At 38.9% G+C, this 140,441-nt stretch overlaps 4 protein-coding genes across 4 annotated transcripts; 1 reads left to right on the top strand and 3 right to left on the bottom strand.

The window, feature by feature from the left end:
* Positions 1-19,664: 19,664 nt before the first annotated feature.
* Positions 19,665-22,807, bottom strand: LOC139722330 (uncharacterized). The gene is made up of 3 exons (XM_071633639.1): positions 22,800-22,807; positions 21,176-21,478; positions 19,665-20,355 (listed from the first exon to the last, which is right to left on the bottom strand). Exons 1-3 carry the CDS (start codon positions 22,805-22,807, stop codon positions 19,665-19,667), a joined length of 1,002 nt encoding a protein of 333 aa, XP_071489740.1.
* A 5,855-nt stretch (positions 22,808-28,662) lies between these two features.
* LOC139722329 (carbohydrate sulfotransferase 9-like) lies at positions 28,663-31,143 on the top strand. The gene is made up of 3 exons (XM_071633638.1): positions 28,663-28,833; positions 29,448-29,545; positions 30,271-31,143. The coding sequence occupies exons 1-3, from the start codon at positions 28,749-28,751 to the stop codon at positions 31,141-31,143; spliced, it is 1,056 nt and encodes a 351-aa protein (XP_071489739.1). The 5' UTR covers positions 28,663-28,748.
* A 14,615-nt stretch (positions 31,144-45,758) lies between these two features.
* Positions 45,759-103,009, bottom strand: LOC139722290 (serine/threonine-protein kinase ATR-like). The gene is given in 52 exon segments (XM_071633599.1): positions 45,759-46,240; positions 47,254-47,356; positions 47,798-47,949; positions 48,680-48,833; positions 49,397-49,492; positions 50,785-50,853; positions 51,633-51,721; positions 52,250-52,357; positions 53,118-53,207; positions 53,699-53,828; positions 54,773-54,891; positions 55,446-55,532; positions 56,088-56,156; positions 57,292-57,402; positions 58,127-58,307; positions 58,907-59,085; positions 59,677-59,799; positions 60,367-60,466; positions 61,116-61,169; positions 61,974-62,189; positions 62,849-62,964; positions 63,629-63,785; positions 64,328-64,478; positions 64,992-65,058; positions 65,060-65,098; positions 65,784-65,879; positions 65,881-65,966; positions 67,107-67,290; positions 68,429-68,566; positions 69,414-69,606; positions 71,852-72,006; positions 72,307-72,444; positions 73,180-73,248; positions 74,444-74,663; positions 75,677-75,796; positions 76,416-76,573; positions 77,488-77,661; positions 78,591-78,686; positions 79,154-79,255; positions 79,710-79,802; positions 80,434-80,676; positions 81,364-81,460; positions 81,981-82,139; positions 83,060-83,192; positions 92,107-92,276; positions 92,998-93,096; positions 93,735-93,838; positions 99,654-99,748; positions 100,325-100,415; positions 100,766-100,833; positions 101,433-101,820; positions 102,911-103,009. Coding segments are annotated over 52 exon segments (6,684 nt in total). The 5' UTR covers positions 102,992-103,009; the 3' UTR covers positions 45,759-46,066.
* Positions 103,010-103,956: 947 nt separating this feature from the next.
* Positions 103,957-134,169, bottom strand: LOC139722327 (serine/threonine-protein kinase atr-like). Its single transcript, XM_071633637.1, has 12 exons — positions 134,038-134,169; positions 133,059-133,150; positions 130,033-130,233; positions 128,785-128,955; positions 126,423-126,535; positions 125,068-125,159; positions 123,957-124,071; positions 123,361-123,497; positions 122,682-122,845; positions 121,637-121,788; positions 104,546-104,793; positions 103,957-104,080 (listed from the first exon to the last, which is right to left on the bottom strand). The coding sequence occupies exons 1-12, from the start codon at positions 134,142-134,144 to the stop codon at positions 103,957-103,959; spliced, it is 1,716 nt and encodes a 571-aa protein (XP_071489738.1). The 5' UTR covers positions 134,145-134,169.
* Between the last annotated feature and the right edge of the window lie 6,272 nt (positions 134,170-140,441).

Here is a 140,441-nt window from a genome sequence, read left to right as displayed (position 1 = left end):
ATAATGGTCAGTTGCCATCTTCTTTCTTCTCACTATTTCAATCAAACAAGGACATACAATGTCATTCTTATCCCACAAGACAATCTGATAAATTTCATTTTTATAATCCTAAAACAGTGATGGCTCTGAAATCTATCAGACACACTGGATCCGATGTTTGGAATTCTCTTCCTTCTGAAATTCGAAGATGAAAGTCCATGTACTCTTTTAGGAAAGCTGTAAAAACAATGTTGCTCTCTGGATATCAGTTACTTCGTTGTCATTTTGCTAGTGTATGATATACGAAATTCTTTCGTAGAAATTTCGCCGCATTTCATCTATTACGTAATCATATAACCAACCATGAACTGTAATATTGTTCACCTGTACCTCGGTGAGAAATATTTTGTCATGCCTTACTGATGAGTGATCCAGGTGAACTAATTTGCGTAAGCCTTTAGTGAAAGCAGACAGACCTCTCCTTCCCATTTCTTTATGCTACTATCCTATCTCTACGCAAGTCATCCCTCCCTCCTATTTTTTCTAGGTGTATTATGTATGAAGGCTGCACGCAAGTAGCCATATCATTCATTGTACGGTTGTATTGCTGATACGTTTCTGCTGTACTAACATTGTGTAAAGACAATGAAGAAAAATATCTTGTTAACAACTGATGTTTATGTATAGACAATGTGTGGCCCCAACAGTATATGTATATGTATGCTCAAGTACAATGATGATACAGGAACCAATAAAAACATGTAAGATATCATGTACTTGTACACTGGTTACTTATGGACTATTTCACTTGGGAAAATAACAATTGTGAAAATGGATTGTTGTATGTCATGTTACAACGGATATCGTACGAAAACACAATTTATAGTAACGTATGTTTTGACCAGCTCGATTCTCGAACATATATTATATACAAACTTTGCATCATTAGAGATTTTTTTTTATTAGTAACCAAATGACACATCGCACAGAAGAACAATCAATATCACATGTAGCCCCTTTGAAGACGAACGATTGCTCCAGATTTAATGGCAAACATTAAACAACCCTTCATCAATAACATGGAAAATCCATATCTTTTATTGGATGGAGAGCTCTCTGAATAAAGCGTTTTCATTTTTCCTCGTTGCCGTACAAGACAATATCTGATTCTTCAGTGATATCATAGACTTGATACAATGATTGTGTAAAACTTTTCAATGCCATGCGCTTTAACCACGATAAGGTGATATAAGGAGTGGTTTGGCACACTTACATTCTATAAAAATTACGTTTGATTTGATTTGACTTGTTTTATTCTGTATGAAAATGGATACATAGTATGTCAGAAAAAAAGATACAAACAGATAAACGAGATGTAAATGCCAATGCTATAACAAAAAAAGTAATGTTCTAGTCATCACATAACACATACGAAAGTAGCGACTTTGCATATTATGACCATACACAATCAAGAGAGAAAAACACTACAGGAGATCGAGATCTTATACAGTCACTAAAAGTCTAAGATTAAGCCCATCCTTCTCAAGCTGGGGTCATACTCCCTGGGAGTATACCGTTTATTGCATATTCATTAGAATTATTACCCCGGTTAATTATATATTAAGCAAGGGAAAGGCAACAATAGAGGTTTTAATTTCTTGTCTACGTGTGTGTGCAGATAGGTTTTCAGCATGCGGTTTAGTCCAGACATTGGGTATATGCAACGTATGATTGATTTCTGGACTAGAGAAAAAATAATCGATATCATTTATTTGAGAGGTAACCGAAAATTTAACTTTGTTTGACGTAAGGTATTAAGATAATGAAGACTAATGATATCCCTACTGCACTACGGGAGATCACTCGGGTAAATTTGACTAGTGTTCCGGCGCGTCTACGTTCCTCATAGTTTAGGTTTTTCCGGGGTTTTTTTTTTGCGACTCTGACAGTTGTTGGCAATCAATTGTTGTTCTTCCGCAAATTAAATGCGATTGGTGCCCGTTGCCCTCTAACACCTCTTTCAGTCTTCGCAAATTTTACCCAAGATCTCGCGGGAATTGTCGGGTGACGCAGTAGTATGATAGGCATCGCTGGTAAAATCCCGGGAAGCATTCCAAGGTCAGCACCTATAACATTATGCGGGCCGTTTTGCGCATGCGCTATAACGCGTGCTTGCACTGCAATGATAATGATAATAAATAAATAGATAGATAGATAGATAGATAAATAAATAAATAAATAAATAGATAAATGAATAAATAAATGAATAAATAGATAAATAAATGAATTAATTCACTAAAATAAATAGATAAAAAACCGATAAGAAATCAAAGCGAGTATATTTTTTCCCACATCCTATAGGCTACGGACAATACAGATACATATTTCGACCTATTGAAAAGAAACAAACAAACAAATATTGTACAGATGGACAGTTTTCCACTATGCATGTTGTTACGGTAGATCTAGCCCCATTGAGCGCACACAATTTGATTTTCGACGAGGAAGTCAAGTGAAAGAGGTAAGGTCACCTTTTACGCGCGCAGTGGTAAACTGTCCATCTGTACAATGTTTGTTTGTTTGTTTCTTTTCAATAGGTCGAGATTTGTATCTGACGCTTAGGATCGGTTGTACGACCTTAAGACCGGAAGTGTGACGTAACCAGCGTTGCCCGTTTCAGTCGTACGACTGGGTCTTAGCGCCAGTCGTAGAGATTTGACATGTTGAATTTCCACGACCGGTCATGGGCTTTCAGCCAGTCACGATACAGTATTATGCAATGAATATAAAAGCGCACGCAATGGGCACTGCGTACTCTTCCATATTCATTGGTTTTAAAAAAAATGAAGCCAGAAAGGTCGTAAGCCTCGTTGTGTGGTCTGATCGTATAGAGCGTTGCTAGGTCGTACGACCGGGTCTCATGGTCTTAAGGTTGTATAGTCGTGAGTCGTATAGTGTGCGGCGGGTTTTATATGCAATGTCGCAACATGAAATATAATAATAAGCTATCGCAATACTACGAGTAAAGGTATATTATGTATCTTGGCACTGTACAAAGGCTGTGTAAAGGGCTGCGAACTGAGTATGTGGGTAACGTATCGTAAAGTACATTCTAACATATTATTGTAAGAGCGTGAATTGTGAGTCCCTTGTCGGGTGATGTAGCGTGGTACAATCACAACTCTTACTGTACATTCAGACGCGAAGAAATGCGAAGTACACAGTTCGATATTCAGTTCATAACGTGTGTATATTTATTGATAGTAGATATACACAATCTGTATATCCAGCGTAAAATGACAGCGAATATATAAGAGCACTCCCTATAAGGTTACAACATAGCCATATATCTGATGGCCAGGGAGAATCAGAGTTGAGGACTTCTGCCCAAGACAGGGGCGTCCAGAATGATCCCTCTCAACATGTGAGGGTCAGATATATCAGGTTCAGTAAGCAAGGGGTCTTTGATGTAAGAATTACTTTGGTTACCTGTAATAAAACTATGAGACAAAGGACTGACTGTGGGAATTGTAAATACAGGAGTCTGGATTGACTTGGGCTTGACCGGGAGAACAAAGGAAAGGATTAAGCATCAGTTTAATGGGGGTTTACTAGAGGAAATGGTATATTGCGATGGTGGACTATTACATGACAAGTTTGTTGGGAAATTCACTGACATTGCTAATGAAAGAATATAGTAACTTTTAAACTGTGGGAATTGTAAACAGGAGTTTACTGAGAAGTTCCATGACATTGCTAATGAAAGGATATATGAACTTTGCAACTGTGGGAATTGTAAACAGGATTTGGGATGGACTGGATTTCTAAATGAACCTATGTTTAGGGTACCATCTTTCCGTCTTACATTCGTTCCATCTTTCAAAAAGAAACGTCCTCGTTTCATGATTACAAACTGATGGATATTGAAGAAAAAAAATCGCTTAATAAGGGCATTGCCCAAAAGAAATCTAACTAGGAACGGAAATAAATAAAAAAACATATTAACAGGAGATGTGGAAAATACAAAACACGACTAAAATCATAAAGATTATGAGAAATTAGGATTCAATTGAATCCGATGTAGTATATATAATTATGAGACATTCCATCAACCTATTAAGGGAATGCAATGAATGTAGATATACAGAACGCAAGCAGACGAACCCAAGATATCCACGAATGTCGAAAATGAAATTAAACACTGAAGGTAATCACTTTGGTGGACTAAGGAAAACCAAAAGTGGAATAGATTGGGGCAATAACTGTCTGTAGCAAGACGGAAAAACAGTGTGAGGAAAATGCTCATATAGAATTTTAAAAAAAATGGTAAACACTAAAGGATACATTAAAACGCAATATCAAAATTCATGAGAATTCTCAGGAGAGAAATACCAACAACCAAAATACTCAAGTAAAAAAAAAAGAATAACATCAACTGTGATTAAAATGAAAAACTACAGAACAGACATTGTCATCATTAAACTATTAACAATTAGTCAATAGAAACAAGAAATCATATGGTACTCATGTTATCAAAAAAATAAAAAGTACTGGATTTGCCTTAAAATTCATTAAAAAAAATCAGTGTAAACTAACAGACATATTGTGATCAATTGGCAAAGGTAAAACATGAGGAGGTAGCAATGAAAGGTTAGTTGTACTGGGCAAGGTCAGCTTCTTAAAGTATCATGGAAACGAGACAGATGGTGAGGCTCAAATATAATATGATTATTAAATAAAACTTCTAAATAGAGTTTAATGTAAATATATGTAGCATGTAATTATGAAGTTGTGTGGTGGCAAATGATAGACACTACATTTGGTGAGATACATTTCAAACATAAATTATGTTGATATCACATGTTCAACAATCAACTTTCAAACTATGTTGTCCGTGTGTATCACACCGAATGAAAGACACAGGCAAATCCAACAAAGGAAAGCATGCCTGTAATAACTTCAAAAAAAAAATGCAATGCATTGGTGAAAAAAAAAATATTGTTATCATATGATAAAATGCACAGTGCTCTAAGCCTACATCACAACAATATTATCGTACAAATATGAGAGAAAGTGAAGTCATGTAATATATACATTATACATAACAAAAGTACTAATCACTAGTCCATTGACAAAAAAACAAACAGGAGGAAATGAGCGCTTCAGCGAATAATATGGGTATGATCAATTAAAATTCATATGACCAAAATACACAATTACTGCACCAACTCAAAAGAGATGCAAAACATTGGAAGTAAAGCTCTTCACAAACAATTACAAAAATCATAAAGCATCAAAAAATGATCGACGTGAATTGCAAGGTGTGATGAGAAACAGGAATGTAAGGATAAATAGAAAAAAAGGGGAAAGAAAGGTAATAAGAGGGTGACACATTATAGAAAAGAGGTTAGTAAGTGAGACTCCAAGGAAAAAGTTACCTGGGGATACAAGGAAATAGACGAAAAATAACATTATAAATCGGAGGGAACTGGATTGCCAAAATAATCAGGCGGTCGTACAACTCGGCCTGATCAGGTTTGATATCTGGGGTCATGGTTTCGAGAGTGAGCATCCTGGGAGGGGGAAGGTGGGGTAGGGGTTGTAGGCAACTCCTGAGATGGTAAAGTGGTGTCTGTGAAAACCGGGACAAGGACAGATGTCGATTGATCATTGGTAGTTGGTGGTACTTGGTTTTCAGGTTGAGGTGGGGATGGTGGAGGCTCAAGATAAGGCTTGAGACGATTGTAGTGAATGCCCTTTGGACGGGAGTTTGGGTAAGACATGCACAAAAGGTGGTATATGATGCCTTGCTCATCTCTACGCACAATGCAATATGGGCCTTTCCATTTTTCACCTAGCTTGTCTCGTGATGCAGTTGGATTTGTCATTAGTACCCTATCACCTATGTTGTATGGCACAAATCGCACTGACTTGTCATAGTGGGACTTTTGTGAGTTCCGCGCTTTTGCTGTTTTGGCGTCAGCATGCTCAAATGCAGAGTGCAGGCGGGTGAGGAGAGTTTTGGCATAATCATCTGGTGTATGAGAAGGGACAACGGGGTCTGATGATGTGAAGAGGGAAAGAGGCAGCCTTGCCTCACGACCGTGGACTAGAAAGAAGGGGGTGAAACCAGTAGTGGAGTGATGTGTCGTATTGTATGTGAGTTGATGTTGACTGAGGACAAGGTCCCAGTCAGTGAGGGCGGAGGAGAGGCGCTTACCAATTTCCAGTTTCAAGGTCCGGTTGTGTCGCTCCACCATGCCATCAGACTGAGGATGGTATGGGGTGGTGCGAGTCTTAGAGATGTCAAGCTTTTGACACAATGTACTCATAACCCGGGACTCAAATTGACGACCCTGATCGGAGTGGATGGATTCAGGGATGCCATGATGGCAAATGTATTTGTCGAAGAGGCAGCTTGCCACAGCATCAGCTGTCTGATGGGGTAGGGGATATAGGTTGATATATTTGGTAAAGTAGTCTTCGACTACAAGTATATATTTTGTATTTGTATTGATTTATTTACCACTTGTGGGATGGATAGCCTTTTCAGCAAATTGCTGTTTTTCGAAGGGGTCCAACCAAAGTAAAAGCAACATAATAATACACAAAACATTCAATAGGGAGAGTAGTAAAAAACAACAACAACAAATGAAAAAATGACTGTACAAGAAATACACAAATTTAGCTGAAACAGTAAACAAATATAAGTATACGCGAGGTACATATAAGGAAAAAAAGAACTCAAACAATAAGGAGCAAAAAAAAATCAGAGATAGGGAGGAAAAAAAAAGAAGAGAGAGAGAAAAAAAAAGAGCTAAACAAAAACAATATCTCGTACATTGTACCAATTCAAAATGCCATAAACTCAATAATATAAAGCATTCAATGCAATTGGAATGGTCTTCAAATAACGTTTAAAACTCTCAACTGAAACAAATTTACCATCATATCTAGGTCATTCCATAATTTTGCGCCACGATAGATCAAAGATCGTATACCATAATTACCCACGCCGATGAAAATCGGCAGGGGGTTATGTAAAGGGTTCCGTATGTTTGTTTGTTTGTTTGTTTGTTTGTTTGTTTGCTTGTTTGTTTGTTTGTTTGTTTGTTTGTTTGTTTGTTTGTTTGTGTACAAGATAACAAGAGAACGGGTAAACGAATTTGCACGAAATGTTCAGGGGATGTTTGGATAATGGCAGGAAAGAATCGATTAGATTTTGGTGATAATCGGTTGACCCTTGCAAATTCTGTGTGACCTTGAAGTTTTGACCCCATGATATAGTGACCACTCCGAAAATTTCCCATTTCTCACTTTGCGATTTTCCGCTACCATACGAACACATAAACTCCCAAACGATCCGACTTCGCTGCTCAAATGTTCGTAAGAATTCCGAAATTTACGTTTAGGCCTATTTGAGGGACTATGTCCTTCTAGATTTATGAAAGTTCGTTCTCCGTCGTCACAAACTGGCCCGTATTTTGATGGTTTTTCAAATTAACATTGATTGTTTTTTTTTCGTTGGAGCAATATTTGCTCGGTCAGTTACACTGCACGATATGCGCGCTCAATGTCAATGCGTGTGCAAGGCCGCTGAAAATGCATCGCGCTGTGCACTGTTGGTGCAAAATTGCATCGGGGACGTTGCGGCGCTCGTTGGTGACCGAATACTGGTGCAGTAGACATTTGCATTCAACCCTTGCATTGAATAATTTCCGTAGACACTAATCATAGGGGTAATTGCCTAGGGAGTACGTAAAATTTTGTTTTTCTTTTGCGCTTTTGTGGATACCATCAAAGATCGTACACTCATACGACCTTTGATATCATCACACTCTCGGCTTGCTATGAGCAAAGTATCCCGCAAGAAAACGGCGTATTTCTCGATTTTTAGCGCTTTTTCGGCGACCCGTCGCGTAGACAATACTCTTAAAACTGGACTTAATTCGCGCGCGCTTGGAAAAGTTCTGATTCTGCACTTTTGACGGTGGTATTTGGGATTTTCGATGGATTTTTGGAGGAGACTAAAGGACTTTCCTGCTGTGAATGAGTGTTACCGTATGTGAAATGATGTGTTTTGCGTGTGATGTGACTGTAGACCCAAAGATCGTACACTTCAGTGTACGATCTTTGGTAGAACTCACTGGCTGGTGATAAAGCACACTGGCAATTAAGTGACCGAATTCTGGTAGATGACCGAATGCACATTATGTTTACCCCGACTTTGTACAAGGCGTGGGTCTGCCGCCTTTGACGGCCCCTCTCTAGTTAGTTTTGGGTTGGGGGAGTTTGAGTTTATGTTTGCCAGATCTCGTTACATATGGGGTTTCACGCACATGAAACATACTGCTTAAATATGATGGGTTATTTGGTACATAACGCATGCTGAGTGTTTTCTCCAACGCACACTAAGTCTTTCTAGTGTAAGTACATCATACAAATTTTGCGAAGGAAATAGATAATCTACATTCAGTACAATCCGAAGTGCCCGATTTTGTAATAGTTGTAATTCATTAAGATAGGACTTGTATGTGTTTGCCCAGACTACATCGCAGTAGTCAAAATTAGGCTAAATAATTGATTTGTAAAACAATAATGCCGTGCGTCTATCAATATACAATCTTATGCTACGAAATAGATATAACAACTTTTTTCTTCACATAATCAGCATGTTGTTTCCAACACAAATTCTGATCAATAATAACACCTAAGTATTTACAACATTCATTTCTCTTTATTTCATTATCATCTATATAAATATGACAACTGTTAAGTACTGTTTGGTACTTTTTCAATCGCTGATGTGTACCGAGAAACATTACTTCACATTTCTTTGCATTCACGGTGAGTTTATTTTGTTTAGACCAGCTGGATAACCTAAGCAAATCAATATTCAATTTCCTGGTAATATCAGTTGGCTCTTTCGATGCAGTAAACAAACAGGTATCGTCTGCGTACAAAGATAGCTCGCAATGATTTACATTGTATGGCATATCATTAACAAAAATAGACAATAATAAAGGGCCTAGAAGTGAGCCCTGGGGTACACCACATTTCAAATCAGATTCAGTAGATATATAACCATTCACAGACTTATATTGTTTTCTATCTTCAAGATAATTTCTGAACCACCTCAGTGCATGTTGACCAAATCCATACATTTCTAACTTCTGCAATAATATACAATGGTCGACAGTATCGAACGCTTTCTTGAGGTCGATTGTCACAAGATCAACAATATTACCTTTATCAATCGCATCCAACCATTTTTCTGTTACGTTTAATAATGCAGTTTGCGTTGAGTGCATTGGTCTAAACCTGATTGACATTCTGTTAATATCTTATTTTCATTCAAAAAATTATTAACTTGATTACATACAACTTTTTCCATTACTTTGCCCAAAATCGAAATAACAGATATAGGGCGATAATTTTAAATGTCTGATTTGTTGCCGCCTTTGTGAATTGGAGTGATGCGTGCGCACTTCCACTGACTAGGTATAATACCAAGTTGCAGTGACTGGTTAAGAATGTGTGTCAGTGGGGGTGCAATAATGGAGGCTATTGGTTTCAGGAGCTTTGCGGGGAAATTGTCTGGTCCAGTAGATTTATTATAAATGGGAGGTTCCGTAGTATTTCCTCAGTGTCTTTGGGCATTACCTTGTCAAAAAGGAACGTATTGGTAAACAGTTGGGGTGTTTGGGGATACCTTATTTTCTTCTCCGCAGAGTCAGATGCACTGTTTCCTCGAGGCGAGAGGGGCATTTCTGTAATATCTACACCAATTCGTTGAAAAGGTCGCGAGGAGGTGATCGGTTGCAGGGGAGCGCGAAGCGCTGGGACAGGGGCACGACGCGTTTGGCATGGGAGGCAGGGTTTGCAAAAACCTGTAAGATGTACTGAGAAGTTCCATGACATTGCTAATGAAAGGATACAGGAACTTTGCAACTGTGGGAATTGTAAACAGGATTTGGGATGGACTGGATTTCTAAATGAACCAATGTTTAGGGTACCATCTTTCCGTCTTACATTATGTTAGACGTAAATTTATTGCTAATAGAGTCACCGGGACTTTTGGTATGAGTGTAGAATAATCATTTATGAATCAGAATATTTAGGGCACAAGGTACGATTTTCTTTTGTTCCCTTTAAAGATGTAAGAACTTTGATGTGCAATGTTATACATTGAAAAGAGATCCAGACATATTGCCCATGATGCTTTAATGATTTTGGGGTTGTGGCGATTCTGGGGTTTTGAGGATAGTCATCTGACGACTACTGTACTGTACAGTGTTGGGTGTGAGTGAACTGCGGGGTTTAAAGTGAAGGAAAAAACATCATAAATTGTAGCAAGACAATTAAATGTGTATCTATGCTTAAAAACAATCTGAAAGTATGAATAATTATATGTCTTAAAAGTGTCAGTGACACAAGGATTCGCGAGATCTTATAAGTCCAGGATTTATTCAACTGAACCATCGTACCGACATACGGCAGAGTCTCGATCTCTGGGGTTCATTTCATTTCATTTATTTGTTTCCATATTCAAATAATACAAAATAACTGCAAAGTAGCATAATCGATTCCTTCAAACAGGTGAAAAAGTGAAATGTCTTGAAACACTGATACAAAATAATGCAAACAATAATGTTACAAAAGTATAGTACATGTACAGCTGCTCCTACAAACATGTATAAAGATACATGTGATTTACATAATATGTTGGCCATCATGAAGTCACTATGAATTGAATACTCTCTGAAACTGGTCTGTAGCCTTGAAGCTTGTTGCCTTGCTAAAGGGTTACGGGCTGTCGAGCGAGAGTACATGCAGGGCGCATGCTTGACTTGTACTTCAGCGATGGGTATTGACACTAATCGGCTCAGTGGATACTATAGGTTTCACAGCTACAGACTTCCAAAATCATTTTACCAAACCATTCTTCCCGGGCTATCTAAAAATATCGTGGATATATGTGAAGCTAGGTCACATTTTTCAACTCTACATACCACAGCAACGTATTATATGGGTACTTTCTCTCATTCTTAAGGATTTTAGCTCGCTTGGAAGGATCAAGACTTCAAGAATATTCCTTGTTTGTATCAAGTGAGGTATCACTAGAATGATTTTGTTTTGCTCTATGATGATGGACTTACTTGCAAGATGTGTATGTTTGTTAGTTTATTCAAATGTGACTAATTTGTCTACCAGTGACATTCTGTCCTGACAACTTCAAAGCCGTACCGTTTACCCTCTGATACGCGAGAAATGGACAATGTAGTGATAAAGAAATACATACTCTGTACAAGAGGTAAATCATGAGAACCGTCGTGACAGCATTCCAAATGCCATACTCACTGACATTGCGTATTCTGCTCCTGCGAATCCGTATGAATGCCTAAGACACTATAAGACTTGTCACACGATGCCATATTTCTCGAAACAAATAAAGCTATAGTTTGTTTGCGTGCATGGACTTGTAAAATTTTCTCCTTTTTGCGTTGTGAAGGAGAGCACAGGTTAAGAGATGATTGCAAATGATTACAATCGACCAGCATATGACATATAAGTAAATCAACAACAACAAACAAAAGATGTCAATAAAAACCATCCGCGCAACCTTTCCAACATAGTGTACTGACTTCTTTTGTACATATTTGAATATTTTGAGAGTGAAGGAGCGATTAGATTGGGAATGATCTTTGCTATTCGATGCATGAAGTGTACACATTGCACCCTGCTACCGATGATACAGCGCAAACTGTGAAATGTATACAATGTTTGCTGTAATTTGTATCGATCATCTCTTATATCAGGCATCTGTGCACACGCCTTTGCTTAAGTTGACGCAAGGTGCAAATGCATTATTTTTTTCTCTCTCTCACTCACCCCCTCTCTCCATTTACATATATGAATATATGAACAAATATGAACAAATATGAACAAATATGACAGTGAAATCAATTCACATATTTGCTCCAATAGATTGCGGTATGCTATATCATAGATTATTCAAGGGTATGCCCGCTCACTGCAAAACTAAACCTTTATTACCCCCAAATGTGATAAAAACGCTAATTGTAATACATTCAACTCTAAATGTATGTATATAAACCAGAGACAGTCATGAATGTAACACACCTTAACCAGAAGGATGAAAACCCAAATACATATATGGATTCAGTGACTGCAGCAATATCAGTAGAAAGCATCGATGAAAGTTTGAGGAAAATCAGGCAATCCGTTTAAAATTTATGTCTTTTTGAAGTTTTGGTGCTGCCACTGCTGGGTGAGAAAACTGCTACAGATCATGACGTCACAAATGGAAACAATCCTATAAAGAAAACATACAGAAAATTCGACGTATTATACACCTTCACTTTTCTACATCATGAAGTATAGCAGTAGACTTATCTCTTTCAGAAAGCAAGGGGAATGACATCAAAAGTCAAGGGAATGTGTACTTTTTACTATAAAATGATATTTTGTGGAGTTTTCTTTACATATCCTCTATCTTTTCTGTATATTATTCCCCTAATTTTAGCTAATGTATAAGATGGGACCCATCCTAGTCAAGTTCTACTTATGATGGCGGTCTCATGCAGTGTTTTTCTCCAGTGATTACGGGATGGTTATAGTATGCAAAGTCCTTATTTTCTTAAGTGTTGTTACGGAATTGAAAACTCATCTGTTTGTGTCATTTATTTTGTGTTCTTGCATACTTTGTTTTCATTGTTATGCAGGAATAAAACAAAGCCAAATCAAATCAATTTTTTTCTAACTTTTAAAGAATGTTACTGTGGCAAGCCGCCGTTAACGTCACCTTGATATGGTGAAGAGCATAGTATGCCATAATTCTATACCATTATCATGTCATGTCCAATATTGATGAAGAGTGATTTTCTTCTGTTTGTTTGGTTGACATCGGAAGGCAACGAGGAAAACGGAATAGAAAAAGCGTCATTACAAGAGCTTCCATCTATATGGATTTGCCATGATATCATTGTGTAAGGTTTAGGGGTTGTTCTATAAATTATTTTCATCGATAAGTCTGAACTCATCATATGCCTTCTAATGGCTACATGTGATATTGATGGCTCGTCTGCCTGAGGGATGTGACGTTCGGTTACTAATTCAAACAGTTAAATAATGCAAAGTTTGTATGCTCTGGGATCACATTGGCCACAACATAAGGAACTATATTGTAATTGTATTTCAGTATGATCCTCTGTGTGACATACCACAAGACAATGCTTATTCCCATCAAGGTCGAATAGTTCGTAATTGACAAGTGTACCCGTTAGCATATCTTGCATATCTGACTCATGAAACATGATTCATCTCAAAGATAAAGAGCAGGCTAAGTCTATTTAGTCCAGTCAATCTAGCGATTTTTAGGGGGTAACCCACCACTAATTGCAACAGTAGGAATTTCACTGCAGAGCAAGTCGTTGAGCGGGGCAAAATAGTAAAATTTGCATAATATGCAAATTAGCACCTGAAATGAGAGGAAACTGACAGATCTCAGCTTCCCGTTATCCAATTTTAAAGATTTAAATGTATAAACTTATATTTTGTAGGTTAATGAACACGATAGATGCCTTTTCGAATTGGTCGTACAAAAATAATTTACATAAAATGCAAATTAGCGGTAACTGTAAGAGTACATTCATAACAACAGTACTCACGTTGGCATAATGTACGTTTTGCATATGGGGACGCGGGGTTGAGGGGGTAACTTTGGGCGCCTCCCAAGGGGCCGCTTTAAATGTGCACCACTTTTTACTATATAAGTATTGTAAAGCAATGTCTCCTGTATTGATTACATTGCATTTCTTGAAAACAAAAATACCCTTGCTATAAGGCATGATCGAATTTTGACAGTATGTACTTTTGGAACATATATATTCGCGTTATATGATATTATATGTTTTCTATATTGCCAAGAGGATAAAGGGCATTTCGGGGGCACACGCCACAGGGTCGCCCTTCAATAAGCACCCTCTTTATTGTGTAGATCTTGTAAAGCAAATCTTCTTCTATCATATTCATGACTTTTCATATATATAAGAGTGTATTTGCTGTATTGCTGGACCTACATTTAAAACCATTCACGCTAGAACAACTGCATTTGCGTTGCTAATATCCGTATCTTGTCATAAGGGGCGTGAGCGTAGGTGTAAATTTAGACACCTCCCCAGGGATTACCTTTGCATGTCCACCTTTTTGACAATGTAGTTATTGTAGAGCAATGTTTCCTCTACTAATTAGTTGCATTTTTGGGGGGGAAGCAAAAGTGCCTTTGCTATACGGCACGATGGAATTTCGAAAACATGTACGTTTGGAACATATATATATTCGCGTTATATGATACTATATGTTTTCTATCTTGCCGTGAGGGTGGAGTATTTTTGGCACATCCCACAGGGTTGCCGTTTGATGCGCACCCTCTTAAGTGTATAGATCTTGTAAAGTTAAGTTTCTTCTATCATTTTCATAATTTGTCATCGATGAAAATTGTATTTGATGTATTGCCGGAACTACTTTTACAACCATTCACGCTAGAACAACGGTATTTGCGTTGCTAATATCTGTGCTTTGTAATAAGGGGGCGTGAGCGTAGATGTGAATTTGGACACTTCCCAAGGGATTACTTTTGAATGTTCACCCTTTTGACAATATAGTTATTGTAGAGCAATGTCTCCTCTATTAATCAGTTGCATTTCTTGGAAACAAAAGTGCCTTTACTATTCAGCACGATGGAATTTTGAAAACATGTACGTTTGGAACATATATATATTCGCGTTGTATGATATTATATGTTTTCTAAGTTGCCGTGAGGGTTGAATATTTTTGGCACATCCCACAGGGTTGCCATTTAATGTGCATCCTCTTCACTGTATAGATCTTGTAAAGTTAAGCTTCTTCTATCATTTCCATGACTTTTCATTGATAAATAGTGTATTTGCTGTATTGCCGGGACTACTTTTAAAACCATCCATGCTAGAACAACGGTGTTTGCGTTGCTAATATCTGTGTTTTGTCTTAAGGGTGCGTGAGCGTAGGTGTAATTTTGGACCATTCCCAAGGGATTGTCCTTTAATGTTCACCCTTTTGACAATATGGATATCGTTAAGGAATGTCTCCTCTATTAACTACAATGTATTTTTGAAAACAAAAGTGCCCATGCTGCATGGCATGATCGAAGTTTGAAACATGTACGTTTGGAACATATAGTATATTCGCGTTAATAATATTCAATGTTTTCTATATTGCCGTGAGGGTGGGGTACTTTGGGGCACATCCCACAGGATTGGAATTTAATGTGCATCCTCTCACTGAATAGATATTGTGAAGCAATGCTTCTTCTATCATTTCCACGACATTCATCGATATAAAAGCATGTAGCTGTATTGCCGGAACTACTTCTAAGATCATGCACCAAAGAACGTCAGTATTTGCGTTCATAGTATCCGTGTGTTGTAATTACGGGGCTTGAGCGGAGGTGTAATTTTGGACACTTCCCAAGGGATTGCTTTGAAATGTTCACCCTTTTGACAATAAAGTTAAGGTAGAGCAATGTTTTCTTCTTTTGATTATATTGCATTTCTTTAAAACAATAGGGCACTTGCTGTACAACCGTTGGAAAATTGGAACATATTCGTGCTAAATGATAGTGCATGTTTCCTATATTGCCCTGGGGGTTGGATGATTTGAACACATCCCACTCGGTGGCCTTTGATTGTGCACCCCTTTGACTATATGAATATTGTAAAGCAGTGTCTCTACCATTTAAAAATCATGAAAAGTACATTGTAAAGTGTTTTTATTTACAACCCGGCAAAACGACTTTCTACGTGCATGTACAACTGAATTTGCTTTGGCATATAATGCTGTTTTGGGACCACGAAGGTCAAGGTATGGGTGATTTGGGCACTTCCCAAGGGCTTGCGTTTAAATGTCCAACTTTTTGACGATATAGATATTGTAAAGCAACGTCTCCTGTATTACCTGAATTGCATTTTACCAAAATAAAAGAGTATTGTTAGTTTGAATGGCCATGTGTCCAGTTCACAGCCTATAACTTGTGGGGTACCGCAAGGATCCCTTTTAGGTCCTTTATTGTTTATTCTTTATATGAATGACTTTCGCAGTTCGTCCTCTCTGCTCTATTTTCTACTTTTTGCCGATGACACCAGTATTTTTTATTCAAATCGAAACCCTCATGTTTTACTGAATACCGTAAATACTGAATTAAAATCAGTATCTAAGTGGATTCAGGCTAATAAATTGTCATTGAATTTGACCAAGACAAAATTTATGGTTTTTAGCAATATAATCAATATTTTACCGGGTAAGTTGGTTGTAAACGACGTAGAATTGAACCAGGTGGAACATATAAAATTCCTTGGTCTCTATATTGATTGTAAGTTGACATGGAAAGTTCATGTTGATTCTTTGCGTAAATTATTATCAAAAAATGTAGGTGTTATGTATAAGTTAAAACAGTTTTTTCCTAAACATGTTCTGCATTCATTGTATTCTACTCTATTTTTGCCTTATATAGGTTATGGAATCCTGGCATGGGGAAACTGCTGTACAACTAGACTTAATTCTTTATTATTGATACAGAAAAGAGCTATACGGATAATTAACTTCGCCACATTTTTCGAACACACTAATGTCTTATTCTTTTCCAGTAGAACACTTAAGATCCAGGATTTATATCATTTTAATATCGGGTCATTTATGTATCAATTAAACTCAGGTGGTCTCCCTGATGTGTTTTCTTCGATGTTTGTCAAAAATACTGAAGTTCATTCTTACCCTACTAGACAAAAAGATTCTTTTCATCTTTCTCCTGTACGAACCGTATCTGCTTTAAAAACAATAACCACTACAGGACCTAAATTTTGGAATGAGTTGGATAGAGAAATAATCCAATCTCAGTCTCTTTATTCATTTAAACATAAACTTAAACTAGTTTTTCTGAATTCATATCTATAGCTATTCTTCAATCCTCCTCGATATTCTCTGTTCATACTTCACATTACTGACATTATCGATTATGTAACATGTGCCTCGCTCGTGATTTCTGTATTATCTCCTGAACTTCCTTTGTACACATTTGGTATCTCTGCTATTGTACACTGCATCTGACTTATACCTCGCTCGGGTGATCACGCAACACTCAAGAAGTCTGTGCCGCGGACATTGTTGTCATTGTTTTCTTTTTTCTTTTTCTTTTTACTTTTTGGCGTTTATATTTCTCCAATTCAGAAATTGTCATTCCTTTAATTACATACCCAAGTAAGAAATAATCTCACATCCGCATCTGGGAATCTACACCCTACAAGCAATGCTTCTATGTAGATTCCTCATATTTCACATGTTTTATTGTCTTTTAAGCTGTACGTGACAATTCATCCAGGCTTTTGTATCGTGATGTCTATGTTTTATGTATTTGTTGAAATGTGGAATATGGAACAATAAAAAACAAAAACAAACAAAAGTATGTGCCAGACAGGCGGAAGAACTTTTCAGAGGCATGTACCCACGGAACATTTTTTTCGCTGTTGTATATACTGCATGTTTTTCATTGCCTTTAGGATTTCACCTTTTCATCTTATAGATATTGTAGAACAATAATTCTTCTATAACTTCCACTGAAATTTAATGGAAATGAAACGAAAAGGACGTTATAGAGGGTTGGTTTTTTTTTTCGCTTAAAACAGCTGTATTTACGTGTATATACTGTGTTTTGTACCAGGCTGTGAGGGTATAGGGATAAATTCGGGTACCTCCCTCCGAGTCGCTTTGACTCATGCGCACCACTTTTTAAAGATATACTTTCATGGAAATAGTCTTTGCTAGACGGCCAAACGACTTAAAAAAAAAAATCTTGTACGCTTAGAACAACGGAAATCGCGTTGGTTGATGCATGTTTTGCAAATGGCCGTGGGGATATGATCGATAGGGGTAACTTTTGTCACTACCCACAGAGTTTCCTTTGACTGTGCTATCTTCAATATCTCAAAACCCTCAAGGGTGCAAGAGCTGAATCATCCAGATTCGAATAAGCAACTCTCCAAATAGAGTTCATTAATTACAAAATTGGACAAGTTATAGATGTTGACAGTTGTTTATATTCGTACTTTGATTCTACGTAATTAATGGATAAGCTATCATTATCTGTCTGATAACAAACTATTATTCGCTTAAAATTATTCATGCTAGGTTTCTAATGCTGAAAAGTTTTTTTTTTTTTTTTTGGTGAAGAGAAACTGAAATATCACATTTGAGCACTCTTGATATGCTCATATCGGGCACTTTGGTGCATTTGAATAATCCGTTGGCTCGGTACCTTTTGCATATTATGCAAATGAGGCCCAGATTATGTACATGGAATTGTTTGCATCGCACTAAGTGACATTGGAAACATAGGTTTCATTACTTTCGGTGTTCCAATCTGAAACCTAGAAGCATAGTTTTCATGGAAACACTGTATTTTTATCATTATTGGAGCTAATTTGCATATTATGCAAATGAGGCCCAGAATATGTACATGGAAATGTTTGCATCGCACTAACTTACATTGCAAACATATGTTTCAACACTTTGGGTGTTCCAATCTGAAACCTAGAAGCATAGTTTTCATGGAAACACTGTATTTTCATCATTATTAGAGCTAATTTGCATATTATGCATATGAGGCCCAGAATATGTACATGGACATGTTTGCATCGCACTAACTGACATTGAAAACATACGTTTCAACACTTTGGGTGTTCCAATGTGAAACCTAGAAGCATAGTTTTCATGGAAACACTGTATTTTCATCATTATTAGAGCTAATTTGCATATTATGCATATGAGGCCCAGAATATGTACATGGACATGTTTGCATCGCACTAACTGACATTGAAAACATACGTTTCAACACTTTCGGTGTTTCAATCTGAAACCTAGAAGTATAGTTTTCATGGAAACACTGTATTTTTATCATTATGGGGAGCTAATTTGCATATTATGCAAATGAGGCCCAGATCATGTCCATGGAAATGTTTGCATCGCACTAGCTGACATTGTAAACATAGATTAAAATACTTTCGGTTTTCCAATCTGAAACCTAGAAGCACAGTTTTCATGGAAACACTGTATTTTTATTAGTATGGGAGCTAATTTGCATATTATGCAAATTTAGCCACTTTACCCCATTGGATTTCTTGGGACTTTTAGTATGGTGTTTAGGAGCCCATAACAAGTTGCACTGCAGTGGAATTCGTACTGTTGCAATTAGTGGTGGGTGAAACCCTATTTTGACTGGACTAATTCAAGCAAAGGTTACAACAGCAACATCTCTCTGGTACACAACCAGTTGAGTGACATGACGTACACTATATACTGTGATCATAGATTTGAAAATGAAATTTCAAGTCAGAAAGCATTTTAGTCATGGTCACATGCACTGAAACGTGTCCGAAACTTGCGTCCAGCAAACAACGGATAAGGTTGCCGCTATTCCATTCCAGTAAATCACATTTTAAACTCAGATTAATCGGCATTTCACGTAAATGTGTCGCAAATGAGTGAACTTGCAAAAACGAGGAATACCTTATTTTCTATGCAAACCCAAGTCGATTAGTTGGTTCTCTAGCTCAGGTATGACGATTGTCCCGAATTTACGAAGGGGTTATTCTAAACTTGTACATTTCCTCGTAGTAGGGCATTTCCTTCTCGGCAACCTCCTTGATATCCTTTGTCGCCCCGTCAAGAGAAGCGGAAGTGGAGGAAGGTTTGAAACAAGTACTCTTAAAAGCGCTGGCAAACCACATGGCATAGCGCGGAGCTTCAAGCACGTTCGAACAGACACTTTGCCACTTACGGACCACATCCGATGAGGCGTCCCAAGTTACGTAATCCTCGGAGTACGGGATACCCAGTGCTCGGAAGAGCAGTGGAAGTAAGGTTGCCGGATACTCCATGAGTTCATCGATGTCGACAATGACCGGGTTGTTATCAACATTTTCTCGAAGGTGGCACCATAATTCGTGCATTCCCTTGAAAAAGAAGAGGGTTCCCTCCTCCGGTGGCGGTGCATAATCCATAACATTGAAGGTTTGTGGGTCCGCTTTCGGGAAACCCCATGGTAGGTCCTCGGGATCCAATCCTTCTACAGCTTTCAGCACTGTCTTCCGGAAGGATTTGTACGTCTTCACAGGATGTCGTATGAGGAAGCAATGCCGAAAACCACTGGATGGATCAGGCAGGTACTGGTATCGGCTTGGTGGCATACCAAAGGCCATGTCTTTGATGAAGACAAATTTCTTGGTGGGATGAATTGAGTCGAATTTTTGCTTCAGTTTAACAGGTCTGTGGATAGGGACAGAAATACATTAATTAATTAAACTTGTAGTTATATCTTCTCTTCTAAACCTATAGATAAAAGTAATATTCTTTAGATTTGGTCAGTGAAATGTTGACAAAACTTGAAAAATTAATAAACTCTTAACTCACCGACTCTAAAATAATCTAACAAAAAAGTACTACATGTATACATGTATGCTCGTGTAAAACCATAAGCATTTACTTACAAGATAATTGTAAGTTAGACAAAGAGCTCACAGTCACTTGGCATACCCCTTTAAGTTTGGCAGGAGTTTGCCTTCTGTTTCAGTCTTGGAGGAACTTAAAGGGATCGATGGTATAGTATTGGTTGAGACTAAGATTCAGCTTTTAACTTCTTGCACAATACTTAGAAAACATTCCATGATGTTTTATGGCATGCAATTCTAAGAGGAATTCAAAGTATATTTAATGAAAATGGGTTTTGAAATGACTGAGATATCCATGGATAAAGTAAAATTAAAGTAAAAATGATCATGATAAAACGCAGGTCCGACTATTCATTCGGATTGCTTTGTTTTAGATATCTCAAATTGTAGCAAATAAACGTTGAATCTCTCTTAAAATTACAAGCTCTTTCATATTTCATATGAGGTTTCTCATTATCTCGGAAAAATATTTGAGAAACCTGAAGCCCCATCTAAACTTAAACTATACCATTGATTTAATGTTTGTCTACTAGGAAGTATTTTAATCTCGTATATCAAAATTCCAATCCAAACTTAATGACATATTGATACAAACATTATCACACACTTAATACACATTTGAAGAGCACAACACTTACGACAACAGATCGAGTTTGAAGTTCTTTATGTCACTGCCCAAATTCAAATCTTTAACTGTCTCCAGGTAAATCTCCTCGTTACCGTCAATATCAGTGGGAAGTGGGTCGGAGTCGGGATGATATATTTTATGAACGTCTTTTGCGATCTTAGAAATGACGTACGGCTCGAGCCAGATTTCGGCCTCGTCAACGAAGCTCATGCATTTTGTCATCGCTGTCGATACCGATCGGGGAGAGCACCACATGATGACTCGTGCTGGTTCGTCGCCGGCAGTTTTTGCGTCGGTGGCCATTTTATTCCTCCTACAAAAGGTTGTAAGAAGGTTACAAAAAAATGAACATCAAATCTCATCAGTGATATTGCTATGAGTAATAGTTTTTTTTAATCGATAATTTATTGACAACGGCTGATCTTTCTTGACGGTTGTAACTCTAGAAATAAATCTTTTTTCCTCATTACTCGACGGCGGACAGTACTGTGTGATCGATCACTTTGTGTAATTTGTTCTTTTTGATGACTTAACCAACTGAATCTGATCTTATACATAAAAAAACCTTACCTTTATAACACGTCGTGTGTTGTTGAAGACTTTGCCTCTTTCCCTTTGAGATGCTTTCGTGTATACCTTCCGACGAATGGTTCGATACTATTATTGTGTTTAACGTTTTGAGCGCAAGTGTCCGAGATCTTGTATCTTTTTTTTAAACAATTGACCCCTGCTGGCCTCTTTCTTATTGACACAAAATGATGATCTTATAAACTTTGTGAAGTGGTTCAGTCTCACGTGGCGTGATGTATAGATAAGTCAACACGATTGGTTGATTGAGAAAGCTATAACGATACAGTTAAAATTCTGTAACTGACCTTTGTCCGAAATTATGATTTGCATTCATAAGCTTGAAGTTTTTGCCAATATTGATCTCTACAGAATGTGTCAGTCGTCTTCGCAGTCGTTTCGGCAATGTCGGAGTATGAATATTTTATTAAGATCCGTTCATTTGATAATGCCCAAACAGATTATTTGAACAGAAATAAGATATCCATCAGATTTTCTTAGTGAAACTTATGTTGTGTTCAGAATATACATGTACCAATCCTTTGCAATTTATCATAGAGCACAAAAATTTGCGTTTATAGGGAATGTATATTTTTTGGTTGAGACTGAACCACAGGTTCCTAACATTTTGGGGTGAGATAACGAGAAACCTTTTAAGATATATGAAAGAACATAATTCCATGAGGAATTCAACGTTTGCTTGACGAAAATTGGTTATGAAATGGATGAGATACAAAAAAATGAGCAATCCTAATAAAAGGTGACACGCTCCTTTTATTACGATCGCTTTGTTTTACTTTGTTTTTGGATGTCTCAGCCATTTTAAAACCGATCTTTATCCAAAGACCTTGAATTCTTCTTAGAATGGTAAGTTCTGTACTATTTTGCAAGTGGTTTCTTGATACTGTATCTCGCAAAAAGTTAGGATGTGCCAGCGCTTCGCGAGGGTATGGTTGGGCTACACGAATCGTTTACTGTACCCACTGACAATCAGTCAGTCAGTCTGTGTTTTCCTACGCTCTACAGAACCTTTACCCCTTCTCTAGTAGAGTACCCAGTACTCTTACCTGGACATGCTGGACTAATAGGCCTATTATTGCCCTTAACCAGAATTTAATACCATCTTCTGGTTCCAGCTCCAAGGCAAGTGTATCCCTATATGCTTTCAATCAAGTACCAGACTAAACAGTAAAATTGATACAGGTAAAACAGTAACACTTACTTTTTAGATATATTGCATGGTGTGCATGTGTGCACTATTTCTAAGTGGAATATCTGAAATCACTATATACTAATGCTACAAACTGCTGAATAATGTAGGTGATGACAACGCTAATGTCAACGATGATTTCTTGCGGGCTACGGCAGCAAGAAATGCAATTTGGAGAAAAACAACAAAATATTTTCTGAATTTGGAAAAACAAAGGATATTACAACAAACATTTGTGAAATTGATTAATGATAATGATACAGTGTTGCAGAATCAAGAAGACAATATGAACGAAATTGCTTCCTTTATGAACATTTGTATAGATTTCATGCAAACTGTGATGCAGAAGAACTTTTTTTCTGATGTAAATGAATATCATTTTCAATATCTCATGGATGAAGAGCGTGAGTCATTAGAGGGAGAAATTTCTTATAGTGAAATTGAGCATGCATTAAAGAATATGAAAAATAATAAAGCTCCAGGGTAAGATGGATTTACAATAGAATTTTTAAAAGTATTTTTGAAGAGTTAGGAATATATGATATGGTTCGTAGTATGAACTTTGCTAACACTTCAGGAAATGTGTTTCTTTCGCAAAAGACTGGCTTGATTAACACTACTTCCTAAGGGTGATAAAGTGAGACATTTTATAAAAAACTGGAGATCAATTTCGTTGTTAAATGTTGTTTACAAGATACTCTCAAGTTGTATTGCTAGTAGACTCAAAACTGTATTAAATTGCATTATTCATGTTAACCAAACAGTTTTTTTGAAGGGACGATTTATTGGTGAAAACATTAGAATTTTACATGATGTAGCTGCCCATACTGAAAGGGACAAAGTCCCCTGGGATGATTTTATTAATTGATTTCGAAAAGGCATTTGACAGTGTTTCTCATCACTTTCTGTTTAAAACCCTCTCTTTCTTTAAGTTTGGTAATTCTTTCATTCGGTCGATAAATTTACTGTACAATGATGTCTATTCTAGTGTTCTTGTCAATGGACATGTAACACGCAGATTTCGCATAAAAAGGGGATGTAGGCAAGGAGATCCACATCATCCCCGTATTGTTTTTGTTATGCGTAGAAATTATTGGGATATTATTTAGGAATTCGCACCTGGTGAAAGGAATCTTTGTCGGCGCGAAAGAATTTAAGATCCTTCAGTATGCGATAACACAGCACTATTTTTAGATGGTACAAATGTTAGTTTCCGCAGTGCTCTACGTATTTTGGATTCATTTGGAAAATGTAGTGGGCTGAAGATCAATATGCAAAAAACAAATGCAGTTTGGATTGGTGCATCAAAAGGTAATGATGACTGTATAGAAACTGAAAGACAAGTGCATTTTGTACGGGATGATTTTTTTTTTCGTTATCTTGGTACAGATTTTAATCGTGTAATTGATAAAATACCGGATTATGATTATGATAGGATTTTCGATAGGGTGAAACGTCAGATGATTTCCTGGATTAAAAGAAATTTTACGGTTTTGGGAAGAGTAACCGTAGTTAAATCATTACTGTTGCCACAGTTCAATCGTCTTTTTGTATCAATACCAGCTCCCTCAGCTAAGTTAATGAACATCATAAAAACAAAGTTTTTTCAGTTTATATGGGAGAATAAGCCAGACAGAATTAGTAGAAAACAAGTGGTTGGTACATATGAAGAGGGGGTCTTAGAATGCCAGATGTTGAGTATTTCGGTATGTCATTAAAACTGACGTGGATTCGAAGAATGGTTTTAGGAACATGTAATGCTGTCAGCCATTTAATGCAGTCATTTATAACAAAGCCACTTCAAGTAGGGTTTGGCGATGAATATTTTTTAACTTTATCCCACGTAGTTGCAAATATATTTTTGGAAAGATGTATTTTATGCCATGTCCCTATTATGTCGTTCAGAGGGATCTGATTTTTTAACATATCCATTTTGTAGAAATAGTTCTATTCAAATCGGGCATTAAACTGTATTTTTTAAATCTTGGTACGAAAAAGGTGTCAGGTATATCAATGATTTGGTTGATAACAAGGGAAATTTGTTGACCCGTGAAGGTTGTGAACGAAAATTTTGTTTGAAACTTAATTACCTGTCCTATTATTCGGTAAGTCAAGAAATTAAGTGTCGGTTTGGTCGTTATATTCAAAGATGTGAACAAAATATTGTAGGTCCATAATTGCCATCACATATTACAATACTACTGCAAGAACTAAAAGGATGTAGGTGTATTTATAAAGCTCTTCTTGGAAAAACAAAATGTTTTCCTTTGATATGTTCTAAATGGGAACGACATTTGGATTGTCCCCCTGAAACTGTCAAAACGGAAAAGTATCACATTATGATATTTCGTGTTACTGTGGTCATTGGGTTGAGATATTTTCAGTATAAAATAGTAAATAGAATTTTGTTTTTAAATAAGCAAATGTATAAGATGAAAAAAAAGTTAGTAGTGACAAATGTTCGTTTTCTAAAGAAGAGTTGGAAGATATTGTACATTTCTTTTATGAATGTGAAACTAGTAAGTCAATCTGGAAAGAAACTGAAAAGTGGATAATGAAGGTTCGAGAGCACAGATGAAATTTAGCCTGGAAAACATGCTCTAAATTGTGTTGTGATTTTGATTAAGCAAAAATTGTTCGTACAAAAGTTAAAAAACAAAGTCTCTAGGTTTAACGCTATAAAGAAAAAAATATTGACTACTATGCAGATGAAAGATATATCTATTCTGTATCGGGTACTCTCAACAAGTTCAGTTTAAAGTGGCAGCCACTCCAAAATTTGTTTGTGTAAACGTTTATGAGAGAAATGTAAAGAAAAAAAAGAGACTATGGTTGAATGCTTTGAGTTTTGTATTATGCTGAGATGGAGATAATAAAATAGTCCATGGAGGGCTGAAACGTTTTGAAAAAAATATGATGATGATGATGATGATGGTATAATACAACCTATTCAGAAACAACCAGTGAGACCTGTATATAGGTATACGTAATGAGGTGTGCACTGAATGGTATTAGGTGTAATATTGGCTATTTACATCTGATTATGCTTGTTTGTTGGCTTTTAATTTTCAAATGTGACCGTTTGTGGACGAATAACATTCAGTTCCGTCAACTGCAATATTTATACATAAAGAATTATAAAGTACACGAAAGTGAACAAGATGTTATAGGTTGTACAAAAATACATGCTCTGTAATAACGAGGGCAAGGTGCACTTTGCACCTTTCAACGTGCGACACAGTTTGTAGCACCTTGGCGGGTGCAATTTTGCACCTTTAGACCTGAAAGGTGCAAAGTTGCACCTCAAAGGTGCTCACTGCTCTAAAAGGTACAAAGTTGCTCCCGTAAAAGTGCTGCAACTGTGTCACACGTAAAGGTGCAAAGTTGAACCTATTTTTCATAGAGCGCACTGAAACGACTGTGACAACAATCTTAATGACATTCTAATTGATATCGGATCTTGAATTCTTGCTCATACCTAGATGAATACCTAAATAACTGTAGGTCCTATATGACTTATCAAACTTTGTAACACTTCTTGAAAAGAATAAAATACAACTTGCTTGTGTGCATGCACTTCCATAATTGTTCCCCTCTGAGTTGTGACGGAAAGGAGAGAAACAAAGAGCAGCATTATTTAAATCGAAAGGTTTATACACTCTAAAAAAATCCGGGTCAGAACTGACCCGGAACCGGGTCCGTTGGAGTCACACCCCGTTTCGGGTCAAAATGACTTGGATTTGGTCATGAAGACCCGGAATGGGTCACCCTGACCCAATTCATGACTCTGAATGGGGTCATATCTGACCCCATTTCTTGTCATTTCTGACCCGGAACGGGATGTGACCCCAACGGACCCTTTCCGGGTCAGTTCTGACTCGGATGTTTTAAGAGTGTAAGATAAAAGGCAATAAGCGTTTCATTAAAAGCCCCCCACCCTCCCCCGCAACATGTTGTATTGATGTCTTTTTTACACTTTTGAGCATTCCAAGGGCGAAAGAACCATTGAATTATATGCCATCGGAGAAAGCTGATGAATGCTTTCATTTCATGCGCTGTAAAAGTGTAATGGCGGTTACCAATTTAATTGCTCTTTCCGACCCGCTCTTGAAAATGTGTACAAAAGAAATCAATATCTCATGTTGGCAAGGGTGCGGGCATGATTTCTAGTGAAAAATTATTTCGTGTTAACAAGGGGCTCCATGGACATTGCGCGTAAAAATTCTATATAAGTTTGAATCCCGAAACTTGTTAGCTGCAACAAAAACACTCAAAAATCTCTAACGCCTGCCCACTTACCAAGGGTACAACAGCATGGACAGGTCGTGAAATAATCACCACTTTTGTTTTGTTTTGGGGTTTTTTTACCATTACTAACTGAAAGCAACTTGCAAGGTGGAACTTTATTTCATCGAGATCCCCTAACAATACACAATGATGAGTCGTTATTGAAAGCTCATTTTGTACAAAATATTTCAGTCTGCATATGAGGTAACTAGCTCACTTGCTGATCTACACAATGACACCACATCAAAATTGTGTCTCGTCATCAGTTATAGACTTTTTTTGAGAGAAAAATGCATGGTGGGCAGTAGGTCCAATCGGCCAATATGTCGATGACCAACGTTCAAGACTGATGTCATTATTAATGATTGTCAGTTACTTTTTTTCGTATAAAGTCTTTGTGGGCGATATTCAAAATGCGGCTGATCAACATGCTGATGGTGCCTTCAAATTCACGTATATACCAGCTATATACGACGATAATTACGAATATACGATGCCAAATCTCTTAATCACCGCTCAGATGATCCAAGACGCACATCCATGGCATGCACATGCAAATTCAAATATTCCTAATTGATTTTTTTAAGAAGCAACGGCCTATTGATATTACCTGTCCATATTTGGACTAAATTCCAATTCAGTTCGAGTTTGAATCATCACGTATTATCACAGTTTGCTTATGTTGTTGTCAGACAGACGGTAGGGGGATAAAAATCAATCTACAACGGGAGTAGCATATTCAAATATTTTCCGAAGCGTCGGCAATCATTGTTATTTGCAGTTTCAAAGGTGACTTTACAAATCGGACGCTATTGGAGTAGAGGGTTTTGCATGACTACTAGTACATTGTATTCGAGAAAACGAAAAAGAGGAAAATTAGTCTCATCTGTTCGGGTTACAATCACTGAGCCATAATATCAATGGACAAGAAGCGCATTATAATGTAAGAATTTATTATGTATCAAAATAGATAGAGGAGAGAGATGAATACGAGCTAACAAATAAAAGCTAACCTAAAAGGGCCGTTGGTGTAAGTATTAGGAACAACACTGGATCACTTGTACCTTAAACTGAAGAAGTTACAAAATCCAGATTTTGCCTTTATCTCTTTTCTGTGATGTTACCTGAATCTCATCGGGATTATCTTTCCCAATTTTTTTTGTGTCTTTTGACATGGGTTGCATGGATGTGTGTTTCTGTCTGTGTGGGTGTGCGTGTGTCTGCGTGTGAGTGGGTGTGTAGGTGTGTGTGTGTTTGTGTGTGTGTGGGCCCTCTGTGGGGGGAGGGGGGGTAGGGGATGAGTGTTTGTACTGTCATTTCCACGCCCACAATTTCATTCAACTCATGTATTTGTCCTACATAATTTCATTGAAATTTTCATTACCCAGCTGTGTGTTTTAAGTACAGTAATAGCTGCACACCACTTGTTTGGAATCACACGACTTTTTCTGCGCCCTTGTCGCAGACCCCACTTCAGGAGTGTCGAAGGATAGCCGTACTTTCTCCTATAAAGGAAAATATGATACGTTTTCCCTCAAAATGGATCCTAAGTGCAATGTTTTCTGTGCTTCTCTTAGCCGTTATCCTGATTTCATCAAGCTGGGGTACGTGTTCTGTCTAAAGTCCTATTGCTGACCTCTATGGTATTCGTCTGTATTGCTGAACTGTCGTAGGGAGAGTGTTAAGGAAATGTATCACTGTATATAAGCTTTCTCGCAATTTCATTAAAGAAAAGGGTGGAAAACATACCATGTGCTCTGTTGTCGGAATATCACAACTTAAAACGAAGTGGTACTGAAGTTACCTATTATTTAATGGTCTTTGTTATGTCATTTCAAAGTGATTGCATGCTTCTCCGACTCCCTCTCTATTTTCAGTTTACATGTACTAGCAAATTGTCAAAAAGATCAACACTTCTGCATCACTTCACAAACATCACAGAAATAAACGCATTTTATCCAGGAGAATAGTATTCAACATAAATAGTTGGCAGTTATCTTTTAAAACATCAATTGATTTCAAAATTAGTCCCAGATAAGATGTGATTGAGTAACATTATTTTTTTCCTTCTTCAATTGCGGTAATGAATGAGAGTAGAATATCGATGACTATGATAAATGCCGAAACAGAATGAGTATTACTTCTGATGAATACAGAAGAAAAGAAAAAAAAACAACGAAAGCACCTGCCATGAATGGTGAATCTTGAATCTGTGCAGATTCCTGGTACAAACAAGAATACTGGATGAGGGGCCTTGCGAGTGAGCAGAAATCCAGTCGACCGACGAGTAGTATCCAAAAATCGAAACCACTTGAGGTATACGACGTCGCTTATCAGCCCAATATACAGTCATACCTTTCATAGTTCAGTTCTATTGTGTTAAAGTAAGTTGAGTCCATGTTAAATTTCACCTAAGTAAATAGAATGTGGCCAAATAGAAAAAAAAAAAACCAGTTACACAAAAACCAGGAAATCATAGATTTGAATATTCGTGAAATATTTCGCGAAATATGATGTCTATCTGGCAATTGCATTTTATCAAAATCTAAACATGTTTCCATACATACAGAAAACCAATATCACACTATCGGGAAATATGTGAATCTTGATATCTACACAAATTTTGATTTTTCATGTTGGCGATTTTGATGCAACCTCTACCATACTTTTTTTTTCTTATTTGACTTTGTCTGTTCAGTTCAATTTCAGTTTTGATTCATTTCTCCAGTTGTACAAAGTAAATCAGTATGACAAAATCAACAATTTTCACTTCAGAATATAAACAAGAGTAGTGAAACTAATAGATGATTACTTGTATAGTGTACGAACATACGATTATTTCCTCGTATTTTAAGCTGTATTGCATATGTAATGTAGAGGAGATCATTATCGATAAGCAATTTGCTTGACTTGAAAAACGGTCATTGTGCATTTTGATATGTTACAGCTAGTTCTTCCTTATTCACGTAGTACTGTTCGAAGTTCAACGTGGTTCTCTCTCCCTCTCTCCCTCCCCCCCCCCCCTCTCTCTCTCTCTCTAGTCTATGCCAGAGATGACAGAGAGAACCGTTATAAAATCGACTGAGCTTCAGACGAAGAGACTAGATCATTTGAAGAAGGCCTGTTCTCGTCTTAAATTGAATCGTCCAGAGAACGACACGACACTGACAATCGGCAACACACTACATCACCCCGGACAGATATTAGTATTTCCTAAGTACAAGTTAATGTACTGTGTTGTTCCAAAGGTAAGCTGCACAAGCTGGAAGCGACTCTTTGCTGTTCTCCATGGGTTAGTTGATGACGTCGACGAACTCAAGAATCCACACGTTTTTACTCGCAAATATTTCACATGGATGAGTCAGCTGCCGCTTGCAAAGAGGGAAGAGGTGTTAAGGACGTACACGAAGTTTCTTTTCGTTCGGAATCCCTACGCCAGGATTCTTTCCGCTTACAGGGACAAATTTGGCAATCAAGGATCCCCCTGGTCTTTGTCTGCTAAGCAGTGGCTTAAAAAGCACACCTCAGATCCCCCGATTGGTGGAGTGACTTTCTCACAGTTCGTCACATACTATCTGCAGGATTCGCAAAAGAACATGCATTGGGAGGATATGAACAAGATCTGTGATCCATGCACTATAGACTACGATTTTATCGGTTACTACGAAACCCTTAAACCTGATTCAGATTACATATTAAATTTGGTACGAGCGCCGAACAGTACTCGATTTCCGGATCCTCAAAAAATCCCAACGCATAGTTCCAGTGACGACATTCTCAGGAGCTACTACTCGCAGCTTTCTGATGAACAGCTCAAGCTGTTATCAGAGAGCGAAGGATTGGCAAAAGACCTAGAACTCTTCAATTATTCCATTCCGGAAGCTATTAAGAGAGAAAATCATATTCATCAGTAGTCAGTGGCTTATAGATAAGTTTGTTAGTGTTGACCAAGGAAAGCAAACGCATCCGGACAGCGGTACGCCTTTCGTCGCGTTGCACTGATTTCTTTCTTCTTCTCTTTTTTTTTTTTTGGTATAATTTCTCATAGGAGTGTGTGAGTGTGCGTGTGTGTGTGTTTGTGTGTAATTAAGAGAAAATAGACAGAAAATGTATAACTTCCCTATAAAGATTAGTAGTCTGTCTGCTCACATTCTTATCGCACGCACGGTGCTATACCTTCCCACCCTCTTTTCCTGTCTTCCACTTTTCTCCTTTCGATCGTGTATGTTGTTTTTTTTTTTAATCTAAACTGTTTCGAACTTTGCATATTTCGAAGTCGGTTCTTTATTCTTTTTTTTTTCAAGCATGACAATTGTTCTTATCGTACAAAATATTGCACAAAGTTCACCATCAAAGTCCAATATTTGTTCTGTTATTTCATGCTAAAGATAAAGGTTATGCTAGATTTTCATTTGCATCTTTGCTTGTGCAGTTTATGTGGCAAAGAATGAACAAAGTGGAAATAAATCCACTGACCTCATCTTTTGCTCAGCCTAACTCAACTTTACCATATTGAATTTGACTTTGAATAGGGTTCCTTCCCATAGGTATATTAAGTGAAAAAAAGAAAATATGGTGGAAAATAAACTCAACCTCATCACTGTATTGCTTTAGAAGCATTGTACTTGCATCAACTTCTTATTTTGCAGTTAATTGGGATAAATAAAGATAAATAATCTTTACCTTCAAAATCATAAATATCAAGCACCTACGCTTACACACACATACCATACACACACACACACACACGCACACACACACACACACACACACACACACACTTAGAGTACATAACTTCTACACATGTTTTGAATAGGACACGTCCAACTCCCAATTAATGGCGGGGTTCATTATTGAGCATCGGTCATATCGGACCGTAATTGAGGTCGAAACAAAGTCATAAGTTTTAAATTCCAGCTAGTGAGCGAGAGGATTTGTGCTCAAAATTGATATAAACATTCATAATATAAACTAGTGCTCTCACGAACAGGATTGCAAGATTGAAGCTGCATTTTCAGGGCCAGTCTTTCTACTTCTCTCTCTCTCTCTCTCTCTCTCTCTCTCTCTTTCTCTCAAATATCCCTCGCAATTTATTTTTATGTATTCAATCATATAAGCAGGTTCACCCTACGTTTATCAGTCATTTTATGAATATTAAAGGTAGTGTCACAAAAATTAGGTTTTATACTCAATTCAATATCACATTTTTGAGACATTGTAAACTTAGTTACACGACTTAGCATCTGAAGCCCTTTTATCATACTTGCCAATCTTACATATTCTTAGGGTTGTAGTCATTTTGATTTTGATCAGATATCATATCACTAGACGGAACGGACAGACGTAGGCATCCCTAGCAAATATCATATCACTCGAAATCATGATTAATTTTTTTTTTTTACTTCGTAACCACAGGAATACGTTTTATTTGAAACACATTTGTATAGGAGAGACAGAGGAAAGAGAGAGAGAGAGAGAGAGAGTGAGAACGCCTTTACGCAAACACTACAGACAACCCTACTTGTCCTTGTGGCAAGTTACCAGTGAAAAATAAATTTTTAATATAACGCAAAGGTGAGTGTATGCCTGCTGAGAAAGATGATAAAATTTAAATTAAAGCAAACATAATCTTATGGGCCCCAACTTTACAATTTGTGTTGTATCACCGGTAGCAGGTGCAATGTGTACTTTTTTCATGTAACGAATAGCAGTAGTGGTGATTACCAATCTAATCGCTCTTTCGCTCTCGAAATTATCAAGGAACGTGTACAAAAGAAATCAATACCTCATGTTGGCAAGGGTGCGGGGATGATTTCAAATGAGAGTTCTTGTTATCGTTTTGTCTCTCGAGTTTCTGCAACTCGATCTCTGCCATTCGATCTGACTATGCTCTGTACTTCAACCGCTCCGAAAAGACGCAGGTTTCTTCATGTAATATATATGTATATATATATATATATATATATATATATATATATATATATATATATATATATATATATTCACAACAGTAAGTCAATATAAGAGACGTGAATTTGACGAATTTTCGCCCATAGGGCTTTGTCAAGTCAATACATTTGACGTCTCTAACGGAGTTTTTATATTGACTTACTGTTGTGAATCTATACTTTCTTAGGACTCCGAGCAGAAACTAATTATTGCTGTTATTCATATATATATATATACATACATACATAAAACACATTTATGTTGTCAACTTCCAATATGATATTTCAAAGGCTCACATAATTGTGAACTCAGCAGACGACCCCGACACACCTACTTAACTGATATGTGATACAGAATTAAGAAGAATCCATGGCGTATATGATCCGATTCTACAACGAAGATGGATGATGTTGTCGGGCGACCACGTGTTGCATGGTTTTCATGTCCACTCCGTGCAGCAAGGCAGGAACGCGAAAAAGTTCATAATAATGATTATGATAGCAACTCCTGCTGGAATGGCAATTGTCATGGTAACGACAAGAATCCAGCCTCCTGATTGGTTGTTGCTTTTGTAAGTTGTCATTCCAGCAAGAGTTGCTATCCTAACATCTTATATGAAATGGGGCCCTGGTCTGCTGTTCATAAAGAACTTTACCATGCAGTGTATAAAATACACTAGACTGCTGTTCCACACAAAGACTGAGTATATTTCGAATACAGTAGAACTAACACAACTGATTAACGCAGTCTTTATAATGTGGTCAAGATTATGTCTTGTCCTTCCTCCTCGATGGCGCCCTTTGCTGCCGCATCACCACTCATCAGAGCAATCAGCTAATGACTTTGTTGAGTTCTTTGATCAGAAGATAGAACATTAACGTGATAGCGGAAGTGGGTAAGCTTACAGTTTGTATTACATTTGTATATAGGAAGACCTTTCAGTCCAGTTTCAAAAGCAAGTTTGCATTGAAATGTTCGAGTTCTACTACGTTTCAGAGGATGTTGTATCCAGCATCCACCTACTTTTCAGCACTTGGTCCTATAATGATTAATCTGATGGAAGTCTCAAACTCTTTGCTCCACCAACGTCCCAAATACTCAAATTTACACCCTCACACTTAACTACCCCCACATTACGTTTGCAAACTTTCACAGTCATCCCACCGACACCACACACATACAGCAGGCATACCCCAAGCGCCTTACAAGGTAACCAGTGTGTCTTATTTTGATTTATTTCATACGGTTCCACCTATTTTGTTGGCTTATGTATTTTGAATGATTTCATTGCAGTCATTACCGCTGTTACGCTGTATTGCTTATTTATACTAAACTGCTATTTTTCACTGCCAGTGTATGTCATAATATTCCCGCTCCATTGCAGTGAATGTCATGTTGCTGTCTATATTCCTTTTGATTTTCTTTTATTTTGTCTTGTTTTTGCCTTATTCTATTCAAATGCATGCAAATTGGTTGCTTTTTCGCTTTTTTTAAAAAGTCCCAAGCCCTTGAAAAAGACCGGTAACTCGGTCACAAGCTCTGGAGAATTAAAGCCTAACGGTGAACAAACTGCAACGTCTGCGAGCAGTCATACCTCCGTCACACCTAGACATAAGATAATGCAGCACCCACAACATACAAAGCCGAGCCCACACCTTATATATATATATGTATGTGTGTGTGTGTGTGTATGTGTATATATATATATATATATATATATATATATATATATATATGTATATGTATATATATATATATATATATATATATATATATATATATATATATCATATATATATATATATATTTCGTCAACGAAAAACGCTTCACGGACACCTACCCGGAACCTGATTGTGAAATTTGCCAACTACCGCAAACGCGAAAGTGTTTATAGTGCGAGGTTCAAGCTCAAGAATGCAAACAACATAGTGTACATCAATGAGAGTCTCACTAAAAAGCGAAAAGATCTGTTCTGGAAGATCAGGAGCAAATACAAGAAAATAATCAGCAGAATATGGACCCAGGATGGACGCATTTGTGTCAAGCTACGTAATGACATGGGACGTGTGATTGTATCAAGGGAAGACGACCTCACCAAACTAGACAGGTACTTAAATTGAACTCAAGAATTTCTGCTTCAACAGCAAATTCTACAATACTCCACAGCCCATAAAAAAAGAAAGTAATATATTGATTGGAATATCTGCGCAATTTTGTATACGAATATATGCCAGTTAAGCTCATAATGTTGTGATTATTCAATACACTTATTTTGTCCAAGTTCCCTCTGTTCGCATTTGTATACGACCTTATAGTGGTTAGTAAACTGTTGTATGTATTACATTTATTTTACTGTATATATCTATCTACCCTACAGATCATTTCAAGTAGATGTTATTGTTTGTTTTTGAATGTAGAATCGTTTTTGTTTTTATTTATGGTTGAATCATCTTTTTGTAACGTTTGTCAAAAACCTGTTAAATGCAATCATAAGGCCTTACTCTGTACAAATTGCACTCAATGGATACACATTAAATGTGGATGTGTCTCTCCTAAGTAGTATGATGATACATCTTATCAGTTCTTTAAGTGGGAATGTCCCAGGTGTCTTTTTCAACAAATGCCATTCTGGAACGCTGATAGAATACTAAATATCAGCAGCCCCACCTGGCTGATTTGTCACAAATGTCATGTGATGATGACTCCTCAAGAATTTCATCTGAATTTCCAAAAAGTAAGGGATTAAAAATTTCGCATATTAATATAAGAAGTTTGAGAAATAAGGTTGATGATTTGAAATTATTTTTGGAGAATAACCCATATGAAATACTTTCAATCTCAGAAACGTGGCTCTGTGAAAGTATATCCAACTCTTTATTACACATAGATGGATATTGTTTTGAAAGGATTGATAGAGACGAAAAAGGTGGAGGAGTTGGTTGTTTTATAAAAGCTAATATTTCATATGTAAGAAGAAGTGATCTCGAAGACAGTGAGCTGGAAATGATGTGGCTTGAAATAAGACTACAAAATCACAATTCAAAGTTACTTGGTATTGTATATCGCCAGTCAAACAGCGGAAATACATTTTTTTAATCGTTTTGAAATAAATTTAGAAAAAGTTAGTGATTTATCAAAGGACATTTTGATACTTGGTGATTTTAACTGCAATATGTTGACAAAGAATAATCTATCGCGGCAAATCTTTGATTTTTGTGATAACATGCAATTTACTCAATTGATCAAAAACCCTACAAGGATAACGCCAAACAGTAAAACTCTCATTGATTTGATTCTTGTTACAAATAATCTAAAATCATTGGAAAATGGCACACAGTCAATGGGAATTAGTGACCACTCATTGGTTTACCTTGTCTTAAAAGAAAAACCGCCAGTATCAAGATGTCCACTGATAACATTTCGTTCGTATAGGCATTTTGATGAAGATGCATTTAAGCAAGACCTCGATATCATACAGTGGGATGATCAGTTTGTGAGAAATGAAAACGTAGAACAGATGTGGCATGTCTTCAAATGTAGAGTTAAAGAGGTCTGTGATCGTCATGCTCCCTACATCACTATAAAAAGAAAGTCTAAAGGGTCACCATGGATAACGAATGAATATTTGAGTATAGCACGTGATCGTGATTATTTTAAGCGCAAATATGATAAGTATAAAAGTTTGTATTATTGGGAAAAGTATAGAAATATGAGAAATGCAGCAAATGTTCTGAACAAGAAACTGAAACGAAATTATTATAAAAATTTATGTAATAAGAATTGTGATATGAAATCATCATGGAGAGTATTGAAACAATTGTTGCCTAAAAAAGATTGTAGTTCTGAAATCAAGATTGTTTTGAATAATGAAATTATAGAAGAGAAAGAAAAAGTCGCTGAACTTTTTAATAAAGTTTTTAATAATGTACGAAGTGAAATTTTAGGTAATACGGACACCCGAAATCTTAATGCAAATGCATTAAAGACGCTACATCAGACTGAAAATGTATTTAAGTTTGTTGAACTCAAGGAAGAATTTGTATTAAAGGAACTATCTCATCTTGATACGTCTAAAGCAGTTGGAGTTGATGACATACCTCCAAGGTTGCTTAGAATAGCTGCTCCTTATATAGCTGGTGCTTTAACAAAGCTGTTTAATTGTTCATTAGAACATGGCTGTTTTCCGAGCGAGTTTAAGATAGCAAAAATAACTCCTATTCACAAAGGAGGAAATCGAATGCAACTAGGTAATTATAGACCCATCTCCGTGCTGCCAATATTGTCCAAAATTCTTGAGAAAGCTGTGCATACGCAATTATATACATACCTGAACGAACAATCAATGTTAAGCGAATTTCAATCAGGATTTAGACCTGGTCATTCAACTGTCACATGTTTAACCCATATAGTAGAGAAAATTCTTGACAATATGGACAAAGGCAGAGTCACAGGTGCCGTTTTCCTAGATTTGAAAAGGGCCTTTGATCTTATACCTCATCATTTGATTTTTCAAAAAATGTTATGTTACGGCATTAATGGAGTTGAATTGGCGTGGTTTAAGTCATACTTCTTAAATAGGCAACATTGTACTAGCATACAAGGTACCATGAGTAACTATCTCACAGTGAGATCTGGGGGGCGTTTCATCAACGAGTTCGTCGGGGGTTTTCACCGACGAATTTGCTATCAGCCAATCAGACGCAAGGATTTACACTGACAACTGTTAAAAGCTAATGAAATCCTTGGTCTGATTGGCTGATAGCAAATTCGTCGGTGAAAACTCCGACGAACTCGTTGATGAAACGCCCCCCTGGTGTACCACAAGGTTCCATTTTGGGACCGCTGATATTTTGTTTGTATGTCAATGATATTTGTAATCTAAATCTCCATCTGGAGACAAATATCTCTCTGTATGCAGATGACACGGCATTGTTTAATCAGGCAAAGGATCAACAATCATGTGAAAACAATCTGCAAAAAGATTTCAATAATGTAGTTCAATGGTTACAATGCAATGGTATGTGCTTAAATGCAACCAAAACAAAAACGATACTTTTTGGCTCTAGGAGAAAAACTCAAAATGATGACATTTCCATCAAATACAGTAGCAATCTGTTAGAATCAGTAGATAAAATCAAGTACCTTGGTGTTACGATTGACAAGCATCTACTATGGTCTTCACACATACATGATATCGTTAAAAAGGTATCAAATACGATTGCTTGTATTCGACGAGTTCAGCATTATTTATCCAAGAGACTTTTAAGAAAGTTATATTACTCGTTGATACTGCCGCATATAGATTATTGTAACAGCGTATGGGGAAATACCTCTAAAGCAAACATCGCAAAATTGCAAAAGTTACAAAATAGGTATGCACGATTAATATTACATGCAGATTATTCCACCCCACAAAGCAACCTTATCAGTATTTTGAATTGGCAAACAGTGCAACAAAGGATTAAGTGCCAACAGTGTTTGATGGTTTTTAAAATATTGAATAATATAGCCCCAATGTATTTGAATTCATGTATTAGTAAACGACCAGTATATTATTTTACGCGATATGCTATTAATAGTCCCTTATTTATTCCAAGATGTAAGACAGATTTTAAGGTTCGCACCTTAGCAGTTACCGGAGCAAAACTGTTCAACAAACTACCGTTATTCGTTCAAAACTGTAAATCTTTGCAGTGTTTTAAACAGCAACTTCGGATTTTATTATTTTTGCTTTAAGGTCCAGGGTAAGGTGACATGGAAATCACACATACCATATAGGTTATTTCTGTGACCCTGCACGGGAAGGAGTGCGGGTACCTCTTTTGTTTGTTTGTTTGTTTGTTTGTTTGTTTGTTTGTTTGTTTTGTCTATAGCGGTGCCTTGATCATTTTGTTCTACCCGTATTTGCATGTTGAAGGTGATTTCCCCATACCACTTTGTTCTATGAAGGTTTTAAGTACAGATCGTAGACGTGTGACATTTTTGTTTTGTTTTTTAATCTTACTATTTTATACACGCACATGAATGACTGTTATCGTACTGTATGTATACAAAATTATTGTGTATAACACGCGAGCACGTGTATGTGCGTACGCACAGTGTAGCACGGGTAATCACGGAGGTCTCACCTTCCTGCTTGTGTGTGTGCATCCCCCATACAGGTACATTATGTGTCATGCATGAGTTCGCTATGCATTTGGAAGTGGAGTGTAAGAAAGTATGGGACGATGTATGAGCGAGTGTGTGTTGTGTGTGTGTTCGTGTGTGCGCACATGTGCGTGTGCTTGTGTGTATGTGTGCATGTGTGTGTGTGTGTACATGTGTGTGTGCGCGCGGATGTGTGTGTGCATGTGTGTGTGTCTGTTTGTATGTAAATGTGTGTGTATGTGTGTGTGTGTGTGTGTGTGTAACGGTATACATGTGTGCGTGCGTGCGTGCGTGCGTGTGTGGGAGTAATGGCAGGGTTAGATTTTCGGGTTGGTACACCAACGTGTCTGCGCCAAGTGGCCTGCATTGTGTGTACGTACGTGGGCGTGAGGGTTTGTAATTATTAGTTTTTGTTGGGGGGGGGGGGAGGGGATGGGTTATTTCACTTTTATTTTATGTAAAGAAATATATCTATTGAGATGATTTTATTTCATTTTGATTGTGTGGATTATGATAAGTATTCATGTGTGTAGATTTTAATGTTTTACTATTCAATAATGTATGAAGATTAACTTTGTGTTAAGATGAATGTTTATGTATTTTTATCATGGGCAGGGCTCTCTGGAAGAGCAGGACCTGCTGGTCTTGATGAGACTACCCTGTGGAAATAAAACTGAAATAATAATAATAAACGAGACATGAAAACTCGTCACATTGAGGACGAGTTAGGTGATACGCTTGTGGTCATCAGATGACAGTCATCTGTGATCGACAAAGAAAAGAATGTGATTGCATAGGCACCTTGAAGTTATATTGAGCGTACATGCGAAACCGTTTCTGTAACCACTCGGCCACGGGTCATCCACGGAAATGGTAAGACAAAAAAAAAACAATGTATAGATATAACAGGGGGAAAGTCAATGCCCACTCAACCAACGTGGCCGTGTGAACATCTATTGCATTGCTAGACGGAAAAGCGGCCTTGTAACGACTGAGGTCGCTATGCCATTTCTGGCAACTTGGGAAAAATACGTCCCGCAGACATAAAACCTATAATCGGCTGGTTTTGATACCTTGCCTTTAATCACAATTTTCAGTGTAATGACGTCATCAAATTACAAAACAATGACATCGTCTTGAAAGACAATTGTTCAAAGTACAACACCTCAGTCGTCGTCATTACATACTATGATCGGTTTGACAAAGTCAACCTGCAAAATTGTGCTGCAGTCGAAGCAATGTGGTCTCCAACACACAAAAAAGAGGGATATGGCGTGTGTGTGTGTGTCTGTGTGTGTGTATAGGTGCGTTTATATACGTACGTGATTTCTACATGGACGAATATGTAATACAAAATTGAAGAAAAAAAAGTAAAATAGCTAAGTATTTTGTTTCGTGATCTTGTGGGGTTCCAACCCGCAACCTTACGTCTCTGAGACGTCGCCTTTAGCCACTCGGCCATACGTCTCGACGAGAAAATATGGGGAACGTAAACTTATGTATGTGAAAGATACATGAGGAATCGTTTTGTTGACATTCCATTTTCATTTTCAGTTTTAAACTGCAAAATTGTCAATCTGATGAGGAGATTTCAAAGAATAAAATGCATGATTACTGCAGCTTATTGTCTCAGCTACAACATACTAAAGTTTCAGAGGAAATGAAGCAAAATCAGCTGAGATAGAGGTGCTTAAACGTTGTCAAGTCAATGCATGGTTTTAAAAAAAAATCACCTCCCATAGACATAACACGTAAACTTGTCCGATTTTGTGTCTTTACTTTTATCACAATTTAAAGTATGATGACGTCATCAAACTAGAAAACATCGATATGGATTTGAAAGACAGTTGTTTAATGTATAATATATTAATCGTACGTTGTCAGTTTGCTATTGACATGACGATCAATCACACGAATATGAGGCAGCTATTAGTACCTGTATGAAATTATTATAGGCATGGTTATCAAATTCCCTTAAAATTTCCTTATTATTGCTTTATTTTTACACACAGTTAAGCTATCTCTTTAAACTCGTCACAGTTTAATGAGAATCATGAACATCATACATTAGTACCATATTCAGTTCCATAGCTGATCGCGTTTGCTAATTAATTAAGATTTATTGTCTAGAATGTGCCATATGGCCAACCTGTATACACACGTGGACACACAAACACAATGCTAAATGTATGTATCAAACCTCTGTAACACAACTTTGAACTAACTGTAGAAAGTATCGCTGCACTTATCATACATACTTTTTATCATTATCTGAAACTCCACAAAAACCACTAATTGACAAATAATCATCAATACAGAAGACTGACTTAAAGGAACAATTCAAATACCTTTTTTTACAATGTATAGCTTCTTACATGTATAAAATCAGCACAAAGTAACCACGACTACATTGTGTTACTGAATTGATATGAACAAATTTCATTTTGTTACAATATACCCTGATCAGCTTGAAAAGCCCAGCCTGCAATATTTTGCAGCAGTCGAAGCAATGCAGTCTCCAACGTTAAACAAAGGGATACTGTGTGAGTGTGTGCGTATAGGTGTGTTTACATGCGAACGTGACTTCTACATGGACGAAGGTGTAGTACTCCATTGAAGAAAAAAAGTAAAAAAAAAAATTATTATTTTCTTTCGTGCTCTTGTGAGGTTCGAACCCGAACGTGTGCAACCTCACGTTTCTGTGACGACACCTCTAACCACTCGGCCATACGTCTCGACGAGAAAATTAGAGGAACGTAAACTTATGTACGTGAAAGATGAATCAGGAATCGTTTCGTCCGCATTCCATTCTCATTTTCAGTTTTAAATTGCAAAATTGTCAACCTGATGAGGAGATTTCAAAGAATAAAATGCATGATTACTGCAGCTTATTGTCACAGCTACAACATACTTAATTTTCAGAGGAAATGAAGCAAAATCATCTGAGATAAAGTAGCTTAAACGTTGTCAAGTCAATGTATGGTTTTTAAAAAAATCACCTCCCATAGACATAACACGTAAACTTGTCCGATTTTGCGTCTTTACCTTTAATCACAATTTAAAGTATGATGACGTCATCAAATTTCAAAACCATGACATGGACTTGAAAGGCAAATGTTCAAAGTAAAACATATCTGAATTTGGGGTGATATTAAGCTTAAACAATAGAGATACGAGTAAATGAATGTCAGAAAGAGTACCTCAAAAAAATTAATTCCACTTTTTTGATTTCAGATGATGATATGATGACGTCATGAGTTTTCCTGGCAATATTGGTACTTGAAACGTTATTTCCAATTCATATGCTTTTGTAATATGCAATAGAAATATAGGGTCAATGGACGATTTAAAGAGCTATGGCGACATAAACAAAAACATGTTTTTTCACTATATTTGCAGAAAGACGCGCGCGCGGAATTTCAACTTTGACGCCAGTGCATTCCTTTGTTATAGGTCAAAATCGATAGGAAATCAATGGATATTGTTACTCAAAGTATCAGAAATCCAAATCAGTCAAAAAAATTGCATTTTCATGTTGGTTACGCCCTCTGCGCGCGAAATTGCGCGGACGGACGCGCACGCGAGAAAATGTTTGAAACGCTTAAAATTGTCTGAAACTTCGAGATTTCCCATTGGGAAGTCGTTTTGAGCCTTTTAAAATTTTAACGCGCGCGTACGCGCTCGTAATGATGACCTTGGTAACTAGCGTTAAAACGTAAGATAGAGCCTGACCTGAACTTTATGTCCACCGAAAATGATACAGAAATGATATCTAGTTATGAAGTTATGATCGATCATGTGACAAGGTCCGAAAATCACAAAATGGCGCCTAGATGACGTCATAGATATGTTACTGTCATGAAAACCTTATTGTGGCTAGATATTGTTATGAGACATGTTGACTGAAAATGTTATGTTATTCCGTAATGTCATTGTTGAGATATTGACGACACAAAATGTGGCAGAAAGAAAGAAGAATAAAAAAAAAGAGAAATTTTGACAATCACAATAGGTGATACGCTGATAGCGTATCACCTAATAATATATCATATATATTGAGAATTCACGTATTGGCTCCACGAAGAAATGAAGAAATAAACTGGTAATGCATTTTTGTCCAATAAAGAATGAGTTTATTAGAGTTGAATAAACTCATACCATTCTTTATTGGCCAAAAAATGCATTACCAGTTTATTTCTTCATTATATATACAGTATGCACACACTTAGATATATACACTGCATCTTCAGTGGTATGATGCTGCTATGTTTGCCAAATGTGTTTGTCATCTTAGGAGGGCTTATTATTGTGACAATGAAGACAATAGATGTCACACACTGCCACCTGGGTAGTAGGAGCTTTCGACCTTGGGTCTTCCTTTAACTTTATTGTCTGTTCATACAAACATGGAATAGAAGTCTTAAGTATAACAAACCATATGGAGAAATGAACTTAATGAATTGAGCGTGATTTCAGCATGAGCTAACGACTTCATTACATATTTGGCAACATACAATGTATTAAGCAATTTAAGACATAACACAATAAAGGATACTGTATACAGTTACTATAAATAAACATAAAATTTAATACATTTAATTGTATTGGTGGGCGTATATCACATACAGACATATCATATAACAGAAAATGACAAACAGTAATACAATATACAAACATAAACTCTACTTTACTGTGTAGTTACCTGCTAGGCAGACGTGTGTGTTGTTTGGGTTGTGTTTTGGCTGTCTGTAGCAGGATGAGGAGGGATCATGTGATATTCTGGGAAGGATGGTGTTTGTTGTGTGCAGTGGTGCGTGTTTGGCAGGGTTTGGGTCTAATGGTGGCTTAAAGGACAAGTTCACCTCCACAATATACATGCGAATTGAGAAAATGAGAAAATAAATACAAGACATCAATGAATGTTTGAGGAAAATTGGACCATCGCTGGATGAAAAGACTACTACTGTTTCTGATGTCATATGTGTGTTAAAATCAATATAAAGAAAATGAAGAAAATTCAACATATTTTCACTTTTCTGGCATATTAAAGGAGTATTCGACTTGCCTCTTTCAGAAGGCAGGGAGAAATAATATTACCCCACCATACGTCAGCAACGATTTAATGCGGGAATGAGTACTTTTGTCAAAAAAGAATGACATTTCATGACATTCTGTTTATATTTTGCTTGTATCATTCTATGCATGTGACATCACAAGCTGTAGTATAATGACTATTTTAAGATAAGCAGGTATAAATAACTGCTTCAAATATCATATATTACTGTAACTAAGAAGTAAAGAATTATAAATAAAACATGAAAATGATCATAAAACCTGATAATTATCTGAACATCGGCTGGTATGATAAAGGGCTTCATATGCCATGTACTGTAACTAAGTTTACAAAGTGTAACAGGTTCAATACTGAATTGAGGCATAAACACAATTTTTGTGACACTACATATTCATGAAATGATTATATTTAACATATGGTAAACCTACTTGTATAATGAATAAATAAAATTTGGATGTGAAATTAGGCCGAGAGAAATATACACACTGGCCGAATTTTGCTGTAAAATAGATTGAATTTGGCCGTGAAGACTAAATCTGTAGTTTCAATCTTGCAACCCTGGTCGTGGCAGCTATACTGAAATGCTGCACTTCTCATGCACTGAGTCATGAGCTATTCTCCTTTTTCATGTGAGAAAATCACATTAAAAACTATGCACACACTCACAAATTTTTGGTGGTCCTACATTGGGCCACAAAATTGACATTTCTCAAAAGTGGTGGCCTGGTGGTGTGTTGGTGACCTATTTCTGGTGGCTCCGGGCCACTGCTGATGTTGAGTCTTGTATGTAAGGGATCTCTTTTTCTATCAAGATAATGCCCTCCAAATATGGATCTGTCCACATAATTATGGGAGATGTTGTTGCCCTATATATTAGATCCTGGCAATAACTATCTGCATACAGAATCTGGCATTGAACCGAAAATGTAGTGATTGCAATGGTGGCATTCCCCAGTGTGCACATAGAGATGAGTGTCATGCATTAAAGTCAAGCTGAGGTAGGTAGGGAGAACGGAAATGATTCTCGGAAGGAATATCTCCAAAACAAATCATGGAGGAAGTTAAATTCATCATTCATGAGGCAGGGCAGCAAACTCCCAGAACTGGGCATTGTATTCACATCATACTTTTGGCAAAGTTGCTGCTTGGCCTTCCCTACCCTCTGCCCCTCCCACCCACTCCTACCCCCTGACTCCAAAAACAAACAAACAAACAAACAAACAAACAAATAAACAAACAAATAAACATAGTCCTCATGTCCTGGTGGTACAGTATGACTAATGAATTTGACTCAGGCAACACAGGGCATTGTACACATTGCCAACATAGTTACACTTGCATGGGTTCATGTTGCACACACTACGGACACCTGCCCACTCAGAGGCTTAAGTTACATTCAAGTCCAGCTCTTGCTCCTTTTGATAAATAAACCTGACTTATTCTGCCTCAAGACACGATAGGCAAAAATCAAGGTACTTTTAACATTGCCAGTCAGAACCGACTGCGTAAGGTTTAGCAGGGACGAATTTCACCTACACAGCATATTCAACTGTTCATCACAAAAGAAATCCGCATTGCCAAAGGTTTCCCTCCATCCAAATGGTCTGGGCATAAGTAGCCGTTGTTGGTATGACGACAGGAAGATGGCTGCAAACAGGATCACCTCTTCACATGTATGCAGCCCAGCCGATGTACATTTGGCACAGGTTGTGCTTGTCAGTTGCTTCCCTGATCAAATGATCCACATGACCCTCGATGGACAGGGGCAATCCTCGGGTCTTGTTCTTATTCTTCAGGATGCCCTGGAGTCTCTGTTCAATATCTCTCACATGAACCAAGGCCTGTGGGAAAATATGGGGCAACATTTTGATTTTCTTAGTAGACAAACAAACAAACAAACAAACAGGAATTCACAATGGTGGTTACAAGACAGTATACGGCTTATTCAAATTTTGATTGCACAAATGCTTGTAACATATAGCATACCACGCTAATGGACGTCCAAAACTGAACACATGCCGACACTGGCTGAGCGAGGCATGCCTACAAATATTTCAAACTTGTTGTAGTCCATACACTGAATTGAAACCATGGCTTCATGCTACGTGTACATTTGTGAAGTCCGACCAAAATGATTAGCTGCATGTGGGTCTATCAAGCAAAGCACCCACAGACCTAATTCCTTCCAGGTCATTCAATAAAGCTCAAAATCGGTAGTGCAACTCTGCACCCTGTTCAAGTTGGCTTGCTGATAGAGTAAGAATAAATGAACAAAATGATAGACATTTCATCAAAATCAGACAAGAAATACAATGTAATAAACTTACAGAATTTCAAAGTTTCACATGCTTTCACCAATGACTAGATGCAAATTAGCTGGAGTGACATCATCAACTCACAATCCCTACCATTCTGTCTGATTTTGCTGCAGCTGGTAAAGTTTATGACCAAATTAGTGTGGAATTGCATCTTTAACTGCACAGATGTCATAATGAATTGGCTCTTATCTACTTTTCTGCTGTCAGTATGACCATCATAGCTCTATGAAAAGGAAATATTTTCTACTCAGTGACATGTTTTTTGACCATTTTTTTTTGCAGTGTAGTCACAGAATCAATTTTACCATTTTTCATATCTACATACAAAACAATGTTCATGCATCTAGTTATTGCCAAAATCTTAACAGTCTACAGTCTCTACCTTTAAAAAGAAGAAGAAGAAGAAAAAAAAAAAGAATGACTTCATCTATTTTATCTTTATATGAATCATTCGGCTTAAGATTTTTGAAATTTAATGACTTTTATCATTAATTAACAGACAAACAGACAAACAATTGACAAAGTCATTCCCATACCTTTTCATTGTTGATTTCCCCAGATTCACTGAGGGCATTGCTTCTTCCCCTTGATGGTTTGCTCCATTCAACCAGGGGGTCATAGATGAACGTCTTCAGGACACTGTAGGCAAAATATCATTACATACAAAGACATATTCTTGTAATAGCCGTTCTTCAGACAGTGTAATGTTTCAGTTCTATGTTTGGTTTAAAGGACACCATGACATCTCATGACATTGTTTCAGAATTGTAGTAAGCCACAACCAATGTTTTACAGTCCCTTTAAAGGTCCAATAGTATCGACACACCAACAGTGTATGGAAAATAGAAATCCGCAAGGTAGACCATATTTTTTACTTGACATCACCAAAAATCATGCAACATCAAACATAATACTGTATTGCTAGACAGACTAATTTCAAGAACAGAATACAAGCCAGTGAAGATCTTTTAGGGCACTGAGCTTCCACTACGCTGGATTTCATGGCACTTTGCTGTAATATACCAGGATCATGACACAAATATCGCTATAGCTCTTTAAAGAAGAGGGGCAAGTGCCTACCTCATGAGTGGGTCCCGCTGGTCGCGCATGACCTTCATGGTGACCTCACAGGCCCGTCGGAAGACTCCCTCATATCCCATGGGGCCCATGGCAGACACCATGTTGTGGGTCAGTCGGAATGGCACCCTCTCTGGCCAATCAAATGTCTCTCCCTGGAACGAAATGAGTAATAATCAGATGTATGATGAGCATCGGCCTCCTCCTTCAGAACTGCACACCTCATGCTCAATATTGCCTGAAGTAAAGCCTTGGGGTGAAATCCCTCACTTGTAAAAGATAATGAGGGACTACCTTAGAAATGAGCACACAGCTAAAGAATAAAACATGTAAGGTGGTATATACATGCTACATACTAATGGAAATCTACAAAGTTACTTAAACTTGCACTTCCTAAATTCTTGGTATTTTCTCTGTATTTGTACTTCCATCTTTGTTTCTATCAAAAGCAGTTCCTACAGTGCTCAGATCACTGGAGTGGCTACGCTGTATAAATAAGACTAACTAATAGTTCTAATCATAAAAACAAAGTTGGTACAAAGGGGAATGGGTAGAGAAACCCGGCATCCATCTTTGAGTTGCAACCGATACAAATCTATACTGGGTTTGAAGACTGCTCTGTGATAGTTCAATGCCATGGGCAATCTGCCATATAGAAAATATGCCATAGAGAATATTGTGTTATGATTGCATGGTTATTCAGCAACAAATTTCATATTTGTTATCAATATGCTCTTTATGTTTTTGCGACAAGTAACATGAAACTTTTAAGTATATGAATTTTAAAATGTCAATAGCATTTTATCAAATCATAAAGCATCCTGAGCTAAGATTCGCGCAAATAAAATGTTGTAAAATAATTGGTGTATACAGTAACTTTCATACTTTATTAAAGAGACAGTTGAAGTCGACATGCACACAATCCCCATTGGTAGAGTCAAAGAGGATGTTCTCTCCATGGCGATCACCCAGTCCCAAGATGTAGCCAACCATGCACATGACAGCTGAAGTCCGGGCATATGCCAGGCGGCTCAAGTACCTGAAGAATTGGGGTATGACATCAGAACAGCCTCGTGTCAGGAGTGTGGAGCTTGTTGTTTGTCATAAAAACTTTTGAAAATTATTTTGACAGAAGTATTAACATGGAATAGGTGAACTGGTAGACGCTAATGGGCCACGTGAGGTTACGTATGGTACAATGGTATGATCTTTCCTCAGATGCTTGTAAACACTGACACAAAATGGGCCAGCATTATGCACTCTCTTCAAATATGTTGCTATTATAGACACAATCAAACTATAAAACATTAGTCATTAGTATATGCTATTCTCATAAGCACACTTGTATTACATCTTCATTTTTTATCTTTTATTTGATTGATTGATTGATTGATTAATTGATTGATTGATTGGTTGGTTGGTTGATTGATTCATTGATTCATTCATTCATTTATCAATTCATTTATTTCTTCATTTATTTATTCTCATACAAGTTAGTGCCATGAAACTGACTCTCGAAATGAATATCCATTTCTGGCAACAACAACATGAAAAAAATAAAGATCAGTTGGTTGTAGTCATAGTGACAAAGAGGAGACTCACCAGGATGTTGGGTCGGTGAACGTCTTCTGGAACCATTCTCCGAACACTGGAGGATATCGAGGAAGCAGCCTGTCCTCAAATATTTTCAGCTTTTGGCTGCATGAAACAAGGTTAGAAAACAGTTTGAGAATGAGTGTCACTCTGAAAATGTGTGCATACCTTGTAGGAGTCACAGATATTTTGAATTAATTTTTGTGCCACATTGTCATAGAGGAGACATAAAACAAAAGATACGTGAAAGCACCTTTCCGTGCCAAAATTTAGAGAACGAGCACACAGTCAAGTTTAATCATAATGAAAAACCACATACAGGAAAGATTAAAAGAATACAAGAAAAAATATCTGTAACAATGATGACTGCTGGAGAATGCTTAGTTCTACACGATTGCAGATTGAAAACAACATTAAACTAGAAATGTCGCTACAGCGACTGGTTATACCCCCGCCAAAAAACATTTCATAAGCTTTGGTCAAAAACTGAGGAAATAGTTAAATCCGCAAGATCTTTCCTTGATCTTCTGCCATCAATATGCCGTTACCATGGCAACTTACTTTCGGGTACTGTCAAAAAATGCGTCTTGCACATCTACAACCAAAGGCACACATCTGTACCAAGTTTCATGGAAATTGGGCAAAAACTGAGGAAGTAGTTTGCAACACAAAATTTTCCATCATTTTGGCTCATAATATGTGAGCTGTTACCATGGCAACATACTTTTTGTCACTGTCAAGAAATGTGTCATGCTGACCTATATCCTAAGACAAACATTCAATATGAATTCCATGAGAATTGGAAGAACACTGATGAAGCAGTTTTGCCATGAAGCATTTTGCCCTATATTTTACCAATAACATGCCGTTACCATGGCAACGCACTTTTTGCCACTGCGGAAATATGTGTCTTGCACATTAACATATTCAGATGAACATCTGTACCTAATTTCATAAAAATTGATCAAGAACTGTGGGAAGAGTTCGCGACGCAAGATTTGTACCCATTTTTGCCCATAATATGCCGTTACCATGGCAACGTACTTTTGGGTACTGTCAAAAAATACGTCTTGCACATCTACAACCCAAGGCACACATCTGTGCCAAGTTTTATGGGAATCGGTTGAAAACTGAGGAAGTAGTTCGCGACGCAAGATTTGCAACGGACCGACCGCCCGACCGACCGCCCGACCGACCACCCGACCGACCGCCCAACCGACCGCCCGACCGCCCGACCGACCGCCCGACCGACCGTCCGCTGATTCCTATATACCCCCTTCAAACTTCGTTTGGCGGGGGTATAAAAAGAAAAAAAGATTGTGAGCCAGTCTATCAATATTGGTTTCAACTCAGGCAGCATGTTGCTTGAAAGTTATTTACCACAAGGGAACACTCACTCCAGAGTTGCAGATAGACTTGGAATCATGGCTTTCAGCTCGACACCAGAAGTGTACAGGCCCTTCTCCCTGTAATCCAATATACAGTGAAGTCAACAACTGATGTGTGTTGGTCGTGTTTGACTGTGCCTTCACATGTGTCACATGGGTAAAATGCTTCAAATACACTCAAAATGTAAATAATGGTCTGATTCTCTAAAGATGTTTATTTATAGATCATCATCACTCATAACTGAACATGTCCTAATGAATTTAGTCACATACTTGAACAGTCTGAATTCACAACGGATATAGATAGGTTTCCTTTGTCTAACATCCTGCAATTACACTATGGTCACTGCTACAATTGTACCTAGGTTTATTGTGTACTGATCCTCGGCATCCGAACTTTAAGACTGCACACACAAAATTCAGTTTTACGTTTGACAGCTTTTGCTAGCATCATCTCTTACAAGGTGTACATGTAGCATTAAATTATGCATCTCAGACTCAAAGAATTTGTCAGAACATCAAATCTAATTGAATTCTGCAAATTCTGCATATTTTGCGACATCAAAGGACCACTTTAATGAGATATAAGTGCATGCAGAGTGAGATACTATTCCTAAATGACATTACCATAGCCTAAAACAACTGATAAATGAAAAATAATTCAATGACTTGCAGCTGTTGGAGCACGGCACATTGTAGCATCGACATCAAAGTTTAATTTGTGGACAAAAAAGAACAGAATATCACACATACTACTATATGAAGAACATTACAGTATTTGATAAATTACTGTCATCAAGAAATGATGTCCAAAGTGGTTTTTTGTTGTTGTGATTTCTACAGTGTGAAATACATACTTGTATATCTTGTGTAGGATTGGCCTCAGTCCTGATGTGTTGTTAACCCACTGGATCAGACCACACTCTTCGTTAAGTGGAATGACAGCCTGTCCCACACACAATGAATAAAAACACCATAAATCTTTATGGTAGCATGAACCACACATTATCTAAAAGACTGACACAGTCACTCATGTAAGTAACAAAGATTCTCTTATTCTTATAGCAGCAAGGCTGAACATCCCGATAGATTAGCATGAACATGAAAGCCACTGCTGTAAAAGTGGAAATTTTCGCAGTGTTGAAATTTTTGCGCATTTCGCGCAACCAGAAACTAGCGCGAAAATAAAAGCATGTGAATAATTTTGCTTGCCGTATGTTCCAGTACTCGATATCTTGATTCCGCGGAATCAAAAAAACATATAACTCTTCTTACCCGGCCTAGCATAAAAAAAAATTAGCCGCGCAAATATCTACTTTTACAGTAGTCCTTTACTGTAAAACTAATGATTGAAACATAGGCTTGGTTTAATATATCACTCACTTAACTACCAATAGCATGCACAAACACAGAAACACACACACACACACACACACACATTCAAGTGGAAATGGCAGAAGTGTCAGAGGCTTACGTATGTTCTGATGTGAAGCTCTCTCCTCCTGGACTCCACATCCTTCCTGAGACACTTGTTGATGATACCATTGAACTCCATCAAACGATTGTCCTTCCTCAGGTCATCCTAACCAAGGGAAACCAACGAGGTTGTGGTCATTTAAAGCTGACTGACATTCAACCATTTATGATGAATCACAATGCATCTAGAAGAGTGCACACAGCTGCCCAGGAAAATATGAAGGTGGAGAAGGGCTGTGAAAGCCAAGATGACACATTGACAAGTTCATTGGTGGCCAAACTATCACACACATACACAATGTTTGTACATAAAAAAGTGCACTTCAAAGCTCAATAACCTGCTCAGACTAATGTTACTGCAGCTCTGGTCAACTTTTTCTCATCCATTTTTTGTCTTCCATTTCTAGCTTGGGCACCTCTTATAGCTTAAATTCTCAAAACCAGTATTAAAATACCTGGTAAATGGCCATACCGCTAAGCAAAAAAGCTTTACTATGTGCTTTGCCGACATAAAATACCATGGTACTCTGTGTGTGGTGCATCTGCTACTGGATGAATAGCTGGCCTCTGTGGATTTTTTCCTTAAAAAAATAGCCTTGGCTGTCCCAAAGCCAGTCTTCAAGGGTGAATAAAATTGTTTCTAGCTCATCGCAGCTTATCACTTTTCTCTTGAAGGTGCAGACTAACCCAACATCATTATGTACAAAAGTCACAATATAAAACACAAATTATACAGCAAATACAGTTTGATATTTCATATAGATTGCAAAATGTGTGTTGCACTGAAAGACTATTTTGTGATGTTAATCTTTGAATTCTCAATGTAACCAGATGTGCATAAGCCATGGAAATGAAGCTGTACCTACCTTGGGTTTGCACATCATGACATACAGCCTGCCATCACTGCCCTGTATTCCTATCTTCTTTGGTCTTTGGAGGGACGGTAGAACCTCCACCTGAGCGCACAGTGAGAAAATTAGACTTATTTGTTCATTGCTTGAAACCTCTTATGCCCGCCCACACTGACGTTCTCATACTACGGAGGGATGAGTACACTTCAGCTTCGTAGCACAAGGATAGGATCAGATTCTTCAGAGCACCTCTCAAAAAACTCTTGCATCCCATAATATTCTAGCACCATGGAGGGAATATGGCACACTTCAACTTTATTGCACAATGATAGGATCAGTCTTCATGGCACCACTTGAAAGAGTCTCATACCCCCATCATAATCCAGCACCACGAAGGGAAAGGAGCACTTGAACTCTATGACTAAATCAGAGTCATAAGGGCACCACTTGTGAAACTCTCACATCTTGGCATTGCTTGGAACCATCAACTCTGGGTTGTTGATGTCAGCTTTGTTTTTGTTTTGCTTTTTTGGTGGGGGGGGGGGGGGGTGGAACATGTAGAATTTTGGGGGTCACAAGGGAATAACTTCTCTCACCATGTCGTCAAAGCCCTCGATGTAGACCTCAGTGAGAGGGAATGGGTTGTGGTCCCTGTGGGCACCCTGAGTGCTGGGAAGGGTCACCGTCATGGCCGACTGGAGGGGGACGATGATGCGGTGGAAGTTGCTGCAATAAGAAAAATGAGACAACAAAACACAATGGCACAAATCAATACTTGTTGAGAGACTGCAGACAAAACAGGCTGTATTGAAAAAATGGACAATAAGTGCATTCCATTGTTCACTTTCATACACACGTATGTCTTCATTATCTTTCCTAGTCTGCCTCATGTCAGGGCAATTACCGCCCCCCCCCCCCCCCCCCCCCCCCCACTAAATACTGGATAGTGATACGGATAGAGTATTAATGTTTGGGTTGGGGTTAGGATTAGATTCAGGATTAGGATTAGGGTTAGCGTCAGGGGAAGGGTCCGGGTAATTGTCCAGGGGGTATTAAATTGCCCTAGACCAGTCTGCCTATAATGTATGTGCCACAGGCATGAGGTCAAACATAGTCTGCTGATATATTGTGATGTACGCACTTGCTCAGGAATGAGCCTGTGCTCCACAAATAAGGGATAAAAACATGGGCCATTCAGGGGAGTAAGAAGCCAAATTGAAATGGCAGCACCAGGGCTGTCAACATTAGCACATCACAGTCGCCCCCTTGCATACTGTATGAGCTGAAATTTTCGCGGTGGTTTTATTTTCGCAAATTTCGCGAATCGCCTTTGAATCGCAAAAATAACAACGCACGAATAACTAAGTTCAGTTAGACCCTCGCAACCGCGAAATTAACAACACGCGAAAATATCCTCCAAGTAGCAATTCGCGAAAATTTCAGCTCGTACAGTATGTATACTCAGCCTGCACAGTAACATCCACTTGGTAACATCATCCCAATCTACTGTATGTGAGAGAGGTATGGGCATCATCACACAAATAGCCTTTAAACGTGTCTGTCACAGAATGTTAGCTCCAACCATCATACAATGATTCCCGAATGAGAGAGAAGGCTTGAGCCAAGTAGAGGAGAACTTTGAGTGAGGACAGGGGAATGTCTAGACCCACCTGTCTGAGACAAGCCTCTTGAGTGACCTGAAGTCATTGTTGATGCTCAACCTCTGACAGTTGCTCTCCACCTGTCTGTTGCACAGGTCAAGGAGTCTGTCTGTCAGCTTGGTCGCATTCTGGAAAAAAAAATCAAAAACAAACAAACACACAACATGAATGTGAATGAAACAATACAACCTCATGCAAAGGCTATCTCGGACATCTTGCGTTGTGTGAAGGAACATTCAACTACTTGACCTACACAGTAGTGTAAGTAGAAATGACATGGGGGAAGGTTCTCAATGAGGGTCTCTCAACTGCACCTTCTGGCACTGTGTATCATGTTCTATCAACAGTACTTCCATTACAGACAGACAGACTTTTATTTCTTCATTCTTCATGCCCTAGATACTTTGACTAGAACTTTGTAGAAGGTTATAATAAAAAATAAATTAAAAAACTCATGCAAATTTTGCAGTAATTGTGGAGATTTAACAATACATCTAAACATCACAACTGGCTTGCAGGTTACAACCTGCAAGGCAGTCAAATTTTAACAGATTAAGATTACTGTGTCTTTTTACCTGTGTGAACATTTAGTTGGAATAATGGGTAGACTAATCTAATACAAAACATGACAACATTCATGACACAGTCATGAATACAATGGCATTCATGTTGCAATGCTTACATTGATGAACTTTGCTAGACTCTTATCCAACTGTTTGGCACGGCTGAAGATCTCCAGGCACCGCCGCTGCCTCATCTGGTACGTGGACTGCATGCAATATTAAACAATGCAAAAGAAGAGATCATTAGTGAGTCTAATTTTTCGTGAATCAGGACTTCCCGACAATTTCATGAGTGTTTAAATTCGCAACCATGGAGTACAGTGATTAACAGAGAAATGTAAGCATGACGATTGGGATTCTCAGTTATGGACCAAAATATGTCATTTGGGTTGACAGGTTCAGCATTTCTCAGTTTCCTTACTTGGGAGAGTGATCTTTTCTCTTCCTACTATCAAACTATGGCAGCTTAAAACAAAACTGAAATCAAGATATGAGCAGTTTTTCTGAATTGCACTTTATTTTTTTTAACAGGTGTTGCTTCACTGGAAAATTGTGCTCGAGTGACCCTAACCTTTAAACCACCTATTCTCCCTTTTCCATAAAACTACAGCTCCTACCTCTCACATTTTAATCACTTTGTGAACAGGTTACAATCGTTCAATCTGAACAGGTTATTCATTATTTTAAAGCTCAGAGTTTAAAACTCTTTTAATCTGTGTAGAAAATGGGAAATTGAGCTGGGCAGTCACATATGCACTTACCTTTGATACCGCCATAGACATCCAGACTGCTTGCTGAGGAAAGGCAACGACCACCTTTGCTATGATCTCCTGCAATGAGGAATGAGGAGAAAGAAATGTTGCAAAGTTTGCAGGTTAATCTTTTCCTTGCCGATGAAAATGGAAAAAAAAAAAGTTATGCTATAAATCATGTCCTTTCTCTCCTCTGATAAACAGTTTAGCATGGAGTAAGTTAGAATTTCAAAACCTCCCTCACCTCCATGACTATTTGCTGTACATAAGATTGCATCAGCATGCAAGTAAATGAAGAAATTTGTACAGCTATGAATGAAAAAAACCCTTTGGAGAAAGTTCCAAGAGATGGACAACATTTGAGCAGCAAACTTGCATTATCTAAGCTGCACTCCTGCAGAAGCTTCTTGGAGACAACATATTTTTACTTATAAACAAAAGAATATCAAAGAACTTAATTTCTTCATTCACCAAATAAAGACACCATACCTAAGTAAAAAGTACAGATTAGTGAATGTCTCTCATTTAGTTTATTATTCTATTTTTATTTTTATTTTTCGTGTGGGACACTCTACGACCATGCGTTACCAAAGCACCTCTGCTTCACTGCTCAAAACAATACCCAAGACTGCTGGCTCTTTTTAAGCAACAAGAGAAAAACACCATGGCATACCAAGCAATCAAATGAATTAATAAATGCACAGGTTTGTAAATGAAAAAATAACAACTACTCAGGAGAATAATGCCATACATAATGACGGATTGAACAATGGGATATCAAAAAATAAAATGATATTGACAGGTATAACAAATCTCAATGTAGAAATTATCTTGGTAGTGTTTTGAACACTTAATCACTGCTTCGTTGGTTAATTCACTGAAGAAGAACATTATAATGTATACTGCAGTAATGAAGTGCAATTCAAGTTTCAAAAGACTGAGGGAACACTATGCATTCGAATGGTGATCCTCAACCTCGAGGGTAAGTTCTATAGGGCGCCAAGTGTTGCACGGTCAATTTCATTCCGAAATCAGTCTTTTGTTTATAATAACAAAATAGCCATTTCGTCCTAAAATCAGTCATTCGTAGACAAAGTGACTGATTTCATAACAAAAACTGACCATGCAATACTTGGCGCCCTGTAGAAATTATCCTTAAGGTTAGCAATCCTCGAGATCAAGAATCATCATCTGAGAGTAACTATTGTAATACCTGTAGCTGTAGGAACACCTCCTTGTGTGAGTGACAGATCCTGGAGATGAGCTGGGAGAAAGCTGTCAGGAACTGGTAAGGTGCTAGCTTCTCTGTGAACTCTGCTATAATCTGAAAAGATAAAGCAATTTTGCCAGGAGGTATACACATTTTACAGTCATTGTCATTAAACATGTGCAGCTCAATAACTGTCATGACATTGTAAGATTGTAAATGTCAAAGCTCTTTGTTTTTTGTCAATTTCAATGCAACATAATACTACTACTGCAGTAGATGTCTACCATACAGGGTAGTTTTATCAATATATTTAAAGTCCATCAGAATTTGATATGACTTTTGTTTACTTTTTTTTTTACAAGCAATATTTAGGGTACTTAGCCGAAAGGCAAACAGACAGCACAGTTCAAGTTTCAGATCAAGCACAGTTTTGCTTTGACAAAATCAAATCCTCTGCTCATATCTCTTTTTTTATTCTTTCTTTTTACTATTTCATGTATATGCCTTTTTCTGGTTATCCTGGTATTTATCCCTCTGAAACACATTGTGCTTTAATGGCACAGTGTAATGCATTCCTAAGCAAGCCACCATTTAGGCTCTCATGAAGTCGTATATGTTACAGACACATGGCCAGGAGTAAAAGTATTTCTCATCTCACGGTTTTGTTACTGTACTTTAAATAACTCTGGATTACAAAAATAATTCAATGATGAGCAGAGTTTTGGTTTCACTTTGAAGTTAATAATTCAAAAGATGATTCTGAAAAGAAAACATCTCTGATGACGGTTTCCAAACCTAAAATTCTCCATGCAAATAAACAGTCGAAAACGACACTGACCTTGTGCAGCATGCTCATGACGTTGGCCGCCTTCCCAACCTTATTATTCTTCTCCAGGTCAGAGACATGGGCACCATAGTCCAGCCAGAGGGAGAGGAGGCGTGGCATGGACTGGTAGATGTACTGGTTGCCGTACAGCAGCGACTGACCAAAGTTCTTGACCACATGGACAACAAACTCTCTGCAAAAGAGCAAATGAATCATTATTAGCTTTTCATTCAAAATTCAAATAACAATATCTGTAGTCTCACATTATGTGGAAAAGGGTAAAAATTCCTTTAGTACGGACTCGCTATTCCATACCATATCCTAAATGTGCACAATGATGATATTGTGTACACATAATTTGCTGCAATGGTGATCATTCTCAGTTTATGCTAGGAAGCCCCACTGGTTTGACAGTGTGTTGGATGACTGTGAAGTTTATGCCTAGTTTCTTGGGTCAGCTTCTGAATTTGAACGAGGGTCTCACCTGGATCCCATTTCATAAAACTTGTTAACAATAACAAGTTACGATAGTTGCTATGAGCTACTGAAATCATTGGATCTGATTGGCTGATAGCAAATTTGTCACAGAAATGTGGCATTCGTTATTGATAACGAGTTTTATGAAATGGGACCCTGGTGAACCACGAGGACGCCCACTGCTCCATACAATGCCTAATACATCATCTACTATTGTATCATACCATGCAATAAGAATGTCAAGTCCTGCCAACAGCAGCAACATAATTATAAAGCACATGTTGGAAGTTGCTCTTTCACGGCACGATGACCTACCCTGCCTTCTCGGGCCTGTCTGTGAAGTTGAGCATGAGTCTGTCATAGTACTTGGCCATGTAGAAGTGTCCGTCCTCCCACTCCGGGTTGACCTCCGTCACTGCCTTGTACTGCCTCATCACCGAGTTGCTCTCAAACTTTGCTGTATCCTCCATGAATCTACCCACCAGCAATAAGGCCTGTGGGAAAAGTAGGGAGGAGGGGGGGGGGGGAATAATTTCAACAATCAAAGTGATCACAAAGATAAGGGGATAAAAGGATGGAATGATCTTCCACAACTCTTGGTGAATGCATCAAGGGGAAAGAATCTACTCCATAATCTTCATCAAGAAGAAACAATTTAGGGCAAAGCATCGTTGGGGTTTACTATTGCTTTAATTCAAGACATAAACTCCTCGTTCAAAAGATATTCATATTTATATTCAAGGCCATTCTACTAGCAGCTTACATTATCTTTCTTACATTAATCATGACTCTTCATGGGCCAACTATCAAAAACATCTATTTGCCTTCCTCCATATATCCTATCATGTGCTTGCCTTCTTTGAGCTCTATCAAAAAGGTTTGGGGTTTTGATATTAAGGATGAATTTTACGTACCTTCTTGCTATCCACATTAAGAAAATAATTCTTGGGAAGGTTACTTTTGTGCATTTCTATTACAGACAGGAATGTCACAGTGTATCAAATACCAGACCTCTCTAAATAAGCAACTAGTAGAAAAAGTGCTTGATTATGAAAGCTTTGGATAAAACTGGTTTGAAGTGGAACCTTAGCATGGGCCAATCTCTCAGCTCTAGCTTCAGTTGAGTTGTCACACTGGAGACGGTTGCCATGGGAAAAGTGTTTGGCCACGCCCTTCTGCAGATCAATCAGTGCTTGATGGCAATCACCCTGAAAACCAAAACACACAAACAATCAAAAGTGCATCATGACAGTACATGCACATTACTTCACGCTACACTGTTCTAAAGCTAGACTCCTCCCCAAACATGAACCAGTAATGCATTGAGAAATACAGAAGTGAGGTTGATATTACAGTGAGATATAAAAATTGTATGGTGATACAGTAGTAAGTACATCAAGGTATATTCTATTCAATGAAGTGTTTAACAACTATCAAACATGTTTCATATATTTGTACAAATGCATGTAATTTGCTTTATACACCAGGTAAATGTGCTAATGAAGCATCCTCGTACAGAACCTATTCAAAGCAATCTCTAAATTATATATTACAGCCATGCAATATTTTTTTTTTTCCACAATTGAATTGTATATATGATTTATGTCACATGTTAAACACTATAAGGTTGAGAGAATTGTCAGGGATGTAGCATTACCAACATATAACGTGCTTCCCTCAGAAACTCACGAGCATTCAAGTCACACTGGCAATGCGAAAAAACAAAGTAATCAAGAGCCTTGCTCAAAGACTAGCACTGATAAAACCTTCCTCACCTTGCCCCAGAGCCACTTAGCCTTCTCTATACAGAGGTCTGGTAGGGAGTAGAGACTAGCATTCAGCAGGGAGCTGTACGCTGCCTGGAGATGACCTGCCCTGCAGGCACAGAGAGAATCGTTAAACAGACTGGTGTCAGACACAAGCACACAGGGTTAAGGACACCGCTTTTCATACATGACAATTTCCAGCTGAAATCAGACTTCTGTGGATTTGTCAGTAATCTTTTGAAAACGCAGTGTAGAGATTATGTAACATATCAAAGAACATGCCTTATGAAAAACACTTGTTGATATGAACTAATTTCTCCACTTCACTTTTCATTCATTCATTTATTTTTTCCATTTCCAACAGATACATATAAATATTTTACAGAAATAACTTAAAACTTACAATTGTACATATGTGTTGATTTTTTTTCTTTGACAACCATCTGTATACATCCATGATACATCACTGCCATAGTACAGTAACCTTTAATTGTATATGGGCTCACTCAAGTTAGATATTTACACACACAGAGACACACACACACACATGGATTTGGTTTTTCATGGATTATTGACATTCAGACATCTGATACACACACAGAATGAACATGCATAGGAATATCACAACTACATGGCTAAATCAAATAAAACAAAACACATGTCCACACTCTTGACACATTTGGACAAAAGCAAAACATACTCTGGGAGAGCTGTATGGAACACTGGTTGTCAAACAAAAACTAGAATGTAGGACTTACTTTCTTGCAACCTTTGCACTCTTCAGCCAGCAGTGGCCTATGTCCTTGTTGAGACTGGCATTTTCAGAGCTAGGAAGAACAGCGTTGAGACAGGGAAAGAAGATGTAAGAAAATATAGAGAGAATTCAACAAATTTCCACTTTTTCTAGCATACTGACCACTATAAGAAGGTAGGAAAAAACTATTATCATCAACATATGTTAGTAACAAGTTCAAGGCAGTGTATCATTTATTTGTAAACAATGAAATCTTATGGAATTTGTTGTAGATTCCCCTTTAACTAACAAGACTTTCTGTCAACACAAGTGTAGAGCATTGATGTTCTTACCTTTAAAGAGAAGCATCAAATATTGAACAGCAACATTACAGTAAATGCTGTGGATAATGAAAATCTAGTTTGCTCCTATGGAAATTTTAGTTGGTATCATATTCTTAAGTTGCACTAAAAATCATAGAATTGTCAAATTTTCCAATGTAATGACATGCTCTTCAGAAGATCATTATGAGCAAAATTCTTCTAGAACTAACAACTCATTTAAAGGTGCTGCCATGTTATAACATAATGATAATGTTGTATTTCACCAGCACAAATTTTGAGGAACTGCAAAACTTTGCAAGTAAATACAAAGCTAAAGTTACCACAGAAATTACTGGTATTAAGCAAGTGTTCATTTTGATGCTTTATTATGTGCCAAATTGTTCACAGGCTTAGTCTGTGTTTGTCTTGATTCTAATGTGAGTTTTTTTCCCCTCTTTTTTTTTTTCATCCACTGCAGTTATGCAAAACTTTATGTTGTAAACATCTTGCTTTTTAATAGTCCAATGTACCTTACATGGAACTTTCATTGTTGTTTCTGCTTCTTGCCTTCTGATGATACCTACCTTTGGTTAAAGCCCAGCATGACCCTACGCAGACACAGCATGGGTTCCTGAGTCCTGAAGGAGGACTGGGCCATGGCTTGCCTGGCATCCCAGCTGCCCATCAACTGGGCCTGGGACTGGCTCCCCCTGCCACCGGCCGAGATGCCCAGAAGACCACTAACCCCTTGCTCCAGGTCACACAGCATGTGGAGTCTACAGACATCGCAGTGAATACAATGTTTGGAATCAAAAATTGAAAGCCAACTACAAGAACTTGAATATAAATGTACAAGTCCTTCAAGGGAATGTATTCTGCAAATAGTGAGTACAAACACTACTTCTAATGTCAATAGCTTGTAATGAGGGTAATCATATCCAAGATTACAGGCATAACTTACTAAAAATACATGTTTTAAAAAAGCAAGGGAATTGTAATGCAGCATTACCCATACAAGCCAGGAAAATGAAACGATCGCCTTCTTTCTGGAAGTCACCCTTGTACACAAAACAGCGCACTCCTGTCACAACAAGCAGGCGTATAACTACTAAATTTTGCTACACAAGATAAAATTCAGGTCTTAAACATATTATTGCGAAAGTCCATAGGGCTATTCATTTCAGTTTTAACAAATTTCAATATAACGAAAGAAAACGTCCTGTCTCCAGAACTTTGGTATAACTGGAGTTGCCTGCAATAACTGATTAGTGAAAGAATAGTCCAATGGTGATAGTTGTGGGGGTCAATTTCTTATGCATACCCACTTTTCACACACACACACACACGCAAAAGAAGAAACAAAACACTGACGGTACTGTGCAATTCTGATATGAATCCTGACTGGGTATTTGAGCATGAGAGTCTTGCATATTACCTGGCAATATAGTCATAGGCCCTTTGATAGGAGCCTTTCTCCATACTAGCAGCAGACAGAGGGCCCATCTGGGCACTTTGGGCTAGTCGCAGGTGGGACAGAAAATCCTCTTGGTTCTGTTGTGAAGATGGGGGGGGGGGGGGGGAGAAAAAAAATCAAACATTCCTGTATTTACCCAATTTGACCCCACAATAGAGAGCTTCATCACATTCAACTCCTCCAAAACTTTCCACACTCTTAAACTCTCCAATCATGGAACAACTCCAGCACAACAAGGCTGGCAGGCCTAGTTTCTTATGTAATGGAGTGCTGAAACCATGTGATAAAGATACACAATCACAAAGATACACGAACACAAAGACAAACATACAATTGTACATGCACATACAAACAAACATGAATCTGTCCATGTCATTTTTTGGCAGAGCTACAATGCAACATACATACAACTAAGGCTAATGTAAAAGATGTCATTTTCATGAGGGTTGATTTTTTCGCAAATTACTGTTGGACCACAATATTGAACAACACGTAAAAATATAGCCATGTATAGTAAAGAGGCAGAGTGAACGAAAGCATCAGTATCAAATCGCAAAAAAAAAAAAAAAAAACATCTGGCGAAAAATGTGTATGACTTCATCATTTGTGAGAACATCTACATGTGAAAATAACTGCTTTTACAGTATTTGAGAATGGTCACATAATAATCTATCATGAGCGCCATCATGATTGCAGACCTCTTCCAGAAATTGATCATTTGGTCCATGGACCGGTTCTTACCCCATCTCTAGCAGCAAGCAGAGTCTTCCCAAGCAGGACATTCCAGTCGTTGGTGTTGGACCCCTCTGGCTTCAGGTTGGCCTCCAGGTCGTCCCACTTGGCGAGCTTCCAGCTGGCCTCAACTCTGTAGGAGTTCAGCTGACTCGTCCAGTCTGGTCTGGAATAGGGGAGCATACACCGCAATGAACAGATAATCAGGCAGGGACCATCACTTGCTGGTTTGCACACACAATGCTTGGCAACACAACGACATGCTAATCAATATTGCTAATATAACATATTTTATGTTTTCATATTATGCTTATGACCGCAAATTCACCTCCATAAATAGCAATAGAGAAAAAGATTTGTAGTCGGAATTTTCCTTGAAATGGTGCATGAACAATCAAAGAACTTGCAAATGCCTAAGAATTCAATCTTCAGAAATGTCTGAATCATGACTACTAATCATATGCTCTCATATGTTCACTTCACAAGTCTTTTCATGTTTGAGTTTACTTTTGAATGATGTCTCGTACCTATTAGTCTACAAAAGAAAGTATCAACAAAGAGTAGGTTGGGAATGTAGTTCAAGTTCATCATTTTGATGTCACATGCTCCAATATTCAAAACTTTGAGCAAATTGAAAAAGGCTTTAAACAAGGGGGAGGGGAAGGAGTGGGGCTCTGACTAAACAGAGTGGAGATAGGATATATCTACCTTTGAGATAGCACCCCATTGACATGGACAGAGGCCGTGTTGAGCTGGCCCAAGTCCAGCAAGCAGCGGACCAGTCCCTTGTGATGCCCCAGCTCTCCCGTTTCCAGCTGGGTTGCTCGTTCGTAGCAGGCAACCGCATCTTGGAGGTTTCCTGCAGGGCCAGGCATACCCCATGCATGTATTTCACAACAGTAATACCGTACAACTATCTTGTTAGTATGAAACATTTGTACAAACTATCTTGTACAAATGTTTCATACTAACAAGAGCTGTTTTAATATCTGTCCCTCCCTCCATCCATCTATGTTAATTATAAATGCATGTGTGAATACATAATTTTTATGTTATATACCATAATACAATGTATATATCCATCCATCATTCTATTTCATATACATTATATCTATGTATCCCTCTTTGTATCTACTATCTATCTATCTATCTATCTATCTATCTATCTATCTATCTATCTATCTATCTATCTATCTACATATCGATCTATCTATCTATATCTATCTATCTATCTATCTATCTATCTATCTATCGATCTATCTTATCTATCTATCAATCTATCTATATGTCTATCTATCCACTTACAAATTGTATCTACCTTTGTATATAAACCACAAAAATATGTTTGTATATCTGCTTTATTGTATCTTACCAGTGCTCTCATGGTCATGAATCTGTTCCCGTAGGCTTGGCTCCTGGAGGCGGATGGCAGAGACTCCCGAAGACTCCATCAGGTTCATCCATGGCAATGTACAGCTTCTGCAGGATGTCAAATCATGATTGGAAGCAGATATTTGTTTAATTACTATAGTTGAGTGGTATCAAACTGATTTGCAGATGTTGTGCTGTCTTATGGAATATTTAAGGGTTTTGCAACTGACTAAAAAGCATGTTCTCGCGCACCAAAATAAACTAAACTTTGGTAACGACAAGTCTTCACAGATTACAAATGTATGAGAACCAAGGGTAAAGCATGATAGTCCCCGCAAAGAAAGAAGAATTACTTCATATAGTTGGATATCTCAACCCAGTGACGGATGGGACTGATTTTGCTACAACACGCATTTCCCAGTAGACACCTGCCTGAGTATACTCTGGACTTGTCTTCAACGGGTTAAAGAGAGCCAAAGTGTGTCCACATTTCATCATTGATACTGCCCGCCCCCCCCCCAAAAAGAAAAAAAAAAAAAAAAATGTTCTCTAAACAGCTTCCATCAAAGAAATACTTGGGTGGCTAATGGTTAAGAGTAAGAGGTTTTTCTACTAATATTGTGTTAAATTGACTGTCACATGAAATTAATATAAAAGAATATTATTTAAGACACAGTATCCATGACATCAATGTCGCTAACTTTTTCTCTGCCACCATTCGATCTCCTCTATCTTTGATGGGGCTGTGATCTCTGGACCAAAAAACGAACAAACAGTAAACAAGACAACTGACCTGCAGGAAGCCCAAATGCTGCTGAACATCTTGCCTGTTGGCTGAGATGTACGACTCGAAGTGCATGAGTGCCCGGGCATGGGCCCGGCAGTTGAAGGGACGCCCTCGCTAGGATGTCCTGTGGGATCTCCTGCAGAAACTCCTTCACGCACTTCAGGTGGCTCTCAACAGCTGCAATCTCAGCTGGAGAAAATATGGTTGAGGGCAAAACAATGGACATGGCTTAGGGGGAGCATGTACACTTTACTGACTCCTGAAGCTGTGAATACTTTGCTTTGTGACCGAAAGGGTTATGTACAGCAAAATAAATTTCAAAAGTGAAATGTATGCATTGTAGATATTCAACTAATACACAGTATTACAGAAACAATACAAAGGAAGTTTGATATGTATTCTGTGCCTGGAAAAGCCCCCCCCCCCCCCCCCAAAAAAAAAAAAAGAAAGAAGAGATTATATATATATATATATATATATACATATATATATATTTTTTTTTTTTATATATATGCAAATGAAACTCCACAATTTACTGTACAAGTGTGAAGAAAGTAATAAGATCTACTATTCTATCTCTTCACAAGAGCCTGTACCTTTGATCTACAGTACGAGTAACAACTTTTTACTACAGACTGAATCTCTAGTCAGAAGGTATGATTAGCAATGCTTCACTTTCTGACAAAACTCATCTTGTAGTACCATGTATGTGTATAGTCATCAAATTTGCAGTTCTGCTGGTTTTATTCAACCCATTTAGCACTAATTTCAGACACATTCCAGCCAATGGTCTGACAATGAGCTTTTGCTGTTTAACAAATCATTATTTTATGTGTCCATACTTTGCTATAAGAGGAAGGGCACATGACTCCCATTCAATACACATATTTGCTACATTTACAACATTTGTTATATGTACCACTAGTCAATATGAATGAAGAAATCAACGAAATTAATAAAAAACATAGGCCTGCTGTTCTGAAACTTCAGGGTTCCTAGCATTTCAAGAAAACAAAATTCCCTGATTTTTCTCTGATTTTTCCCTGATGAAGTTTCAAAATTCCATGATGATTCTTTCAACTCATTTTCATGCAGTTTCACGTTTTCTATGTTGCTGCAGTATAAATCACTTTTGATTTTTGAGACAATCAAAATTCCCTGACTTTTCCCTGATTTTAGGCATTTTTATAAACGCCCTGACTTTTCCCTCATTTTAAGCATTTTTATCAATTCTCTGACTTTTCCATGACTGGAAAAAAAGGTAAAATAATTTCCCCTGATTTCCCTGATGGGCTGGGAAGCCTGAAGTCAGAGGATGTCACTATTCACCTGAATTGCCGGCACCCCGCCTACTCTTGGAGGCCTGTAGAATCTGTGCACGTTGTCTCTTCCAGTTGGTCATGTGATCAAGGACCGAGAACACCGTCTGGGCGCTCATGTGTCTCTCCTGACTAGACCTCTGATCTTCAACCTTCTCCGCATGCGTCAGCACAGCCAAAATCTCGTTCTGAATCTGCATGATGTCACCGGGTCATATGACAGAGGCAGGAATTTACTAGCAGTGTGACTTCAGCTGGTATGTAACTAACAATGATTTACTACAGATGGTGAGCTACTGCAATCACCATACAGGGCCTGGCTTTGATACCAAGAAGACTACTCACAAGACCACATAGAATAATTTTTCAGCTGTTTTAGATGCATATCAAGGATAATTGAAATACTGATACTTTCATAATGCTACAATTTCCAAGAACAAGTGATTACTATATACCCCCATACACACTATGAGTGGGTGGGGGTATAAAAAAATATATATAGTTCCTACACAAAAGAAGTACTACCAAAAAGACAGATATTTTTGATGCTATGAAATCATGAATGCCTGGTTACAATTGCTCCTCTTCTAGTGCCAAGAGAATCTGTGCAAAAGGAGTGAAGATTAAGCTGTAATTATTTCCTGCAATACCAGAAGGCAATAATGACTGAGACACTCTTATGAGTAATATTTCAAAAGTTAGCTGGTGATGAGGTGACCAGTAACAAAAAGAATCAAAACTTCATAGAAAATTAATTCATCTAGGTTTTACATATCGTCGCTGGGGTGACAAGACCTCGTATCTCAAAAATGACAAATGTTCAGGAGAGCAAAAAAACATGGCGGCCAAAGCACTGTAGTGAATGGGAAAGCCTTTCCTTTGACATGTCATGGTGGCTTCATTTTTGGAGTAAGACAGTTGGGATTTGGCCAAGACATCACTTGGCCCATTATTTGACCATTAAGCCAAAAAATTTTTTTTGACATTTTTGAGATACGAGGTCTTGTCACCCCATCGACGATATGCTTTGGTTATTAACTGCTAGGAAGAAAAGGGAAAAATGAAGCAGGCTAAAGTGATGACATGCTTCATAATACAGAGTGCTCCTCTTGTTACAAACACAAGTACAATGGAAGTTATACAGCAAAATGAAAATTTAGGTCCTCAAATTATCATCTATGCATCTCTATATACTTTACTGTTTGGCTACAACAAATTTCAATATAACAAAAGAAAACTGCTGATCCTGAAAATTTTGTTATTACAGGAGTTGCCTGTACAATGAGATATTATGGCACACAAACACCAACACCAGCGTTGGATAATCCCTACCTCCTGTTTGTCATCTTCATTAGCATCCAGGAGAGCATAGAGAAGAGTGTAGGGGAGGAGAAGCATGGCTGTGTGGATATCATGCTTGATGATCATGCTGCAGGCACGGAAGATCTTACCAGGTTTGTCTGCTTTCACCTGTGAGGCACAAAATTAGGGGTGTTTCTAACACAAAGCAGTACTGTATGTAGCCTACATCATGTGTGATCCTCTCACCTCAAGTATTTATCAAAAAGTTGCCACTAGGAAGACTGCATGCTTTTTCTCTTGCCAGGATAACTGCAATTGTTGCAGCACTTTACCACAAGACAGACATACATATGACTTCATATTCCTCACTTTCATGAATCCTGAATTCTGATCCGTTAAATTCAGAGGACGTAATTTCAACGATTTCCTTCAGCCCCGTAATGCTCAACCGCCCTCTTTTGGTATGTACATGTTACATATGCGGTACTTTTGTACATGTACTGTAGACGCTTGGCTTCCATAGCTAGAGAGGTTACCCCTGTCCAATGCAATTGCAAGGCAAATGTCTATGGCAGTGCCTGATGTGTAAAGTGGCTAGTGCAACTGCGATCGAACATGCGTAATCTTTTTAAAAATTCACTTGCTTGATATTATTGTCCTTTAGGATTTCAACACTGCGTTACGACCCACCAAGCAAGCTCCTTGGGTCACATCCAATTGAGATTCTTCGAGGCTATAATATCAACAATGCACCAAAAAAGCAACCTACGTCTGTATGATATAGCCTTGCATGTCATAGAGATCTTATATATATTTCCTGCAGCTTCCGGTTTCTTGTCTTTCCGTGTGAGGCATTACATAATCACAAATAACAAACCACAAACTCTCATCACATCTCCCTTTCAGAAACTACCAGAACAAGACCAAATAAAAAAAAGAAGAGAGAAAATGTCCAAGAAACAAACAGGGTTCAAGCTCAGCTCAATTCAAGAAAACCAAATAGCCATAATCTTGCCTTAGTCACTAGATAGCTGGTCCAGGTGCAGACCCATTCTTTGTAGGTCTTGGCCTTCTTGCTGCGGTAGATGGGATGAGTGGTCACCTTGACGATGGATGATGCTGTGGAAGGGATGTATTTGGTGTGTTGGTGGGGGAGGAGAATCTCTTGGATGTGCTCTGGGAAGCGCTGCCACAGCTGTTGACCAGGTCTGTGACCAAGATGACAGACCAAATGGTGTTAGGCATCATCACTTTCTTTAAATATTTTTAGTGTTTAAAAAGCTGGGAATTCAGTAATTACATCAATATTTTCTTGGGAATATGCAAACATACAGTTCAGAGACGTTCACATTAATTTTGAACGCTGTCAATTCTGTATTTCTTGAGAATTGCACTTTAACACCTAGCTGCTTGGAGTACTTTAATCAATTTGACTTCCCCTGTGTCTGAAAAGCATAGTTTACCAATGTTTGTTTTTAAGTTTTGGAATCATTAATCCCTTTGTTTTAGCAGCCCTATTTCAAAAATTATTTTTACCTAGTTCAATTCATAAACACTAAGAATCTCAAAATACTGACTAAAGTGACTAGCATTTATTAGGGGACTGGTAGGTAACATCATCGGTGACACGACATTTGCTGCTGCAACCAATTGCTCCAGTACTATTTGCTCCAAGGACTTAGGGTTAGGGTAAGAATTGTGATAGGGTTGTTAGGGTTATGTTTGTGGGTATAATTTATGTTTGGCTTAGCATGCAGATATTTCATGGAAGCAATTGTCACAAGAACAAATTTTGTGGAACCTACATCATCAGTTGAGAATCAGAAAGGCTTGTCAGAGGACTTGTAACCTTCCCAGATGTAGAGAAGCATTCCAAACCATGAGTTTCCAGCATTCTGCAAATAGTTTTTAAAGGTGCCGTGATGTACACCTTGACTGCCCTTTTGGTTCTATTGGATCATAACACATTTGCCTAACTTTTGTATCTCTTGGTGAGAGTACTTTAGTGTAGCAGCCAAGGTTTTAAGACTTTTCATCTGGTAATTCTGAGCTTGACTCCTCCAAGGTGCTTCAGTACATCCTTGGGACAAAATGTTTCATCAACAGTGTTCCCTCTTCTAGCAATGCTGGGGTATCAATAATGGCTTGGCCCTTTGAAGCAGCAGTGCTAACACTGGAGAGGCTACCATGGGTAAATATGGCCAAGTCAAACAGAACATGAGATAAAAGATGTTGAGGACTGCAAGATTTTTTCCTCAACCACTTTGATTCCTTGATGGTGTGCCAGATTAAAAGTGTATGCCAACATGATTGAGACAACCCGGAAAGCGTAGTTTTCCCACCTGAAGAACACTTGAAGGTGTGTTCACAGCGCCAATCTTTACTACTGACAAGTAAATCCTCATTGCAAGCATCCCAAACATAATTCTGCTTTTTACATTCAAGAAAAAGATTGGCCAGAACTCCGAGACCAAGCTTCACACCCCTGCATCCACAAAAACCTTTCTTACCTGTGTGTGTCACTATAATTATTACAGTAAACCTCGGATAAGTCGACGTCGAGTGAGTCGAAAATCACTTAACTCGACGCAAAATAAAAAGTCCCGATTTTTCCCTATGTATTTTTTAAAGAAATATTTGGATAAGCTGAAGTACGAGAGTCGAATTTCGGCTGTGTCGAAGTAAAACATTCAGTCCCTTTTGTACAAAATACACGTAGTTTACATCACTTGAGCCGAAGACTTGTCTGGCATTCTCATTACATTTAGAGGAGAACAAAAAAATCGGCATGTCGCAGAACCCCGTCCCTGGCCTGCTGCAGGTAAGCATGCACACTCACCGTACCGCTCTGCACGCATGTCGAATACATACACATGTATACATGTATACACACAGAACATCGATCCATACTTTATCCATACACACAGCACATCCATACTTTATCCATGTCAAGCCAGAACTCTTTGGTCAACCAATCGCTGCTTTAATATTTTAGTGACAGGCCAAGTGGGCGGAGCTTGTTTGTGCGTGCCCGGCTGGCTGTATAGTTTTGTTCAATGGAGGTGGGATGGGCCTGGGAGAGTGTTTGTCTCAGGGTAGGTTGACAGTGATGGCTACCTATGTTGCACCACAGACATAGCACATGCACATTGCCAGGCGCAGACATTCTCAGAACTACGTTTAACTACTAGTATTGATACAAATTCCATGTTCAATTTTGAACGAAATAAGAACATTATCTTCAAGAACAGACAAATTTGAATGCAAACACACACACGCACACACACACACACACATGCATGCAAATGTACTATAATACATGTACATAACTGTCTGTGAGTCGAAAAAAAATCGACTCTCGCGAGAGTCGAATTTCACTTAAGTCGACGCATTTTTGTCAGTCCCGAGAGCTTCGACTCATGCGAGGTTTACTGTACTATCAGTCTAACTCACCCTACTTTGCTGACATCACGACACTGGAAAATTTGCAGCATCTCCTGGATGGCATAAGCTGAGCAGTCTTGAGACCTGGGGTCGGCTGCTGCCAGAAATGCCCTCACCAAGTCGTTGATCAGGTCAAATGCAAAGTTAGAGTCCTCTACACTAGCCTGTACAGAGAGAACCCATTTACACACACACACACACAAATTGCTTCATAAATCTGGTCGTAGATCAGTAAAGCGTTATTTCCACAAATATTCATCCCAAATGGATATTTAATTGAGGCATCAAAGTGACGCCACCTTTCAAAACCTCACAAATTTCTCAATGATTTAGTGGATCGTAGCACGATACACGAAGCTTACTGGTCAACACTGGGCATATCATAACCATGTAGATTTACATGTATATGCATCAGGTTTGATTATGTAAGATGATGGAAATTTAGAACTGACACAGACACTTACGCGGAAGCGAGACATGTCCTTCTTCATAGACGAGGTGCTGAGGTCCAGTCTCCCGGGGTCTATGGCACCAAGGACCCCCAGGCACTCCCCAAACAGGTTCTGGGCTTTGTGGTCAGAATCATGGCAACCAGATAGCAGCTGGGACATGGAAGAGTCAGGCAGAATACAAATTTTATCCCATTCACACTCACAACATAAAGACTGTCCAAGGAGTCTAAATCTTTAAGCAGGCGTGATCCAACATGAGTGCACAGATATGCACATACTGTATGGCTTAGGAAAGGCATTCAAATAAGGGTTGGGCACTGGAATTTCAGAAAACACTATCCCTAAGAGGCAGCCTTGAAGCAAGGCAGTTTTGCATGCAACACCTTGCTTTTGGTGCCTGCATAAAACACATTGTTTTTGCTACTTGTGTTTACTATTCAAAATTAATTCATATGAGAGTGTCATTTCTAGAGTGTCAAGATAAACAAAACATTGCAGAATGCTGGGGCTGACTATTGGACAAGTTGCATCAACAGTGCTCTAAGCTCTGCCCACTAAATATGAATAGGTAAACAATGTTGACGAATACTTTTTCACACTATACTCCCACAAATGTTATCTATTTGTATCATATCATAAGGTTTATAACCTGATAACTCAGTTCACTTTCACTGACAAAATTGTAATAAGAAGACAAAAACACTGAGGCACACATAAATTATTAGTGCAATGAAACTCCATCAAACAGGATGAATATCATACAGAAATAATAACTCTGGCTCCAGTAGTGGTGGAGGCATGGAGACATGATATAAATGAACTCAAAAAGTTGTCCTTTGTGTATAAACCATAGCTGTAATGGCTCTCGCACAAAGTTATCCTCACCACAGAAACAAGTTCACTGATGATTGGTGCCACTGTCTCGTTCCCCATAACATACTCATGAAGGCTTGCCTGAAATGTCACAAAGACAAAAAAGAGGTTATCAAGTACACATTTTACAGGGAATATACATACATCTATGCCCAGCAATAAGATTCTCAAGAGGATGACATATTTGGAAAATGCACTGAATGCCAGTGGCAATTTGTGAAAGGTTCATGCTGCAAAAAAAAAAAAAAAAAAAAAGGCTGTCTGTTCCAATTAGCGAAAGTTTCATGCTGCAAACGTTTCTGGTTTTTCAGTACTTGCATAACTACAAATAATAACAAATAGTTAAAGTATGGACATTAGAAAAGAGTATTACTGGATTGTAAGCTACCTGAATGAATATGCAACTGTGAATATGCAACTGTTAATATTTCATTCTTAGATGAATAAGCAGTGAAATGTAATCAATATGACAATGAAACTTCCAAATTTCCCTGTTTTTTTTTTTACATACAGTGCCAACAACCACAAATGATACATATATAGACTGTAAAACAACATATTGACTATAGTTTACTGAAAAACAAGTGATTAATACAAAGAATCAAATAACTGACCAGCTAAAATTAAATACTCATCCTACAAGTGTATATGTATGTAACACATCACTAGTACATAGGTCACCTGCCACACTTGTTAATGAGTATAAATTACAACTGAACAAGAAAACATTGAAAATACGATTCTCCACTCATCCAGTGCTTTGTATCTTCAGGCTGTGGTTTAAAGGCATGATTTACCATTTGCAGATGAAACAAAAACCCAGTATTAGTGCTTTAAAATAGTTCTGAAATGTGAGTCAGGGATAGAAACAATCACTGCGAAAAATTGAATCAGTAACATCAATGTTTAGTATTGTTAATATACTAAATGTGAACAATATTTATATTAAAAACTTTTCCAGACTAAACCGTCTACAGTTACGGTTTAGTGAGAAAAATACTGACGTCTCCTTATATTTTAGGCTTTATTGAAAAAAAAAATATATGGGAGGGTGTTTTGTGGTAAAACAGACCTACACATATGCATGAAAGGCGATATCTTGAACATTTTTCAAATCACTGCTCCCAAAGGTAAACTGGACCTTTAAGGAAAACATGTTTTATCGTATTGAGTTAATGTATTCATGTTAACATTTGATCAATTTGTCTTCAATGCACATGAATCTTTCTACATTATATATGCTGTCACTGAACATGTGATCAAGAGAATAGGTCACCTGATTTGCTCGGAGCAAATCTCTCAGGTTGGAGAGAGCATGAAGCCTGACGTCCACACTCTCGTGAGTGATCCCCTTCAGTGACCTTCGTAACAAGGTTCGAAGGTCAGGCTGGCTGGAAGGGTCTTCTCTGTGCTCCTTCAGGACAGAATTGACCTCATGCAGCTCAGGAATGTCTGGCAGGAAGTAGATCTCATTGAAGCGGTCACTCAGGGCATCTCTATGGGGAAAATTGGGGGAAAACTGTGTCAATATAAAACTACCAGTATGTAGAAATATCAACCACTACATTCTTGGACTAATACAAATTGAACTTCGAAAATGTGTAATGTTCTGTCATTGATAATTTTGTGTGTGTGTGTGTGGGTGTGTGTAACACCACAGGGAGCATAAAAAAAACTTCATTCTGAACAAGTTGTCTGATGGCTTAATATACCTCGTATCTCTCTGTACAAATTTAGATTTGAAATGTTTCCTGGAATTCAAACAAAATTTGCACACTTAAATTACAATACAGATTGAGTTTTGTAATATTTCCAGGTATTGGATAAAATTTTCGATGCAGTTTTGCCATTTGCATGACTATGAAATTATCCTTCTTGCTCTGGTATGGGCGAATGCTCCCTATTCTGGTGCAGACTCCACAGAAATATTGAACTGCAGCTAAAAAAAAAAGAAAAGAAATGTAAACATTGAATATTTTATATACTGAACATTTTTACAAAGTTTGTGATTTGCTAAAACAGCATGGAAATTAAAACACACAAATGATTCTTGGAAAATTTTGAAATATGTACTAAAAAGAAATTTTTCAGTAGCAATTCTATATTAAGCAAATATCCCTGAACTGGTCAGTGTCAAAATAAAATGCACAGTTTCCACTTTTAACCAAAGCACATTTGTGCACAACGAAGCAGTGATGCTAATAAGCAGGGCCCGACACTACCTTCTTTCTCTGGGGGCCTGTTCAGGCCACTCAAAATCTATAAATTTGACAATTTGGTGGCCTAAAAAAAATGTAGTGGTCTGAAATAAAAGGATAATATTATATAAACATTCATTTTGAATTCTAGCTGCCCAATCAGGCCACCAAACGGTAGCCTTTCTTTGGAAATTTTGTGGCCCAACATTAATTTCTAGCAGATCCAGGCCACAGGGTCATCACTGATGTTGAGCCCTTTAATAAGTAGGCATATCATGATAGTAGGAAATACTCAAATGATGTATTCTGACCTGTTTTCAATGATGAGGAACTGTATGATGGCACTGGTCTGTTGAGGAAGCTGGTTGAGGAGAGGTAGGAGGGTGACGATCACCTGACTCAGCATGGGACCCAGTGAAGGAACTTCCACACTATCAGCCAATCATGTAAGGTATCAAAGACAAATATCTCATTCACCACTTGATCACTTTTTACGAATGAAGGCATAATTCTTTGTACCCTTGAACATTTTTAGTGTTTTTTTCCTGATTAGTGGATGACGGAATGATTGCACTTGTACTTGTCGAACTAAAATACAGGTAAATCAAGTAAATAAGCTGTTAGCAAGATACAAAGAAAGAGAGAGGAAGTAAGAGACAAAGAAAAAACAAATAAAAAGGAACAGAGGCAAACAGAGACAGACAAACATTCATGGATGAATAGATAGATAGATAGATAGATAAATAGCTAGATGACAAGACACATAGACAAGCAGATAAAAAGATAGTAGATACATGCAGATAGATAGATAGATAGATAGATAAATAGATAGATAGATAGATAGATAGATCGACAGATACTGTAGATAGATAACAAGATAGAATATGGGTAGGTAACAAACGTATGGATAGGCAAACATATAGATTGACACATAGGCATATAAAAAGATGAATCAATCAATCGTATATACATGAATCAGAAAATAAATGACAAATTCAGTGCTTGATCGAAAAGAAAAGGATCTACCTGTATTTGTCAGATTTCACCCACCTGTGCACAAAGCAGTCCCAGGCCTTACAGGAGAGGGCAGGGAAGCCGTGCTCCTTGTACCTCAGTCCAATCTTAAGGGTGGTCATCACCTTGACCCTTAGTCCGGTGATGTGACGTGCTCCCATCAGTCTCATGATGCACACCAGACTCTCCATGGCCTGACATTAATTAACAAGGTCCAGATAAGAGTCTGAGTCTGGGTGAGTTTGAGCGCTCTAAAGTGAACCAAAGTGTACTGAACTGCACCAGATTTGGAGCCTTCTAGTGCTCCGTTGAAAAAGCGTACAATTTGTACCTCAAGAGTTTCTTTTAGAGGAGGTCACACATTTCGTAGCAAAAGGGTCATTCACCTGTCGCGCTTAAACCACTTACAGATGTCCTGAACAAAGAAAATGAACTCTTTGCAGTATTACATATGTGCATGTTACGCGCATTTTTTACATACAAACTTTTGGTATGCTTTTGGAGCACATCCGGAAGTGGTCCACTTTTGGCTCGGTACAGTATGGTACGAAACACTTTCGGTTCGAGCACTCCTCTGGCGCAGAATTTGGTACAGTACAGTTCGCTTTAGGAGAGTGCTCGAAAGCACCCTATATTGGGTCAAAATGGACACATATAAATTCACAGCTTTAATACAGGAAGAGAGATATAGATGCAGTTACATCAAAGAATATAAAATGTGCAGAAGACAGAGAGCAAGTATATATATTAGATAGGAATAGATATATACAGAGAAACTGTACCTTCTAAAAAAACTGTACCTTCTATAAGCATGGATAGAGAGAAAGAAATAGAGAGAGAAAGAAATATATAGATTCCACAATAAATGCATTCTGGCATAAAAGATGTGTAGATAAACAGATGGATAAGCACGAACAAACAACATGGAATATATCAGAGCTGTTTGCGGAAGTGAATATACAAAACATGACTATGAAATTGTGACAACAAAAATGTATTCATACTGCAACTAACATTGTGAATTTTCACAGGAAATAACTTTATATCTCTTCAAGTTGAACAAAAAAATCCACTGCTACTACACAAAAATTGAAGTATATTGTCTTACCAGTTTCTTATCTTGAATGGGTATTCTACTGTTGAGCAGCTGTGAGTCAAAGAAAGCTAGAATCCCCAGTAGTCTTGGCTGCAGGAAGTCTGCCATGTCATCAGGCTTTGTGATGGGCCTGGGTCCCTTATATGTATCGTCGCGGGAAGCCAACATGGCCAGTCCGCTGAACACCTGGAAGAATTAATTTGACAAATCTCACATCACAAGAATTAAACAAAAAAAAAGTCTAGACCCCTCTTTACTGATGTAGTGGTTTGGATTTTACATGCCCTTATTCTTAATGACAGTCAGATCTTATTAATGACTGGAAACTGGCTGGCTTCCAGTTTAGCACTAATGGTCCCTGTTAACCACCTGAACAAAAGTATTTCTAACTAGTGTAAAAATGAAAAATAAAACAAAGTACGTATGATACATGTAATCTACATACAGTTGTAGTTAGATGGCCTACTGATATGCATTTCAATTTATGTACACAGAATCATGTGATTAGAGATGTGAAAAATGTTTAGAATTCAATAATGCTGTCTTGATTTCATTTAATGCAATTTGCTAAAAATTTGTAAAAAACCGTTTGAAGGCAATAACACTCTCATCATAGCACAACAGGTCATTGCAACTTTATACCAAGGCAGAAATAAGGAAATGATCACTGAGTAGTTATCATTGCAAGGGCTAACACCCACTATTCTTTTAAAGCAAAATCAATGGGAACTGAGATACATATTCAGCCTATTTGTCTTTTATCCTAAAAGTCTCAGTACATTACAGTTTTGCTTTACAGAATTTGAGCAGTGTCTAGATGTATTTCACAGGTAGCCATACTTGAAATGCACCATTTTATGTCACTCTTTGCACACAAGCGCACAACAGAGATGAACAACATCATGCGATAGATGTGTCCGAGAAGAGGAGAGTTGGGGTGATCAGTGTTGAACATACGAGGTAAACCTACGCTTATAATGGTACAATTACTTGCAAAAAAACATGCACATTCACAATTTAGATTTTATGTGTGAATGGGGTGTAATTGTACAGTCTGTGGGCACTTGAAAGAAGTAAGGAGTGCGAGAAGGAGGTTCAGACCCCAGCATTCCTACCTGGGAGAAGTTGTGGCTGAGATGGAGCAGAAGTTCATTGTGAAGGCTCTGGTAGTCCATCCTCAGAAGACTGCCAAGCTCAATCTCCGTCTCAGTCTGGACAGGGACAGTTAACAGTATGAAGATCTTTTAAGAGAACACTTTGAGACAGCGTTAAAGTAATAATTACCCCCTCAAAAAATGAATAAACAAACAAATAAATAAACAAATAATCAATCAAACACACATACATAAAAAACAAACAAACAATCAAACAACATCGCAATTCCCATGGAGCTTTTGACATTGCTATATCTCTAGCAAAGGCAATGCTAGACAAGTGTAACTGAATAGTGAATCTTGTAACAATATACATCTTAAATGTAAAGGAAGCCCCACAACTTTTTTGTATCTATCACATCTTTTAATTAAAATAGACATAGTGCTATGAAACATACAAACATCTTTGTGATTATTGATTATTGGTTGCACTGATTCCACTTTCTGTTAACTGCTCCTACAGCACAAAGTTGGGGGGGGGGGTCTAACAGAGAGGATTCCTTCTAGATCTAGGCATTCCTTACCTGGATGTAGTGAAGAGCTTTCTCAAGCTCCGTCTTGCCCTGGGTCCTCACCAGATATGAGAAGATGAACTTGAAGTTTTCCACCAGCATCTCGCGATGACTCTGCATCACAGATCATTGCATTTTGGAAATTTTCAGTGAGAGATCAATCATCAATCAATCATTCAATCAATGAAAAATGTGTACACTGCACACTGCTACATGTATGTCTGAAGATGGAGTGGAGCAATCCAACTCACATAGTCTGCTGACCCTTTCCCATCCCATCTGGTCCCACATATTCATATCTGTGTTGCCTCTAAGAGTTCACATCAAACATGGTCTCCCACAAAATTTTGTCATTTTACCTGCTATGATTACAAATATATAGCAATTGATGCGGTAGAAAAGGCAGAACAATATCTGGCGAGTTTTTTACAAAATAACATTCGCTACCACGCACTATAGTTCTGATTTTATTGCAAGAAAGAATGCACTGTTGCACAGCAAATAGCATCACACAGAAACCATGCAATATATGAAAACAAGCATTCAGATGAATTGAGCAAGTACTCACCATTTTCAGCGTCTTTGCCATAGCTTTGAGTAGAATGCTTGCTTCTGGACTTGCCTTGCTCACAATATGGGGAAGCAGAAATTCTAGAGTGCGCTGCCGTGACGTAAACAGACAAAGAAAAAAATACAGATATATGATATTCCGCATAAGAACTGTATAGCTGAAAATGGTTTTAGCCGCAAATTTGTACAGTGAAAATGAGAAGGACATAACTGTTGTACAATGCCTTTTTGGATCATAAATGAGGAAGGATCTCCCCTGAAAGGATAGACTTTAGGCCCATTTACACCGAGCATGGTAACGGCAACGGTCCGGGTTTTTTTTTTGCTATGGTGTGCCAAAAGAAACCATGTCTGGACCTGTTAGAATATCACTTCCCCACTTATAATTTTGTAACAAAATTAATCTTAAACTGGTGATTTTGTTGCTCTTGATTTTGACATAAGAATGCCATTTTGGGTGATGTTGTACCGAATCAATGATTTTTCTTTAACAGAAACAGACATGATTACTTTTGGCGCACCATTGCAAAAACATGATCGTTGCTGCTTCCATGCTCGGTGTCAGTATAAATTTTACAAGATAAAATGCCTTCCAGTTCTAAGGAAAAGTAATGGAAGAAGTAACAAAATGGGAGAACTTCAAGGTACATGACCCCCCAATTCTCGGGAACAATGATGTAACTACTAGTAAGACCAAGATAATTATGAGAGAGCACACTTACAGTGTAGAAAGCCTCCAGGTTCTTGAACTTGAATGCATGGGCCACCTTGGTAATAGTCTCCAGGCATGGGTCCCGGTCCTGGTCCTGGGTACTCTGGGTCTCTACCTGGCTCTGGGTCTGGCTCTGGCAGGAGGACCGCACTGCTTCGTGCATAGCCTCCACCAGGAACTTGCACACCGGCTGCTTGAACTGGGACAAGATGGATCCCATGTTTTGACCTTTGGCCTCTGCTATTGCATGGAGCTAGAAGTCAGAAAGAGACACCTTCGCATCAACATATGGACAGCAAATAATTACTCTTTTTTTTTTTCTAGTTGGCATCAATACACAGCACTGCACATAATGAAAATACAAATGTTTTGCGACTCAACATCAGGTGGAAGTGCATTTGACATTGTCTGTCGTGTCTGTAAAATCAACTCATCTGCTTCCAAAGCTGATGTTATTATTTCCTCAAATTCTGTGCTGTAAAGCCAGTCACTGCATGACTTTTTCTGGGCATACAATGGTAAGGATGTCCTTTGCATCCAGACAAATTAAAAATTAAAAGCTATTGGTACATGTAAGACACGAATGAAGTCATAACGTGTAATATAATTCAATGCACAGTCATTAAATGACTAAAGGCACATTAAACTCCTTTACAAAAGACAACAAATACTGCACATTTTGAGACTGGGCAGTTCTACGATTCTTCCACCAACAGCATATTAAGAACAGTCTGTGATATGCTGAATTTTACTCAATGGTTTTTGACTATGCTAAGTTTACCTCAAGGAGATTGTTCTACTCAACATTTAAAAAATACATATCCATAGACATCCTCAGTTCATAAGGTAATGTCTGAAAAAAAAAGAAGAAGAAGAAGATGAGAAAAAAAAGATATTAATGGGGAGATGCAACACAAGCAATAAGTATAAGATGGCTTACCTGAATGTAGGCAATGGAGGTTACCATGGTAATGGGAGACAGGAGGCTCTCAAGCAGACTGATAACAACCACCATCAACAGCTCTCCCTCTGCAACTCTGGACCAATCAAATAAAAGTTGGTACTTGTCATCACGACATGATAACAGTGGTAGTTAACAGCCAAGCATTACTCTTGCATACAAGTCTGGAAACAGTTACAACTCTTTGTAACATTTTTTAATGTTCTCATACAAAGCCAATAAAGCAGTGATTTCTCCTTGTCAGTAATCTATGTGAACAAAGTGATATCTGTCTTGTATTCTGGATTTTTCACACAGAAATGGAAAAGAAAAATCTGAAACCATTGATTCTGGATGACTTAAAAACACCCCGACTACCACATCACTTCTGTTTTTAAGCTAAAACTGGCTCTTAACCCGTTGCGGACGAGTCCCGAGTATACTCGGGCAGGTGTCTATGGGAAATGCGTGTTGTAGCAAAATCAAACCATCCTCAACGGGTTAAATGGCTTGCCAACTATGAAACATTAAAGACACAAGCATGTCACATTGCAAGATAAGTTTAATCATGCCACTGCAAACCTTTACGAGAGAAGAGTTTAGTACATCAAACTCACTTTCCAAGTTCTCCCATAGTGCTGACGACAGTTTCCTGCAGCCGTCCGTTGCCCGATGACTTGCCTGTCAGAAAGGCCGACTTGAGCTGAGTGACCACTGCCTGGACATTCAAATCACTACACTGGTCACCATTTCCAACCAGGTGCTTGATGTTACGACTGCAATAAAATATAGACCACAGACTGACATTATCAACATGAAGAGATGTGCCTCAGTAGGTATGATCTCAATCTGTTTCACTACAAGGAGCCTCCTCTCCTGATATTCATTTTGAGTGTTCCTAAATTTCTTTAAATATCTTAATTATAAATAAATATAAATAATAAATCATATCTTAAACAACTATAATATCTTAAATATCTATAATGACTCGCCAAACATTTTTATCAGTATCTTTTTAGTAATCCATCCAAACTCGACCTACTTGTAAAGTTAGCAGGCTCACTCAATGTGCCTCAGTCCAACAAGAAGGCAGTCATCATGGTAGCACAAAAGGGATCAAGGGGATCAGTTAATCTCTATTCATTGACATTTCCAGACATCTAGTGTGTCAATGAGCGAAGAAAGCAATCCAGCGTGCATGCCAATCAGTGACCAAGGCACATCGCTGGTCAAGCCTATTCTCAGTGCATGTAACAGTCACTGAAAGATTGGGTGAGCCTCTCACTGAGCCAACAGACCTTTTTAGCCTAGGTTTACAGGTTTCTAGATAAATGCATTTATTTTTGTGCATATGCTACATAAATGTATAGAACTGAGCAGATCACAGGTACATTTGGCACAAACAGTTACACACTAAATGAGGTGCACATGGTTCTACAGAAAGGGTGTTGCAGAAATAATTCTACGTAGGTCGGGGATACATGTACATACCATTCACACATCAAAATCAGGAAAATTTCACAGAGCAGTCTGGAAGATACTTGAATGTAACAAGCATATCAATAGGCCAAGATAATACCAAATCGGGGGAGACTGCTATAATCTTTCGTAAGGACATGGACATATGTTCAACCTTCACGAAGCCTCCTGCAAACATGGCAAGACCAGTCAGCTCTGTGTTTACAGGTGCTCCTACCTGAAGACTTGTCGGACAAGAGGATTGTCGTCGACGACCAGGGTCAAGTACGCATTCAGGATGCTTGTCACGGCTGAGTTTGTGTGCTTCAGGTCCAGATGACTCAACACCTGCCTCAAGCTGTGTAGCATCCCTTTCATTAGCGGCAGAGAACAGAAAAGTAGATCATCATTCGTATGTTCACATACATGTATACATAATGTAAACTATTTGAGGGATCTAAACAGTAAAACAAAAATCACAGCTTTGCTTGCTTTATTTTTTAGAAAAGTATGATTGAGACAAATTTGTGCAGATATGCATGCAAGAAAGATCACTTTCAAGCAAATTTCCAAGCTATTGTTCATCATAACAAGCACTTGGAAGAAAAAAAAAATGAAATCATTTAAGTAGAAGACAGTGTATCTAACATTTAGAATTGATAATTTCAGATTTGGATGATTTGTCATTTGCTTCCTTTTGCCAAATGTAGGGCAGAGCTGCCACTATCAATTCACCTGCTACTTCCATCACACCTACCATCCTAATTGTCAGGATGAAACATGTATTTCCTTAGGTTTCCAAGCATGTATTGATAGATCACGATAGTTGTTGTTTTTTTTATTACAGAGAACAGTGTAAGCTTAGATCAATGGAAGTATAATAGCCAAGATATGGTGGGTTTGAAAATTTGCGTAGTTGTTTGTTTATCGTATGCAAATCAGTAGACCATAGGTAAACAGCTGACACGCGACCACATTCCGTGCGCCGCGGTCTGTATAGGACGTATTGTAGTGTCGTACATTCGGTATGGGAGGTTATGCATTTTTATAGTCGAGAGATTCCGATTGGTAAGGTAGACGTGCGGGTGTTTAGATACAGCTGAGGGGAGAGAATAAGCAGGAAGCATGGACGACCACGATAGGCAAGTCAGCTCTCATCATGGACAATGACCGTGACGCTCGTTGTGCTAACGGTTTACCAGTGGAGGTCGGTGAGCTCTCATCGAAGACAATGATCGTGACTCTCGTCGTGCTGTGCTGAGGGTTTAGCAGTGGAGGTCGACGATCTGGATCCGGCTTGGGAAGGACGGACGATGTCGAGACGTTTTGTGGGGACATCTTGCGAACACAGACAGTGGCAGTGCTGTATTGGACGTGTGGTGTATTAGAGGCTGCGTGTATTGCTATTGGTATAGCCAATGCAGACGTCGACTACAGTATCCAAGTTGAGTGCTCACACTAATGATAATTTTTATGTGATTGCATAGACTTAATGCCAAGCTCCTTCACAAGGCATCATTAACCTGTTGTAGAATTTACACATGAGTAAATAAACAAAGTTGTGTCAAACGGTCAGTCAAACATTGATTTGTGTGCACGTGAATTCAATCGTGTTTACATCATGGGCCTATTAAAGTTTTAGTGTGGCTGTGTAGCGATAACGGTAGTTATTATTGCTATTAGTAGATGAACTAGCAGGTCTAAAAAAAAAATAAAACCACAGAGTGACCAGGTGCTAGGTCACTATGTGACAATTTTGGAGGTCCCACCGAGACCTGCTAACGCTAGATCTATGTTAGGTGGTGTAAGACACAGCCATAGGCTGGTAAAGAAAATTAAAAGCTTCTTTATCATGTGGTTGATTTAAGGTGCTACGTAGTTGAGCATGGTATTGTATGCAGTGTATGCATGTATTAAGGTGTGTACTGGTTAAGAGTAGACCTGGTTGAGGTTGTGTCGAATTCGCAGTTAAAAGTCTGAGCGGAGTATTCAGTGAATTGTTGTGAATTGGGAGTGGATTTTTCTCCTGGTTGATGTTCTTTTGGTTGGCTGTTGTTGGATGATACGATGGCAACTCCAGAACAAATTAGAGACTTTGCCACCCTTGGTAGGGAACTTGGTTACTCCGGTGGAGAGTTGAATAGTTTCGTGAATGCTCGTTGTGATGAGGCTGCAGAGAAAATGCGGGCTGAGGAAAGAGCCAAGGTCCGGGAACATGAAATGAAAATGGCTGAAATGAGATCGACAAATTCCAGTACGCATGTGGATTTGAGTGGTTTGCACTTGAAAATAGGCAAGTTTGACGAGGATCGGGATAGGTTCGATGCCTATATCAACAAGTTTGAGTTGTTTGCTGACATTCAGAAGATCCCTACTGAATTCAAGGCCTTATATCTGATTTCAAATCTGAGTGGCAAAGCCCTTGAAGTGGTGAACAGAATGGAGCCTGCTGATAGAGATGATTATGCAAGAGTCAAACAGGAGTTGATGGTGCATTTTCAGTTGACTGAAGAAGGGTATCGCAGGAAGTTTAGGACTGCACGGCCAGAGAAAGGAGAAAGGCCACATCATTTTGCGACGAGGCTCAGAGGGTATCTGGTGCAGTGGATTGAGTTGTCAGGGATCGATGAAGAGTATGATAAGTTGTTTGATCTAGTCCTACGGGAACAATTTTTGAATAATTGTTCGAAGGAAGTGGTGGCATTTTTGAAAGAAAGGGATTGTGATTCAATGGAGGCGGTCAGTAAGAATGCTGATGTGTATGTAAATGCACATGGTGTGCACACATTTGGACAGCAATCAAAGACATCTGATCAGAATCAGAAATGGGGAGGTTCAAAGCCCTCACAAGGTGGTGCGAAAAACACACCAGGTAGTCCGAAACCCCCACAGCGCCCATTTGAAGTGAGGGGAAGGAATCAGCCATCACAGGGTAAGAAGACCCAGTATGGGGCTGGGCGCGGAGATGGCCCGAGGGGTTGTTATCAGTGTGGGAGTCCTACACATTTGAAGAGGGATTGTCCCATGGTGCGTGTGAAATCAGCTCAAGCAATGGTTGGTACAGAGGTGCTAACTGAAGGATCAGAAATGACACGGTCAAACATGGATGCTAGCACGCCGTCAGCTGGCAGTCCAGGAAACTCAATAGGTAGTTTGAGGTCAAATGTCGGGGGTGGCAAACAGCCACAGGCAACAGGGCAATCAGCTGCGTGCATGCCTGTTGGAAATCATGTGCCCTTGGACGGGTATCAGAAAGTTGAAAAGCTGGGAATGGCTTACGGACAAGTAAGTGCGATGATGAATCGTATGCCAGTTGTTTCAGGCAGGTTATATCCTGGTGAAGTTCCAATTTCAGTACTCCGTGACACAGGATGCAGTACATGTGTTGTTAAGTCCAGACTGGTTGAGAGACATCAGCTGACTGGGAAGTGTCAAACAGTGAGGTTGATTGATGGAACAGTCAAGCAATTTCCAGTCGCCAAGGTAGAGTTAGACTCCCCATATTTTTCAGGTGAGATTGAAGCATTGTGTATGCCGGATTGCTTGTGTGAAGTGATTGTTGGGAATGTCACTGGTGCACGTGAGCCCAATGATCCAGATTTGAAGTGGGTGCCCAGAGGGGGCAAAGCATTGAGTGACGATGCTGATCAGGAGGATGATGGTGGTAGATACGTCATTGGAGATGGTGAGCAAACTGTAGATACCAAGGTTGATGGCGTTGATAAGGAAGAGGTTGACAATCTTTCTGAGGTGAAAGAAGATGATCCACAGGTGATGGCAGTCGGAACCCGATCTCAGAAGGAAGACCAGGTGTTGGGCGAGATAGAGTGTTCAGTCAGGAATGATGACAGTGGAGTGCCAACTGTCATGGCTGTGGAGACACGGGCCCAAAAAGCACGCAGTGCAAAACCCAAGAAGGGGTTAGTTGTGGTCGATTCGGTCAAAGTCGCAGATCCGCCAGAGTTTCGTCAGAAACAGAAAGATGACCCCACTCTTCGAGCATCGTGGAATAAGGTTGGTGTGACTGATAATTCCAGGTATCTGTTCCGGGTAGATCAGGGGTGCCTATTGAGGCAGGAAAGAGATCCGAAAACCCGACAGAGGGGATTGGCCCAAAACTTGTTGTGGTGCCAAAGGCATATCGTGCTGATATCATGCATTTGGCACATGAGTCATTGTTTGGCGGTCACTTAGGGATCAACAACACATTGTCAAAGGTAAAGACACAGTTCTTTTGGCCGGGCATGTATGAAGACATTGCCAATTTCTGCCGATCATGTGATGTATGTCAGAAGACCATCAGCAAAGGCAAAGTGCCAAAGGTGGAGTTAGGTAGACTACCAACAATCGAGGTACCATTTCAGCGTATCGCCATCGATTTGATGGGGCCGTTCACTCCCTCTGAACGTGGTCACACCTACATATTGACAATTGTAGATTATGCCACGAGGTATACGGAAGCGATTCCGTTGAAGTCAATAACGACAGTCGATGTCGCAGAAGCACTGGTGACAGTGTACAGTCGAGTGGGTATACCGCAAGAGGTTATGTCTGACCTAGGACCCCAATTTGTCTCTGACTTGATGAAAGAAGTCTGCCGGTTATTGTCAATCAAGCAGTTGACGAGTTCCCGATACCATCCCATGTGCAACGGGCTAGTGGAACGGTATAATGCTGTGGTGAAATCGTCTTTGAAGCGGTTGTGCACAGAGGAGCCACGCCAATGGGATAGGTATCTTCCTGCCCTTTTGTTTGCTTTGCGAGAGGCACCAAGCTCAAGCCTGGGTTTTTCTCCATTTGAATTACTATACGGTCGGCATGTGAGAGGACCCATGGAGGTTTTGAGAGAGCTGTTGACAAACGATGCTGTCGAGCCAGAAAGAAAGAGTGAGTATGAGTATGTCATCGAGTTGAGAAAGAGACTTGTTGAGTCATGGCAGATGGCACAGGAAAATTTGAAGCAGTCAGCAAAGCGGTACAAGACCTACTATGATCAAGGTGCGAAGAAACGGAAGTTGAAGATCGGAGACAAAGTCTTGGTGTTACTGCCGACGGAGCAAAACAAGCTCTTGGTCAAATGGAAAGGGCCATATGAGGTGGTCGGTGCCAAGTATGACTATGACTACGTAGTGGATGTAGATGGCATGAAAAAGACATTCCACATAAACATGCTCAAGCGATACTTCAGCAGGGTAACAGAGGAAGAAACTGCTGGAAGTTGTTTCGAGGTGTGCCATGATGGTGGTGTAGATGAGTTGTGGAGTGACGAAGGCATGGAAAACAACGATGATGTGGTCACTGAGATACCAGAAATGCCTTGTCCGATTCAGAGAGAGTTCGTTGAGGATGTACAGCTGGATGTTTCCCTAGACGAGGTGAAACAAGAGCAGATCAGACGATTATTGTGTGAGTATCAGGATGTGTTCACAGATGTACCAAAGAAGTCAAGTATTGCAGAGTGCAAGATACACTTGACCACAGACGAACCGGTGCGGTCACCACCATACCGCGTACCCCAAGCGTTGCAAGGTGAAATCCAGAAGGAGGTTGAGATGATGATGAAATTGGGTGTTATTGAACCATCTGACTCTCCCTATGGTCATCCGATTGTGATGGTAAAGAAACCGGATGGAACCAACCGTTTCTGTATCGATTTTCGGCGCCTTAATAAGGTTACGGTTTTCGATCCTGAGCCGATGCCGATGCAGCAAGACTTGTTTGCGTCACTTGCAAAAAGCAAGTATTTCAGTAAATTGGACTTATCAAAGGGATACTGGCAGCTCCCTTTGAGAGACTCAGACAAGGCCAAGACAGCGTTTCTGACACCGATAGGACAATTCCAATTCAGATACATGCCATTTGGACTTGTCACAGCAGGGGCCCAATTCACGAAGATGATGAGAAAGCTGCTATTGGGTGTTCCCAATGTGGTGACCTATATTGACGATGTGTTGGTGCACACAAACTCGTGGGAGGAACATGTGACCACACTCTCAGCCGTGTTGAGTAGACTGCGGGAGGCCAACTTGGCAGCTCGACCAACCAAGTGTGCGCTGGGATTTCAGTCCATAGAGTTCCTTGGCCATGAGGTGAGTGAGGGGATCCTACAGACGAGCGAACGTCTCACAAAGAAGATTGCCGAGGCCCCAAGACCGGTGACCAAGAAGCAGGTCAGATCCTTCCTAGGCCTTACCGGCTATTACCGGGATTTTATACCCAACTATGCCGATGTGGCATTGCCCCTCACAAATCTCACGAAGAAGGGAAGCCCCGAGAAGGTGAAGTGGGGAGAAGGCGAAGAACAAGCATTCCTCGGATTGAAGAAGAGCTTGATCAAGCCACCCATTCTGCACCTACCCGATGAGACCAAGGTATTAAAGCTGAAGGTCGATGCCTCAGACACTGGCCTAGGTGCTGTTCTAATGCAAGAACGGGATGGCGAAGACTTCCCAGTGGCTTACGCAAGTCGGAAACTCCTTCCGAGGGAATGTCGTTATGCCACTATCGAGAAGGAGTGTCTTGCGATTGTTTGGGCCATTCGCAAGTTCGAGTTCTATCTGTGTGGCCGGTCTTTCGAAGTACACACAGATCACAAGCCGTTAACGTACATACAGGCGAAGAAAATGCACAACAAAAGAATCATGCGATGGTGCATGAGCCTACAAGAGCACAGGTTCAGGCTCGTCTCTGTAAAGGGCAAAGACAATGTGGCTGCAGATGCCATGAGCCGCCTAGTGTGAACCTACAACACAGAGTAGACGGTCAAATTCAAATGGAACATAGTAAAGCCAAAATAACAAATTCTGACAAACCATTTTTTTTTTAATACAGTGTTTATTGCCTATATTTGACGTCAGTACAGTATTATAAGATTTTTCTTCATGTTACAAAGATGCATTATTATGGAAGTCTACTTTAAATGTACAGGCAACATGGTTGGCTGTAGACAGGTGTTAATATGGACATATACATGCAGAAAATTCAATAAGTTCAGTAACTCCTTTGTACATGTTTTGTTTGCTAAGAACAAAATGCGCGAAGCAAAGAATATGATGCTTGTTTTTATTTCTGTTATTTCTTTCAGCGTTGCGACAAGACTACATCCGCACTACATCAACGTCGCTATTGATTAGGTGTAGGGCAATCGCGTTGTAGTGTGTAATTATGTACATGTACAGATTGTAGTTTGAGTTGTTATCGCATATGTAATGTTTAATTACATAGCTTGAGTTATTATCCAACTATTACTGGATACTACTATACAGGATCATATAGGTGATAATTCAGAGTTGAGGAGTGAGATAGGTTTAATGTCTCTCCTTAGACACCAGATCTTCAGACAGTCGAGAGGTTGCAAGGTTAGCATTGATACTCTGTAATTCTATGGGGCATCATTGACACACATACATGTATTATCCAAATCTCAAACTTATGTATGCATAGTCACGCAAAGCATGATGTGCAGTGTGAAAAAAAAAAAAAAAATCATGCTGTTCGTAGAATTGTTTTATGATTATTATGTAAGTTTAATAAGTCTGTTTGAACTTGGAATATGTCACTCTTATTACAAAAAAAAAAAAGGGAAATTGGTTTTGTTTGTTTTGGAAAGTTTTATTGTAGTTTTAATAATTTTGGCATTAATTAAAGAGAAGTTGTGATATTTGAGAGTTTCTGGTGGTTTATTAAACATCTACACAAGTGTATATAATGTGACTGATTCGAAACGATAGGCACAGTGGTGATCAGTGTATGTTGCAAGTGTTTATCAATTACATCAGTTTTAGGTGAAACCGATTAGAATTATGTGCTACACATGTGAAGTACATAGAGAGCACACTTTTTGCAAGCTTATTGTTTGCTTAGTCAGTAGTAGTGAAATCATTGTTTGTCATTAGGTAATGTTTCAGAAAGGAATTAGAACTGGTATGTACAAGGTGTAATTGCTTGATGCACAGGGTTGTATATAATTGTAGGGTATATGGTTGGTTTTTGTTATAGTTTAATAAAAGTGATTTTTAGTTGCTAGGTTTTTCTTTGTGTAGAACATAACTGTTATACTGTATATGCCAGTGTTTTACAAGGAAAATACATTTTTGTTGTTGTTGATATAATTAAGATTTCCCCTTGAATTATATCTTAAGGTGGGGGATATTGTCAGGATGAAACATGTATTTCCTTAGGTTTCCAAGCATGTATTGATAGATCACGATAGTTGTTGTTTTTTTTATTACAGAGAACAGTGTAAGCTTAGATCAATGGAAGTATAATAGCCAAGATATGGTGGGTTTGAAAATTTGCGTAGTTGTTTGTTTATCGTATGCAAATCAGTAGACCATAGGTAAACAGCTGACACGCGACCACATTCCGTGCGCCGCGGTCTGTATAGGACGTATTGTAGTGTCGTACATTCGGTATGGGAGGTTATGCATTTTTATAGTCGAGAGATTCCGATTGGTAAGGTAGACGTGCGGGTGTTTAGATACAGCTGAGGGGAGAGAATAAGCAGGAAGCATGGACGACCACGATAGGCAAGTCAGCTCTCATCATGGACAATGACCGTGACGCTCGTTGTGCTAACGGTTTACCAGTGGAGGTCGGTGAGCTCTCATCGAAGACAATGATCGTGACTCTCGTCGTGCTGTGCTGAGGGTTTAGCAGTGGAGGTCGACGATCTGGATCCGGCTTGGGAAGGACGGACGATGTCGAGACGTTTTGTGGGGACATCTTGCGAACACAGACAGTGGCAGTGCTGTATTGGACGTGTGGTGTATTAGAGGCTGCGTGTATTGCTATTGGTATAGCCAATGCAGACGTCGACTACAGTATCCAAGTTGAGTGCTCACACTAATGATAATTTTTATGTGATTGCATAGACTTAATGCCAAGCTCCTTCACAAGGCATCATTAACCTGTTGTAGAATTTACACATGAGTAAATAAACAAAGTTGTGTCAAACGGTCAGTCAAACATTGATTTGTGTGCACGTGAATTCAATCGTGTTTACATCATGGGCCTATTAAAGTTTTAGTGTGGCTGTGTAGCGATAACGGTAGTTATTATTGCTATTAGTAGATGAACTAGCAGGTCTAAAAAAAAAATAAAACCACAGAGTGACCAGGTGCTAGGTCACTATGTGACACTAATCAAAATCATCATCATCATCATCATCACCATCACCATCATCATCGCCGTCCTCATCATCATCGCCGTCATCACCATCAACCAATCGCTGTCCTCATCATCATCATCATCATTATTATCATCAATGTCAGCCCTGTGACATACCTAGTCTTGTCTGGACATCTTTTTGCAGCAAGATCATGAAAGGTGAGACCACAGATGGATCCACAATGCCCTGCTGCGGAGGGTGGTAGACCCCATCAGAATGAGGACCCGATTGCTTCCAGTCCAGCCTGACTGCCGTATGCAAGGGTTTGTTTCCCTCATCCAAATCTCTGCACATTGTACAACACATTATGCCATTAGCCTAGCTTTGACTCCAGTGACTTCACACTGTACTGTATGAAACAAGCATTCACCATGATTTTAGATGTTACAGGTAAAACACGCCTGCAGAAACTGGCAATATTTGCTCTAAATTGGACACATATGCATAAGAAATCTGTGAAATAATGCTGCGATAACAGGATTTTAGTTTGGTAATGATGAAAATGTAAAATATCAGCCAAGAAGGTACGCAAAAAGTGTTGCATTCTCAGAACATATCCATTCATAGTCGCTACATAATGTTTTATAATTGATTATCAATAATCGACAAATCGGGCTATAACAGTATCTATCAATCTCCTCCACATGAGTGAATCTTGTGGGGAAATTTGATTGTCAGGGAATATCAAGCAATCATCAAATACTGTTCTATTATCTACTTATTACTGAACAGGGAGGGCTCTTCAAAAATTAAAGTCTAGTATGCTATTTTTAATATTTTACACTTTGATCTCAATATACTAAAAAACAACTCATTATCCCAGCAAATTACTAACAGTCTGGTACATTTCTATGTAAACTCGTAATATATCACAAGCAAATTCCAAATGGTGGCAGATGAATTTTGAGTCGTTCTGAAAACAATATTTTAGCTTTTAATAAGACATACAAGAGATTACCAAAACAAAACAAAAAAAGAGAAAAATTACACCTTTGAGTGGATCTTACCTGGTAAGTCCACACGCTCCTGCCATAACACAACAGAGCTCCCCCAGCACTTCGGCCAGACAGCAACAGACTTCATCCGAATCAGATCTACAGAGGGGGCTATGAAATAGGATGGTACACAGTGCTTTACAAGCATACGTCCACTCACATTGAAATGATTCTGAACTACATCGAAATCAATTCTTGAGAAGCAAAATTTTTTAAGCAATTAACGTTCCTCCATCTTTATTTATTTTTTTAATAGTCACGATATGGGGTGTTCTGAGAAAGCCCTGGAAGAACCTCAGAGACATTTTTCATGACATCCTGGGCACCATTTCATGAAAGTTGTCAGCCCTGACAAGTAGTCAGTTTCTGACAATCAGCATTGTAACAGTCAGTGACCAGACCTCAGCCAATCAAAACCAAAGATTTTATTGTAAATTGTAAAAGACTGACAACTACCATCAGGGCTAGCCCAACAGGGTAACCAACTTTCAAAAACAGTGCCCAGGGGGGCATTTCATGAAGGAACTTGTCGGATAAAATGTCTGACAAGTCAATTATATCCGACAAGTTCAGAGAAATCAGCCAATCAGACTAAAGAATTTCTCAAAACTTGTCGGATATAATTGACTTGTCAGATATTTTATCCGACAAGTTCCTTCATGAAATGCCCCCCTGGATTTGATAGATGGTAATGTACGTAGAACCTACATGTTGTCGTAGGAATACAGTAAATACAAGTGAATGCTTACTGGAGATATTCCTGTGCGAAGGAGAAGTAGTTTGGTCCCAAGTTGAGGAGTAACAGGGGGAGAGCCTTAATGGCAGATGTCTGGATGCTTGCTTTGCTGCTGGTCTGTCCAGGGTCAAGTGGAAGAAATATAATATAATAGAAAATTTAAATGAGAACTTACCTGTTTGAAATTTAAATTGTATTTTATGAGGAAGGTGAAGGAAGAGACTACGATGCATAAAGAGTAATAATAGGAGAGCCCGCACGCGCGTCCAGCAATATTAGTAGCTCCGAAAAATGTGAATACCAATACCAGCAGTCATCCTACTGCTATTGAGAACTACCTGAGATTATGAAGAAGGGTGGGAGAGGAGGGACTGTAGTCTCTTCCTTCGCCTTCCTCATAAAATACAATTTAAATTTCAAACAGGTAAGTTCTCATTTAAATTTTCTATTTTATTTCGGAAGTCTCGAAAGAGACTACGATGCATAAAGAGTAATAATAGGAGACTTTGAAGCTGGTAGTCACATTTTTTGGCCACACAGAACTGTGCCAATGACCATAATTACCACAAGGGGTACAATGTATGGCTTTACCTTTTATGATAATACTGCATGGCTGAAACCCCTATTCTCATTCCTGAGGGGTTTCGCGTAATATGTTTGAAATGTCTTCTCGTTACTCCAGCCTGCCTGTGCCAAAATCTCATGTACAGGCAGATCTTTCCTCTGGGCAGCAGACGCTGAGGCTGCTCTCGTGGAGTGTGCCGAGAACAAGCTGGTGTCAATCCCAGCTTCTGTCATAACTGTCTTAATCCATCGTGACAAAGTTTGGGTAGAAACCCTGTGATACGGTTTACAAAAACTTATTAACAGATACTTTTGGTCCTTCCTAATGATCTGAGTCCTTCTCAGATACTCTCGAAGGTATCGTACAATGCAAACTCGTCTGTCTGGAGGGTACGCTCTTAGGCTAACGACTTGGCCTGTATTACCAGGTCTGTGGTGCTTTAACAAGTCATCAATGACGAAATTGACAGAGTTGTCTTTGAATGTCATCTTGTCTATTCTCAAAGCATTCAATGTCTGCACCCGCTGTGCTGAGAGAAGCGCTAATAACATTGTCACTTTCAACGTTAGCTCTTTCAAACCCAATTCGCCTGCAGGTGATTTCCTCCTCAGATAGTTGAGGACAGTTCTAACGTCCCACACCTCCGTGTAGCGTGGTCTGGGGGGTCGTAAGTGAAAGACTCCCTTCACAAATCTAGTTATTAGAGGATGAGTGCTTATGGAAAACGAACTGTCTGTGAGTGTCAGAAAAGAAGCCAGTGCACTTCTAGCAGAGTTTATAGTACCGTAGCTGGCTCCCTTATGGAACAAGTCTGAAAGAAATTCTAGTGCCCATTCCGAAGAGGTCTGGAGATAGTTAATGTTGTTGGCAGTGCAGAAAACTTTCCATTTGCTGATGAAGCTATGATATTGCTGTCGTGTAGATTTCCTCCAAGAAGCTACGATGACCTTGACGGTCCCTGCACTCAATCCCTGCGACCTGAAGGGTTGGCTGAAAGCCTGCAACAGAGCAAATCCAAATGTTTGTGTAAGGGGTGGGGCATAAAAGACACAGGTTGAACAAGAAGTTGTGCATGTCTACATAGGACAAGTGGTTTTTCAGTCAGCATGTCCTCAAGTGCTGGGAACCATGATTGTGTAGGCCAGTTTGGTACTATTAACAACCCTGTGGCTTTATCTGCCCTTATCTTTTGCAGACATTTAGGGATAAGGCAGAAGGGAGGGAAAGCATAGAACCATAATGGACCCCAATCCACTGTAAATGCATCTACATTCTCTGCCGAAGGATCAGGCTGCCAAGTGATATACCTGGGTAGCTGTGCATTAAGTCTGGAAGCGAAAAGATCGATTTCAGGGAGGCCGAAATGTTCTACCACTTCTGTAAATTGGGTTTTGTTAAGCATCCACTCTGTTCGATCATTAAACTTCCTTGACATGAAGTCTGCTGTGGTATTGAGCCGTCCTGGCAAGTAGGCGGCTGTGATCCAAATCTGTCTTTCAATACACCATTCCCAAATATCATGTGCCAAATTGTTGCATTCCTGGGATCTGAAGCCCCCCATATTGTTGATATATGAGACTGCAGTTGTATTATCCATTCTAATGAGAACATGAACATTTCTCAGGTTAGAGCAAAAGGACTTCAATGCCAATCCTGCTGCAAGGGTTTCTAGATAATTTATCTCATTGTTAACAGCCTTTTCTCTTTCCACTTCATTCCATCGTCCCCCTATGTTTGTGCACATGTCTGTTGCTCCCCAACCAGACCCACTCGCATCAGTGCGCAATTCTATTGTATGCCTGGGTCTGTCGATAGGATTAGAGGTGTACTGTATGTGATCAATCCACCACTTAAGTTCCTGTTTGGCTCTACTAGACAAGCTCATTTTCCTATCAAAATGACCTTTATTGGCCTTCAATGCCAAAATCTTCTCTTTTTCCAAGATTTTGTAGTAGAGGGGCCCATATTGGGCTGCAGGAAAGGTAGCAATCAGTTTCCCTATTACTCTAGCCACTTCTCGGATAGAGGATTCTGTGGCATGCAACAGACTTGTGCACTCAGCAGTGATATCTTCCTTCTTAGATTCAGGAAGAGTAACTGTCATGTTCACAGAGTTAAGGACAAATCCCAAAAAGGTGATTTCTTTAGTGGGTTTTAACACTGATTTAGTCTGATGGACAAGAAACCCCAAGTCTTCGAGGAGATCAGTCGTAGCATCGACTGCTCTTTGAGTGCTAGCCTCACTCTTCCCAATAATGATAGTATCATCAAGGTATCCCACTACCATGTGACCTGCTCTTCTCAGATGAGCAAAAACCGGTTTGAGAAGCTTTGTGAACAAACGCGGTGCTGTACTAAGCCCGTTTGGCAGTGCGCAATATTGCCAAAGTTTGCCCTGCCACACAAATCGCAGGTATTTCCTATCCTGCGGATCAACTGGTACTGAATAGTAAGCATCCTGAAGGTCGACTGAGGCTAGCAAGCAATCTGGTGTAATAAATTGCATTGCTGTATGGATGGAATCCATTTTGAAATGCTGATAGACTAGGCGTTTGTTCAATTCTGAGAGGTCAAGAATGACCCGAAGGCTGCCATTCTTCTTAGGGCGGGTAAAAATGTTCGAGATGAACTCCCCCACTTCATGTGAACAAGGTTCAATAACATTCTTGGCTGCCAGTGAATCAATTTCAGCTTGGATATTGGCCAAATCTTCATTCTTTACTTTGAACTGAACCAAAGGATTAACCCTTTCAGGTGGAAAACATTCAGGCTTGAATTCAAGTTTATAGCCATTCACAGCTTGTAGTACTGTGGGATCTGAAGTTAACTTCTCCCAATTACATGCATGAAGCCTCAGTCGACCTCCAACTGGATGGTCATTTACACATGAAGTGGTAGGTCTAGATTCTATAGATCTAGTAAATTGAGGAGTAGATCTAGAATACCGTTCTTCTAGATAAGGTAGAAATGCATCATGGTCAGTTACTGACATGTCAAATGAGCAATATGTTGAATCTATATCTCCTACCTCTTCAGAGGCGGGCTGTTGGGTTACTTGTTGTGGGGAGTCTTGCTTCTGGCCTGTGGATGAGCTCTGCTCTGTGGCCGTTGCTGTGGGGGAGGTCGCGACTTCCCCTGGTAGCGCTGGTCTACAAAAGGACGATTTGCCGTTCCATGCACGAAGCGTGAGGCTGCAGCGCTACGCGAGCCCGTCCAGCCCACATCGCGAGCCTGCCGGCGAGCTCCGCTGTTGAAGGGCCGTCTGTACGGATGGAAAGAGCCGCTCGGACGAGAAGTATGTTTCTACTGGGTCCTCATGACCCCAGCAGAGGCCTTATGTTGTTCTTTTAGATCTTTCATCTGTCTTGTGAGATCATCACCAAACAACAGCTGCGTGACTGGTGTAGAAGGCTTACAGAGATGCACGTATTCCGAGTTGATGTCCGGCTTAATCAGCTCCTTCCGCACGCAATTCAGTTCAAAGTGCGCATTACTCAATAGAGCAAGTGCGTCTTGCTGAGACTCGGAGATATCTCGCGCGTCGAGAGAGCGAAGAAGAGCCCCAATACCGCGAGTCAGACATTTCTGCACTCGCTGTAGTTTCAAATCACGATTACGCGTGACGGACTGCAAGTGTTCCCAAATGGGAGCGTTCACTTTAGGTGTATCGAGGTGGGGGCAGTTGCTCGGTGGGGGGTATTTTTCAACCGTTTCCTCGATGGCTTTATCTTCTAGTTTGTTGCCAATAAAGTAGTTCACCGATTTTGCGATTTCCTCGTCAACTGCCTCCCCAATCCCGAGGGGGATAGCATACTTGGCTGCCAACTGTGGTAGCTGTGCAGCAGGGGGAACCTCTTCCACCCCTTCGTCAAAATCGAACGGTCCATCACGCTCTGCGTCTTCAGACGTAGACGTATCAAAATCGTCCCCAACAAAATGGCGGACGTTAGTAGGCAAGCGGGAAAATTCCTCCGCTGTAGATTTCGATGTAGACGCGCCTGTATGTACCACAGCAGCACGGCTAGTGGTTTTATCATGCGATTGGGGAAGGTGTTTCACCACTTCGGCGAGGAGATTTTCAAGTTTGTCTAGACGAGAACTAACGTCCCCGGAGGTAGACGCCCGATCCTCGGAAGGGGCTTTCGATACCGTATGAGGAGCTTTTTTGGGAATTTTCTTAATCGTCTTCTTCCCTGAATCTTAAACCTTTCCGATGCTCACATTCTTCTGTACGTGCGCCGTACCGGCATCGCCGGAGGGAGGCGCTGGTGGTGGTAACTCTGACTTCGTGGCACAGACCTCCTGTCCACGTGTAGCACGTAAAGCGAAGGATGGATCGTGCTGCTCTTTCGAGCTCATATTTATCGAACCAATGTAACGATTAGGCTCGAAAGATGCGTCAAAACACTTCTCAGTAGGTTCCGGATGACCGGCGAAGCAAAATTTTCTCGCGAGAAGGAAAATTCCGGCGATGAATTTAAGGAAAAATTTCAAACCGCAGAGCTATGCAGGAGAACCTCCTGTCGGCTGGAACGAACGCGAACGTATTGCTGGACGCGCGTGCGGGCTCTCCTATTATTACTCTTTATGCATCGTAGTCTCTTTCGAGACTTCCGAAATAAAACAAGAAACAAAAATAAACAAATCCCATTTACATTCACGTTGGCTCTAATAAATGCAGCAAAATAAGAGGAGCATAATGCTTTATACAGGTTTCCTCTAAATGATATAATACCTTAAATGAAAAAGAAGTAGAGATATAAAGTTTTACATTTTCACACAACTGTTACTTACATCAAAACCATGTGTAAAATTGGTTGCACGAGGTGATGTTAAATCTCCAACTGACCTGTACGTACATAAATCTTCACTAACTTTTTTCTTTCTTTCACATGAAATCAATGAGAATAAATTTTGTCTTTTAGAGATCATGAATTCTGTTAGTGATCATGATTTCTGTAATCTCATTGATCTATCATGTATTCTAAATTACCAGTGTACTCGGTTACAAAATACAGGCCATCCACTTAATATTTCCCATATTTAGTGATGTCATTGCCCCATTGTACTTCATGTTTACATTGTTGCTGATATTAGTGCACAAGTGCTAAAAAGACAACATTGCTACCCCCTTCTTGTTCTAATGAAATGTAGGGAATACCAAAGATCTGGAGCCATATTCCATTCAGCCTTCAGCCTCAAGGAATATTTCACCAGACTGTAGATGTTTGCCTGTAGTTTATGTACAAGTAGGGGGTAGCTAATAGTATCTATCTATTGTAGTCTTCTAACGACCTAGCAGTGATAACTTTAATATGAAAATAGGGGTCTAAATTTCTGTTTCCTCTGTTGATAAAATGATCTCACCAGGGCATCTTTGAAGATGTGCAGTCTCCACTTTGGTGCTACATCCTTGGTCAACAGAGGCAGGATTTGTAGGCAAAGCTGCTTGGAAGAGTCCTCTGTATCAAACAGAAAAACATTTACTCTGAATGTGACTGAGATTAAGACGAGGCTTATAAGTGGCCAGTACAGGCAGCTGCTTACGGGAGGAGTAGGCTAGCCTATTGTTTGCAAGACATGCACTTGAGACATACATCCATTTCAAACTATATTCTTGAAGTTTATTCCACTGCTGCTGCATCATCTACAAATGAACAGTCACCAGAACTAATAAACTTGCCATTACTCGCAACATCTCTGTGGTAGAGTGGTGACAAAGAGGATGACTAACCTGTACAAGCTGTCTGTAACATTAGCAGCAATTCATCTGCAGTTTGTTTTTAGTCCATAAATATCTCAATGCTAAAATATCTGAACCAGCCACAAAGAAGTGCCTCTGAAATTGTATTTCAATAATTGACCTTACTTTTATCATCTATAAAGTCTTAATCAAAATACTCCCATATTCTGAGTCGCAGGGAATTTCAAATGATGAAATGAATGGTCATACAATTGCATCTATCACCTACTATACATCACTGCCGGAACTCTACAAAATCTGACTGCAATGAGAATAGTGAAAACAGAAATCTCACCCAGCTTTTCAGCCAGTTTATTGCTGAGAGTTGCAGCCTGCTTGGCAGTCAGATTCCCGAATGACTTTAAGTCAAGCCAGTTGGAATCCATCTGGAATAGTGAAGCCCAAAGACAACCGACTATTAAATTGGATGAACTCATACTCATGAACATAATTGTCATTGGCATTATTCGATGTAATATAAATCACTGTAAAATCTTTAATGAATCCAGAAATCAAATTTGAAGCTGAATATGTGTGCTTTGCAGCTTGAGGGTGTACTCCTTCGGCAACACAAGAGCTTCAAGTCTGCAATTATATGACCACATACGTGATTAGCAAAATGTAGAGAGCACACTTGATACAGCAATATTTGCAAAAAAAAAATGTCCCCTCATTATGAATTGCAACTGACAGTTTTAAGCCCGACAAGATTAATAATATCTTATGCTTGACTTACAGGTAGCCATGGAATACACAGTATCCACGTGGTAGCATGCAAGAACTGGACCGGAAGCTTCACTATGTCTATATAAACAAAAACAAACACAACCATGTCAGAGATATGTTAATTGCCATTCAGGGTGCATCAACGCTGCATATAGCTACACAGTCTTGATGACATGAGAATATTTTCGAGTCTGCAGAAAATAATTACCATCATGCTTTATTCTGTTTTGGCATTCAAACGAGAGAAATGAATGTACACAATTTTCCAGTTATAACATATGACATTACTATTGTGGACACTGACATCACAGCACAGTGAGGGCATAACATAAGTTGTGTTTGTACATGTGAGCAATCAGTAATGATCTTGAGCACTATACTGAGACATGAACTGTTCACCTGCAGTTTTTCAACCAAAATGTGCCATAAAGACAGCACATCTCCTATGCTCATATACATTCATTTGCAACCTCAAATTATGAAGTTCCTAGGAATTTACTATTCAGTGACTTGTAAATGATATTGAAGACCCAATAACACACATTTAACCCGTTGAGGACGAGACCCAAGTATACTCGGGCAGGTGTCTTCTGGAAATGCATGTTATAGCGAAATCAGCCTGTCCTCGACAGGTTAATAAATCAATTTGTGAGAACGGCAAGACAGAAGGATAATACCTGCAACTGACAGAACAGCGCCAATGCAGCGACAGATACACTCAAAGCAAGACTGGATGAGGCCCTCGCTCTCCCTCTTGTGGCCCCCCTCCTCTCCACTCCTTCTGGTTGCCATGGCGACCCCTCCTCCCATCTCTGCCAAATGCTGCAGGGTCCTCTGCCACAGCCCACTGAGCCTCTCCAGATCCTCCATGTTCATCCACATGGACAGCTCTGCCTTTGCCTCGGCATCCCCCTCTCTCCCTCCTCCAGCCCTCTTCTTCCTGGATGCGGTCCTGGGCGCAGCCGCCTGCCCGTCTCTGGGGTTGCCACGCCGATGATGTCGACTGCAGCACCTGCTGATGATCTCTGTGAGGCATCGGGTGGCCTCCACAACATGGTACAGACTCTACATGGAAAATGCATCATGAGATAACTGATTACAAAGCTAATAATGACCGACTGGCCAAGGGTGAAAGGTTTGAAATGCATTGTGGAAATTATCACTTTCGAAGGACACTTCATACTACCAAAGAAAGATAGATACATTGTTATATTCCTTGCAAAAAGTCAATTAAAAAGAGAATTTACACATAACGTATATGTGGATTCAGTGAATGCATTATTAGCAGAAGAACATAAAGGAAATTCTGATGATCTTTTGGATAGATCAATCCAATTGCATCTACTCAGTTCAACTCAGAATGCATAGCATCTGGGTCCATGACTTGGTACATGTAGATCAGCACTAGTGTCCCCAAGTTGGAGACCAGTACGATTAAGAGAGAATGAAGTACACGATCAACATTATGATTTGTTTACACAAGTAGTATATGTACTCTGCTGTATGTTTGTACAAATAGAAGTTGGGAATATTTTCTGGTATCTGCAAACATATCTTCCATTTGGCCCATTTTTATGCAACATCAGGGAATGAGTACAAGTTCTGTGACAATGCAAAACAGCTTGAAACGATGTATTCAACTAGCAAATTAACTACAAGCACGCTTTTCATTTTGTTTTGCTACATCAACACAACTCACATACTTCATGGTGGATGTGTATCTCTCTGTTCTTCCTTTACCTTAAAGTAGGTTCCAAGAATATATACACAATACATGTATATATAGAGTACAATTTTATGTACATCTTGGTTGATCACTGCTCTAGGGATTAGCTCATCCACAACATCATTAAATGGAAGATTCAACATCACAGTCAGGGTTCAACAATAACTTTTTTTTCTCTGACGGTCTGTCTAACAAACTAAAATCTTCGAATCTGACATTTTGGTGGCTCAGAACAATAGGATAGTATTAAAATTCTGTCTGGATTTTAGCTGATCCATCGAGACACCAAAAGAAAAATTTTTAGCAGCCCCAGGCCCTGGGCCAACAGGCCATAGTATACATGCATGTCGAGCCCTGTCATAGTCCCGATGTCTATGCATTACTGACATTGCATGCAGTGGTTTATGAATTTTACCAGGGATTTCATACCTTGTTATCAGAGGTGTTAATGCCGCACAGCGAATCCCGCTTATAAATGATTTCCTGTAAGGTGGGGGACTTTTTCGACATCGGCTCACAATCCCCTCCTGCATGAGTCCGTCTGTTTGATCATATACAAGCATTGAAAGGAATAGGAAGTACCTGCACATCACACACATTAAAAGAATTTCATTTTTTCCTCCCTCTCTAAAATGCTGCCACCTCCGCTATCCATATTCACCAATGTCCTTCGAAATTGGTAACATATATCTAAGTGTGATGTTGACTCGATAAATTTGTGAACATATATTTATGAACTCATAAATCCTTACAAAATGGATGAAAACATATGTAGCACAGGGCAAATTATGAACAGTATTAAACATACAATGTAGGGGCACTGGTACAGCTGTAAATGTGACAAGGGAATAGATAGGTTTTTCGAATGCAGCTCACTTCTCTGGTCTACCAGGCGCCCCCCTCCCCCTCCAGATCTCGACCGTTGAAAGCGCGATCGCGACGAAAATTGGCACACACATTGCCTTTGACTAATCTAAAACACTACAGTTGATTTTTCAAAAAATTATGATTAAGACTAAATTATGCTAATTTATGCATAATGATGCATGAAATTAGACTATTTGGTATAAATCACTGAAATAAAGCTAGTGTAAATATTCTTTTAAGTGTTCTCAGCAAATATAAGAGAAAAAAATGCACCATCAGATAAATTTCTTAAGTATTTTCTTATTTTTTAATTTCTTATGTATTTCCTGGTTTTTTCTTGATGTTTTCTATTGTTTTTAAGATGAAATTTGGTCACAACAGTGTTTCAAAAATGAAAATATGTTTTAATTGATTTTAATCAATAAAACCCCCAAATAATCATGCTTTAATGAAATCTGACTGTATGCACAGTTTGCATTGAAATTGTACAATAGTCATGAATTCACGTTTTCGAACAATTTTTGGTCTGACATGCATGTACATATTTATGTACACCAAATTTGGTGTCAAAAGATGCGGGAGACTCAAAAGAAAAAAGTCATGAAACATCAGGGCGATAGCTTTTTGCGATGGCGATACATCGCATGGAATGTCGAGGGGGACCTCAGAGGCCCCCCGGCCTCTGAAGGGTTAAGTTCAGAACATTCGTGCAAGTTGGCCACGAAAGCAAGACTGGGGATGTGATGATTAATAATTAGTTCAAAGTAAAGGTTAAATTAACAAATTCAAGAGCATTGTTTCCATCACATAGAGGAGTTGTCTTCCCTTTCCCCCACAACTTACTACCTCTCACAGACATTTGGAAATGGTGTCGCTTTAAAGGTACTCTTTACCAGTGGGAGCAGTGATCTAGAAAAAAAAAATGTTGAAGTTATCACATTTGATGCATATGTGTACATGTAGGTCAGTTGTATTGAAAAAATCCTACCGTAAACCATAACTGTAAACGGTTTAGTCTAGAAACATTTTTATTCTATTGTTTATATCTTGTATGTTCAACATTAAGTAACAATGATTATACTGATTTACATTGGTTGTTTCTATCACTAACTCACATTTTAGGTCTATTTTGAAGCACTTAAGCTGGGATTTTGTTTCATCTGCAAATGGTAGATAATGCCTTTAGAAGAAGCTAACCTTGAGGAGGCTGACTTCCCATCTGATAACCTCTTCCTGGACAGCTTGGTCCCTGTCACCTCCGGTGCCTCATCTCCACTACTGGTGTCAGTCAGGTCGATTACACAGCTGCTGCCGGCAGTGACCACTTCACTCAAGGTACCAGAGGACTTCCGGTCTCCAGGCCCAGCAGGCTGTTCTTTTTCCAGAGCAGCAGTGACTGGTTGGAGCTCACGCTCAATAGCAAGCTCCAGTGGAAGAACTACACACTGGTTTTGGGTGTATATATATATATTTTTTTTAATAACAGGTATTAGAAATGAAGGTAAACTTTACACAAGACAATATCGTCGGCTGAGAATGATCGGGTGTTGTGTCACTTCTGGCTCTTCTGAGATAATTGCCTTTAAAGATTTGGAGCCCTATCCAGAATTTAAAAAAAAATTAAAAACCAACCTTTACTGGAAGCACTGTACATCTGTGATTCTTCTCTTTATATGTGTGTCTAAATTACCATGATAGTTTGTGCGTACACAGTTGAATTTGAAACAAGATACACATATTGCAAATACATGTATTTCAAAAATATGTAACAAACAATTTCATATACTGTTTAGAATGGTCAACTGGCATAACCTTCTATACCAGATGTTGTACCAATATATATTAGGTATATTTGTATAGTCGGAAAAGTATATACCAGTCTTTTATGGCAGATTTATTTTTAGACAGGTAGAAAATTTATTTTTTTTTTTTTTAAGTGTGATATAATTGTTGGTATTAATTATTTAAGTATGAAAATACTCTTAGAAATCATGGATTAGATTATTAGATATTAGGTTTAAAAAAATATGCATTATGTAATGACTCTGCAAATTCTTTATCAAATCAATAAAAATGCAAGGACTACTTACAAAAAAAAAGTTTCCATTTCTTTAAGGCATGAAAAAATATTTTATTCAACACAAAATGTAAAAAATGTTTCATAGATGTACTTTATGATTTCATTTATTTTTTTTTGTAATATGCAAAAATTGTATTTTTTTCATCATACAGAAATGTATTGTTATCAGTGTTTTTATTTCATATTTTCATTTCATATCAAATTTTAATGGTCAGCCGAATTTTGATATTTTCAGTTGTTATTATAGTATTCATAATGTCATCATTTTTATTCTCCCTCTAATTTCATATGTCATTTTTTATTCAATGATGAATCTCAATGTGGAAAAGAACACTGATCAGATCTCAAAGATCACTATGCGCAAATACCATTTAACCAGAGTCTGTTTAATGGATCTGGCTGACAGTTTGACCACAGTCCTTGAGTATTCAACCCAGAGAAACTATGCTTTTAAGTCCCTTTCAGCAGATTGTCTGTGCATTGAACTACTACTCTCCTGGTGCTGTGATGGACACCAGCAGCACAATCACTGGCAATGACGATAAAGTAGTGATCAAAAGTCGCAGGATGAAGAGTGAGTTTTGACAGATCACAAAGATTACAGTGCACACCAGTTACTGTAAGAACGTGAATGGGGAGGTACAAGTCCTGGGGCCTGTTTCACTAAGCTCCGGGATCAATCCTAAGTTCAATTCAATTGATCTCAGGGGGAGTTGTGGGATCGATCATTCCCAAAAAGTTGGGAACTGTTTCACTAAGCCATATGGGAACGATACAGAGCCAGGCATTGAACACAAAGTTGGGATTGATTCAGATCAGACCTAAGTTGGGAAAGATACATAGACATTCAACGTGGCTGCCATCTTATCAGTACAAGTGGAGAGAGCTCGTAGGCGAGAGCGGGTTTTCCGAGACAGAACAAACTCGCTCCACCTCTACAATGATGCTGAAATGCTCAAAAGGTACAGGTTCTCAAGAAGAGGGGTACTTCATATCCTTGATATGTTGGAAAATAAAGTGAAACCCCAAACATCCAAAGTCAAGCTCTCACAGCCCAGCAAAAGATATTTGCGACCCTTGGGTTTTATGTGATGGGGAGTCTGCTCGAACAGATCTCAACAATTCATGGTTGCAGCATCCCGTCAATTTCTAGGGCTGTCAAAGAAGTGACGATGGCACTGGCCTGAAAGAAAAGCCAGGTAAATATTCTTTCAATGCCACCTACCATTGTAAAGTACGCCAATATGATGGCTTTAGATTGCTCTACGCTTCTATACTAGCGTACTATCTATGCTTTAGGTATGACCACGAAAGAGCGATTTCAAAGTTTCAAATCATACCTTCTGCTTAGTTGGAGTTGCAATTTTTCTGCTACAATATCGGTCACTGTCGATCATATCCCCGTTCAATAATAGTAAAATGGTCGAACTCAATTAAATATCGTTTCCAAGCAACGATCGATTTAGTGAAACAGGTCACAAGAGTCGTTCCCAGGATGGTATCAATCCCAGAGTTGGGATCGGTCTTGGGTTGGATCGATTTCCCATGTTTGTGAAACAGGCCCCTGTACATGTAGAACTCATTAAACAGACTGTAGAAACAAGTGGACCAGAGATGCCTGTCTTGGACAATGAGGACTAGCTCTATTAATGACACATATGAGTTCTATGTATTATAAGTTGCTCTCATATCTATTGATAATTGTTCATTATAATTTGAGTGAGTAATTTTGTCAATTGGAGTTACCGCACAATTATAATTATTGTAATATTGAACATACTTTCAAATCCTCAGTGCATGCTAGAGTGTACATCTTAGGTCTAGTTATATTGTATGTACATGTGTCATACAGTTGTTCTATGACAGTTTACTTTCAGTATATTGTCATTTGAGATTATGCAATAAATATTTTTAAAAAAATAGATATGCTATATCCTCAAGTGTTCTTGTCTTTTCATTTTGTTTTCTATATTTTAGTGTTATGCTCTATCCATGTTATTTATATTCATCTTTACACTCGGTTCATTACTGGGACCTATGCGTAACAAGCTTGCTTTTAATTAGGGTCCATCATATTTCTTTGGCATTTATAATTAGATTGAAACTTTTAGAGTTTGACCACCCTCTCCTATTTGTTTACAATAATTTATTGTGCATCCTGGCTGCATATTTTGCATTATTTTACTTTTTAATATTTGATGCATTTTTTAAATTGAGAAATAGAAAATAAATCAAAATAGAAAAAAAAAAATTCTGCTCCAGACAATGACTTCTGGATTTCAGTATTAGGCACACAAAAACATATTGACATTCTATTTAGCTCCTAACTTCAAGCGCATCTACAGTGATTGGAACAATCAATCACAAAGTTGTTTATGATATGCACATATGCGGTTGATCACAAGTTGCAATCAATCGCAAATGAATTAGCATATCTAGGGCCCAGGATACATTTGCACCGCATGGTATGCACTTGCATCTCTCAGTGTGATTTGAATAACATTGTTTTTAAAAAGGCGAAGTATAGGGCAAGTGCAAGTTTAAGTGAAATATATCCAGAAGGTAACGTTTATATTCTTTGTTTTGGTTTGCCTTGTTGTTGTTGTTTTCGATCACGCATATTTTTGAAAAAGGCGTGAGCGTGAAAGACATCTTGACATTATGTTAATCATTGGAGAATGCAAATTCCTCTCAAGTTCAATGTCAATAAATAGTGGAAACAGTGCACGTAATATGAGAGTTTCACAATGGCCAGTCCCCAAAAAGTGTTTATCGTCGAGAAATTTGAGGAGAGAACGAGGAGAGGACAGGGGAGCAAATTTCTTGTAGGAACACTGTACGTAGTTGGGGGGGATTGCAAGGGAAGAATTGTACCTTGCTATGCGAACAACTACTCATCACATCAGGCGAAGAGTCTCCTGGACACACAATACGGACAGAGACTGATTCTTACTGATGTCCACGAGAGTCCCAAAACTCTAAGAGTGACAGGGAAAAGTAAGGTAAGTTAGCAATTAATGTTTCATGTCAGGATATGCCTACTAGTAAGTATAGACTGTGCAAGATGCATGATTTAAAGGCATAACATTCAAATGGAGCAATGATTGAAAAAAAAAGTTCCAATTACTGTATTACATGTGATGCATATATGTTTGGTTCAGTTGCATTTACCAAACACTGATTTTTACTTCATTTTGTAGATCTTCACCAAAGTGAGCAATTTTGCGGGAGATACGAAGGTGATAGACGACTTCGTCAACCCACAGGTCGTTTCTGTGGCAGAGGCGAGAGGAGCTCCCCTCAAGAGATGCTTAAGGATCTGTGGGGACATCACGGAAGTGAGTACAGTTTTCTCAATACACTATCAAACCATTATTTTGTGCAGTCTTCTACTGGCAAAATATCGTTAAAAATGGCACATTTTTTTGCTCTTTCATATTTCATACGAGGTTTCTATTTATCTGAGCAACACAAATGTTAGAAACCTGAAATGAAGTGTCAGCCAAAACGATACAATTCCTTTAATATGGGTACAACATGACTATGTCGGGGGAAAAAAAAAGCGGGCACATACACGCACAGTTGTAAACATAACTCCAATTTGCAGCGCCAAAGGGCTATGTGCTCATGTCACTTTGGACAAGTTACTACTTGAGCGGTATTTACATGTAACAATCATGAAAACTTGTCGAGGTAAACTTTTACATTTCATGCGAGTTCGTAAAAAGCATATCTAAATATTCAATTGTCGTTGAATCTGTACCGTTTAGATCAGTCGTGCATTACAGTAACGCATATGTCAGGTGTGCATACCTGATGTGGGAAACTAATGCACAATGTATCTTGCTCGGTGAACGGGAGTTCACTTCCGATTAACGAATTGCAGTAAACAATTGTGTTACATAAAATGACCCATGATAGTAATTAGAGAAATATGACAGTTCACAGATAAATTTCTATCTAATTTTTTGTAGTAACAGTTTTGCTGAGTTTGACACAAAGGTGTCTAGTTTTGAAATAGTAAACATGTGGGTTGACCATGTATGAATACATGACATAGATAGTTGCCACCGTTTAGCTATTAACTACATAGATGTATTTTTCTTTTATGTTTCCTGCTTGGGACATTTGCTTCATTTTTACATCTGCCAATGAATGAGGTGATAATGGTTTACATGCAAATAGCGTTAATTTGGATCTTTGTTTTGTATTTTTGTGTGAAAAAACACACAAAAAGTTGTCAAGTTATTCAAATAGAACTTTTGAATTGAGAGTACATGTACTTATCGTTTCGTTAGAGTAATGAGGTAATGATCGGTTTTGACATTTCATTTGCTTTCTTTATACATTGTAGGCGGGAGAATTCGTAGAGACCGCAGGGTACACAAGAAAATCGATGAAAATAGAAAATGATGGTGCCAAATTGGACGTCGTACTCTGGGGGGAAGCCGCTGTTGCAGGGAATGACCTCATGTGCGGAAGAAAGGTGACAATAACTGCTGTGATTAAAGAGGAAGGACGCGTTTCAAGTATGCGTTTTAGCAAGATCGAGGTAAATGTTCATTTTACAAAAATTGCAATGTTACTTTCTATTAGCAGGCATTTCAAGGTCACGATTCAAACACACACACACACATACATGAATCCTATTTGGATATCATTTGGCATTATACATGTAAATTTATAGGTTCTGTTTAGGTTACAATATTGTATTTAAGTATTTAATGCTCCAGTGTATGCCAGATCGCCCAGGATCTGATCTAGGGTGATCACGGAAGAGATCTATGTTTATGCTTTGGGTATAATTCTTGGACATGATATAATACGGGAGGTGAACAAGGAAACTTTTGGAGGTCAAACACGTATGGCATAATCAGGGGACTGATGTTCCACGAGCAAAGCGAGGCCGAGTTGTCCCACTAGAGTCCGAGTTTAGTCTGACTCCAATCGGGAAAGTTCGGAGATGCGAACTTTTTTGGTTAATATTTCGAATTTTCGTCATTACCCAACAAATATCTTGTTATTGCAGGTTTATTTGAAACATTTCTTAGGCACCAGGTAAATATTGAGATGAAATTTGATGATTTTGCAAGCAGGCCAGAACGATATTTTGCCTTGATTCAGGCCTTGTCCGTGTAGCTGCCGTGTTCATACTGTATGTATAGTCCTATCAACGCTCGCTCGTTGTCGGTCCCATTCCCAGGTGAAAACTATCCCAGATCTCTCGGGATCATCGTGTAGGTCATTCATGATCTGTGTTTATAAAATTATTGACTGGGGCCTACAGGAGAACATGGACAAAGCTTTTGTTCATTCCATAATTACGGGGACGAATACAATTTGAACAAGAGCAAAGAATTTGTACTTTGTCTGTTGCAATGTACATGTGTTATACATTAATAAGCTGTTCAACCCATGAATTCAGGGAATTTTGGCGAACGCTACAAGAGTCAATGTTCATGATAAGGTATGTTAAACAAATTTTAATTCGTTCAATGATAATTTCGAAAAGAGCTTTGAGCTGTATCTTGTGAAATAATTACTGAAAACATAACTGCCATAGGAAAGTGATTCATATAATTCTGGTAACTTATGACAAATGATAAAGAATAGATCAAGTAGTATAATATATGGTTGTAAAAGGTCAATCCATGCCAAATCAACAAAATTTCAGATACTAATTACTGGTACAATTCTAAAGAAATATTTGTAAGATGGTGACAAATTGTGTATTTATTGTTCATTGTGTCTATCTTGCTGTCATTTTTCCACAGTGTTCAAAGCCAAAACGTGAGGAGAAGCATGGAGTTGTCATGGCCATCGGAGACACAAGCCGGTAAGGGTGAATTCCATGGTAACATTAAAGGGATGGTACAGTATTGATGGAGATAAAAATTGGGCTTTTAACTTTTTGCGAGATACTAACAAAACCCTTACACTGTATGAAATAGTACAGAGCATACCATTTTAATAGGAATTCAAAGTTTATTTGATGAAAATCTGGTTTGGAATGACTGAAACATCAATCCGGTGGGTAGCGATCAACAAGTTTATTTTACGCTTGCTCGGAACATTTTTTTGATTTCTTTGTTTTGCTATCAAAACATAAATAATATTCTCGTCTCGGAGATGTAACAACACGTAGACACATGTATGCCAGACTACCGTGGGCCAGCGACTAAAGACTGGTTTCTGGATATCTCGACCACGGCCCTGTCTTATAAAACTTGTGATAAAAATCAATCAATCACAAATCTCTTGAAAGGTGCAATTAATCACAAGCTGTGATTGATTGACTGCAGTTTCCATCTTAATTTCAATCAAAACTTTTTTTTCTGATGGCTTTGCATTCAATATTAAAGTTGCAATTGATTTGAATAGATCACAACTCTTTATTAGACGGGTCCCTGAAGTGTACACAGCGAAAGAAAGATTACAAACTTGTAGCATGTGTTACATTATGTATTTTCTATTAGTGTAATTTGAGCAGAACATACATCATATTGGTCAAGTATCTTTTTTTTTTTCTATTCCAGTACCAAATCGAATTATCCTAAGATCTCAAATAACTGGGCGGTTCAATTCCTTTTTGTAAATAAACTATAGCCAGTTGCTTTTTTTCCCCATGTGGTGTTTCAGTTGATCTTGTTCTAATGGTGCATGTTTCCATACAATGTGTGCACGACATACATTTTACAAGGTACAACGGCAGGTAGGCAATATAGACGTTAGTGATGTTAACTACAGTTTAAAGCTTCACGTTTCATATTAAAACGCATTTACTGAAATGTTCTGTTCCTCACTCACGGCACAGATCTGTTATTATGTATAGTCGTGCAGGGTTGGATCCAAGAATTTTGTAAAGGGGGGGTGTGACCAATATTTCTGGTGCGACTTTAGGGTTACATTTTCATTTTTGTTTTTATTTCTTTTGTTTTTAACGAAAATAAAGGGGGCATGAGCCGGTTGCGCCCCCTCTGGATCCGACACTGGTCGTGTCACTACGGTAACGGGATGACATTTCCAAACACTTGTTTCAATCGCTTATTCATAGTGGTTCATTGATTACCATGTATCGAATACATCTATATGTATCATATCAATGAATTTCTTCTCTCGTCTTAAATCTTGTTGTTTTCTCATTTCTATTTTGTTTTTATTACTTTATTATTTTTTTTTAAGGTTTCCTGTCGATATCATACTGGAATCCGGGGATTGCGTCCAGTTACCGGAAGAAGTGGCAGCAGGACTAGAGTTAGAGTTGGGAACATGTGATATTCCGATTAACATAGTATACACCAGTGTGAGTGACAACGACATAGTGTACAGCATGAAAATTGTGCCTTAAAGATACTAGTAGGAATACAAAAGGGATGGCCCATGTTTAAAACTGCTAGACTTCTTTATTACTTTGTCGTTTTTGTTGATCTTCTTTTTCCATTTTTCTATTGCATGTGTTATTAAAAACCAAATATTCAACTTTGCCTGGATGGTAAAACTTCTCACCACTGAGTTGATTACACAGAAGAAAATGCCGGAAAACTTGTATTGGGTAAAGGGTAACAAAGGTAGATCCAACAAAAAGACATCCTCAATTTGAAGGATTTGGAGGATCATTTGTTCACAAACACCAAGAAGAATACACAGGGTGAAGTAGTGCACTTGATGAAGATGAAGGTAATTCATAGGTATGAGAAGGAAGATCCAAGTACCATCCTATTCAAGTACAAATACAATTTATCTTCATGTGAAGTCAAGAAGGCAGGGCGAGGAAATCACCTGAAACACCCTGCAGGGCTATGCCAAGAAGCCCGACATGGTTTCCCTGTGTCAGGCTGGAGTAATCCCAAGAGAGAACCAAAGCTTCTACCACAATCTGAAGGCAGGGGACGAAAAGGATGAGCTGTCTCATCCCGACTGCCTTGCAGTCAAAGAGTAGATTTGTGAAACTGTCTGAAAGTTTACCAGGGTAGATGCTAGATACTCTGTCCCAAAGTGCACACACGTAAACACCCCTATACTCAAGCATGTATAAAGAGTATCACCGAGACCTTCTTGTAAAGTAATAATGATCCTCCAAACAGTTCAGTCACTTCGGAGAAAAAATAGAGTTTTTGAGAAGTCAGTATCAAAGATTACTTCTTTCTAGTCCTCAGGGCCCTGAATCATAATACTTGTCATCATTATCAAAATAACAAAGTGCATTAACACATCCCTTTCAGGGCAGTCACATCCAAGGATTTCACTTGTAAAATGTGAAAGACCTATTAAACACTTGTTTGATTTACGAGTATCTTTTCTCGTTGAAGCTTGTTATTCATTATCAAAAGCCATTTTTGACAAAGAGTCCTGAGCTTCACTTACTTTTTGTTTGTTTGTTTCATATATCAAATCACATTCTGGAATAATATCTTGGTTTAGGTTCTACTTTAAAACCCTCTTTAACACTTTCTTGCTATCTTCCAATATTACACCCATCCAACAATTACCAAACCAGCCTTCTGTCATTCCTATAACAATGAATTGTGAGTTCATCCCATTAATAATCAGAATCTTATTGATATTTGTATTATCTTTTAAGAAACATCAGAATTCTGGTGATATCACTTTCAATTGACACAAAAAGGGTCAGATACTATTAAAGATATGGAGCTGCATTTCAAGTGAATTGCTAGAAAATTGAGTTTACATGAATACATTTTGGTATGATTTACATAAAGTTTACTGTCAGGAAGTTAATACATTACTACACAGAGATGAAAAAATTATATTACAAATCAACATATGATAGTGATTATACCCACCAAATCTTAAGTCAATTGGTCAAAAAAAAAAAAAGAGGAAGAAGTTTGATCTACTAGATTCTTCGACAAAATGATTGAATGATCAACCTCTGAATGATTTCTTGATATTTTGCTATATATCCCATGATTTGATTTATTTTTTAAATTAATTTGATATATTTCCCCTGCCGACCTAAATCGTCGCAGATCGTCCGTCGCGACAATCAATCAAAAAGGGAAGCGCACTGCAAGAAGCTAATGGCCGACCACAAGACCTTTGATGATGTGATTTTTACCGACAAGTGTAGCGTACAGCTCCACCCAAATTCACAGTTGTGCTTCCGAAAGAGGGGGCAGGAGAGGAAACTGAAGGGAAGGCCAAAACATCCAGGAAAATTACATGTTTGGGCCAGAATTTCGCAGAGGGGAGCAACGCTAGCCTCATAATCTCAGGCATAATGGACTCCAATTTCTACTGTGAGGAAATTCTTCGCAAGACCCTGATCCCCTTCATAGAGGCGACGTATCCTGATCATCATCGGTTTTAACAGGACAATGATCCTAAACATCGCTCGAAGTTTACGAAGGCGTTCATGAAGGCGAACGGGATCAACTGGTGGGTCAACCCTCCTGAGAGTCCCGACCTCAACCCTATTGAACTCGTGTGGCACCAGCTCAAGTTATGGCTTCAACAAACCGCCAAGCCGCAGACTCTGCCAGAACTCAAGGAAGCAATATACGAGTTTTGGAGAACAAAGATGACTCCAGATCTATGTGGCAGATACATCAACCACTTTATACATGGTATTTAAAGGCTGATGGACGATCTAATCATGTATGTAATGAACATTATCATTGAAGGTTCACGACCACAAGACAAAGGCAACTTACGGAGCAGCTGACGTATTCCTTTCCAAAAGAGGAGAGAGACTGCTGAATGAGTACATAGGCAAACTGAGGGCCCACACACCTGGATATCTCCAGACGTCAGTCAAAAAAGAACCCCTCTTCCTCAGTGTGGGGGGTGGTCCCGTGACTGACTTTGGGACCCAGATGGACAGACCAGGGAAGAAGATGAATTACCAAGGGAGGTTTCTTCCACAGTTTGTTAGGCAGACTGTGGCATTTGCTGTTAGTATCCACAGTCAAAAGCTATGTTTCATATTATCATTGTTGTTGTTTTGGTTTTATTATCATTATTATTATTATTAGCATGATTATTATTATCATTATCATTATTATTATCATTATCATTATTATTATTATTATTATCATTATTCTCTCTCGAGATGATCACGTTGGTGTAACTTCTATACAAGTTAAACTAGCGGAGCAAGGCATCACAGGATTGCAGAAGCAAAATCCCCGCCGTTTGAAGCTAGAAGATTTCTGTGTTATTATCGACAACCTTTACAAGGAAAACGACGAGCTCAGCAGCAGGGACAATCAGCATATACTTTCCAGAGACTACCATCTAGACGTGTCGTCATCGACCATCAGACAGTGCAGGCAAAGCCTTGGCTGGGATCCCTGCCGAGCTAAATCCTCGCAGATCGTCCGTCGCGACAATCGATCAATAAGGGAAGCGCACTGCAAGAAGCTAATGGCCGACCACAAGACCTTTGATGATGTGATATTTACCGACGAGTGTAGCATACAGCTCCACCCAAATTCACAGTTGTGCTTCCGAAAGAGGGGGCAGGAGAGGAAACTGAAGGGAAGGCCAAAACATCCAGGAAAATTACATGTTTGGGCAAGAAGTTTGCGGAGGGGAGCAACGGATATCCTCGTAATCTCAGGCATAATGGACTCCAATTTCTACTGTGAGGACATTCTTTTCAAGACCCTGATCCCCTTTATAGAGGCAACGTATCCCGATCATCATCGGTTTCAAAAGGACAACGATCCTAAACATCGCTCAAAGTTTACAAAGGCGTTCATGAAGGCGAACGGGATCAACTGGTGGGTCACCCCTTCGGAGAGTCCCGACCTCAACCCTATTGAACTCGTGTGGCACCAGCTCAAGTTATGGCTTCAACGAACGGCCAAGCCACAGACTCTGCCAGAACTCAAGGAAGCAATATACGAGTTTTGGAGAATGAAGATGATTCCAGATCTGTGTGGCAGATACAACAAAGTGTACATCAACCAGTTATATGGTATTTAAAGGCTGACGGACAATTTAAAAATGTATGTAATGAACATTATCATTGAAGGTTCACGACCACAAGACAAAGGCAACTTACGGAGCAGCTGACGTATTCCTTTCCAAAAGAGGAGAGAGACTGCTGAATGAGTACATAGGCAAACTGAGGGCCCACACACCTGGATATCTCCAGACGTCAGTCACTCAGGAACTCCTCTTCCTCAGTGAGGGGGGTGGTCCCGTGACCGACTTTGGGACCCAGATGGACAGACTATGGAAGAAGATGAATTACCACGGGAGGTTTCTTCCACAGTTTGTTAGGCAGACTGTGGCATTTGCTGTTAGTATCCACAGTCAAAAGCTATGTTTAATATTATTATTGTTGTTGTTTTGAGTTTTATTATCATTATTATTATTATCATCATGATTATTATTATCATTATCATTATTATCATTATTATTATCATTATAATTATTATTATCATTATTATTATCATTATTCTCTCTCGAGATGATCATGTTGGTGTAACTTCTTTACAAGTTAAACTAGCGGAGCAAGGCATCACAGGATTGCAGAAGGAAAATCCCCGCTGTTCGAAGCTAGAAGATTTCCGTATTATTATTGACAACCTTTACAAGGAAAAACGACAAGCTAAGCAGCAGGGACAATCAGCATATACTTTCCAGAGACTACCATCTAGACGTGTCTTCATCGACCATCAGGCAGTGCAGGCAAAGCCTTGGCTGGGATCCCTGCCGAGCTAAATCCTCGCAGATCGTCCATCGCGACAATCAATCAAAAAGGGAAGCGCACTGCAAGAAGCTAATGGCCGACCACAAGACCTTTGATGATGTGATTTTTACCGACAAGTGTAGCGTACAGCTCCACCCAAACGCACAGTTGTGCTTCCGAAAGAGGGGACAGCAGAGGAAACTGAAGGGAAAGCCAAAACATCCAGGCAAATTACATGTTTGGGTCAGAATTACGCGAAGGGGAGCAACCCATATCCTCGTAATCTCAGGCATAATGGACTCCAATTTCTACTGTGAGGAAATTCTTCGCAAGACCCTGATCCCCTTTATAGAGGCAACGTATCCTGATCATCATCGGTTTCAACAGGACAATGATCCTAAACATTGCTCGAAGTTTACGAAGACGTTCATGAAGGCGAATGGGATGAACTGGTGGGTCACCCCTCCGGAGAATCCCGACCTCAACCCTATTGAACTCGTGTGGCACCAGCTCAAGTTATGGCTTCAACGAACCGCCAAGCCACAGACTCTGCCAGAACTCAAGGAAGCAATATACGAGATTTGGAGAACGAAGATGACTCCAGATCTATGTGGCAGATACATCAATCAGTTACATGGTATTTAAAGGCTGACGGACAATTTAATAATGTATGTAATGAACATTATCATTGAAGGTTCACGACCACAACACAAAGGCAACTTACGGAGCAGCTGACGTATTCCTTTCCAAAAAAGGAGAGAGACTGCTGAATGTGTACATAGGCAAACTGAGGGCCCACACACCTGGATACCTCCCGATGTCAGTCACGGAGGAACCCTTCTTCCTCAGTGAGGGGGGTGGTCCCGTGACTGACTTCTGGACCCAGATGGACAGACTATGGAAGATGATGGGTTACCAAGGGAGGTTCCTTCCACAGTTTGTTAGGCAGACTGTGGCATTTGCTGTTAGTATCTGGAGTAAAAAGCTATGTTTTATATTATTATTGTTGTTGTTTTGATTTATTATTATTAATATTACTTTGCAGAGACTACCATCTAGATGTGTCTTCATCGACCATCAGGCGGTGCAGGCAAAGCCTTGGCTGGTTCCCCTGCCGAGCTAAATCGTCGCAGATCGTCCGTCACGACAATCAATCAAAAAGGGAACCCCACTGCAAGAAGCTAATGGCCGACAACGAAACCTTTGATGATGTGATTTTTACCAACGAGTGTATCGTACAGCTCCACCCAAATTCACAGTTGTGCTTCCAAAAGAGGGGGCAGGAGAGGAAACTGAAGGGAAGGCCAAAACATCCAGGAAAATTACATGTTTGGGCCAGAATTTCACGGAGGGGAGCAACGGATATCCTAACTTGTAATCTCAGGCATAATGGACTCCAATTTCTACTGTGAGAAAATTCTTCGCAAGACCCTGATGCCCTTTATAGAGGCAACGTATCCTGATCATCATCGGTTTCAACAGGACAATGATTCTAAACATTGCTCGAAGTTTACGAAGGCGTTCATGAAGGCGAACGGGATCAACTGGTGGGTCACCCCTCCTGAGAGTCCTGACCTCAACTCTATTGAACTCGTGTGGCACCAGCTCAAGTTATGGCTTCAATGAAACGCCAAGCCGCAGACTCTGCCAGAACCCAAGGAAGCAATATATGAGTTTTGGAGAACGAAGTCGACTCCAGATCTATGTGGCAGATACATCAACCACCTGCGCAGAGTCATACCTGTAGTGATTGAAAAACATGATGTCACCATTGCCAAGCACCTTGGAAGCTGTCTACACAACATTTAGGGCCACAAAAATTTAATTGTTGGGCCATCTAAATGATATTTGATGAATTTTGATGGCCCTAATTGGTCATAAATGAAAAAAAAATTGCATCAAGCCTTGGATATTAAAAGCTATCCCACTGTAGAATCCCACTACTGCTGGAATTCTTCAAGTTGAGAATACCTGGCATCCAACTTGAACATAACGACAATGCACAGACTGTACTGTGACAACTGCCAAGAAGAGAAGAGGAAGCCATACTTCATCCTCTGTGCACCAACAGGAAATTTGTCGGTCACACAACCTCCACTTCCATCAACCAAAAAAAGACCTGTGCAAGGAGTGTGCTGCTTTGATAATCTCAGCAGTGAAGAAAAGTTGAAGCATACTGAGGAGCAGCACAAACACCTTGAGATGAAAGGGAGAGCTAGACAGGAGAGAAGGGACAGAGGGGAGAAGCTGAAAAGATCCTGCTTTCAGGTCATTTACATTTGACCTACAGCAAACCCTATTCTGCCATCATGGCACCCACCATCTAGAACACCCTACCCATCTTTGTCCGTACAGCACCAACTCAATAGACATTCAAGACAAGACTCTCATTACTTTTGTCATTCAGCGCAATATTTTTATATTATTTGTATTGTATTACATATGTATTTTGCATCTGTTCTGTAATCATTTGAATAATTATTGTAGGGTGCATACAGACTTGACTGCATCATGCAATATTTAAGCTGAACATATTATTTTTTCCCCATTTTTTTATCATCATCATCATTACAACTATTGTTATTATCATATCATCATTATTCATTGCAAGACGAAGCTATCACATCACAATGTCATCATATTTAAGCAAAGCACTTAGGATGCAACAAACATTCTTTGGTACAAAAATGAGGGGGAATGATGACGCGTCATCAGAGGGCGAAGTAGTGCACTGGATGAAAATGAACTTAAGGTAACTGGGAATTGGCTTGAGTCATTCAGTGACTCAAGCATTAGATCAATATTGATTGTAAATCTGTACCATAAAGATACCTTATTATGCCTAAAATCAGGCCTAAGATCAAGCATAATTTTTTTTTGAATTGAGCATAACTTTGTGCCTGTTTGAATTCAAGCATAAGGTATCTGAAGCCCTTTATAATTCCCACATATTTTCACATTCTCATCATGATTTTATAATCACTATAATGATTTATTAATTTATTTTATCATTTAATGTTTTTTTTCTACTTCTTTGTCATAGTAAAATGGGAAAATGTCCAGAGAGTGAGGGATGCGGAGGTCCTGGACATCATTCTCAGCAATGCCCACTGAACCGGCGTTGCCAGGAAAATGACCCTTGCAGAATTCGCTGCCCACAAGCACGTCAATGGCAAGTGCCTTATCAAGGTATAATTACAGTTCTCTTCACAATTACAGTTTCAAAATAAAAGAGAGTGGTAGAAATTAGCCATCTCCATGAGAAGAGCTGCCTCTAGGTGCGATATCCCAGCCACGACTTTGCGGGATCAGGTAAATAGATGGACAAAATCAAGCATGATTCCCAGGAGGGGAACAGTGTTGACTCAAACAGGATGGAAGAGCCTTGGTTGAGCATATCGAGAAGCCTGCATTTTATGGTTACGGACTGACCATACCTCAGGTGAAATTTATTTGCTTTTACCTTGCTGTGGAAAGTTTTATTTGTGAATTTTATTAGTTAAAAACGTTTAGATTAAATACAATGTCAGAGTATAAACTGTATTCATGGAAAGCTTATTATGTATTTTTTAATATTTTCTTTTCACCCAAGTAGATACTTCACCTGGCCACAGACATGGCAGATGAGCTTGGCAGACAGCCAATAAAGCTCAAAGGACCACTGTTCATGAAAACATGGTTCAGGCTATTCACCAGAAGATGGCCAAACATCAAATATCTCTCACACACACACACACACACACACACACACACACACACACACACACACACACACACACACACACACACACACACACAAATAATGCCTCTGGCAGGCACCCTTTGGACAGAGGCATAAAAAGGATGAAAATAATCTAGCCTAGCATTGTATCTTTCATCCTATTTCAAGTGAAGCTGCAACATCGCCTAGCAATTAAGTATGAGAAGGGCTTTATGTTGATTGCACAGCACAGTGGGATGCATCCCTTCTCATTCTACATTGGGTGACTTGATGCCTTTCTGACTCAAAATTAAAGTATGTAAAATAGTTATTGCCTCTTTTATCATTCATTAATAACTCATTAATCAACATAAATTAGAATAGATACATGTTTGAAGTGGCTTCATGTCCAGGAGGCAACAAGAAGCATGACATGTGTAACTCAGTTCTGGCCAAAATTAACTTAACACCCTTATCTTTCTCAACCGCTGATATGCCTACATTGCTGTTGTCACAAAAATAAGTTTGCTTGTACAAGACAGACAGAGAAATTCTTAGATTGCAAAGCTTGAAGTCTTCAGAAAAATCAGAGGTATGTTCAGTGTTTAAACAGTTTAAGTAAACATATTAAGTTTCTTTTGGTGTTTCTTTAATATACTGTGAATAGACATCAATATGTCTCTCCATGTAACTTTATTATTTCTTTAGAGAGAAAATCATACATCAGAAAAGTAACAGATCAAACCATTTTCAGTAAGTTTATTTGTTCAATTTCTTTTCTTAAAGAAAAACAATAGCAAATACACATTTGTGTTTGTAACCACTGGTGACATTGAGCTCACTTACCTGAGCATTTTGAAGCATGTGAAGTTGTTGGACAAGGGCATGGTTGATGGTCTTCATTCTAGACCGACGTATTTCCTCCATGGCTTCAAAGCCAGGTGGGACGTGGCGATGAATGTACACTATCAGGTGGCACAATGCCTGTCTTAGACGCTCTGCAAATTCGTGAAGAACAGAAGGCATGCTGAGCACAGACAGAAACTTGCTTTCACACACAAATGTTGACTGATATCAACTTTACATTAATGTGGAATGATTAAAGAAAAAAAAAGAAACAGATAAGTAAACCACCAGTTACATTGGTGACTTATTATTTAGTCATTGCTTTTGTCAAGAAAGCTTGAAAATGAATCAATTATCATCAAACTGAATGTCCTGTTTTACAGCTTACATCAAATTCTGAACACCCTGAAACATTGAGTTCCCGTGTAACTCATTAAGCTTACATACAGACACAGCACAGAACTACACACTGATTTGAATACATTTCATCTGAACAATTCATGTATGTCCTGTTTGAAAGGGAGAGGGTAGATATTTAGATATTTCCTCGTACTTTCAGAGCAACATGCATGAGCAGTCCTAAAAAAACACAAAACAAACCCAAAACAAACAAAGACTGGTGGTATATTTTCTTTGATAAGTCATAAAACAAAAAAGAAAAATGATTTGAACACAACTGAGCAAATGTTCTGGCTACTCAACACCTCACATTACTTGACTGTCTTTCACTGAGAGCAAAGTGTGGATGGGGATGGGTGGGGGGGGGGGGGGGGGGGGAGACTGTGTCAAATAGTGAACAGCAAACAATCTACCAACTACTAGTATCCTGTGTGTAGCACCTTGTAATGCTCTCGTTGCTATTACAATAACTGCTAGGATCAAACCTAGCATCTTGCTAGGATCAAACCAATGCAAGCTGGAACAAATCTAAATCTAAATCCAACTCTTTACAGTCATCATCACAAATCTAACCTTTTGAAGTCATCATCACAAATCTAACTTTTCAAGTCATCATCACCAATCAAACTTTTAAAGCCATCTTCACCTGTCCTGAGGGTACACAGACCATACTTTAGCAAGTTTTCCGCCAGCTTCTCCGTCACCATCTCAATGATTGATGCAGGCAGGAGGTGGGCGGGGCCACCATTATGCTCCTCAAACAGTGTGAGGAAGCAGTCTGCAAGACTTTCCTCCAGTCCGGTGCGATCTCTGTACAGTTTGTGAAAAAATGGTAAAATGTTAATTCCAGACAACTACTTAGTCCAATTGTCCTAACCAGATGCTAATTTCTCTTTCTCTCTATCAATTTTTTTCTTATCTTCAAGCATGCCCACAAAATGAAATTGATGTTTGTATTGCTTTATTAGGTAAAACAACTTCAGCAACAGAGCAAACACTCAACACAAACAACCACTTTTGAAATAATATTTCAATATATATCAACAGCAATTTCATTAACCATTGCTTGTCTGGATATGTCATTCCTTTTCATCTGCTTAAGAGGGCAACTTTATCACTTTCAAATTATTGGTTCTACAATTACATCGATACAACTAATGTAGACGTGTATGCTACTAGATTTTAAGCCACACTATCACAAAGACTGACAGATCGAATATCTGGCACATATTCTTTTTTTATTATATGTGGCCAAATGTCTGTTTCTCTTTAATTCAAGCTTACGCAAGAGGGCAGGGCCATTCTTGAATTCAACATCCTCCTACCTGAACTCCCTGAAGATGTCATGCTCTGACTGGAGGCAAGTAAGCATGCTGAACATCAGATCAACAATGTGATTGATGGACTGCAGAGGGGGTGTACCCACATAATGGATCAGCCTAGCCAAGGTCTTCAGTGACGCCTGTTAACAAAGAAAAAGACAAGCAAGACTTCAAAATAGACCTGAGTCACATGTTCATCAATGCATTTATTCGATCACAGATTGTGTACAGTAGGCAACCTCTGCATCAGAGCAGATTAGCATTACAACTATCGTTACATTTATTTAGTGTTATGTTATGTACGGAAAAAGGAATGAAAAATAAATGAATTGAAATAAATTGAATGGAATGGAATGGCATGGAATTGAATTGAATTCCTACTGTTATAATTATCATCACTGTAATCATCCTCATCATTCAACATCAATACATATCACCATCAGCTTTATCAGTTTTCAGTATGCTGATACAATACAAAACACAATAAAGAAGAATTGGGCAGCAAATATGTCTGTAAGCATAAAGATGGAACAGACTATAAGCCCTGGAGGCATTGTGTACTAAAGTGGCTCCACACAGCATATATAGAAACACCTGACCTGTTTAATCTCCAGCTGACCATCCTCCAGTTGCCATGCCAATGTGGTCCACAGGAGCAGCATGCTGTGTGACAAAAAGGACTGGGCATCTGCTGCCATTTCGCTCAGAACATCACTGGAAGACAACATCAAAACCGAGTTTCCATTGAATCAGAGTATGACTAAGTGCATTGCATTCCTTTTAGGTTTTTTGGTCTATTTGTTTATCTATTTATTTTTTAAATGCAGTATCCAATATGTAAAATGGGTGCAAAACCAAATATAAATTTTGGTAGAAAGTTTGGTTGGGTCTGCGAGAAGCATTAACCCGTTGAGGACGGATTGATTTTGCTACAACACGCATTTCCCATAGACACTTGCCAGAGTATACTCGGGACTCGTCCTCAACAGGTTAAGAGATCCACTAGGCAAGACCAGAAATCAGCCAGTTCCTTTGACACAAAGATGTAGGGAACATGTGACTATGCCTCCACCCCTATTTCAGAAAGTATAGACTAAACCCAACTTGAGCCCAATATGCTGTGATTGACAGTCCAAGCCCTAACAAATTAGATCATTTACATTCCTCCTGAAATAAACAAAAACAAAACAAAAACATAACAAAAACAAAAAATCTAAAAATGCATATTCAAACTGTCAGGTATTGCTGGCAAGACAAGTTCAATATTCTAGTGTCATCAAACACAAGGGAAGGGGATTACGTAAATCTGTATAGAAGCATTAGTGTTTATCGAACAATTACTTGTATATGCCACGTATCTAACGAGTCTGAATTTTCTTGAATCGGGACTTCCAGACAATTTCAAGAGTGGTAACTTTCATGATTGTGGAGTACAGTACTGAAAGAAGAAATGTATGCATGCACATCGCTTTCAGGTCAGAATCAGAGTTAATATTTTGCTTGTTTTTAAATTTGCTAATAGCATCCGATTCGCCAAATTTGCAAACATGAAAACCTCGCAAAATAGTTTGGCGTATACAGTGCCACAGTAGATATGACTACTCTTAAGCCTATAGATTTAGATTAACATAGAAGGGCATTGCAAGTTCTCCTTCCAGGCTTATCTGAACACATGAAACACACTCCTATGTGCCGAGAGCACTGTCTTACCAGATGGCAACCTGTAGGAGAAAGCAATTACTGACGTGGCAGACTTCTATGCACTTTGGATGGGAGCTGATGATTTTGAATTCTTGATGTTCCTGCAAATTTAAGCAATAAGGGCGAAGTGTATTGAATGCAGACAAACTATTGAAAATTTGAATAAAATTGGAAAACATGCCAGAATGCTGTAGTGTCTGGCATTGTTGAAAGTGAGCAATTGCAATATCAGAAGTTATGTCACCTGTATGTACATATTAAGCATTGCCCTTTAAAATCCACAAAAGGTTTGCCAAACTGCAGGTACTGTAAAACATGATATATTCGCGGCATGAAATTTTCGCGAATTGGAGCCGACAGCCCTTTTCGTGGCATGAAATTTTCGCGAATTGCCACTGGTGTTCAATGCATGCAGTGTAGACAAAAACTTTCGCGTGCATTTTAATTTCGCGAATTTTGGCGCTCGCGAAATTCGCGAAATTAAAATGCACGCGAAAATTTCTCGTTTTACATTATCTGTTATCATTAGCATGGCATGGTGCAAAAGCAGATATAACATTGCACCCTCCCCCAAAGAAAAAAAAAAAAATAGGGGGGAAAACAAAAGGAAATCTTTTAAAAGAAAATCATGATTTTCCCCGAACGGGAGATAATACAGTATGGTGTCCTTTAAATTGCTCATTCTACTACACAGAATAATGATAACATCGGCTGCACTGCAAGAAAATGCATCATGTACATTCTTAACCCGTTGAGGACGGTTTAATCTTGCTACGACACACATTTTCCATAGACCCTTGCCCAAGTATCCTTGGGATTAGTCTTCAACAGGTTAACACTTCACTTCAACTACCATTTGAAAGAAGGGCTAAACTTCTACAAGGCAAACTAAATACCACTTATCAGAAGATATTTCTTTACTCTCTTTGTAGACTTCATCCCTTTATTTCTTTTTTCTCTGGCTGTCTAAGAATGAGAATGGTAACTAACGAAACAACTATAATAGATGTTGCTTGACTTTCAGCATAGGGTGACTCCTGGGATAGCTTTAAGCCTAGTTCCTTCCTTCTAACTTGGTGTTCACAATGTCACAAAACAAGTGTGCAATCTTGCTTTATCAAGAGTAAAGTTAACAAACAGAGGACATCTATATTAGACTCTCTTCATTCATGAAACTCATCATCTCATTGATGTGTATTGCATGAAACATAATACAGTCACAGGCAGTAGGCATATCATAATAGAGAGTACTTTGTCACGGATATTTCAAATAAACTATGAAATCATTTCTTAGCACAACAATTGGCAGGTACATGTATACTAAGTTATTCATTCATGCAAAACTTCCGACAAAGACATCATACCTCCTCATTAGCTATCCGGCCGACATTGATCGCAAAGTGCTTCACTTGTATCTCTGGTTCCTTGACCTCATCATCATCATCGGTGAAGCTCCCATGGTTTATCTGCATCAGTTCTGATTGAAATATTCACATATTCAAAAATAAATATTCTTTAAGTCACAATATGTTAGGACTTTGATGAAAACACCATTCATAGGCTCATCTGGTCTTGCATGGTTTGGATTCAAATGATTCAAATCTGATTTTACTCCTAACACAAATAAAACATCTTGAATTCTTCTTTCTGTTCTGACTTTTTTTTTCCAGGAATCTAAAACATCTGCAAATATAACTAAATATCAAAATTATGTATTCTATAATGAGCTTCATTACTTACGACAGATTTACAGTGCTTTCTCATTCCCAACTTTCCAAGCCTACTACTGAATCATGGGTAACTTTGGAACACAAAGATCTACCAATTTCACTCTCATGAACTATTACTTGATCTGTTTAATGACACTTCACCTGAAGTCAGGTACACTGTAGAGTGTACGTCACAAAATCATGTACATTTGATAACTCTGAGCAGAAGCAGGTCACAACATATACAGATTATAAATGTCGCTATGGCGACTGATGCCTCCGCCATAATGCATGATTCTCCCAATAGGTGTATAGCACAATGTCTTCACAATGTGTGATGACAGTTTCACATAACTGGCAAAATATTGAAATGACAGGTTTGTCCGAAATATCTTGAATGTTCACTTTCCTTGAACTAGGTTTGCTATAATTATCTAAGAAAGAGTTCAGGTACATGTATTTGGGGAATTGAATATTTTTACTTAACTTCTGACTGACCCTTTTTCAAGTTTATGCATTGAGTAATTTTAAAGGTATGAAGAAAGAGTGTAATAACAGTGTATTTTTTTTTGTATTTAAACCTTGCCTTGACCCTTAACCTTTGACCTTTGACCTTCTGGCAGGAAATTTCCAAGAGAATCTCCATTAGGTAATACATGTTGTGTACATATTGTATATTGAATTTTAGAAATAATAATGCAAGCATTGCATATATATACTAGTATATGAGGGAAATAGTAAAATATTGAGGAGTTGACCTTGACCTTTGACCCCGACTATTGACCCACGACCCCTAAATTCCCTAGATAATCCCTGCCAGTCAGTACATGCATATGTACCAAGTTCCATGAAGATACATTGAACCATTTGCGAGAAAAGTGAAATTGTAACATTTTCACCTAACCTTGACCTTTTGACCTTTGAAATTATGACATGAAACTCTCTCTGGAGAATCTTTATGCAGTAGTACATGTCTACACTAAGTTTCAAGAAAATACCTTTGGGCATGGCATGGATATGGGGGAAATAACAACATTTTTAGCATTTGACCTTGACCTTTTGACCTTTGACCTCTTGCCAATGTCACTAAAATCTACTCAACTAATTGCCCCATCATACATCATCCTTAGACCAAGTTTGAGGAAAGCTGCTCCATCCAGTTTTGAGTTAGCACATAAACAGATAAATTTTAGGATTTGACCTTGATCTCTGACCTTTGACCTCTGTCTGATTTCACTCAAAAATCTATCAAATAATTGTCCCACCATACATTATCCTCGGGCAAAGTTTGGTGAAATTTGCTTGATCCAGTCTTCAGTTATCGCGTAAAAATATACAATTTCATGATTTGACCTTGACCTTTGACCTTTGGCCAATTTCACCCAAAATCTAATTAAGTAATTGCCCCATCATACTTTATACTTGGACCAAGTTTGGTAAAATTCCAGTCAATATTACTCAAGTTATCGCGTAAACGAATGCGGACGGACGTACGTACGGACGTATGGATGCTACAGACGCACGTACAGACGTACGTGTACGGACGGACAACCCGAAAACATAATGCCTCCGGCACCACTTCGTGGCGGAGGCATAAAAATGGAGATTGTTAATGAATGAGTGTTCCTACCACAATAAAAAACCTTGAAAAATGTTAGTTTTACATTAATGACCTCTTGAACATTTTACAGAGGGTTTCTAACTTCAAATGTATTCTCCGCTAATAAAGTTAAAATACCCAAAACAGAAAAATTTGTAGGCCGCAATTGATAGGATAAAGACGTGCAATCTCAGAATGACAAAATACTTCTTTTAAGATGATTTGTACAACATCTACAAGATGGCAGATTTCAAATCCACCCCTTTTGCATTTCAACCAATCTAAGACCAATCCCATAAATACCTCACTATTGTCTACGAAGAAAAAAAATGCAATAACAATATCAAACTCTTCTGCAGCACATCAAGGTTTTTTTTTCTTAAAATGCATTATTAAATCTATCCAGCCTTGGCTTACCAGCCAGAAGATGAACAAGCTCATTGATGATGCGATGGAAGCTGTTGGCCTCCTTGAACTTGATGAGTTGGAGCAGAGAGAGGACAATTTTGGAGGCTTGTTCGTGGATAAGTCGACAGCCATGTTCAGCCAGCAGCTGAAAAAGGTGACTCAGAAGCCATTTATTCAAGGCTGAAAAAACAAACAAACAAACAACATAAAACTTTGATACAGATAGTGATATTTTACCATTTGAGAACAGTTTCCCATTTACACAGTGATATAATTTCTATTGATTTCTATCAACACATTTTGACGGATTTGCAATTGATCATATTTAGAAGCCCTCCTGGCAGTGAGGAGCTATGCTTTTATGCATCCCTTGTTTTGATGTCTTCCAGAATATGGAAAATTTGAATCCCCTTCTGGCTTAAATTGCTTGGGCCACTGGTCTTGAAGTTCAAAATGAGCATCGTAACGGCACATTTAAATGCTTGCTTTTAATGCAAAAGTCTAATACACAACATCTGAGACACTTCATGCATATAGGATAATTGACTGACCATTAAAAAGTTGTCATATGTCTCTATATATTTGTCAGAATTGATCAGATTTTTCTATCATATGTAATGTTGCATTTCTACCAAAGTTTATACTTAAATCTTTTCTGCTCTCACACAAAATGGAGGTGTGGTATCTCATTAGGAACAAACATGCTTTTACAGACTGTAGGGTCTTACGAGACCTGGGCCCCGTTGCTAGAAACTTTGCGTTTAAACGCAACTTGCAACTGATCGTCACTGGCCAATCAAAATCATTGTTGCATGCATGTCTTCTTAATAGGGCAGACCCTGAGCCAATCAGAATGGTTGTTTCAAAATTAGCAATTATTTGCAATTGATTGCAACTTTCTTGCAATGGGGCCCAGGATGGCTTACATGCATCATATTTCCCTCATTGATTTACACAAAATACACTGTAATTTCCTGATATAATTTCCAATCAGAAACTGCACAGTGATCAAGAACGAACTATGAACAAAGTCCAGGGCAGAAACGACCTGCAGGTGTTTGTATTCTATAACCTTTACAAGGTGAATTATGTCAATAGCACTCTGCAATTTATTTGCTTACACATACAATAACGAACAGGACATATTCACACTTAATTTTTTTTTTCCTGTTCTGTACCAACATCTGAAAGGGAGCAGTTGTTTGTTGAATGACATCTAAAGGAAGTTGTACACACAGCTAACAGTTTATGACTCACTTTCCGTGACAAAGAAGTCAGAATGGGGTCCTCTGTCCGAATCCCTGCTGCCAGAGCTCTGGGCGCCCTGTGAGTCATGAGGTGGGTCGGAACCGACAAAGATCTCCGGCTTCCCGTTGACATAGTACTGGATGAAGTTGAGCGCTGCGACACACTGCTGACTCCCAGAACTGACAGACTCACCGGACAATTCATTGCACACTAAATATAGTAAGAGGAAACAAAATGCAGTCACTGTGTCACATTACGATAAATGCAGCAATTCCTTTGCCCAACCCTGATGATCTAAAAGTCTGGTAGCAAAAGGCAACGAACATAATATGACCAACAGAGTACTACAGCTTACAAGTAAATACATCCAAAGAGATAAATCTTGACCTTCCCTTTCCATTTTTCTTTCTTTTTTTTTTTTTTTTGGGGGGGGGGGGGGGGAGGGACCAATCTGATATCACCTGAACAATATTTTATCCCACCTAATTCAAACTGCTCGAATATACGCTTTATTTAATCTTCAAGACTTGTTGCCCAGATTTTTTTTAAAAAAATGCATTTCTGGAACATGAAATCTTTAATAACAAAGAATTACAGTGAAATTAAGAACTAGAAATGTCGCTATGGCGACTGGTATGCCTCCGCCATAATGCATGGTTCTCTTAATAGGTCTATAGTACATGTGGACAACGTATGATTACATTTTCACAAAATTGGCAAAATATTAAAATGACAAGTTTGTCACAAATGTGTTGAATGTTCACCTTCCTTGACCTAGGTTGAATTGGATGGATAGGAGAGCATGTATTTGGAGATTTAAGAACTTTAACTTGACTTTGATCCACTCATGAGTTTATGCACTGAGTAATTTTTAAGGTATGGAGAAAAAGTGTAATTTCTGTATTGAATAGTAAATTGTTGCCATTTTCATCTGGCCTTTGACCCTAGAAATCATAATAAGATAATCACCGTCAGGCAGAACAAGCAAAAATATGTAGTAAGTTTCAAAATAACTTGAACCATTTCCTAGATAACACAACTTCACCCCCTAACACACATACATGCCAAGTTTCATTAGGACGGACGGACGGACAACCCGAAAGCATAATGCCTCCGGCACCACTTCCTGGCGGAGGCATAAACAATGCATGGTTTTTGTAAAAGAAAAGGCAATACATCACAGAAAACTTAATTTTGAATCAACAGTAGCTGATTTTCCAATTTGATTTGTTGACACTGTTTGCAAAAACATCCCACACAATATTGGGCTTCAGTCACAGTGGACAGGGAATATTGACAAACAGGGATAATTTGTGACCCACTACAACAAAAGGATCCTAAAGTCGCTGACGGCTGAGCCGAGAAAATCGAGTTTGAAGTCAGACAATCAAAATCGGTCAAAACGATCAGATTTCTGTTTTTGGCATAATTTTGTAGTCTAATGTAGCGTCTAACATCTGCCGAAATTTCGAATCTAAATGATGGAAGGAAAGGCAAGAAAATAGCATTTTTCTGGGCCATGATTTTTCTGACTTTCAACGGAACAGAAACGTGTCCGAAGATTTGGATTTCGCGCCGCAGCTAGACCCCGCCCCTAGCAATGAGGAAGTGATCTTATTGGTCAGTGCGTGGCATCCTAGTTACTGATTGGTCGTGCTAGACCGCTGGTGCTAAGCTTGAATGAACATCGTGGAGGTTGCTAGGAGCATACCTTCTATTGTTAAGCGGGGAAAACTGTCTTGCCTCCCCTTGATCATGGTAGCATGGGAAGGAAAACTTCGAAGGCAGTTTTCTCGAAACGCTGATTCCTAAACCACTCGACATGCGCTAACAAAATCATGGATATCTCTGCAATCGAGTATTTTTATGAGTCGTGTAATATATGAAATTGAAGTGGAAAAGGAAGGAAATAATGTCATGCCAGTTTCAGAAAACTGTCCTCCCACGACTTACGGATCCTTTTGTTGTAGCGGGTCACATTTGTATAATTGCAGAATACATGATACTTTGAAATTTGTGATTTTCATTTTTTTTTAATTTCATGCACATTAAAGGACAAGTTCACCTTCATAAACATAAGGATTGAGAGAATGTAGCAATATTAGTAGAACACATCATTGAAAGTTTGAGGAAAATCAGACAATCCGTTCAAAAGTTATGAATTTTTGAAGTTTTTGTGCAGTAACCGCTGGATGAGAAGACTACTGCAGTGTGTAAATAACTTAGATGTCACATGCGTACAACAATATAAGGAAAATATAAAGAGAATTTCACAAAATTTCATCTTTTGAAAAAAGTACACATTCCCCCGACTCGTTACCGACAAATGTTATGGGTAATATTATTCCCCCTGCCTTTAGAAAGAGGCAAGTCAAGCACTCTTTTATTATGCGAAAAAAGTGAAAATATGTTGAATTTTCTTTAAATTTTCTTTATACTGTTGTACGCATATGACTCACAAGCTGTAGTAGTCTCCTCATCCAGCTTTTCCAACACAAAAATTTTAAAAATTCATAACTTTTGCATCGATTGTCCAATTTTCCTCAAACTTTCACTGATGTGTTCTACTAATATTGTTGCATTCTCTCAATCCTTATGTTTATGAAGGTGAACTTGTCCTTTAAATCAATCTTGAAGTACTTACAGATTTTCTCACTGATCAAACTTAAACCATAATCTTACATATTTAGAGGTACTAACATAAAATATGCATTTGAAACAGGGACCAATCTCATATTTAAAAAAAAAAAATGTTTTTCTACAATCCTTCTCACAGAAGGTAAAGATGACTTTATCATTTGCCCAATGCAATCTAATCATTAAAAAATTGTGTCCTTTAATAGCATGGATTTCAATCTGCAGTTTAACAATCTTGCAGGGATAATTTCTCATGACCACTGAAACTGTCAATGGTGGTGTGCTTTATAAAATGATCTATTCATATTGGTTCCAGCAGACATTCAGAATTTAAAAGTGCCCTTTTAGGAATGTTTATCATGAAGTGGAAGAGTGGTGCAAGACGACAGAAAGCTCACCATCATCAATGTTTGACAAAAAGTCTGCTGTCAGCCGGCATATTGTTTTCCTGTAAATCTTGACCAACAAGTACTCTTGCTGGGAAGACGATCTGCAGAAGGTAATCAAACAAAAAAGAGACAGAGAGAGAGAAAAACAATTTGTAAGAGATACATAGGGAATACATGTCATAATCGGCTTGCGTGTACTTTACAACTAGGTCAAGTTTGGATGGATTCCAAAATTGTTAAAGGGCTGCGTACTCTTTTCCCCCCATTTTTTTACTGGTCTATTCCTGAAAAAAAAAAAAAAAAACGTTACTGGTCCAACAGTGATTTTTACTTGTCTGGACCGTCTGACCAGTGCCAGCCTGCAGCGCTGGATTACAGAATGCTGATGAAAAAAGTTTGGTAAATTAAGCGCAGCACCTAGGCACATTAAGAGTCTAACAAACAGGCACTGTATGATTCATTCAATGTGTAACCAAAACATCAACTGTGCAACCCAACTACTGGTATACAGTGTGTTCCAAAAACAAATAATAATTTGATTTTTGCATTGGTAACTTCCATTATGATCAAACTGTCTGAATGCTATTTCAGAGTCTAAAAATATAACATCTTAGCCATATTTTGCAGAAAACCCCATTCAATTTGGTAAAGTGGTCACAGAGAAATATTGTTTCATGTAAATCGAGTCATGGGTCTGATACTTCGAAGTTTAGTGCCTGGATGCAGTTGGAACTGCAGATTAAATTGTAAACACATTGGACAGTATTTGGAGGGAGGGATTCATGACATGCTTAACAAAAATCCTCATTTCTCTTTGACCACTGAAGCAAATAAGATGGGGTTTTCTGAACAATGTGGGTAATAAGTTATAGTTTCTTATCCTGAAATTGTATCTGGACTGATTCACTATTTTTTAAGTTATCATTGTAGAGGGTCCCATTGTAATTTTTTTTTTTTTTTTTGACATGCAGTACAGCAAAATCCTCACATCTGCATGCTGCTTAGCTGCTCGTTGGCTTCCTTCAGGTCTCTCATCAACACATGATGAGCAGCGCCCTCATGCTGCAATGAATCAGCAGCCATGTTTGATGTCATCAATGCCTCCTCCGAGTCCAAGAACCTATCTGATGGAAACCAAGATCAAGAGGTACTTTGCTGAATCAGGCATAAGATATCTTTTATCCAACTGGCACATGAATGTGGAGACTGACAGTGTGTACACACTGCATGATAGTGATTACTGACTATAGCATATCTACATGAATAGAACCATTCCCAAGTCTCACAGCAGAACATTCAATGGAGTGGTAAATTAGTGATTTAACACACAAGCATAAGATAACTAACTGGCAACTGTCACTGAGCTGAGTAATAGACACCAGAAATTGTGTATTTTGTGGGATACACAAAGTTTGCCATGGACATCGTCTAAGTCATCATACCAGTCAAAGTGGCAATCCCACTTTATAAAGTTTTATTTATGACTGATCATGCTGATCAAATAGATACTATAGTGTAGGTCTAGTACCAGGTATTTCAAAACGACTTGTTCTCACATGTAGCTCCACACTCCACACTTGAAAACAAGCTATTCCCAATTCTTGTTCAGTCATATCACGTTCAACTTCATGCTTAGCCCAACCAGACGCTGTTACTACGCATCTACGTACAGCGACTGGGCTGTGTATAGTTACTTCATGCTATGTGCCTTGTAATTGGGCTTGGAAAACCATTTGCTCATCGGCGAGGACTGTGCCCCACACTACAGACTACAGTCATGTCAGACTGTGCTGTGTGGACTGTGGTTACATACACCTACAAGGAATACATCTCTCTGAAGAGTACAACTGAGCAAAAAAGCGTCCTGGGGTTACCCCTGGCTCTACTCTGAAGACCAGAGAAGACTGAAGTTGGTTGGCAACTGACCACATTATGACACACTTCCAGGTCCAGTATCAGAATAACCCCTGGACGCTCCTTGTACACAGTTATACCGAGGGAGCGCCCAGAGTTGAAAGAGTGCTGTCACTGAACGTTGAAGACAAACCCAAATTTTAGTGGCTCTAGAAATAAGTAATGTATTTCACCAGCAAAAGGCTTACTTTTATACTCTACATTACAGTCACTTATCTAATTCATACTTGCCATTCACTTGCACACTTTGAAACTGATCTTACGGTCTTGAAAAGACGTTTTTCTACGACTAGTACGAGTCCATCTCCATTCTCCCCTTTTCCTCCCTTTTTTTTTTTGAAACAACCTTTGCGAAGGCACATAGCACATTGGCGATATGATTATGAATAGACTCTATGCATGTAAGGCGCAATGTTTTTCGCCTTTGGACAAGGTCCTTTCCTTCGCTCTCACGCCGAGTGCGACAGCACGCGACAGCGCGCTGTGGCGCTCGGCTGGGAGTACCGGAGAATCGCTTCTTCATTCACCAAGAAAGCAACGCAATACAGTGAGAAGGCCTTGTGAAAAGGCTACATTGCACTCTGGTTAGCGCATGCGCACAGGTTTCAAATCCATTGAATGGAGCAGTTTTCATTCTCACAGATTCCTCTTGACCGGTAGTCTCCAATATTTTCCCTGAAAGAAACTAAAACTACCGCCGCGCCGTACCGGTACTGGAGCGCGGAGGAGCAAGACGTTCCACGGCGAGCGAGTGTCATGGTTATGGTGGATGTTATCAACAATTGGACCACAAATATGTAAGTGTTCAAATTGAAGAAATTTTGAGTAATTAAGTTGGAATTCAACCGCAATACTTCCCTATACTGTGACTCACATCCTTCCCTACAGGCTACACACATGAGTAACAAACCAAGGACACAGGCCGAACGCTTTTCGTTCGGCATTCATTCGGCTGTGTTTTACAGGAGGAAGGACCGAATGGCTAAAAATGTTATCATGGTAATTGATGCTATGTTTAAAATATTGTAATACACTAGTCACTGGTAATTTAAAATGAAACATTACCATCCGTATTAACCCCTGGGCGCTCCGTAACACTAACAGTTAGGCAAAAAAAAAAAAAAATGGTTTGTTTGCCCTACGCGACCGACAGAAAATCACGGAAATTTCGGGTTGTGGTTTTTTTTTTTTTTTTGGCTCTTTCAAGTTTATTTTTTCCACAAATTTCATATTCTGCAAATTTGTGAACGGTTTTAAACCCAAAATCATCAATTTTAAGCTAAAGAATGGAAAAAAAAAGTCTAAAGAATATGTTTGTTTTTTCTTTTCATCTCATCGACACGTCGTAATTGTGTTCGGACAGCGCGGGGCCACAGCGCAGGCTACGTTTTAATGCATTGCATGCTAGCTACCTTTTTGGCTCAAGTGCGTGCATGCACGGGCACGAAATCCAATCAATGCATGCATATGCGCATAGGTAGTGGGCGCTAGCTAGCTAGCTACCGCTACCGTAACGGCCGCGGTGCAGCGCAGCGCGGCTGCCAAGATGGTAACTGCGACCAGCAGCCCCATATGCCTATGCGTATGGGGCTGGTCGCAGTAACCAAGATGGCTACTTTTGCAGCATCCGTTAGTTGGCGTTACCAGCCGTCATGGCACCAAAACTGTTCAGTGTTTGGGGGTTTGGAATTCAGTTGCCAGCATCTCACTGGAAGGTACTTTTTTTGAGCCGTTTGCAAAATTTAACAAAGATGAACGTGTCGTTATGAGTGTTGTTTCTGCCTCGCGTACCGGGCCCTGGCAAGACGTAATTTTAATGAATCCCTTGGACTTTTTGGAGTTTTGAGTGCATTGACATGGACAAAAGGGGCAAAACAAAACAAAACAAAACAAAAACGACCTACCGACCTCTTGGGTTTTGACAATTAAGAGCAAACACACAATTTTTTTTTTTTTTTTTTGCCTTATACTGTGAGTGTGGCTGCAGCCCCAACACGCTTCGCGTGCGCGTTGGGGCTGGTCGCAGTACGTCCGTAGACTATGTAAATTTATGTCAGTGTATTAACACGTGCAACATAAACAATCAACATGTGATAATTGCCGACAGAGATTCTTACGTGTGGGACGCGAATACAAATTACTAAACCCTCGGCTCCAGCTCATCCACTGACACCACCTAGCACCATAATGCGGATCACGTCAAAAGAAGGAGGGTATAGAAAACGAGTTCACATTCTCTAAAATGCACCAAAAAGCAGTTGTCAACGTTCATGAAGGTATATTTGTCCCCTGTCAAACAAACCTCAGCTCAGGCAGCTTGCAGTGATGGATGGAACGCAAAAATCCCGCGGCATGCATGCTGTCTTCATCTTCACGACGCCCTCTGTAGTCGAAAGTCACTGCTGGCTAGTTCTAACACTGCTCGTAGGCTGCTACGGCCTACATGATGCACGACCGACATACTGTAAAAATACATTTAAAAAAGATTATCCAAAAGTTGGAAATTTAGGTTTCATGTGTATCCGTTATTCATCCTCCTCGCTCGTTTTCAGCTCGAATATAATTTTCTTCTTCATGTCACTTTGCATTAACTCAATGCATTGTCTGAATTAGTAAGATTAGTTGTTGCTGTCTTCAAAAGTAAATAAACTCAAAAATCGATAATATCAAAATGTCAATGTTGTGGTCGCCTTGCCCCCTTTGTCTGAGAGGTACTCAAATTATTCACTGATTTGTTCAGATTATGCAAACCCTCTCACTGACGATTTCACAATCACTGATATTCTCTTTTGTGGGGCAAAAAAAAAAAATGGAAGTGTTATTCAGGGCCACATCTACATGTATGTGCATTTATTAAACCTAGTACACATGTACTGTGTTTGTAATACCGAGTACAGTAATTGGTGTGAATACACCTGACATCGTTCACACAAGTTGTATGTTGTGTAATATGAAGCATTTGCGACAATCTTTTGACTTTGAATTATATTTGTAGAGTCAGGGTTAGACAATACAAAGATCAGGGGGAATCCAGGAATCCCGTAACGAGGAGGTGCCTGTACAAAACAGGGGCGGATCCAGGAATTCCGTAAAGAGGGGGCGTGTTAACAAAATTAAAGGGGGGAGCACGCACCCCTCCCCCATTTTTTCTTTTTATTTCTTTTGTTTCAACCAAAAAATAAAGGGGTGGGGCGTGCGCCGGTTGCGGTCCTCCCTGGATCCCCCCCTGCAAAATTAAGGGGGGCGTGCATGCCCCCTCCCCATTTTTAAAAAAATTTCTTCTGTTTTAACAAAAAATAAAGAGGAGACGTGCCCCCTGTGCACCCCCTCTGGATCCGTCACTGAAGATGATGTGTGAGTTACCATGACAATATCAGAGATGCCAAGTTCAAAAAACTTTTATGAGTGAGATTTTTATGACTCGGCGTCTCGGCGCTCGCGCGCATGCGCACGCGAACGAGGAGGGTGTCCCCCTCCCACGGTAGGGAGCTTTTTTGAATTATTAGCTCTTAATGATGCGATCTGGTGCATACTTAAGTGACTATTTTTTACTAATTTTGAAAGGCAAAAGGGAAATATACCTTCAATTGCAACTATCACTTTAATCCTTTGAGCTATGCTCCTTATTTTTGGCCCAAATTGCAGACTTCACCAGATGCGTGAGAAAAATGGGTGCCATGCGTGAGATCGTGAGACACACCCTAAATGCTTGAGTCTCACGCAGAATGCGTGAGACTTGGCAGCTCTGCAATATGTAGGGCTTAATCTGAGATTATTCCATTCTACTGCTGGAAAGGAGTTTCAGATGTAATATACACATACAGTGTGCATGTAATACCATACCATGATAAACTGCATCAAAACTAGATGAACTGTAAATCCTCAGAATTACTGAAAATTCCTTTCTTATGTCATCTTTTTAAATCCTTCACAATTATCTCAAGAGAGCTAGGGGTGCCCCCCCCCCCCACACACACACACGCACACACACTTTTTTTTTGTCACCCAAATAATTATGTAAAGACCTTTTTTTGTCCGTTGATTAACAACAGAAGTGGAATCAGAAAATGTTAAGACCTTTTTCTTCCTTTTTTTTTTTGTTGTTACTTGTCAGAGGCATCAGAAAATGTACGTGGTACCAAAATGTCCCCCCCCCCCCATCCCCATTGTCAAAAGCAAATCGAAGTCCCTGCTCAAATAAAGTCAGCTCCCTCACTTTGAAATAATATAGTGCCCCCCCCCCCCCCCCCTTGGTAAGAGTGATGAAGAACACATGTATTAGCCTTACAGCAGATTCTACAAAATATACGTAAAATTATATACATATTAGCCAAGGTAATGATGTAATCCCCTTACATGTCTCCCATTGATCTGTGCACCAATATAAAAAAATATATGTATACAAGGTCTTTATATGGATTAAAGAAAAAAGGTGTATCCTATGTATCAAATTATACCACCTAAATCTTTATTTCACTAATTTCTCATTTAATGTCTAACTTTGCTTAACAGTTGTACCATTGTCTTTGTTTTATTTCACACTACTTATATCAAAGTCAACTACATGGTAAAATAGTCACTAAGAGGTATTGATCACACATCACATGTATAACACACTCACACATCCTTGATACAACTACAACGTTGTACCTGCGAGGTACTCTTTGCAAACAAGTCACTTAAGATGAAGACACAACAACAGACAAAAACAGACATGTATTGTATGAGTGATTCCAGGAATGAATTCTTCATTTTTCTTCTGAGTAACATTCTCAGAGATAAACAGTGCAATTGATATCATAAAGCCAATCAGAGGCTCTGTAGCATAAAAGACCATTTGAACACTTACATGAAATAAGAACAGCTACAATGGGGACAGGCAATCAGGTACAGTGGACTCCCGTTATAACGAAGTCCTCGGGACCGGCAGTTTTCTTTCGATGTATCGGAATTTCATTGTAACCGAACAAATAAACAATAGAAATACATAGAGTGGATGACGTTGCAGCCCCAATTTTTACTTCGTTATGACCGGAATTTCGTTATAACCGTGTTCGTTATAACGGGAGTGCACTGTACAATGTATATAGGACTGGTGCTTGTTGTCATGGCAACAGTGCTTCAGAGCAATTTTTCCCCCGCACGGTCTTTATCTTTGTTGAGCCCTGCCTTGGACAAGTTCTCAACTTGCATTTCTTGAATGGACACTGCAGCCAAGTTCACTGGTATCAGAAATTTCCTTGAGGCTTAGATATTTGCAGCAAATCATTCCTTACACTCTCTATCTTTTGTTTCACTTTAAATTTCCTCAATACTGTACACTGACTCAATCTGTCATGCTTCATTTCTATGAAAAGCTAGCCCAATATTTGCAGCTGTTCCTACATTTGTAATACCCTTTTCATGCAATTTCACTCATCTTGCTCAAATATTAGAAGTGCATTGTCCATTAAATTGAGAAATTACTTTTATCTTTTC

The sequence above is a fragment of the Diadema antillarum genome, unplaced genomic scaffold (assembly GCF_040938485.1).
Source record: "Diadema antillarum isolate AM-2024a unplaced genomic scaffold, OU_Dant_1.0 scf00000163, whole genome shotgun sequence".
NCBI classification, from domain to species: domain Eukaryota; kingdom Metazoa; phylum Echinodermata; class Echinoidea; order Diadematoida; family Diadematidae; genus Diadema; species Diadema antillarum.
Note: the sequence above shows the minus strand (reverse complement) of the source record. Positions and strands in the feature narration are given on the sequence as shown.

Bases quoted from the DNA above. Each gene is read 5' to 3' on its own strand.
- LOC139722327 (XM_071633637.1), bottom strand. From the start codon at position 134,144: ATGACATCAAACATGGCTGCTGATTCATTGCAGCATGAGGGCGCTGCT. The intron at 128,956-130,032 runs GTGAGTCATAAA...TTGTTTTTTCAG, and splicing joins TGACTTCTTTGTCACGGAAA to CCTTGAATAAATGGCTTCTG. The intron at 121,789-122,681 runs GTGAAGATGGCT...ACGAATTTGCAG, and splicing joins TCTGTGTACCCTCAGGACAG to AGCGTCTAAGACAGGCATTG.
- LOC139722330 (XM_071633639.1), bottom strand. The intron at 20,356-21,175 runs GTAAGTGTTGTG...CCCTATCCACAG, and splicing joins TTCAAACTCGATCTGTTGTC to ACCTGTTAAACTGAAGCAAA.
- LOC139722329 (XM_071633638.1), top strand. From the start codon at position 28,749: ATGATACGTTTTCCCTCAAAATGGATCCTAAGTGCAATGTTTTCTGTG. The intron at 28,834-29,447 runs GTACGTGTTCTG...GAATCTGTGCAG, and splicing joins CCTGATTTCATCAAGCTGGG to ATTCCTGGTACAAACAAGAA. The intron at 29,546-30,270 runs GTATACGACGTC...CTCTCTCTCTAG, and splicing joins AAAAATCGAAACCACTTGAG to TCTATGCCAGAGATGACAGA.